Source organism: Girardinichthys multiradiatus, chromosome 15 (genome assembly GCF_021462225.1).
Source record: "Girardinichthys multiradiatus isolate DD_20200921_A chromosome 15, DD_fGirMul_XY1, whole genome shotgun sequence".
Taxonomy (NCBI): domain Eukaryota; kingdom Metazoa; phylum Chordata; class Actinopteri; order Cyprinodontiformes; family Goodeidae; genus Girardinichthys; species Girardinichthys multiradiatus.
The window spans coordinates 33,423,069-33,567,247 of record NC_061808.1 but is presented as its reverse complement, the minus strand read 5'-3'; the positions used below and the strand labels follow the sequence as shown (position 1 = coordinate 33,567,247).

At 40.6% G+C, this 144,179-nt stretch overlaps 2 protein-coding genes across 6 annotated transcripts; one reads left to right on the top strand and one right to left on the bottom strand.

The window, feature by feature from the left end:
• The first annotated feature begins 7,507 nt into the window (after positions 1-7,507).
• Positions 7,508-30,133, top strand: LOC124881850 (protein NLRC3-like). The gene is given in 9 exon segments (XM_047387672.1): positions 7,508-7,596; positions 9,101-9,212; positions 9,368-9,596; positions 10,085-11,879; positions 12,834-13,007; positions 21,306-21,467; positions 22,805-22,807; positions 29,403-29,446; positions 29,594-30,133. Coding segments are annotated over 9 exon segments (3,135 nt in total). The 3' UTR covers positions 30,121-30,133.
• A 30,430-nt stretch (positions 30,134-60,563) lies between these two features.
• On the bottom strand, positions 60,564-141,784 carry opn5 (opsin 5). 5 transcript variants are annotated; one of them, XM_047387346.1, is made up of 8 exons: positions 141,585-141,784; positions 120,705-120,851; positions 92,462-92,581; positions 76,974-77,028; positions 67,115-67,254; positions 64,541-64,875; positions 64,137-64,378; positions 60,564-61,731 (listed from the first exon to the last, which is right to left on the bottom strand). In XM_047387346.1, the coding sequence occupies exons 1-8, from the start codon at positions 141,592-141,594 to the stop codon at positions 61,665-61,667; spliced, it is 1,116 nt and encodes a 371-aa protein (XP_047243302.1). In that variant the 5' UTR covers positions 141,595-141,784; the 3' UTR covers positions 60,564-61,664. The 5 variants fall into 5 exon arrangements, with proteins under 5 accessions (XP_047243302.1, XP_047243303.1, XP_047243304.1 ...); XM_047387347.1 differs by lacking the exon at positions 76,974-77,028 and having other exon boundaries at positions 67,115-67,285; positions 141,585-141,781; XM_047387348.1 differs by lacking the exons at positions 120,705-120,851; positions 141,585-141,784 and adding an exon at positions 99,826-99,974.
• Between the last annotated feature and the right edge of the window lie 2,395 nt (positions 141,785-144,179).

Below are 144,179 nucleotides of genomic sequence, written 5' to 3'. Positions count from 1 at the left end.
ATTACTTCCTCTTAGTGCATTATTGTTGACCGACCTGTTCTGAATCCACATTGGTAATTGCTAATTAGCTCTTTCTGTTCCAGGATATACACCAATCTATTGACTAATATTTTCTCCATCCATTTGCACATGTGAAATGTTAACATTGCCGGTCTGTAATTGTTTGACGTTGATATATCTTTCCCTGACTTACTAAATGGAAGTATTGTTGTCTTTTTCCATCGATTCAGAATTGTACCTGCCCTCCAAATTTTATTAAAAAGTTTTAGTTACTTCAGGAAGCTTCTGGAATATGGCATAGCATAGATTGTCTTCCCCCGGACCTGAATATCCTGTATGTTTTATTACTGTTTTTAGTTCTTTCATATTTATATCCTCATCTATATGGTGCAGTATCAGTGTCAAAATTAAGACTATTGTGCACCCAGCAGTGGCTATATCTATTCCGAAGCCAACTACTGATCTGATTAATAAAACCGGTAACTAAGCGGCCAGAGCTGGCAAATGAGAAGGAAAGTACTCACTAGCTTTTTAGAGGCTGCCGATAATGCTAACGCCAGCCTCTCGAGCTACCGTTCCTACTCTCCTTCTCATTTGCCAGCGCCGGCTTATCATTAATCAGATCAGTAGCTGGCTTCGGAATGGATATAGCCTCCTGCAACAAGGAAGTAGCCACTGCTGTGAGCACAATACTCTTAGTTTTGGCACTGATACCGTGCTATACATGTAGTGTCTCTTCTTTTCTATGTCACTAAATTATTTGAGTTGTTGTTCTTTCTGCTGCAGAACGAATTTTAACTGTCTTGCTTTTCTTGTTCCTACTCATTTTCCTAAACATTGAGCAGACATTATGTAGTTTTATTTCTGATCCTATGGTGGAGCAATAATCTCTCCATGTTTTCTTTCTTGCATCCTTAATAATCTTACAAGCCTCTGTTGTTTTCCTTTTGTTATCTACAGTGTATTCTCCTGTCACATTTTTCTCTAATATTTTAAATGCTTTATTTAGCTCTTTAAAGCACATAGTGGACAGGTCTGGGCCAGATCTGGCATCAAGCCGGCACTGTTGGCTGACTGCTGGTATGGCAACTGGTATTTAAATCAGAAATGGGTTTATGTGGCATGGATGTAAAATGATATAAAATGGCATAAAATGGCATAAAATGGCATAAAATGAGAAAGATTATGAGACTGTCGTACAGCAACAGAGTGCCTTCGGTCGGAGGTTTCTTCAGATGTACTGTAAGACAGACCACTACAGGAGATCTTTCCTGCCTACAGCCATCAGCACCTTTTGAGATTAATAAAGTATTTTTGAATTTAATTGAACTTAATTCTGAAGACTGATGAAGCCTCCCTGACAATCAATAAAACTACATAAAGTAATCAAAAACCAGTCCTTCGCTCTCATTGGCACGTGATTTCTGTACAGATGTACATAGAGCCATTATTAAATTATATTTGTTTTCCAGCTTAGCACACTATGAATTTGCATACTATCAAAAACGGAGCTAGCTAAGTAGCTTCCAACAGCTAACTTCCTATTTGCACTTGCTTCTGGGAGTAGGGGGACAGGCATCGTCTCTCATTAACGTTGTTCACCTTGAAAAACTTAGTATGTACAATAAAATAAAAATAACATTTTTTGAGCCTCGCCAAAAGTTTTTTCTAAATGAACATTGCAAAACACCATACAAATCCCTGGGAAATCCAAGGGGAAACCCTAGGTTGTATTCATCAACATCTTGACTAGAACTGCAGCAAATTTGGACTGAATCAGTTGAAGCATATTTCTTTCACAAAGGTTTTAGTGGGTAATGTGCCAGGCCGAGCTAGGATTCGGTACAATTTAGCCAAATGTGCCAAAACTGTGCTGAATGTGTTTTTCATTTCATAAAAAGAAATCTGGTCAAATAAAAGTCCTGATTTCCATTGTAGAACTCCTGCATATGCCATAGCCTTTGGTCATGACATGACCTGTAGATCATTAAAATGTACAATTGTGCACAGGATAAAACTAATATAATGAAAATAAATCGAAATAAATCGTATCCTTTTATCTCCAACTGGAGGAATTTTATTGAAAAGAGAATTAGCATGGAAAAACTGTTATGATTTAAGGGTTTTGGTTTTGGGTTTTTCCCATTTTTGTTGTCACAGTTGAGTTTTGGAATCTCCTTCTGTTTGTTGTTTTAGAAGTGGTGCTGTTATTTTGGTTTGTTTTCTTGTGGATGTTTTCAGTTCATGGTGCTTTCAGGTTTATGTCCTGTTACAGTTAAGTTTCATAGGATTGATTATGTTCTTGAATTTCTTTTGAATTTTTTTTGGACCAGTCATGTTTTGTTTCCACTCCCTGCCTCTGTCAGCCAATAATCAGCTTCATTCGGTCCACCTGCACCATGCTCCATATATACACTGCTTTTCTGTTCATTGCTCACGGAAACATTACAGTTTCGTGATTCACTCGATGATCGTTCTGTGCCAGTTGGTCCTGCCTCCTCCTCGCTGTAAAATTACAGATAATAAATTATTTAGTACTGTACACAAAAACTAATAAAATAACACACAAAAGCAGTAATACAATCATGTAACAGTAAAGTGGTATTGGTCAGTGATAGAACAGCTATATAACATTCCTTGAACCAGTTCCACAAACAAAAATGTTGTTCTAAAGGGAGGCTAATAAAACCAGTTGAATCAATCACAAATAAAAATACAGACACTCCACACAACAATAAATACAAGCGTAAAAAATGATAAAGCATTATTGAAATAGCTGACAGGTAATGTAAAGTTGCTTCAAATAAAAAGTAACACTATAATACACTAGTGAACCGAGTCCCGAAAAAGAAGTTTCTCATCTTCATCCACTTCAAAATCCATGCTGCTGTCCGGAGAATCTTCTGCTTTGAGGTCACTGCCCTGCAAAATCTTTTACAAGGCTTCCAAATTCTTTGCTTTACTCTTCTGCGACATTATAATATTTGAAATTCAGGGAAAAAACACAAAACAACAAGCAAGCTATGTGCATTGCAATGCGTAAAACAAGCTGTGCATAAAGCAAAAGTTACTATCACTGAATTAACCTCGGTTACGCACGGGAATTACGTGACATCATACGTAGATGTGGGATACGTCCGCGCAAAGGTGGGATTCTCTACTTTCCATTGGTACCAACAAAGACAAGGTGGGGAAAAGGATATGTGTTTCCTGTAGCATTTTACGTGTAGGCTCAGATATGCCTGAATGACCCCAAAGCATCATATTGTGTGTTTAAAGTGTTGAAAAACTGAAAGCATTTGTGAAAAAAAAAATTGACTATTTATTTTATCAACATTAAAGTCTCCTCCTCTGAGGTATTAAGGGAAAAAAATGACTGTGTTTTACCTACTTTTACAGATGACAAAAAATAAGTGTGGCTCTGCTCATACCGGTAACCGGTAAAAGGTTTGCATGCACAAATTTGCATGCAAACTGGGTTGCATGCAAAGCTCATCTACAAACCAGGTGCTTATCGAATTTCGTGTGTAAAACCAGCAGAACAGCGGGCACAAATTGTTTAGTGTTTGCCTTCATGAATATGCAAACATATTGAAATGACCCAAACACACAAATTTATGGGAGGAGGATATGCAAATATAATTTCCACCCACAATGTGATTTATCAAACCTGAAACAGATTGCTGGTGATGTTTAGTACGTTTGAAATGCAGGTGTTAACTGGGACGCAAAAATGTCTGCTGTCACTGAGGCAAGATGGAGGCATAGATACAATGGCAGACGACAGAGAGGAATCTTCTGTTCATGTGTCAACAGATTTGGGTTGTCAAAAATTAAAATAGATGAGAATAGAGGATTATCTAAGGTCTGATTTGGAGGAAATCACCAACAGAAGCAATGACATATATCCTATGATAAAACTTGCAACACTTCTTGCGTTTTTATTTGACTTTTTTATTGTTAATATTGATTGGCCAGTTTGTTGCAAGTTACATCGAGCAACAAAGTTAAACTGTGCGCACTCCTGTGGTGTTTTCAGCCTAGAAAAAACACTGAACAGCTGCCCCGTGTGCGCACCAATGGCTTGATGGCGGAGCACACGGGTTACTTTGGAGATAGGGTGAGGAGCTTGGCCATGCGGGAGAAGCTTGTGTCATATTGGTTCTTACGGATCTGACCCACATGCAGAAAAGCAATTCAGGAGACAAAGTGTTGCGGTAACGTGTTTATTTACAGTGAAGTGACCTGAGCAGTGAAACAGGAACCGGGAAACCAACTGCAAAACAAACAGGATGATGAGCAGGGTAAACTCAGGGTCTTGAACTAATGAATAAAGAGTTAGTCTTACAGGGTTAATGGAAAGATCCGCCAGAGGGTGAGAAGTGGAGAGACCAAGATGTTGTTTATCCGTGAGACTGATGAGGATGGAGTAACTGTGTGCCAGAATGATTAACGGGTCCAGGTCTTCAGAAGTAGGTATGGTGGAAAAGGAGGAGGGTGGACAAGGTTTGTGAATGGTCTGCAAGGAGTGAGGAATTCAGGAGGCTTCCAACCAGCGAGGTCCAAGAGGTTTGGGTCTTTGTTCATGGAGTTTAATGGCTTCCTTCTGGAAGAGGTAAATCCAGGCAGAGTTCCACACAAAAGGCTAGGTCAGGTTCAGGTAATCCTGCAAAGGAGCAAAAATCTAAAAATTACTTGAAGTCAAGGCAAGGAACAAGACAAGGTAATGTGGCTAAAGCTGTACCACTAAGGGACAACACTCTGGCAGTGAGTTGCTGGCAGCCTCCTCCTACTATACTCCTCAGCAGGTAATCAAGGGAATTATGAACACCTGTCACCTCTCCTCCAGGTTCCACGCCATCTAGGGGCTAAGCAAAGTAACAGCACCAAAACAACAGACAAAAACCCAGATCCTGACAGCTTGGAGTAGAGCTGCTACTCCTCCAATTCGAGAGGAGCCAGTGGAGGTGGCTTGGTCATCTATATCGGATGCCTCCTAGACGCCTTCCTCGGGAGGTGTCCCAGGCAGGCCCAGGGGACAGCCCAGGACACGCTGGAGGGACTATGTCTCTCGGGTGGCCTGGGAATGCCTTGGACTCCCCCCGGAGGAGCTGGAGGAGGTGTCTAGGGAGAGGGAAGTCTGGGTGTCTCTACTGAGTCTGCTGCCCCTGCGACCCGGTCCCGGATAAAATGGAAGACGATGACAACGAGGATGTAATCTTTGCCTCACTGGGTCTGTCCAGACCACAAACAAAGCATCTGCCCGCAGAACAACTTCAAACTCAGCCTTCTGCATGTGCAATTACACACTCAGAAGGGACCAGCGCAAATGAACAGATAGGAGAAATAAACCCGTCAGGGCAGAGGCTGCAATGACAAACCTACTGCTGTGAATATCGACAACAAAAGTTACTGTAATAGTCCAGACAAGCAGAAAGAGAAAATCAGCATATGGATTATTTATAATGATGCAGTACAACAAGCCCTGCATGTTTCAAGCAACACAGCAGATGATCTGGTTTGCTTTTCCGCTGGGGCAGTAGCAGCCAGACAGTAGCACACATAATTTCCTCATTTAAATAGGTCGGTTTGCACCTGTTATCATTTGTATCCACAGTCTTTGACGATCGGATGCAACATGCCCATGCATGCGCAATTTTCTTTTGCACAAGCAATTTGGCGCTCCTTATTTGGGATCTTTGAGGATCATGGCATATGTAATACTACATGGGTGTCCAAGTTTATCTTTAGAAACATTTAGAGAAGTTAATGGGGGGGGGTGGTGAGGTGGGAAGATGGTCATTTGGCAAGAGCTAGGGGTACACCCGGGACAGGTCCATACCCCTGGCTGACTGCAGGTGGAATACACCCAAGGACTGAAAGGGAAAAGGATTGGTTACTGAATAGTTTTCAGAAATAAACATATAGATGATATGGGATAAACTGGGGGTTTTGTCTTAGTTATTGTGAGAAGAGTAGAAATAGGTGCCACATATAGGATGGGTACCGAATTTGGTACTTTTATAGGTACCGACCAATTCCGTTGGTACTACTGAGTACCATTTCACGTAAAATGAAACGGTACCATGTTTGGGTACCTAAATGCATCATCGTGACACTGAGGGAGTGGAAGAATGGGCGATTTTCCATGTCAGACATGAACACAGCATTGCACGCTGTGCCATCCCTAAACAAGAGCATAAAGACGTCAGTAGCCAGTGCTACCGTCTACAAAGCATGGCTAAAAGAAAGCGCTCGAAAGTATGTCTCCACTTTTCAAAATGCAATGCAGATTATGCTCGGTGCCATATTTGTGACGCGAAGCGCAAAACCAGCGGCGAGAATACTTCCAATCTGAAGAACCACCTGGTTCAGCACAAGATTTTTCTAAAGGCTGAAGAATGCACGATTTTCGTCAGCCTCAGATATACAGCTACAACTCCTGCACTCGTTACCGTTAGCCTGCCTGCATCCATTAGCAACTTGTCGTCTGCTGCCAGCAACATGGCTAGGCTTTAATTTGTGCATTAATATGAAAAAACACAGCGTAGTCAGTTAAGGGTTTTCATGTTGAAGAAATGTTTGAAACAACTGAGATGTTACAATACAAACAGCTGGATGTTGCTTTGATACATTCATTAAAGTTTATATATTGAGAAATAAATATGTTTAATTGAACATTTTGAGATTTTAATATAATGAAATAACATTTATTACTGCCCTGCGATGGACTGGCGACTTGTCCAGGGTGTACCCTGCCTCTCGCCCATAGACTGCTGGAGATAGGCACCAGCTCCCCCGCGACCCACTATGGAATAAGCGGTAGAAAATGACTGACTGACTGACTGAACATTTATTACTGCATAAACACGCACAAAAGTAGTGAAACCTGATACCGTTGAGTACTAGTATCGATTCTCAGGGTATCGATACCATATCGGCTCAAATGGGAAAGACCCTTCTTTCTCTCAGCCACTCTTTACTGCCACTTCCTGATTACCCTTAAAGCAGAGCAGCTACAGATGCTTAAACCTATTAGCTGCTCCTGCAGCAGAGATGTAGCACAGGACTGCACACACACAGTCTGCACTCATGAAATCCAAATTTTGACATAGGCAGCAACAAGCTGGCCAACAGTCAGCGTTTCAATCCAGACAGCTCTGCGAATTCTGGTGGAGTTTTGGCTGAGCTGGTGGCTTCTCACCAAGATCACCTGGTCAAATGTAAGGGTTGGGTGGATCATCAACAGGTGACACTGTGGGGAAGCCTACAGTCTCTGTTCTGAGCAGCTGGTTGATCAGACGTGGAGCATGAACCTATGGGGAGGTGGGTCTTCTTTGACCTTGACTGACCTTGTCAGATCAGTGGTGTACAGAGTGCAGATGAATTGGAATATTGCAGCTCATTCAGTTTATAAACTGATCTGTCAAACATTTTGCGTTTTCAAATATTACATCTGGTGTGCCTACAGGTGTGTGTCAGTGTGAGCTGATGTGAGCTGAGCAGCATGGATCAGAGTGAGGACAGAGAGGACATAGTCCCTCCCTCTAAAAGCACTCTGTGTGGAGAACATGAGGACCAGAGCAAAGCTCAGAGGTTAGATCACCATTTCTAACTGTCCTGTATCCCTTTCTGTCAGATTACAGCACTCACATCACAAAACCATATTTATTCACAGGAAACTAGAAGAACCAAAAACTGGACCTGGACCTGAACCAGAATCTGAATATGAAGCAGATTCTGATTCCAGTTGTGAGTCATTTTAAAGTCATGATTCAAAGGATGTTATTATTAATTTTAAATCAGGCCAAAGTTCAGCTGCAAACAGGTGAGCTGTTTCTAAATGTTCAAACTAATTTGTTGAAACTAACTTCATTCCAACATATTAATGAGAACACAACTCTTTTTCACACGTCTGTGTTCTCATGTGAAGCAGTGTGTAGTGGATGCTAAATAATGGAAATAATCAGACAGCTGTATTATTGTGATGATGTGAAATGAACTTGTTAGATGCTATTGTAGCTAAAATCAGTTGTTCTTCCATCCAGTTGAATCATTCTGTATCACCTTGTGTCACATTCGTTCATCAGAGTTGGTGCTTCTGCAGAGCTTAAGGTGACTGCACATGTAGGCAAGTCATGATGCTGATTCAAGGATTAAATGTCAACTAAATAATCTTAACTAAATCTGATGTAAATCATGAATTCATCTTTCATTGTTATCTGCAAACATCAGTGAACAACAGCTGCTACAGTACATTTGTGTCCATTCAAAATGATTATCAGTCTTATTATTAGCAAACTGCTCCACAGTCTCCTTCAGCAGCCACTAAAGGTCATAAACAATACAAGAACATCTGTGTTCTGCTATGTGTTTCCCCATCAGCAGTTTTGACTCTGATACAAAGGAAAAACATTTGTAAGGGTAGAAGATACACATTTACATTAAACATATTTTAAGGACAATAGAAAAATCACTGAACGGCTGTTTCTGCTTTTAATGTTGCATTATTGTCTTCTGTTTAAGTTTTATATTTTCAGTTAAACTGTTGCATGCATTGTTAATCCTATTCTATCTATTTGAATTATTATTATAAATAATATTACTTGATATGTTTGTTTAAAACATGTTTCTTGAAAATGAGATGCAGTGTCACAATGAGATTCATCTCTATAAATGAAAGAAGAACAAAAAATATGAATACAAATAAATATTCTAAAACCAAAGGTAAAAAAATTGTTTGGCCAAAGACTTAAATAATTTAAGAAAAACAACAACTGTTCAAATATTCTACATCTGCTAAAATATTTTATAATTAAGCCGATCAAGGACATGTATTGAAATGAAATTCAAATGTCCACAACTGAACCACTGCTTCATGTTCCCTGGATTTTCAGTATAAAGTTCTTGTAATCAGCAAGTGGAACAAATGAGCATTTAGAGCTCCAAGAAATCAGCCATATTTCAACATAGTTACCATGACAACTCTTACTCTGCTCAGGTAGAAACATCCGCTATAGGGACAGCTGTCCCAGAATGGGAAAAGACAGCTTTTGGAGCAGGACACCACATGGACCTTTGTCTGTTTGTTGTTCTACAGAATGTGGGCTAATACTTCCCGGTTCCTCCACAGAGTGGACCAGCAGAACTCAGAGGTTCCCTGTGGTCTGACCGCCCAGCAGCAACAAACACAGTTGGACTCTTTATTTACGGTCTGTGCAACAACTACTTTTCCATCTGTTCTGTTCACAGTCATCTCCATGCTGCATTTTGTAGACCAGAGGACTGTCAGTCTGTCCAACATAAACCGGATGTTTGGCTCCATCCTTTCAGTCTGCTGTGCCCTTCATATGTTGTTTTGTTCTAGTTGCTGGAGGACAACATTGTCACTTTTGTGAAAAATGAGCTGAAGAAGATACAGAAGGTTCTTAGTCCAGATGACCCAGAATGCTTAGAGAGTCAGTTGGGGGATGAGGAGCTGTTGGAAGGTGAGGATGAAGAGCAGAGGAGGAGCAACAGAGAGGCTTTTTTAAAGATTACCATTGACTTCCTGAAGAAGATGAAGCAGGAGGAGCTGGCTGAATGTCTACAGAGCAGTAAGAGGATTTCTCAATAGATTTAACCTGGAGATAAAATTATGCATTTAGTGATATATCATGCATGCAACCAGTGCCAGCTCACCCATTAGGCAATATAGGCAAATGCTAAGGGCGCCGTAGACTCCAGGGGGCACCACAGAAGTAAGACCTTACCTTCAATATAATTGTACTAAAATTAGTCAGTACTGTTAACTCTTAAAATGGAAATGCTAACATAGATTTGAAGGTAAAGTAATTCCCAGATTGTTATTGTATTTATTTGTTACATGTTACACTTGTAAATCTTATAAATTAAAGACAGTGGTAATAACAATGCTATTTGATTTTTTTTGTAAGTGTATGTAAATTACCGATGGAGGGGGACGCCATATAAAATCTTGCCTAGGATGTCGTATTGGGTAGGGCTGGCTCTGGATGCCAAATTATATATTTAATATCCTTTTGAATATTAATTTAAAATATGTTTAACTTCTGTCGCAATACAGAACATGTTGCATCCATTTGTCAACATAAACTTAAATCTCGTCTGAAGAAGAGCTTCCAGTGTGTGTTTGAGGAGAGTGCTAAAGCAGGAACTCCAACCATTCTGAACCAGATCTACACAGAGCTCTACATCACAGAGGGAGGCACTGGAGAGGTCAATGATGAACATGAGGTCAGACAGATTGAAACAGCCTCCAGGAAACCACACAGACCAGAAACAACAATCAGACAAGAAGACATCTTTAAGGTCCCACCTGGAAGAGATCAACCAATCAGAACAGTGATGACAAAGGGAGTGGCTGGCATTGGGAAAACAGTCTTAACCCAGAAGTTCACTCTGGACTGGGCTGAAGACAAAGCCCACCAGAACATCCAGTTCATATTTCCATTCACCTTCAGAGAGCTGAATGTGCTGAAAGAGAAAAAGTTCAGCTTGGTGGACCTTGTTCATCACTTCTTTACTGAAACCAAAGAAATCTGCAGCTTTGAACACTTCCAGGTTCTCTTCATCTTTGATGGTCTGGATGAGAGTCGACTTCTTCTGGACTTCCACAGCAAGGAGATCCTGACTGATGTTACAGAGTCCACCTCAGTGGATGTTCTGCTGACAAACCTCATCAAGGGGAAACTGCTTCCCTCTGCTTACCTTTGGGTAACCACACGGCCTGCAGCAGCCATTCAGATCTCTCCTGGGTGTGTTGGCATGGTGACAGAGGTCAGAGGGTTCACTGACCCACAGAAGGAGCAGTACTTCAGGAAGAGATTCAAAGATAAGAAGCAGGTCAGCAGAATCATGTTGCACACAAAGGAAATACAAAGCCTCCACATCATGTGCCACATCCCAGTCTTTTGCTGGATCACTGCTACAGTTCTGGAGGATGTGTTGGAGACCAGAGTGGGAGGAGAGCTGCCCAGCACCCTGACTGAGATGTACATCCACTTCCTGGTGGTCCAGACCAAAGTGAAGACAGTCAAGTATGACAGACCAGCTGGCATAGATCCACACTGGAGTCCAGAGAGCAGAAAGATGATTGACTCTCTGGGAAAACTGGCTTTTGATCAGCTGCAGAAAGGAAACCTGATCTTCTATGAATCCGACCTGACAGAGTGTGGCATTGATATCAGAGCCGCCTCAGAGTACTCAGGAGTGTTCACGCAGATCTTTAAACAGGAGAGAGGGCTGTACCAGGACAAGGTGTTCTGCTTTGTCCATCTGAGTGTTCAGGAGTTTCTGGCTGCTCTTCATGTCCATCTGACTTTCATTAACTCTGGTGTTAACCTGTTGGAAGACAAAAAAGACATATCTGTTAGGTCTGAATTATTTAACCAACAAAATCTATCAAGTCTAAATCAGAGTGCTGTGGACAAGGCCTTACAGAGTCCAAATGGACACCTGGACTTGTTCCTTCGCTTCCTTCTGGGTCTTTCAGTTGAGACCAATCAGACTCTCCTGCAAGGTCTGCTGACAAAGACAGGAAGTAGCTCACAGACCAGTGAAGGAACTGTTCAGTTCATCAAGGAGATAATCAATGAGAACTGGCCAGCAGAGAAAAGCATCAACCTGTTCCACTGTCTGAATGAACTGAATGATTGTTCTCTGGTCCAGGAGATCCAACAGTCTCTGAGTTCAGGAAGTCTCTCCACACATAAACTGTCACCTGCTCAGTGGTCAGCTCTGGTCTTCATCTTACTGTCATCAGGAGAAGATCTGGATGTGTTTGACCTGACAAAATACTCTGCTTCAGAGGAGGCTCTTCTCAGGCTCCTGCCAGTGGTCAAAGCTTCAAACAAAGTTCTGTAAGTTCTGACAGAATTTGGGTTCTGACACCAGGAGCTAAAACCGGGTGTTTAATGAAAATAAGAACTTGTCAAGTTGTTTTATAAATTATTTAAAATTTTTATTCCACAAGACCAAACTGACACTACTAATCTAGTTCCAAATGGTTCCTCTCATAAAAGTGGAACAAAAATATAAAATATATTTATTTTCTATGACTTCTTATGTCTTTTTCAATGTCTTGTCCTGAGAACATCTGATGAATTACAAAAAGAAAACAAAATATTCAATATCTTCCAATGCTTCATAAAATTAGCCTTAAAACAAAAATAAAACAAAATGGTCCAGTTTCGGCCCAAAAGTCCCTCAAGGGTTAAATAGGCTTACTTTATCATAGGACTGCTGGAGTTAAATGCTACAGCTCAAACTTGCTGCTACAGAGGCAACATGTTTCCTAAAAATAGTTACTAGTTTTTAAAGTAATAGAACATTGCTGCTTGGTGCTGATAATTATTTTTCAGATTTCTGGTTGATGTTCTGTTACCTCAATGTTATTCCCTTTAGTAATAACTTTCCTTTTATTTCTATTATGATTTTTATTTTTCTGCTCATCCTACAGTGTTTGAAGGAGTAAATATGCATCAGAACATGTGGTCCAAACTGTAATAGTGTTATTTAGAACCATAATTTAGTGTTCCACTATGTGCAAATAGCTTCAGAATATTTTCACAAAACCAACAGATCATGTTTGCAGCTCAATCTGTACAAATTAAAACATAATTCAAAGAACATAAAAATTTGTCAAAACCACATTTTGTTCTGTTTTAGGGTTTCAACATGCATTGCATTGCTTTTGAGTTTCTGATTTATTTCATGAAGTAGTTTCATCTGTCTTGTTTATTTCTATCAGATGTTTGTGTTCTGTTTTATCTTAACATAATTGTTCTTATTCATTTTGGTCTCTGTGTCTTCAGATTGATGAACTGTAACCTCTCAGAAAGAAGCTGTGAAGGTCTGGCCTCCGTTCTCAGCTCCCAGTCCTCTAATCTGAGAGAGATGGACCTGAGTAACAATAAGCTGCAGGATTCTGGAGTGGAGCTACTGTCTTCAGGACTGAAGAGTCCACACTGCAAGCTCGAAACTCTCAGGTCAGAACATTCTCAAAGTGATTATGAGCAAATATAACATTGTTTTATCATTGAATACATGCAGAATGTTTATGTGATAAGAGTAGAGTATTTGAAAAAATGATGGATGACAGATCATTGGTATGCCTTAATGATGGTTTCATGCCTTGATCTTACAGTACATTAGTATCTGACTGTTGTAAGTTAATGTGAGGGGAGAGACTACATTAGGGAGTGACCATTTTCCAGTAAGTACAACAATAATGACAATCATTTTAGACCAGGAGAATTCATATTAACAATATGGTGCTTTAATAAAGCTAACTGGCAAAATGTTTAAATATCAGTGAAAACACAAGTCACTTGGTAACATTAAAGGGAAACATAGAAGTATGCAGTAAACAGGTAACAACATCCATTAAATGCTGCTCAGCTTAGTATTCCAACATTAACAACAAAAGGAAAGGAAAAAGTGGTACCTATAGTGGAATGAGGAATGTAGCAGAGCTATAAGAGCACAATAAAGCATTTAAAACATTACAGAAAAACATGACAGGAGGTCCCCTCCTTGAACCGTCACCTTAACGTGGTGGAGGGGTTTGAGTGCTCAAATGATCCTAGAGGCTATGTTGTCTGGGGCCTAAATGCCCCTGGTAGGGTCTCCCATGGCAAACAGGCTCTAGGTGATGGGTCAGACAAAGAATGGTTCAAGAACCCCTCATGAAGAACAAAATATTGAGGCACGTGACGTCGCCCGGTACGGCGGAGCCGGGGTCCCACCCTGGAGCCAGGCCTGGGGTCGGGACTCGTCGGAGAGCGCCTTGTGGCCGGGTTGCACCTCGCGGGACCCGGCCGGGCCAAGCCCGAACGAGAGACGTGAGGCCATCCCCCAGTGGGCCCACCACCTGCAGGGGGAACCGTGAGGGACCGGTGCAAAGAGGATTGGGTGGCGAACGAAGGTGGAGACCTCAGCGGCCCAATCCCCGGATGCTTAGGCTGGCTCTAGGGACGTGGAATGTCACCTCGCTGGGGGGGAAGGAGCCTGAGCTTGTGCGGGAGGTCGAGAGATATCGACTAGAAATAGTCGGGCTCGCCTCCACGCACAGCGTGGGCTCTGGAACCCATCTCCTTGAGAGGGGTTGGACTCTCTTCTACTCTGGAGTGGCCCACGGGGAGAGGCGGCGGGCTGGTGTGGGTTTGCTTGTTGCCCCCCAGCTCAGCCGTCTCGTGGATGAGAGGGTTGTATCCCTGCACCTTCGGGTTGGGGAGAGGTCTCTGACTATCATTTCAGCCTACGGGCCGAGTGGTAGTGCAGAGTACCCTGCCTTCTTGGCGTCCCTGTCGGGGGTGCTGGATAGTGCCCCTCCCGGGGACTCCATTATTCTGCTGGGGGACTTCAACGCCCACGTGGGGAACGACAGTGACACCTGGAGAGGCGTGATCAGGAGGAATGGCCTCCCCGATCTGAATCCGAGTGGTGTTTTGTTATTGGACTTCTGTGCTAGTTATGGATTGTCCATAACGAACACCATGTTCAAACATAAGGGTGTCCATCAGTGCACTTGGCACCAGGACACCCTAGGCAGGAGGTCGATGATCGACTTTGTTGTCGTATCATCAGACCTTCGGCCGCATGTTTTGGACACTCGGGTGAAGAGAGGGGCTGAGCTGTCCACTGATCATCACCTGGTGGTGAGTTGGATCCGCTGGAGGAGGAGAAAGCCAGACAGACTTGGCAGGCCCAAGCGCATAGTGAGGGTCTGCTGGGAACGCCTGGCGGAGCCCTCGGCCAGTGATGTATTCAACTCCCACGTCCGGGAGAGCTTCGACCAGATCCCGGGGGATGTTGGAGACATAGAGTCCGAGTGGACCATGTTCTCTGCATCTATTGTCGATGCTGCTGCCCATAGCTGCGGCCGTAAGGTCTGCGGTGCCTGTTGTGGCGGCAATCCCAGAACCCGGTGGTGGACACCGGCAGTAAGGGATGCTGTTAAGCTGAAGAAGGAGTCCTATCGGCTGTGGTTGGCTTGTGGGACTCCTGAGGCGGCTGACGGGTACCGTGAGGCCAAGCGTGCTGTGGCTCGGGCTGTGGCAGAGGCAAAAACCCGGGCCTGGGAAGAGTTCGGTGAGGCCATGGAGAAGGACTACCGGTTGGCCTCGAAGCGATTCTGGCAAACCGTCCGGCACCTCAGGAGGGGGAAGCAGTGCATTGCCAACACTGTTTATAGTGGGGGCAGGAGACTGCTGACCTCGACTGAGGACATTATCGGGCGGTGGAAGGAGTACTTCGAGGATCTCCTCAATCCTGCCATCACGCATTCCGTGGTGGAAACAGAGGCTGGGGACTCGGGGTTGGACTCTTTCATCACCCAGGCTGAAGTCACCGAGGTGGTTAAAAAGCTCCGCGGTGGCAAGGCTTCGGGTGTGGATGAGATCCGCCCTGAGTACCTCAAGTGTCTGGATGTTGTAGGGCTGTCATGGTTGACACGCCTCTTCAACATTGCGTGGCGGTCGGGGACAGTGCCTCTGGACTGGCAGACTGGGGTGGTGGTCCCCCTATATAAGAAGGGGGACCGGAGGGTGTGTTCCAACTACAGGGGGATCACACTCCTCAGCCTCCCTGGTAAGGCCTACGCCAGGGTATTGGAGAGGAGAGTCCGACCGATAGTCGAACCTCGGCTTCAGGAGGAACAGTGTGGTTTTCGTCCTAGCCGTGGAACACTGGACCAGCTCTATACCCTCTACAGGGTGCTCGAGGGTTCATGGGAGTTTGCCCAACCGGTTCACATGTGTTTTGTGGACCTGGAGAAGGCATTCGACTGTGTCCCTCATGATGCCCTGTGGGGGGGGCTCCAGGAGTATGGAATCAGGGGCCCTTTATTAGGGGCCATCCGGTCCCTGTACGAGCGGAGCAGGAGTTTGGTCCGCATTGCCGCCACTAAGTCGGACCTGTTCCCAGTGCATGTTGGACTCCGGCAGGGCTGCCCTTTGTCGCCGGTCCTGTTCATAACTTTTATGGACAGGATTTCTAGACGCAGCCAAGGGCCGGAGGGGTCTGGTTTGGGGACCAGTGGATTTCGTCTCTTCTTTTTGCGGATGACGTGGTCCTGCTGGCCCCCTCTAGCCAAGACCTACAGCATGCGCTGTGGCGGTTCGCAGCCGAGTGTGAAGCGGCTGGGATGAGGATCAGCTCCTCCAAGTCCGAGGCCATGGTACTCGACCGGAAAAGGGTGGCTTGTCCTCTTCAGGTTGGAGGGGAGTTCCTGCCTCAAGTGGAGGAGTTTAAGTATCTCGGGGTCTTGTTCACGAGTGAGGGAAGAATGGAGCGGGAGATCGACAGACGGATCGGTGCGGCTGCCACAGTAATGGGGGCGCCGTGCCGGTCCATTGTGGTGAAGAGAGAGCTGAGCCGAAAAGCAAAGCTCTCAATTTACTGGTCGGTCTACGTTCCTACCCTCACCTATGGCCATGAACTTTGGGTCATGACCGAAAGAACGAGATCACGGATACAAGCGGCTGAAATGAGCTTCCTCCGTAGGGTGGCCGGGCACTCCCTTAGAGATAGGGTGAGGAGCTCGGCCATCCGGGAGGAGCTCGGAGGAGAGCCGCTGCTCCTCCAGTTGAGGTGGCTCGGGCATCTATACCGGATGCCTCCTGGACGCCTTCCTCCAGAGGTGTTCCTGTCACGACCCACCGGGAGGAGGCCCAGGGGACGGCCCAGGACACGCTGGAGGGACTATGTCTCTCGGCTGGCCTGGGAACGCCTTGGGCTCCCTCTAGAGGAGCTGGAGGAGGTGTCTGGAGAGAGGGACGTCTGGGCGTCTCTGCTGAGTCTGCTGCCCCCGCGACCCGGTCCTGGATAAGCGGAAGACGACGGACGAACGAACGATGACAGGAGGAATCCTTTTAGACTAAAAAAGGACAAGGGGAGAGGCTCATAAAATTATTAAGAATGCAAAAAGAAAATAAGGAGAGATTATTACTCCACCAGAATAAATAAAACTACAAAATGTCTGGTTAATGTTTATAAAAATGAGTGGGAAAACAAATGCAGTTAAAATTCCGCCTGTTAGAGATCAGGAACTAATGGTGTTAAATAAAGATAAGGCTTATGTTCTAGGTGAGGCGTTTGCTACAGTACACAGTGAGGAACATCTCAGAAATGTACACCGGCAGCAGAGAGCAAAAACTCAATGAATTGAGTGATTTAGGAAAGAATTAAATTAAATTAAATTCAGTTTTATTTATATAGCACCAATTCACAACACATGTCGTCTCAAGGCACTTCACAAAGGGTTTGGAATGGTATAGGGTTGTTGGGGAGGTTAGATTAACCTACCGAGAGTTAGAGTTTGGCCATTTTAGAATAGGCTATGTGTAGGGGTACTAAGTAAAATAATAGACTGATAAAGTGTGTCCATGTAGAGCCCACTGAAGGAAAATGTTATACTAAAAACCACAAGGATTGGGGGTACCTCTCTCTGTCAGACTGATCATAACCATTGGAAAAGAGAAGGGGTCGCACAGGTAGCAGAAATGGAGGGTGTGTTTGTGCCTCAACCATACCTGAGCCGGTTTAGGCTAAACCTGACTCCCCCTTACTCCATCCAACAGGGAGGGAGGAAGGCAGAGGTAAAAATAATTGGAGAGTGTTTTTTCTTGTTGCATTGTGTGAAAGGTGGGTAACTTTAAAATGGGCTAAGTCAATTCAATCGAATCATATAGATTTCAAGTCAGGCCCATGCATTCCAATTAATAACTAACCATTGAACAGTACAGTCAGATTCAATTATTTATTCAAATTGGATAAAAAGTTTTTCTATCTAAGGAAACCCAGAAGATTTCATCCAGTCAGTGACTTGTAGCAGTCACTCCTCCTGGATGAGCATGTAGCAACAGTGGACAGTCACTGGCGTTGACTTTGCAGCAATCCCTCATACTGAGCATGTATGTAGCGACAGTGGAGAGGAAAAACTCCCTTTTAACAAGAAGAAACCTCCAGCAGAACCAGGCTCAGTGTGAGCGGCCATCTGCCACAACCTACTGGGGGTTTGAGAGAACAGAGCAGAGAAGGAAAAAGAACACAGAAGCAGAACACAGAAGCACTGGTCCAGGGGTACTTTCTATGGGAAGGAAAAGTAAATGTTAATGGATGTAGCTCCTTTGGTTGTTTCATCTAGGAAGAAAGAACAGATAAACTGAGCCAGTTTTCAAGGTTAGAGTATGAAAGAGAGCACATACAGTTAGTCACAGTAAAAGCTCAGTCAGTAGGAGAGAGACAGGGTTAAACACTGAAAGACAGGGCCAAGTATATCATCTGTAGAAGGTGAGCATTAAGTTGTTGCCAGCAGAAGCTTGGACGATGCCCCCCTCCATGAAGGTGTCACAGGTAGACACAGAGTCAGGCCAGGTGTAGCTTCAAGAAAGAGAAAAGAGAGAGAATATAAAGTCAAAAGCTGAAATAACAGCAAATAATGCAAAATTGGAGAGTAGTATGAGAATGTATGATGAGAGTGAAAGTGGTCATTATGTCCTCCAGAAGCCTAAGCCTATAGCAGCATAACTACAGAGATAGCTCAGTCATCCAAGTTTTTATGTCTTCAAGACATGCTTGTAGTCTATCTAACTGGTTGGGCTCATCATGATTTATGGGTAAGTAAAGCTGAGTATCATCTGTGTAACAGTGAAAATTTATCCTATGCTGCCTGATAATTTTACCTATTGGAAGCATATATACAGTAAAGAGAATTGGCCCTAGTACTGAACCCTGTGGTACTCCACAATTAACCCTGGAGTTTAAAGATGATTTATCATATACATGAACAAACTGGAATCTGTCAAACAAATAAGATTTAAACTAGCCTAGCGCTGTTCCCCTGATCCCTACAGCATATGCCAGCCTTTTTAAGAGAATATTATGATAGACTGTATCAAATGCAGCACTGAGATCTAACAGAACCAGAACAGACACAAGTCCATTATCTGAGGCCATAAGAATATCATTAGTGACTTTCACCAGAGCTGTTTCAGTGCTATGATGAGCTCTGTGTAAATGCTCACACATTTGATTAGCAACTATCTTCTCAAGAATTTTAGATAAGAATGGAAGATTGGATATAGGTCTGTAATTTTTCAAGTCATCTCGATCAAATGAAGGTTTCTTAAGTAAAGGTTTAATTACAACTACCTTAAAAGATTGTGGTACATATCCATTTACTAAGGATAGATTAATCATATCTAAAATGGGGCTGGTAATCAGAGGGAACACTTTCTTAAATAATTTGGTTGGGATTCAGTCTAACATACAAGTTGAAGAAGAAAGAAGCTCCATGTCAACATTAGATGACAGGGTTATTTCTTCACACTTAACACCATATGTTCCGGAGCATGAATTTGGTAGGTCTGCGGCTGTTTTAAGCAAAGCCTATTGAGTCTCAAGATACCAGTAAAAGCTATATTTAGGCTATCATTTTCAGTGTCAACATAAATGTCAATATACCTTACTGTAATGACCTGATCAGTATTTAACACTAAATCAGATAAGTAGTCTGAGAACTCTAAAAACTGAGAACATGGGTCTGGTGGATGATGCAAAGCAACAAACAGAAGTGGTTTTAGTGCTTTGCAATTTGGATGAGGAAAACTAAGGGTTAAATATTTAAAAGAATTGAAGCTATTTATTGGTCTTGGACTGATCAATAAAACTGACTGAAAGATGGCTGCTACTCCTCTTCCTCGCCAAGTTTTTCCAGGAATGTAAAGATTTGAATAATTACTAGTTGACTCATTTACACTAACTCAATCCTCTCAATGCAGCCAGGTTTCTGAGACAAAATAAAATAAATCAATCTGATTATCACAAATCAAATCATTAACTAACAGTCCAGTTATCCAGTCTTGGAAGAAAGACATTCAATAAGCCACATTTAATTGTTTTATTTTTATGTTCAGTCAGTCTGTTTTTTGTTTTTTAATTTTCGTGGTGTGCTCCTTTTAGATTATTTTTTAATCATTCGATTTTGACCAGGTGCAAGACACTGTCTTAAAGAGGTAGCTAATGGGTAGGTAAAAATACACAAGCTCCAGAGAGGTGTGTAAAACTAAGACTCTGATCTGGACCCTGGAATGCCAGTGCTTTGGAGAACTAAAAAATGTGGCCAGATTCCTTTAAAGCATAGCTGTTCCATCCAAAGTGGGATGGATGCTGTCTCCTTGGATAGGACCAGGTTTTTCTCAAAATGTTAGCTATTCATCAATGTAGCCCACATTGTTTTCAGGACACCAACAAGACAGCCAACAGTTAAATGACAGCATGCAGCTAAATATGTCATTACCGGTCCAATCAGGCAAGGGACCAGAAAAAATTACTGAGTCTGACATTGTTTTGGCAAACGTACAAACCAAACATTAATTTTAGTTACCTCTGATTGGTGTAACCGGGTGTCATTACCGTTGTCGTCGTCATTCGTCGTCTTCCGCTTTATCCGGGACCGGGTCGCGGGGACAGCAGACTCAGCAGAGACGCCCAGACGTCCCTCTCCCCAAACACCTCCTCCAGCTCCTCCAGGGGGAGCCCAAGCGTTCCCAGGCCAGCTGAGAGACATAGTCCCTCCAGTGTGTCATGGGCCGTCCCCTGGGCCTCCTCCTGATATAGATGCCCACTCCACCTCAACTGGCTCCTCTCGATGTGGAGGAGCAGCAGCTCTACTCCGAGCCCCTCCCAGATGGCCGAGCTCCTCACCCTATTTCTAAGGGAGTGCCCGGCCACTCTACGGAGGAAGCTCATTTAGACTGCTTGTATCCAAGATCTCGTTCTTTCGGTCATGACCCAAAGTTCATGGCCATAGATTAGGGTAGGAACGTAGACCGTCCGGTAAATTGGTTTGTAGGCATTGTCATTCTAGATGTTGAAGAAAGTAGTAAAACATTAACAGTTTTATTTAACATATATTGTGTTGTTCTGACCCGGCTCATAGGCCCCAACAAAAGGAGAGACCCACCATACAGAAGAGTTCTAAATAGAAATGCATTCAAAACAGACTAATCAAAGTTTCCAATATGAGGTGTCAGTGAAATCCATGTTGTGTGGTGTGCATGAGTGGAGGATATATGTGTCAGAGTTATAAGGTGCAAGGACAATAATCTCCAAAGCAGAAGGCAGCAGCCTTCCTGTGGAGGACGGAGACTAGTTAGTTGGCAGTCAGGGTTTAGATGCTAAGGACCAAACTGTTCATGGATTGAGACAAATGTTTTATGTACAATTTTTATGTACAAATAACATCTGTTTGTCCTTTTGACTTGTTTCACTTTGTCTCTCAGACTTAGATCCTGTAACCTCTCAGAGAGAACTTGTGAAGTTCTGTCATCAGTTCTTAGCTCCCAGTCCTGCTGTCTGAGAGAGGTCGACCTGCAGAACAACAACCTACAAGATTCAGGGGAGAAGTTGCCATCTGGTTCAGACTGTACACTGGAAATATTCAGGTGAAGATTAATCAAATTGTTTCTTCTGGGTTTTAGTGAGGAACAGTATTAAACGAAGGAATGAATGAATCAATCAATCAATCAATCAATCTTTAGTCCAGACACAAGGATGGTCCATAGTAAAGTAAAAAGAAAAAGAGATAAAAGGAAACGCATACAAATAAATAAATAAGATAACAGGTTCTAAAAGCCACAGCACACAACATTGTTCACTGACTCACAAATAAATTATGAAGCCAGTGATTCCACAATCTCGAGCTAAATCTGACTTTACTCAGTGCAAGGTTTATTAAAACTACAATTATGCCATTACATGACATAATTTATACATACACCTGTACATAAGGTTCCTGAGAACAGCAGGACATGTGGGTACACCAACACTTGCAAACAGGTGGCTAGCACTACTCCATCTAAGTAGTTTGAGTAGTAGCCTCATAGCGTCATTGTATGCTACATGAAGTTTCTGCATACTGCCTTTTTTGTATTGTCGCCATAGATGGGCAATGTACATTGGAGTAGAGAAGCCTTTAAAAAGAGCACTTTTTGCAGATGGTGAGCACATATGAAAATTTCTGACCAGCATATTAGCTTGTGCATACATCATACAATACTGCCTGTAAATGTCACAATCATCTGACAGGTCATCACTTATGTAGTGCCCCAAATATTCAACCTCATTACATATGTTGAGAGCAGCACCAGACAAGGAGAAGTCGGGAATTATCAAATTCTTATCTGCCTTGCTTCTAACAATCATAATATTGCTTTTCTTGGCATTATACTTTGTCAAAGTCATAGCCATTTTGAGAGCATACCCTAAATAATTGTTGAAGACCAGCACTGTACGGACATAGAGCCACCAAATCATCCACATACATCAGGCGGTCACCAACTACACAGCCTGTTTTGCAACAATTCAAAAGCTTTGACAGCTCATCCATGTAGATGTTTAAGAAGTAGGGGGACAGTGTACTTCCCTGCCTGACTCCGTTGCCAACATTAATCAGAATCAGAATCAGAAAAGTTTTATTGCCAAGTACGTTTTTGGACATACAAGGAATTTGTTTTGGCGTAGTCGGTGCAATAGAGTACAAATTAAACAGTATAAACAAATCTACAATATAATATAAATATATATGTGCACAGTTTTAAGTGAGTGAGAGTAAATATAGAGCAGTATTGGTTGCGAGAGCAGTACAACAGTGCAGGTGATCAGTGTGCAAGTATGGCAGTGCAAGTAAAGCAGGAGTCCAAGCTGAGCGTTAATGTAACGCATAGAGTTGCAGGTTACAGGTGTCCTGTCAGCAAAAAAGGGGGGTGTGGGGGAAAGGGAGAGTGTCAGTGTGGTTTCCGGGCTTTGTTAACAAGGCTGGTGGCAGATGGGAAAAAACTGTTCTTGTGGCGTGAGGTTTTGGTCCGGATGGACCGCAGCCTCCTGCCAGAGGGGAGAGTTTCAAAGAGTCTGTGACCGGGGTGGGAGGGATCAGCCAGAATCTTCCCTGCCTGCTTCAGGGTAATGGAGGTGTACAGTTCCTGGAGCGACAGTAGACTGCAGTCAATCACCTTCTCAGCAGACTGAATGACACGCTGCAGCCTGCCCTTATCCTTGGCTGTAGCAGCGGCGTACCAGATGGTGATGGAGGAGGTGAGGATGGACTCAATGATGGCTGTGTAGAAGTGCACCATCATAGTCTTTGGCAGGTTGAATTTCTTCAGCTGCCGCAGGAAGAACATCCTCTGCTAGGCTTTCTTGATGAGGGAGCTGATTTTTGGCTCCCATTTGAGATCCTGGGAGATGATGGTTCCCAGGAAGCGGAACGATTCCACAGTGTCAATTGTGGAGTCACAGAGGGTGATGGGGGCAGGTGGGGCTGGGTTCTGCCTGAAGTCCACAACCATCTCCACTGTCTTTACAGCGTTGAGCTCAAGGTTGTTCTGGCTGCGCCAGTCCAACAGATGGTCCGCCTCCCATCTGTACGGGGACTCATCACCATCAGAGATGAGTCTGATCAGGGTGGTGTCGTCCGCAAACTTCAGAAGCTTGACAGACTGGTGACTGGAGGTGCAGCTGTTGTTGTACAGGGAGAAGAGCAGAGGAGAGAGAACACAGCCTTGGGGGGAACCAGTGCTGATGGTCAGGGAGTCAGAGACGTGCTTCCCCAGCCTCCCGCGCTGCTTCCTGTCAGACAGGAAGTCAGTGATCCACCTGCAGGTGGAGTCGGGCACACTCAGCTGGGAGAGCTTCTCCTGGAGCAGAGCTGGGACGATGGTGTTGAAGGCAGAGATGAAATCCACAAACAGGATCCTGGCGTAGGTTCCTGTGGAGTCCAGGTGCCAGAGGATGAAGTGAAGGGCTAGGTTGACTGCATCATCTACAGACCTGTTGGCTCTGTAGGCAAATTGCAGGGGGTCCAGGAGGGGGTCGGTGATGTCTTTTAGGTGTGAGAGCACAAGGCGCTCAAAGGACTTCATCACCACAGAGGTCAGGGCGACGGGTCTGAAGTCATTAAGCCCTGTGGTCCTTGGCCTCTTGGGAGCAGGGATGATGGTGGAGGACTTGAAGCAGGCTGGCACATGACATGTCTCCAGTGAGGTGTTAAAAATGTCTGTGAAGACTGCAGACAGCTGATCAGTGCAGTGCTTCAGGCTGGCTGGTGAGACAGAATCTGGTCCAGCAGCTTTCCGGGGGTTCTGTCTCCTGAAGAGTTTGTTGACGTCCCTCTCCTGGATGGAAAGAGCCGTCCCCGGCATGGGTAGGGGGCTGGTGGAGGGGAACTTCAGGGTGGGGGTTGGAGGTGCCAACCCACCTCTTGAGGTTGGGGAGGTGGATTGTGGCTGCAGGTGTTGGGGGGTGTCGTGGGGGATGGTTGCAGGACTGTCCCTTTGTCTTTCAAAGCGGCAGTAGAACTCGTTCAGGTCGTTGGCGAGGCGTCGGTCGTTGATGGAATGGGGAGCTTTCGGCTTGTTGTTGGTGATTTGCCTGAGCCTTTTCCACACAGATGCAGAGTCGTTGGCTGAGAACTGGTTTTGGAGCTTCTCAGAGTACAGTCGTTTCGCCTCTTTCACTGCCTTGCCAAACTTGTACTTCACCTCTCTGTATATGTCTTTGTCCCCACTCCTGAAGGCCTCTTCCTTATCCAGTCTTAACCTTCTGAGTTTGGCTGTGAACCAGGGTTTGTCGTTGTTGTAACTCACCCTGGTGCATGATGGTACACAGCTGTCCTCACAGAAGCTGATGTAGGAAGTCACAGCCTCTGTGTACTCGTCCAGACTGTTGGTAGTAGTCCTGAACACATCCCAGTCTGTACAGCCGAAACACGCCTGGAGATTCTCCACAGCCTCACTGCTCCACTTCCTTGACATCCTCTCAACAGGTTTGCAAAGCTTTAGTTTCTGCCTGTATGCAGGAATCAGGTGGACCATGATGTGGTCGGATTGGCCCAGCGCAGCACGTGGGACAGCGTGGTAAGCATCTCTGATGGTGGTGTAACAGTGATCCAGAATTTTGTCCTCTCTGGTCGGACATTTTATAAACTGTCTATATTTGGGGAGTTTGTGGGTGAGATTACCTTTGTTAAAGTCGCCAACGACAATAACTAAGGAGTCCGGGTTGGTCCGCTCCACACTCAGTATCTGGTCAGCGAGCATGCGCTGTGCGACCTGCACGTTAGCTTGCGGCGGGATGTAAACACCGACCAGGATGAACGAAGCGAACTCACAGGGGGAATAGAAAGGCTTACAGTTTATGATGAAGGATTCCAAGGCTGGAGAACAGTGCTGCTGAATCACTGTCACGTCGTTGCACCAACCACTGTTGAGGTAGAAGCAGATTCCTCCACTTTTCGCTTTGCCGGAGAGTTCCGTGTCTCTGTCCGCTCTGTAGAGCTGGAAACCTGCCAGCTGCAGCGCAGAGTCTGGTATTAATCCACACAGCCACGTCTCTGTGAAGCACAAAACTGCCGATGAATAAAAGTCCCTGTTTTTCCCCAACAGCAGTTGTAAATACATCAGACACAGTATTACCCCATTTCACATACATTAACTGATGCCCATACCAATAAACAAGGACTCTAATTAGATATTTTGGTACTCCTCTATTATGTAACTTGTGAAACAGCTTTTGATGATTCACAGGGTCAAATGCTTTAAAGGCATCAATGAAACACATAGATTTTGTGGTGTTGTGCCTGTTATACAAGTCTAGGGTCTCCTTAACGCAAGGATGCACATATCCGTGCCGTGTTTAGGTTTAAAACCAAATTGGTTGTCAGAGGGCAGGACAAACTCCTCCAACCTATTTAACTAAATCATTCTTAGGACCTTTGACAGACTATTAGCTAAGGCTATGGGTCGGTAATTCTCCAGAGAGTTAATCATACCAGCTGTATCCTTAAAAATGGGTACTAGTATGATAGATAGTATTGATTTTGGTAACAAGCCATGGACTAAAAGGCCAGTGAAACACATTGAAAGTAATGGATAAAGTTTACATTTTTCTGATGCTCAGTAGAAACGTTATCCATATCACATGCCTTGTTGTCTTTCAATGTCATGATTACATGCATTTCTTGAGGGGAAACAATCACATTCTCAATACTATGTATGTCACCCACTACAAAGGTGTTACTTTTAATACAGTTAAACAGCCCACTGTAATGCTCCTGCCATAACTTAGCAATTTCTTTTACATCACTGACACCATCAATAGTAGTTGGAAGTTGGAAGTGAGGTTTTGCAATTATTTATTTTCTTAATTTCTTTTCAAAAGTCCTTGACATTATTATATTTTTTACTTTCTTGCAAGATTGTCAGACCTCAAAGTGTTAACGTTTCTCTTTATAAATCTTAAAGGATATTTAAAATTTGCATTAGCCTGTTTTTTATACTCAAACAAAGGGTCATGTCTTTGTTTACCCGAAGCAACCCATGCTTTAAGGGCCCTTCTGGCCTCTCCATGAAGTTCTCCTACATAGTCATTCCAGTTTGGCTTGATACTATGTGAGCTGGTTTTACACAGGGTCTAGCTTGAGGTAAGAAGGGACTTCACAACTTTCTCATACAGAGTGCATAACTCGGCTGTATGTTGAGGGTTCTTACAGTTCATATCAGGGCATGAGATGACTTCCTTTGGAATATGTGTATTGCTAAGCATGATGTCTGCGTCTGTATGATCGCAGTAATCTAATAGATCTTTCTCAGACAAGTCATCCCATGCTATTTTTCCCATATTCATATTATAGTCTACAGGCAAATGGGCAGGTATGCAGTTCATGTTTACAGACAAGGAAAGAGGTATATGTTCACTGGTAGCAAATTCATAATTAGCCCTAATGCCCTGTATGGAATCATGAGCATCCGTCGTAAAGATACAATGATCTAACCATGAAGTTGTATGCCATGCATCACTAATAGAGGTGCAACTGCTGTGAGGCAGAAGCATCTTTCTAGAGAAAATTAGGGTATTGTAGCAACAGAATTGCATTAAATGATTGGCAAATACAGAATGATTATCTGATACATCAGCATTTAAATCTCCCACAATAAAAAAGCAGGTAGATGCATCTTGTATAAAAGACACAATAAAAGACAATCTATTAAGAAATTCATCTTCATTTTGAGAGCACTCATAAGGTGTGTATACATTCAGAACAATGAAGTTTTTATCTCCGCAGGTGAACTCAACCCCTATGGCCCAGTCCACATCCAGTCTAATCAGATTAACCAACTGGTCATATTTTTTGTGCCATAATATTGCAACACCACCGGCTATCCTTCCCCGGATTATCCTGGTGTTTAGGTCGGTAGTGGATTCACCAGCACCATAAAAATCTTCAGGTTCTCTAGGTCCTGTTTAGCTAAACAAATGTCTCCTGCACACACAGTACATCATAAGTCTTCAACAATTTGTCCACCACAAAGCGATGCGCTCTGTCTGCTTCACTGTGTCCAACACGCAAGCCTCGCGTTTTTATTTAGGCTGCTTTATTTAGTACTATTGTTTTCAGTGTGCGTGCCTCGAAGTAGCGGCGCGCATACACACCTGCCGGCCAAAGTTTTGTTTTGTACATTTCGGCAACTTCATTGCACTCCGCAGTTATATGAAACGAGCTAAATCTGTTGCACATAGAGTCAATCTTTCTGCACGTCACCGATTGGCCCAGTTTCACAGTCAAATAGCCGCATAGTGTCAGCATCAAGGTCAGGAGAGAATCTTGTAGCAAAGACACTTAGCAGCTTGGTTTTAACCACCTGGATGTTACTCATTGTGCCAGTGCCTATTATTCCCTCTTTGCGCTGCTCCCACTTTGGATGATTTTGTAGACCCACGTCCCCTGCGACACAGCCCCCTTCAAGGGTTTCTGAGGTTTCGGTTTGAGGCCTCTCCTGGTTGTTGTTTCACATTCTTTACATGTAGCCGCTCCAATTGCATTTCCATTTGCTTGGCTCCTTGCTTGGGTTCATTGATCCGACTAGATCCAGGGGGTGTTGCAATTTCCATCAGCCGGCGTTCAACGGTCGCCCATCCAAGATTTTCACTCACAGTAGTGCCTGAGCCTACATTGCTCCTCGCCTACATTGCTCCTCTTAGCATGGAAACTTCCTGGCTCAGGCGCTCCATTCTACAGAGCAAGGCCGAGGCATCCATATTGCCGAAGCCAACAGATGGAAGCTCGTCCAAAAAGTGTGAGACAAATCAGGGAATATTCTCACCATGCTCGTTTAACAGTTTCAAACAGTCCTTGATGTTATTTGTGTCTTTCTGTGTGCCCTTATGTTTGATATTACGCTGCTTTGATGGGCATAGTTCATACAGGAGTCGCTTGGTAGTTTCAGGTACAGGTAGTTTCATAGACTTCAGAGTCAGAGATTCTATTCTCTGCTTCACAAACAAACATGGTTTAAAGGCTAAGTTGATGATTTTCTGCTAAATCCTTCTGAGTTGTTCGTTTCTCAGCTGGAACAGGCAGCAGTTAGGGAGCATCTGTCCATTAGTTTATCTGCTCTGACCATCCTTCTATATCAGAACTTTTCCATCAGTAACTAACACAGCTGTTTATATTCCACCTCAGGCAGATAAAGATCTAGCTTTGACTGCACTACATGATGAGCTCAGTGAATATCAGAACAGGTCACCTGGATGCTGCTACTGTCATTACAGAGAACTTTAATAGTTCAAGTCTCAGACAGGTCAGAACTCTTTGATGAAGATCTTTGAGCAGGAGAAGCTGCTGCAGCTCATCTTCTTCAGGAAGCAGAGCTGACAGACACTGAAAAACCTAGTTGATTGTCTCTCATATCATCAGTCAGCTTCAATCTCAGTGTGGATGTTGGACTAAATTTACCTTGATGATGTGAGTGCTCCTCAAACTGGAGATGAAGAACCAGACTGGATGGTGTCCTCCTCCTGCCTGATTCAAAAAGATGAAGTGAAAAGAATGAGTTCAAACTGGGCTGAAACATGAAAACTACAGGACAGGACTTTAGAGAAGCTGTGTTCAAACAGATGTGTCCAAATGTTGGACAATTGTCTTCTGAGTGAAGTAGAACCGAGCCATGTAATGTTTGTTGTTTCAGAACCTTCAGTAATAAGACAGGAAAAGCCAGCTTAGTTGATTCGTTCTCTTTAATGTAAAAAGTAGGAAATGAAGAGAATTGGGCCCAGAGGCCTGGCTAACCGTAGCTTGACTGATACAGATATGAGCCAAAGTTCCTCAGTCATGAGCTAGCTTTATACAGCATTGTTAGCAACTGACAGACACGACAGGCTGCATTATGTATTGGTTGATACTGATCAGTTTGGTCCACAGAGTCCAAATAAACCAGATCCAGTTTTTCCAGCAGCATGTCAAAGTGGAATCTGATCTAATCTATTACAATGTCCATGTTTGCTGCTGAAAGAGACTGATGGTCTGACCATCCTCCTCCTTTCAGGGAGCCTGCTGGAGTCCGATGGTTGAAACCAGGTCTGAGGAAGTGTAAGTGTGTTTTTCAGTTGATTCATGACAACAAGCAGCTCATATTCAACCATCTTCAAACTGTCCATCACTTATTCAGGAGTCATCATCAAAGTGTCAATAAATGATCAATAAATGCAGCTGGATTGTGTTTGTTCTCTCCATGAGATTCATGTCAGCTCACAATTGACACAAACACAGTGAGCAAATACCTCAAACTGTCTGAAGACAACAGGATGGTGACCTGGGTGAAGGAGCTTCAGGAATATCCTGAACATACAGACAGATTTAATGTTCCCCAGCTGCTGTGTAGTGATGGTCTGGCTGGTCGCTGTTACTGGGAGGTCGAGTGGAGAGGAAAAGTTGATATATCATTGAGTTACAGAGGAATCAAGAGAATAGGAGGCACTAATTAATGTTTGTTTGGTTGGAATGATCAGTGCTGGAGTCTGAACTGCTCTGATGGTGGTTACTCTTTCTGCCACAATAAGAAGAAAACATCCATATCTTCCTCCTCCTCCTCCTCTGTCCCTAACAGAGTAGCAGTGTATGTGGACTGTCCGGCTGGCATTTTGTCCTTCTACAGAGTGTCCTCTGACTCACTGATCCACCTCCACACCTTCATCACCACATTCTCTGAATCTCTTTATCCTGGATTCTGCATCTGGCCTGGTTCCTTGGTGTTTCTATGTTGAGTCTAAAGCGTCTCCTCCTGTCAGAGAACCACTCTCGCTGTTGAACAGATAGTTCAGTCTCTACATGTATGTCTCTTTCACCCAGAAACATTTTCACATTCTGTCAGTTTCTTTCTAAAACTCTTGGAAAAGATTCCTTGCAAACTTTGTCCTCTTCCAGTCCGTTAAAGATGGAAGCTGGGATTATTCCAGGATGCAAAGGATTTGTTTTGTTTCCAGTCAAATTTATTTAAGGGGTTGTCTACCAGTGTGTTTCCAGTGCTTTACCAAGGCTGCTGCTGGAGTTGGTTCTGTACTGGTGGTTTATTTTTTACATCTCTTCCAGTAAATGTTTGGTCCTGGCTCTTAATATCACCATCAAACGAAGTTTTAACACTTCTATATACTCTTTTCTGTCATGTTTCTGGTTTGTGTCACTAATGTAGTTTTTGTTCATTTGATCTGAACACTTTTGTACTTTAGTGCCAGATAAATGGGCTGTCTCCTCAGGATCTGTGGGCTGTGAAGCTCGGTTTCTGGAACTGATTTGTGATGAAAAATGATGATGTGGGTGGAGCTGCCCAGGTGGCTGTTCAGTTCCTCACTGTTAGTATCTGCTATGTTTTAATGAGCCAGATCAGTTCACAATATGACTTCTGATGAGACTGTTCCTAAAAGCAGTGGCTGAACTGCAGATGATGGTAATGTAAATATTGCAGAATAAAACAGTATTTGCTACCAGTTTTCCGAGTGTTATTTTACTGAACATCAAATATGTCTAAAAGGTTAAAAACAGTGATGGACTCAGCCAGTCTCAGTCTCCTTCAAATACTCATTTGGCCTTTAGTCCCAAGAGAGGAGGAGGGGGTGTCTGTCCCAGCAGTCATTAATGGACTACAGGCTGAGGACACACTGGACAGGTCACCAGTCCATCACAGAGTCAGGGTTGGATTTACCTCACCAAAGTCTAGGTTCTGATTGGGTCAACTAAACCAACTTTCACAAACTTTATAAAATGATGTCAAGTTTGTGGTTCAGGTTCTATTAATTTAAGTACTGTCTCCATCAGAATCTGGAACAGCAGAAACCAGTCCCACTGAAGTGGGTGGCGGAGGCTGTCTTCCAGCAGGAATTGAAATGAATAAATGGAAGAAAAGCACAAAACATGAATATTACATTGTTCCTACATATTCATCTGTCTGCAACCGAGGAACCATTTTCTGTGACTCTTTTCGTCTGTGTTCTGATTTATTTTTGAGACACACACTTTCAGTCCAGATCTATCTCCAACTGATGCTTGGACCATCCTGAAGAAAACAGAATGCCATTCCAAAAGTGGATCACAAGATAGATGGTGATTGGTAACTTGAGTTATTTCAAAGTACATCACTCCACCCTGTTAGTGGAGTCTGCGTGACCCCTTCCTGTTTGACAGCCTGATCCTTCACCTGAGCTGATTTGGATGGAGGAAGCACATGGAGCCATCATTTTGGTAACTACACTTTGATATCAATTGATGACTATAAATCTGTAACTGTATTAAAGTGCTTGTGACATGCTTTTCTAACAAATGCAGAAGTTGAAAAAAGATATATTAATATTGAAGAAATTGGGCAGTAAATGACATATTAGCGTTAAAGATGTGATAAAAGACAATCGTGACACAAAATAGGCAAGTCCAAAGTCACCCGAAAATGACGTCTAAGGGGAAGTCTCTGGTCATTCATTATTTGAGTCTCAGTGAGAGGTAGAAGCTAAGTTGCGTTAAAAACAACGTTAATATGGTAAACGGGCATTATTGGTGGTTGCAGCAGTACTGCAACAGCCACTATTAGTCTGCACTACATTCCTGAATTGAAGAGGATCAAAGCTGCCTGGATCAGAGCTGGAAAACTGACGAGGGACAGATGGGCCGGTCCCACCAAGCACAGCCAGTTGTGAGGACTTTTCGGCAAACTGCTTTGAACAAGAAACCTCTGAATTATCATAAACTATGTCAGAGGTCGGGATATCTTCCAGACAAAGGAGAATATTGAAAGCAGAGTCTATAGCCACGCTTTTCAGAGCATCTGGTGTGAAAAGATCGCCAAAGAAAAGGTTGTTGCTGCTGCTGCTAAACAGATCAAGGCTCAGCAGGTAAGAATACTACCTGTTGCAAAAGTACATTTAGATATTGGCAGTTACTGATAATTAAAAATCTGAAATTATTATTTTATTATTAATAATAATAATAATCTGAAATTATAATTATTCAAATAAAATAAATAACACCTGCATACAATATATTTAAATAATCATTTCTAGTATAAAGTTTAAAAAAAAAAAATGACACACCAGATAGTGTCTTCAAGTCTTGAATCATCCCTTGAGTCTGCTGCTGCTGCACCATACTGCTCACTTTGCCTCTGGTTGTTTCACTCAGTGCCATACTTACTGTAACCCTGGACTGACACTGTATCTGCTCCAGTCCGGTCCACTGCAAAGCCCGGAGGAGCTCCAAGAACCATATGCAGATCGCACAATAAAAGTCAGTGATAAATGCGGTAGCAAGTCCAAAACAACTTATTCTGTGGAACTGCTTCTTTCTTTTTTTATGCCTCCATATATTTTTTATGTGTTTTGTTCTACAATGAATGAGTAAACTGAGTGCAGCAAAGCTGTTTTTGTTGCTTAGTTTGTTGCATTTAATGTTTAATTGTTCAGTTTAGAATTCCTGATTTATTATATATAGACCAGTAACTGAACTAACCGATCTAACGTAAACAACTGCTAATATATACATGTGTATTTATTAATATAGCAAGATATAGTCTGTCTGTAGAGAATTATTTTTGAAAATCCGGATGTTGTGCTCGTTCTGTTTCCTGGTGATGCGGTATGATTCATACATAATTGACTCCAGCTGTGCTCCGACATCCAGCTAAAATAGAGTCTAGCCGAATTGGATGGTTGTCCATCTGCATGCAGCAGCATATGTGCTCTGCCATCTAATGAAAGATGACTTTTTTCTCCTGACTCTGCTGCTTCTCTCTCTGATAGTGACTGAAATATATCTAATGAAATATCAGACATGTGCTAAATGTGCCATTATAGCAGCAGTCCGTTTCCTTGCCAGGGTTACCCTTTTACGTCATGAAAGAGCACAAAGGAGTAGTGTGGAAGTGCCTTTTTAGTGAAATCTATGACCATATATCTCATTAATGTTTCCTTTCCATAAATGTGATTAGATTTATGATAAAAATTTGAGGTCACAGACACTTCTTTTTGCCACACTAGAGCCCTTTATTTTTTTATTTTTCCGATAGTAGATAAACAGGAAAGAGGGGGGGGGATATTCGGCAAAGGTTGCCGGGTCCAGGACTCGAACCCGGGGCAGCCGCATCGAGGACTATAGCCCCTGCACATGGTTGCACACTTAACCCCTATCACCACCAGACAGAAACGTTAATGTGATTTAAGTAGATTAAGTACTGCACCACGGCATGTTTAAAGGGGACATATGCATTTTTTGGCTTTCTGGATGTCACAGTTTAGACCTTCCAGTAATTCATAAGAAATCTTATCTCTTCTGACCATATGTCATAATTTAACAATAAGTGGACAAAAGCTATGAAAAGGAACAACTCTGGATGGTTTGCGACTAAAGGATGTTTTTTTTGGTGGCAGTCTGCTCATGAAATAAATAACATGAATGAAAACACTGTCCAGTTCAACATTGTGGCTTAAACAATATTGTAAGACATAAAATGTGAAAAAACCATAGTGTGAAAATGCTCAGCTGCTCTAGTTTGTGGAAATGGTTATCAGGGAGGGAGCCTTCTTCCATGTTTGTTTGAATGCGAATGCTTGTGACGTTTTATGTTGCATAGACATTTGGGAACTGACTATTTGTGACGTATCATGTTTAAGATGTTAATTTTGCTTCAAGAATATTGATCCTGGTGGCATCAAATATTCAATTCAATTCAGTTTTATTTGTATAGCGCCAATTCACAACACATGTTGTCTCAAGGCACTTCACAAGTCAGGTACATACATTCCAATTAATCCTAACAATTGAACACTGCAGTCAGAGTTAGTTATTTATTCAAATTGGATAAAACGTTTTTCTGTCAAAGGAAACCCAGCAGATTGCATCCAGTCAGTGACTTGCAGCATTCACTCCTCCTGGATGAGCATGTAGAGACAGTGGACAGTCACTGGCGTTGACTTTGCAGCAATCCCTCATACTGAGCATGCATGTAGCGACAGTGGAGAGGAAAAACTCCCTTTTAACAGGAAGAAACCTCCAGCAGGACCAAGCTCAGTGTGAGCGGCCATCTGCCACGACCGACTCGGGGTTAGAGAGAACAGAGCAGAGACACAAAGTGTGGCGTAGGTTATCAGGGAGGGAGCCTTTCTCCCTCCCTGTTGGATGGAGTAAGGGGGAGTCAGGTTTAGCCTAAACCGGCTCAGTTATGGTTGAGGTGCAAACACACCCTCCATTTCTGCTACCTGTATGACCCCTTCTCTTTTCCAATGGTTATAATCAGTCTGACAGAGGGATGTATAACAATGACCATCAGTGGGACCCTTTGTGAGGTGCCTTGAGATGACATTGTTGTAAATAAGCGCCTTTTTAAATAAATAATCTGAACTGAAACTATCTGCGTAGTTATGCTGCTATAGGCTTAGGCTGCTGGAGGACATAGTGACCACTTTCACCCTCTTCGCTACATTCTCACACTACTCTCCAATTTTGCATTATTTGCTGTTATTTCAGCTTTTAACTTTGTTCTCTCTTTTCTCTTCCTAGAAGCTACACCTGGCCTGACTCTGTGTCTACCTGTGACACCTTTCTGGAGAGGGGAATCGTCTGAGCTTCTGCTGGCAACACCTTAATGCTCACCCTCTACCGATGATCCACATGACCCTGTCTTTTAGTGTTTAACCCTTTCTCTCTCCTAGACATGGCGATTAACTGAGCTTAACTGTAACAAACCCTATGTACTCTCTTTCAGACCCTAACCTTGAAAACTGACTCAGAGTTTATTTGTTCTTTCTTTCTAGGTGAAACGACTAAAGGAGCTACATCCATTAACATTTACTTTTCCTTCCCATAGAAAGTACTCCTGGATCAGTTCTTCTTTGTTCTCTTTGTGTCTCTGCTCTGTTCTCTCAAACCCCCAGTCGGTCGTGGCAGATGGCCGCTCACACTGAGCCTGGTTCTGCTGGAGGTTTCTTCCAGTTAAATGGGAGTTTTTCCTCTCCACTGTCGCTACATGCATGCTCAGTATGAGGGATTGCTGCAAAGTGAACACCAGTGACTGTCCACTGTCTCTACATGCTCATCCAGGAGGAGTGAATGCTGCAAGTCACTGACTGGATGCAATCTGCTGGGTTTCCTTTGACAGAAAAACTTTTTTATTCAATTTGAATAAATAACTGAATCTGACTGCACTGTTCAATGATTAGGATTAATTGGAATGTATGTACCTGACTTTGTGAAGTGCCTTGAAACAACATGTGTTGTGAATTGGCGCTATATAAATCAAACTGAATTGAAATGAATTAAATGTTTATGGTCTAAGTAAAAATTTTAAGCAAACACCTTTAAAGCTATTGCCAAATAATTAAAAAGTATTTTGAATCCTAAATGTCTGGCCTGTTACTGTACAAAACCAGCAGGCATATGGACAGACCAAATGTCAAAATGCCCCAATGTTTCAGTTGTTGTATGACACATTTCCTTTAGGATGAGTGATCAATTATGGTAATTCTGGAATGCTGACAAAACAAAAAATAGGGATAGCGATCAAAAATGTGATCCTGAAACCGTAATTTGAACTGAATTTAGTAAAGCATTCCACCTCTAATGGAGCTTTTCTCCAACTTTAACATTTTCAGCAGATTTAAGAAAGCTCACAGTATATAAGTTCTTCCTGGAGCATCAGTAATTAAAAAGGTTTAAAAACTGATTAAGGGAAGATTTTAATATGGATATCTCTGTACATAAAACTGAATTTAAGACGTTATTGAAAAGAGTGAAGTAGTTTTCCTTGGAAGACATTGTGATATTTTTATTTTTTTATATTTTTTAGTTTGTATCAATAAAAACAGAGAGACGTGTGTTTGTTGTTTAGTTTTTTTGTTTTTTTTTTGTATCTGTGGTATCCATGAGGCTGTGTTCAGTTGGTGTGGTTGTACTCACCCTTTCATCCACAGGGTGGCACAGGTGAACCACATCAAGTCATCAGGAGAAGCTTAATTTTCTCACTCTCAGTGTGGTAATCAGACCTCCTTCTGCTACCTATTCTATGTTCCTGTGCTATTAGCTCACTTCTCGTGTTTCTCCTCCCATGGAGATGTCCAGCATCCACTCAAGTCTGTTCCCTGGACCCCAGCTGGTTGGCACATCTCTCTGTGTCGGTCTACGGAACAACTTACCTTTGGTCTCCCTTCGAAGATCCTCTTTGCTGTTCCTCCTCTCTCTCAATCCTAGAAGTTCCTCTCAGACTCGCCTTCAAGCTCCCTTTGACTCCCGCCTCCATTTTCACCCTCCAACGCTCGCCATCACCTCTCTGTCATCTAAAAACAAGAAAGACATCAGACGTCATCCATTATCTGCTTTGCACATACCTCTGCCTGCCAGTCACAGCCTTCACAAAAACACTTGCCTTCCACTCAGACATCCCCCGCCACAGACTACAGTAAACATTTTATCTTCAATTCCACCCAAGTATCTATGGTCGCACTCTCTGATTTATCTTTCATCCTTAGAAACCCTTTGGATCACCTTGCTTTTGAAGAGATGTGACTACAGTCATTATTATTTCAGTAAATCATTTAAACCCTTTTCTTTGTGTCCATAGTTGTTGCTCCAGGGTCCAACTTTAACATCAGCATGACGGCATCCTTTTTTTCCATTTTGTTTAAACTGATTTTCCAGCTGAGTTTCACAAGCAGCACAAGGTCAAATTCGCTGATTTCAGATCTGATATCAGAAAACCAACAAGGAAAATAGTTGACCTTCTCCCAAGGTGAATCATATTAATTCCTGTCACTACCAGAGAAACCTGTGGGAGCAGCACCTCCAAAAACTCCTTCAGCATTTATTTCTGAGGGTGCTGTGCTTTAGCCTCTCTTTTCCTGCTACAAGTGAATGTTGTCATTAGACATTCAGTTTTAGACATCAGTTTTAGACATCAATTGACTCTGCAAACTGTCAGCCTTTTTGCTCTAATGAGAAAATAAATAAATCATTGTCTTTTCTAAACTCTTGTGACCTTCATGTTCACTGGAAAAGGAAACAAAAAGGGACTTTGTCGACAGAATTCCTGGAAGTATTTTTCTGCATGGTTCATCAGAATTAGACACTAGCAGATAACTTCCCTGGTGTTATTGATAAACAAAGTTCATTCTCACAAAAGACACTTCCTACTGAAGAGGCGTATTTCAAATGTCTGGCAGGATAGATGTACATTTTCACTCCAAGCTTTCATATTGCGTCTGGCATTACGACCCTTGCTGAGAAAATATTCAGGAAAGGTTGAAAATATCTAGCTGCACAGCACAAGGGTATTTAGAACTTTAAACGGAGAATATGTGATAAGCCAATGAATGGCATTAAATTGAACGAAAACACAAATGTAGAGATGATACTTCATTAGTGTTAATGTATTATGGATTTGCCTGTAAATGCAGTAAAATATCACAATATGAAAATATTTTTGATTCTATTTGATGAAATGTGTTACTGTATCAGAAAGTTTCTTTTTTTCAATTAGGCTACAGTGTAGGAGGAACAGGGGAACTCCCTACAGCTGCCATTATGTTAGTATTGGATACAGTTATCCAGGACTTGCGACAATACTAGCATTTAATCACCACTTGTTGACTCCTTTTCCTCAAAAAATACCAACCCAGAACTTTACTCAAACCTTCACCAGAACATCCTTCAAAACTTCCAAGTCACTTACTGATTCAGACAATGACTGCAATTCTCAACCAGGAAACTCACATCAACCTGTGGGAGCCCTCTGTTGGTCCTACACATCCACCCAGCCAGCCATAACTAACACTACCCAGTGCCAGTAAAACGTTTACAAGTTTCACAAGATTAATTCAAAACTGAAGTACATTTTGTACTATCCTATCTCAGCTTCTCTACTTCAGTTCTTTTCTCCAATATATCAAAACAATCTTTCCAAAAAAAGTTACTCTTACCTGCCTGCTGAGAGTATGTTCACTCAGATATTCAGTCACTGTCAACTTTTTCAGCTTTAGGTTTTTATGTAACAAATATTTAAAACGTTAACTTGGCTCATAATCAACCTGTAGAGGGAGCATATTGCCAAATACAGAAGCAGGGAGTGAACAACAAAGTCTGCCGCACAGTCCAAGCATTTCAGTCAGGTTGAGGTCTAAACCTTGACTACACCATGTCAATACGTTTTATTCTTTTCCTTTTTTTAGCCACTCTGTTGCAGATTTGCTGCTGTGTTTGGGATCATTGTCCAGTTCAGGACCCAGTTTAGCCAAGCTTCAACTTTAGGACCATCCACTTCACGTTTGACTCTAGAATACTTTGGCAGTCATTGAGTTGACCCTGAGCTCCTCTGTAAACCAAAGTTCTGTATGTGCTAAACAAGACATAAAATGTAGCATTCCATATATTCAATAGTTTGGATACGATGTTTGTCAAATGTGTTTGTGAAAATGCTTGATTCCCAAGAATCTCCGCCTTAGTTATTTGTGCCTTATGCACATAGTTCTAGGAATCATCCTGGTTGGTTGGATGGATGTGGAGCCTCTTTTAGTGGTCAATAGACAAGAGTTAATCCATTAATCTAAATGTCTGTGTTTATTTCCAACCATGTGAGCATAGCCATTCATGTATACCTATTTATTCCTGGTCAGGATCATGAGGGTAGCTGGTGCCTATCTCTACCAATCAATGGGGGAGAGGGAGGGTATACCCTTGAAAATTCTTAATTCAAGCACAGGGCCAGAATAGTACAAAAAATTTACTGGATTTTATAAGGAAAATAAAACAGTCTGAATCCGGATAATTACTTGTCACTGTTGTGGATTTTTGTCACATCGCTTTAAAAAGAGTTGAAATGAGAGACGTCGATAGCTTTATGTAACAACTGCAACAATTGTAACAACTTTGTGTAGAGAGAAGAAAACAGACAAATACAGACATTTGAAAGGAAAAGATCAACAAGATGAGTTAGAAAATCACATGCGACTCACATGGGACAATAAATCAAGACAATATGTGCAGATATAACTGTTTGTTATTATTTGTTTTCTTTTGATAACTACCTTCCCATTTATTCTCTCTAAGCTTTTTAAGCTGTGAAGATTATTCTTTTTGAAATTACATACTTTATAAAAACTGGACAAGATACAATGGAAGTAGTTTCATAAGATTGATCAAAAAGCTAGTTTTGCAATTGTTCCATCCATGTACAATAGACTTAAGAGGAAGTAGTGTATCCTTTTCTGTCTATCAGCACTTCAGCTGTCCATACATTGAGTCCTTTCTGGATGATACAGATTGGAGTAAAATTATATATCTAAAAATGGTTCATAAGTACAGAGTAGCATGCTACAGTAACTAAATGTATTATAGTGATACTGTCAATCTTTGATGTGTCTGCATTGGCCAAAGGTTTTTGAATATGCATGTCAGTGACCTATATCTATGCAAGGTCACAGCTCCTCTGTTTTAAATTGACATTTTTCTGATACAGATGGTACCTCTTTCCTACACAGTGAAGCCAGAGAGCTTGTTTCATTAGTTACTGATCAGCTGGTGACAAAAACAACAAAAAAACATCTTGACTTAGGTTCATCATTGTTATTTGATGTTGGCTGAATCATCTGCTCTATGACATAACATAACTAATTTCATGTCTTAGCTAGTTCTTTTCCCCGGTAATCAAGGTTTTTTTTTTTTTTAAACCGGTACTTTATTTTTCATTAAGACATTTTACATTATGCAAATAAAAGAATGAGTAAAACATAACAGTTTGGGGGGGGTATACAAAAAATATTACAAACAGGAAACAATACAGATGCTAAGAGTCACTAATGATACTGTATAAGGTTGTTATGATGGTAAGTTGTTGTCATCGTTTTTGACCCACATGCAGAAAGATACTTAGGAGGCAGGGGAAAAGTTTAACAAGTTTATTTTTACAGGAGTATGGAACTGGAAACCGGGACTGGAGGCACCAAACTTTAGAAGGAGATCAGGTAAGTTACTCTGAAGTTGGACGGGTAATTACTGGAAACAGAAATTGAGTCATTGCACAGTTGGCGGAGAAGTGGTAGAATGATGTGTAGCCTGGGAGGACGGACTATATGCTGCTGCAGAATCTGGGAGTTAGTCCAAGGAAACGAACACTCTGAAGAAGGTTCAGGTGAGTACTTGACAGTCGAATTATCCAGAATATATTTGTTTATAGGAGCAGAGTTAACCTGGTGAGGTTTCTTTGGAGTTAATTGATGGAGTGTGAGCAGGGTTCGCTTGCCTGAGGACAATGGATTGAGCTGTCAACTGGATCTTTGCTATGAATCAGAAAAAGGCAGACCCAAGATTCAGCCAGACACAGTACTGAAAGTTTAAAAAGGTTTATTCGGCCACAGGAAAACGTCACACAGGTAACACTCCTCACAGCTTCCAGGAATCACTGAGGCAGAAAGAGGGATTAGTGACTTGTAGTCTCTCCAGATTTTGCAGGGATCAGAAAATTCACTAACCTGCTTTTGTCTTGAGTGGAACTTGAAACCCAGAGGGGAAACCTCGGTGGGCGGCAGGCGGTGATCTCCACAGCACAGGTAAGAAGTGAATCCAGGCTGAATAATCCGAGGGCTAGGCTGGCTCAATAATCCGAGGACAGAAACAGGGTCAACGATCGGAACAAGAGGCGTCAGGCAAGGGGCAGGCAGAGGCATAAACCAGATGCAGGAAACAAGGTCGACAACCAAAATCCAAATAGTCCAACAGGGAGCAGGCAGAGGCATAAATCCAAAAGGCAAGGCAAGGTCAAGAACAATGATCAGACAGGAAGGAACGCTGGATATCTACTCACAAGATGACTTTCAAAAATCTGGGACCGTCTGCTTGTCAGAGTCAGTATAAATCAGGGAAGACACGGGTGTATCGCATGCCACCAATTGTACTGCACTGCAGCAGCCACCAGGTGCATCTAATCTGCTGATTGCAGCCAGGGAGACAGGGTAGAGCAGACGTGCCAGAATCAACAATCTCGAACCAAACAGGTTTCTTTGGAAGCTTGAGTTCTTTGACTGAGGCAGGATCCAAACTGAGGACTTGGAGCCAGGACTGAAAGTTGCAGGAGCTTGAGGCTAGGACTGTAGGGTTCCTTGGAAGGAGCACACGAACAGGTAAGTAAACTGTGAGCTTTAGCTTGGACATAAACAATAGAGCTTGGCCAGGAGAAGTTACCACTAAGGCAAACACTCAGGCTCTGAGTGCTGACAGCTCCAACTTCTTATACACCTCCAGGTTGATGGCAATAGGAAACACCTGCTACCCTCGGCAACAGAGGATCTTGGCGGCATCTAGTGGTGAGTACGTGTTAACAACAGGCAAAAACAATACATGAAACTCCCAGACTCCGACAGTTGTCACCTCTTTTCATAAGATATGTGTCCTATTTTTTTTCCAGAATTCCCTTTTCCTTTCTCTTTTTCTAGTCTCAGGTTAAAGGTCAGATGCTCCATGTTCTGAAAATTAGTAACAATGGCCATCCACTGACTAATGGTGGGAGGATTCCTGCTAAGCCATCACTTAGTTATGGCCTTTTTACTTGCTGTTATCATTATTTTTATGATGATATTTGGCTCCATATTCCCTAAATAGAAAATAAATAGGTAAATTCAATATCATAGCCTAAGATATCCCGTACTCGTACTCGTCGTGTTCCACTTATCCGGGTCGCGAGGGCAGCAGACTCAGCAGAGACACCCAGACGTCCCTCTCCCCAGACACCTCCTCCAGCTCCTCCAGGCCAGCCTAGAGAGACATAGTCCCTCACCCTATCTCTAAGGGAGTGCCCGGCCACCCTACGGAGGAAGCTCATTTCAGCCGCTTGTATCCGGGATCTCATTCTTTCGGTCATGACCCAAAGTTCATGGCCATAGGTGAGGGTAGGAACGTAGACCGACCAGTAAATCGGGAGCTTCGCTTTTCGGCTCAGCTCTCTCTTCACCACAACGAACCGGCACAGTGCCCCCATTACTGCGGCAGCCGCACCGATCTCTCGCTCCATTCTTCCCTCACTCGTGAACAAAACTGTTGGAATAATTGAATATAGATTTATCTTATATATTTCTCCTATTCTTTAACTTGACTATTTGATTTTATAACCTTTCACGATGTTTGTGTGAGTAAAGGATGTGATGAGTTTGTCTGCAGGCAAAGATCAGAGGTGGAGCTGAGGAGGAAGCAGTCCGCAGTTGAGGAGGTCATAAAAGATGAAGGCTGATTGTGCTGAAAGGACAACACACTGATCTTAGGATTGGAGGAGACTGTGGAAGTGTGTTGTTAAAAGATAATGGTGTTTATGACCTGTTTACGATGCAGCTGTTTTTCCCATCCTTAGAGAGTAACGTTCTTTGTAATTAAGACCCCCGAAAGATAATAAAAAGAGAGGGTCGGACAGATGGTTTTCAGAGCGGTAGGAGATTTGTAACTGAAAACACATCTCTGTCCGTTATCCTCGCGGCGAGTGAAATAACTAATTCTTTGTCTTTCTCTTCTTTTTGTGATGTTATAAGTATTTTAGGTTGTTTAAACCTGACATTAATTTGGTCCTTCGGAGCCGGATTCCAAATACGCCTGATGATTCCAGCGGGTTGGTAGATACCAGTAAAGACCGTGCGCACGGCAGTCTTTATCAGACTTACAGACCCTTTCCGGGACTGGATCTCGGCCCGCCCGCTGGGGTCTGACGGCTGACGGAACTCTGAGAGAGAGGGAAAGACAAAGTGGTGAGTTGAATTTGGATTAAAAAAGTGTGACAAATGACTGGGGATCATTGCGTGAAATAAAACCCTGTGTATCCTAGGCCCTAACAGGTAAAAGTAGGACAACGGAGTCCTGGAAAAGTATTAAGAAGTAAATACTAAAAATTCCGTGTTTCAAGGACGGCAGAGTCCTGTTTAAGTATTTAAACAAAAATACTAAGAAAATTCCACGTTTAAAATGTGTGCATGTGAGAAATAAATGGAGGATTTAAACCACTAGGTTTTGCCTCATACCAAAGCAGTGGGATTGTAAGTGACTAACTTTTGTGGAAGCAAAGGCAAGAATTCTCCACTCGAAAGAGTTGAAGTGAGAATTACCACAAAAGGAGATTTTTCTGTCACCCTACTGAGCAGAATAATCCAGTATTTAGAATACCCTAAGTATTGATATACTGGATCAAATAAAAAATAAAAAAAATGGGAAAAGGGGCAAGTAAAATTAAACTAAAAATGAATTACAATGCAAAGATTGGAAATTTATAGAAGCACAAGATCTGAATAAATTAAAAATATTTATATTAATGGATAACCACATATCATTATGATGGTCGTTTAAACTCTAAAAAATGTGTTAATCTATAGGATGCAATAATTAAAAGTACATTAAAAGTACACGTGATTTAAGAAAAATGGACAAAGAAGGTTATGAGGATGTAGATTATTGGTTAAAAGTAACTAAAAAGAGAGAGATGTGATGCAGGAGATAAGAATGGATGTTTTTGTGGAAAGCAGAAAAGGTCAGAGGACTAAGAAGTAATTTTTGATGGATTTGCAAAGTAGAACAGCAGGACAAAAGAAAGCGAATAAAAAGAGTAGGTGGAAAGTTTTTGTTTTGTACCAAAGATCTGATGAGGTTTGACAGGATTGAATGGGCTAAAATGAGTCCCTTTGGTGAATAAATCCATCCCATGGCTGTACCTCATGTATGTTTTATTTGTGTTTATTTATTTTTTATTATTATTGTTTTGAGACGCTGAAGGCTGTTGATACAGCGTGTCACGGAGGTTCATGGCATGACACGGTTTTTCTCTGTGTAACCTTAGAAAATATTTTATACTCTTTTTAACAGCAGAACAAACAGAGTGAAGGGATCAATCAATAGGCTTACAGTTAGATACAGACGCAGAGCTGAATACGCAGAAATAGCCAGAGTGAAACAAAAGAGGAAGAACCTTTTGAAGAATATAGGATTAGACTGACAAAAGTGTTTAAAATACATAGTGGTCTACAAGAAGATGAAGACGAGCAAGGAGTTTATCGACAGCAGTAAAAAAAATGCTCTACATGCTGGTTCCAGGGATGCAATTAATACCTGGGTAAGGAGACATTTTATAGGGTTCCCCACAGCAACTCTAGAAGTCTATGTTAATCATGCCCTCCATGCAGAAAAAGTAATGAAGGATAAAAAACAAAAACAAAAATAGTCAACACCTTTTTTCAGCAAGAAGAAGGAGAAGAACAGATTTATTATCAGAACAACAGAGGAAGAGGAAGATTTACAGGCAGAGGAAAAAACCGCAGGTGTCAGAGAGGAGGAGTGAGCAGAGGAAACTACAGACAATACAGGTCCTTCTCAAAATATTAGCATATTGTGATAAAGTTCATTATTTTCCATAATGTAATGATGAAAATTTAACATTCATATATTCTAGATTCATTGCACACTAACTGAAATATTTCAGGTCTTTTATTGTCTTAATACGGATGATTTTGGCATACAGCTCATGAAAACCCAAAATTTCTACCTCACAAAATTAGCATATTTCATCCGACCAATAAAAGAAAAGTGTTTTTAATACAAAAAACGTCAACCTTCAAATAATCATGTACAGTTATGCACTCAATACTTGGTCGGGAATCCTTTGGCAGAAATTACTGCTTCAATGCGGCGTGGCATGGAGGCAATCAGCCTGTGGCACTGCTGAGGTCTTATGGAGGCCCAGGATGCTTCGATAGCGGCCTTTAGCTCATCCAGAGTGTTGGGTCTTGAGTCTCTCAACGTTCTCTTCACAATATCCCACAGATTCTCTATGGGGTTCAGGTCAGGAGAGTTGGCAGGCCAATTGAGCACAGTGATACCATGGTCAGTAAACCATTTACCAGTGGTTTTGGCACTGTGAGCAGGTGCCAGGTCGTGCTGAAAAATGAAATCTTCATCTCCATAAAGCTTTTCAGCAGATGGAAGCATGAAGTGCTCCAAAATCTCCTGATAGCTAGCTGCATTGACGCTGCCCTTGATAAAACACAGTGGACCAACACCAGCAGCTGACACGGCACCCCAGACCATCACTGACTGTGGGTACTTGACACTGGACTTCTGGCATTTTGGCATTTCCTTCTCCCCAGTCTTCCTCCAGACTCTGGCACCTTGATTTCCGAATGACATGCAGAATTTGCTTTCATCCGAAAAAAGTACTTTGGACCACTGAGCAACAGTCCAGTGCTGCTTCTCTGTAGCCCAGGTCAGGCGCTTCTGCCGCTGTTTCTGGGAACAGCACTCTGGGAACAGCCTATTCGTTCAGAAATGTCTTTCTGTGTCTTACCCTCTTGCTTGAGGGTGTCAATAGTGGCCTTCTGGACAGCAGTCTGGTCGGCAGTCTTACCCATGATTGGGGTTTTGAGTGATGAACCAGGCTGGGAGTTTTAAAGGCCCCAGGAATCTTTTGCAGGTGTTTAGAGTTAACTCGTTGATTCAGATGATTAGGTTCATAGCTCGTTTAGAGACCCTTTTAATGATATGCTAATTATGTGAGATAGGAATTTTGGGTTTTCATGAGCTGTATGCCAAAATCATCCGTATTAAGACAATAAAAGACCTGAAATATTTCAGTTAGTGTGCAATGAATCTAAAATATATGAATGTTAAATTTTCATCATTACATTATGGAAAATAATGAACTTTATCACAATATGCTAATATTTTGAGAAGGACCTGTACACCTCAGGGTGTTGGTGTTGTGGGACAGAAGGACATCTGGCCAGAGACTGTCCTGAAAGGAGAAATAATAATTCAGCATGACTAGGACAGAAAACAAGAGAAATTGTTCCTAGTACCTCAGACACTGATGAAAACAAAACACCAAAAACACAGGGGCAGGATGTCCTCCTAAATTTCCAGGACCTTCTCTCCCTACATAGCATAAAACCTGAAGTTACCTTACTGTTGAATGGAAAATCAATTACTTTTTTTTGTGATACCAGAGCATGCAGGACCACCTGTAGAGAAACAATCCCAAATTCCAGACTTAGTGATCAGCAAGTAACAGTGAGGTCAGCTAATGGGAAATTGACACAAGTCTGTGAGTCTGAAACAGTTTGGATAAGAGATCCCAATAGACAGTCATGTCAGCTATCTATTCTAATGTTCCCTGAGTGTCCGGTGAATCTATTGGGACGAGATGGATAACTACATCTGGGGTTAGCATTAATTCCGACCTCAGAAGGACATATTGTAGTAAAGAGAAAAGCAGAACTCAGCCAAGGAGATTATTTTGTGTTGAAAGGAGTAGGAGCTCCTTATTACTATTACTCACAGGATGTTCCGAACAAACAATACCCTTTGAAACATGATGCACGTGAAGGAATAAAACCTGTAATAAAGGATTTAATAACTGCAGGGGTGATAATAAAATGCAAGGACTCGCCATGTAACACCCCCATTTTTCCAGTTAAAAAACAAGCACCATCAACAGGATGGCGCATGGTACAAACCTACAGGCAGTTAATAATGCAGTTGTTCAGAGAGCACCGTGTGTTCCTGATCCTTATACATTATTAAATTCCCTAAGGCCAGATTCTAGAAAATTTACTGTAGTTGATATAATTATTAAAACATTTAGCAGAAGAGCGACACAACGTCAATAACAAGAAACTACAGTTGCGCAAAAATGAGGTTAAATATCTAGGTCATAATCTTAGCGCAAGGGGACGCACAATTGTAGAAGAAAGAAAGACTGCAATATTACAAGTTCCAAAACCAGTAATAAAAAAGCAAATAATGTCCTTCCTCGGACTAACTAATTATTGTAGAAACTAGGTGCCAAATTATGCAGAAATAGTAGCTCCATTAAACAAACTAATGTATGAGGAAGAGCTGAAAATGACGTCTGAACTAAAATGAAGTGTAGAAGCTGAAGAAGCATTTACCAACATAAAACAAGTTCTAGTCTCCAGTACTGCTTTAACATTACCAGATTATAGTAAACTCTTTGTTCAGATGGTAGATTGCAAGGGACATTTTATGACTTCAGTTCTGGTTCAACAACATGGAGATAAATTGAAACCAATAGCCTATTTCTCTTCAAAACTAGACAGTGTTGCATGTGTGTAACTATATTATGTGAGAGCTGTAATTGCTGCCTAAAATGACAGTTGCAGTGCTGCAATAGTGTTGTTTCACCTTTTTAACCTTAAGAGTTTCCCATGCAGTTTCAGCATTATTACTGCAAATAAATATGACCTTTCTATCACCTGCCAGACATTTGTCCTGCATGTCAACCTTACTGTGACAACCACACTTAACTATAGAAAGGTGCACCACTTTAAACTCAGCAACATTGTTACCCACACCTGAAGATGGAATTCAACATGAATGTCAAGAATTAGCAGAAAAAGAAGCAAAAACTAGAAGTGATTTGCAGGATCACGAAATAGTATGTGAATGATTTCTCCCAAAAAAGATGAGAGAGGGAAGATACAAACAGGATATGCATTGGTGACAAAAGATACAGTGTTAAAAGAAATACAACAACAAAGCCCACCACAGGAGATAGAAATGTGGAAAAAACATGGAGCTGCATTAAAAGATGAAAACTATATTTGACCAGATAATAAATCTGTCCTACCAAAGAACCTGTATAAATGGGCGGCAATATTGAGCCATCGTGTTTCATAATGTCTCAACAGGGGGGAAGAGTAGGACAGATATATTAATATTATATAACATATGGATTTAATTCTTGATTCTTATTAAAAAAATAATTTTTGTAAAACATGTTTAACATGTGCAAAACATAATCCACAAGGGAATTTAAGACCACGAAGGGAACAATTTTCAAAACCAAAATACCCTTTTCAAACAATTCATATGGATTTTATTGAGTTAAATCACACTGAAGGGAAAAAAGTTCTGTTTAGTCATTATAGATGCATTTTCTAAACGGATAGAACTATTTCCAACTAAACATTACAAGCACCTCAGGGCTAACACCCTATGAAACGTTATTTAGAACACCATACAGATTACCACAGTTCAAAAATCAGTGGGAGTTAGATGAAGAAGCTAACCTAGTTGATTATATGAGGAGTATGTTAGAAAAACAACAGAAATAAAATCAAACTAATGAGGAATGTTTTATTTCCCAGCAGGAAAACCAACTAGTGGAACCAGGGGACTGGGTGTTAATAAGGAGTGTAAAGAAGAAGCATTGGTATTTCACCTAAGTGAGAGGACCCATATTAGGTATTATTAACCACTCCTACAGCAGAAAAAAATAGCTGAGAGGTAAACTTGAATTCACCTTACACATTGTAAAAAGGTCATTTCGGTTGAAAGCTCCATCAGGGGAAGTGATTTATAGACTGATAATAGAGGCTGGAGAGACCCGAAAGTCAGTGAAGAAAATTACGACACTGGAACCACTTAGAGGAGTCAAAATTTCAGCCAAAATGACTCTTAGATGGATGAACAATGCTCTTCGTTGCTGGGTATTTATATATTTTTTTCTCATATTGATTTTTTATTTTTCTGGTACTTCTGGGAACCAGTCAAGATAAAAAAAAGAATGTAACAACATCTGTTATGAGTTATATGAAACAAGTAGCGCTAAATCAAGGAAGGCAAGATAACCTAACTATGTGTACTAAACAAACTTCTTATTCTTATGGCATTGAAGTGTGCGTGAAATCTAAAACCATAGCTGTGGTGCTGATCCCACTCATTAGCTTGACCAAACGAGGAAGGAAAGGGCAGGATTATAGAAGTTATAAATGGTACTTAACTAATGATAGAAGAGACACCTCATGGTCCATGATGGCATCAGATGAAGGAAACAATTGGACACCAGAGTGGTGCACCACTGCTTATGCTAGTCATCAAAAGAAGTTGTTTAAGCTCCATAAAGCTGATAATGTAATCCAGGTAACAATTAACCTCACGCATAACTCTCTATTTCCTCCCGAATACGTTACATCAGGAGGAAAATGTTTGGGATTTCTCCTGTGGGTTTGGGTTTCAGGATCAGACCCAAATTTTGACCTTTTTGTTTGTGAAATAAAAATTGAATTGACTCTCTCCCCTAAGTCTACAGTGAAGAGAGTAAAAATTATGTTAGGAAACTTAACTACAGATGACTGGTTCCAGGTTATTACTGGAGTATCAGGAACAAATAATAACAAGCAACAAGCGGCTAACATGACTAATAGAGATTGTGTTGTGTGTATGGGTCTCAGGCCTTTGTTACAAATAATTCCAGCTGTGGTACCACAACCCTGTGTGATGGAAGTAATGAATCAAACTAATCCTAATGAAATGTGTTAGCACTGGGATTCTGTTTTTCTTGTAACTACAGCAGGTAAGGATAAACCAGTATTCCATAAACGGGTCACCACTGGAAATTACACATTACACAATATGACAGAAAGAGGCAATAAATTGAGGAATCTCACTGCAGTATGGTGTACTGCAGTTGTAAAAGTAAATAAGTATTTTAAACCAGTCTCTAGAGGAGACATTTGGTGGTGGTGTGATGACGACAGGTTGTTTGATCAATTACCTTCAAAAAGTAACGGGACTCTGTGCTCTAGTTACTTTATTGTTACCAGTTTCAGTATATCCTATGTCAGTAGATGAAGTAACAGATGGACTATCTAGTGTTAAATCCACATGACTGGCGTAATAGAAAACGCAGAGTTGCAGCTTGGCAGACTGAGGGAGACTCTACGTACATAGATGCTATAGATGAAGATAAATTAACTGATCAAGTAGCTGCAAGATTTGAATCAAGTATCTGTTGGTGGTGTACGTTGAACAGAAACGTAGACAGGGTCAATTATATCCATTACAATGTACAAAAACTAGGAAATTGGACAAAGCGGGTTTGAACTGTCCATGACTAATTGGCTTCAACTTCCCTGATGGCATTCCAGAATAGAATTGCTTTGGACATGTTGTTAGCTGAAAAAGGAGGAGTTTGTGCCATTTTTGGAGAACAATGTTGCACATTTATATCTAACAACACTGCTGCTGGCTGATGGCAGCCTAACTAAAGCCATATGTAACGGGTATAAGAAATACTTAAATTATTGTAGTGAAATTCCTGCTAAAATAGGTGTTATGGTTGTCCTGTGATGGGTGGTTTTTAGCACCCCCTACTGGTAGGCTATAAATGTGACAGGAAACCAGAAATTTCCCCACAGTCTGTTTAACTTCCTACTGTGGTAAGTAGTGCAGTCCGGTTTTCTTCAAGAAAAGTACTATAAAGTATACTAAAAAGTTAACTCAAGATTTATTGTAATATGCACAGTCGTGCAGCAACATTGGACAAGTTTCACCATAGTATTTTTGTTATGTATGTGTTGCTCAGGGTAAACTAAATTCAGTGTTGTTTTTACATAGATGTCCATGCCAGTAGAGGAGCTAACCACATCATGTTTGTGCTCTGAACCACTCATTTGCAGTAAACTAAAACCTCATCATCCAACCTATTGGTCTTTGAGAGTGTTTATGACGGGACGGGTACACAACTGTTACACATAGAAGGTTTGAGATCTCTAAATGGCAAAATGAAAGAGCATTCTGGAGTAGACGCCTCGATGTGGGACTCCTGGCTGGATGTGTTTGGGAAGTATAAAGTTTTAGTATCATCAGTAATAATTTCCTTTGCAGTGTTTGCTGCAATTTTGACATTGTGTGGATGTTGTTGTATTCCCTGTCTTCGTTCTCTTCTTAACCGTCTCATCACCACAGCTATTTCTCCTATGGAAGACAGTTACCCAACTCTATCCGCTATTTAAGCATCAGGATGATGATGATCCGACTGACCACTTTTCTGACCTATACCCAGATCCATCTCTATATGAATCTGTGATTTGAATGTCAGTAAGTGCCTCTGAGTGTAATTATATTTGTGCTCATGAAAAATGATCTTACAGTTAAAAATCTAAAAGAAGTGGCTGTTTAAGTGATATGAGAATATGAGCAAATATAAGATAAACAGGGAGGAAATGTTGGAATAATTGTATATAGATTTATCTTATATTTCTCCTATTCTTTAACTTGACTATTTGATTTTATAACCTTTCATGATGTTTGTGTGAGTAAAGGATGTGATGAGTTTGTCTGCAGGCAAACATCAGAGGTGGAGCTGCGGAGGAAGCAGGTCATAAAAGATGAAGGCTGATTGTGCTGAAAGGACAACACACTGATCTTAGGATTGGAGGAGACTGTGGAAGTGTGTTGTTAAAAGATAATGGTGTTTATGACCTGTTTACGATGCAGCTGTTTTTCCCATCCTTAGAGAGTAACTAAGACCCCTGAAAGATAATAAAAAGAGAGGGTCGGACAGATGGTTTTCAGAGTGGTAGGAGATTTGTAACTGAAGCACATCTCTGTCCGTTATCCTCGCAGTGCGTGAAATAACTAATTCTTGACTTTCTGTTCTTTTTGTGATGTTATAAGTATTTTAGGTTGTTTGAACCAGACAAAAACCCTGAGATACTTGAACTCCTCCACTTGAGGCAGGAACTCCCCTCCAACCTGAAGAGGACAACCCACCCTTTTCCTGTCGAGTACCATGGCCTCGGACTTGGAGGAGCTGATCCTCATCCCAGCTGCTTCACACTCGGCTGCGAACCGCCCCAGCGCATGCTGTAGGTCTTGGCTAGAGGGGGCCAGCAGGACCACGTCATCCGCAAAAAGAAGAGACGAAATCCACTGGTCCCCAAACCAGACCCCCTCCGGCCCTTGGCTGCGTCTAGAAATCCTGTCCATAAAACTTATGAACAGGACCGGTGACAAAGAGCAGCCTAAGATATCCCGCCCCAAAAAAAGACCTAAGAACAGAGCATCCCCAAAGAATGTGTGAGTGGTCAGCAGGGAAGTGATCACATTCCTGCCAGCACTCAGGTGGACGTCCAGTCTCTTTTAGAAGTCTGCTTTGGGGTTATAAAGTACCTATGACTGTTTTTCGGAGAGAAGTCTCTCCACGTTTGTGAGTTTGTAGTGGTAATTAGTGTTTCAATGAAAGTGTCCCACTGCTCAGGTGTAATAATAATTTCAAGCCTTTTCTTCCATTTCACCTTAATATAAAGTGTAGAATTCCCTTTTAATTTAACTAGATTCCAGTGTCCGAGCTACCCTCCGGCACTTTCTCTTAAAATAATAACTCTCAAACCGCACAAAACGTTTAACACTTATAACCAGAATAAGAGGAATGGTTACAGAGATCAGCGCTGAGGCTCCTGTCCTGGATCGTCATGGAGATCAAAGTGACGAAGCAGCCCCGAAAGAACGTCACATGTAATTTTATATCTGGTACTCCCTTGCAAGGGATGTACACTCCCTCAGTGTTCATCAGTAGACTATGTGTCATAATTTTGGTGTCTATTTAATAGGGTGTATTAGTAGCAGGTGTCCAATCATTAATCTAAGTGTTGCTGCAGCATTCTTATCAACCCAGTTACAAACTGTTCCACTATCAAACCCAATTTACTAAACTTTATGTCACTTATGTCACACCGTAGGTCATTTATCCTTGTAATGTACAAGTGTAACTTGTTTGGAAGGATTGCTGTTAAGAAGCCTCTTATCTCTAAAAGGAATATGGTTGTCTGACTTCCTGTGCCCGAGTTCTCAGAAGGGTTTGAGGACAATCTGCTCCCTGTTCCAGGTCACGAATTCTCCAGCAAGGGTGTCCAGATGGACACTTTAGTCTGTCATTGATCGTTCTTTTGGACAGAGATTGCTTCTTTGCATCCATTTTTGTTACACATTTTTATCCATAAGTCTTCACCTTGCCATATAAAGTGACTGAGTTTACACTTTTCTAGCCTAACAAACCAGTCAAAGACCTAATGAGTCACCCAGCATCGCTCACACGCCAGTCGGTAGCAAACTGCCTTGCTCCAAAAGATATCAAAGTGTTATTGGGTAAGTCAGAATCAAACTCTCAAGCTACCAACTGCCAGAAAGTACTCTTAGCACTGTGCCTGTCTCTGCACTAAGTATACAGAGGCACTCACACCTAACTGCTGCTAAGTTCTGCACTGGTGGCAACATCCTTCTTTAATGCACTCCTGGTGATAAGGTGATCCTGGCACTTTGCTCAACACTCCTGGACATTCTGAAGTCTTCTTCACTGTAAATGAATGTAGCAGTTGATATATGTTGCATTAATTATATGCATGTACTAATTTGATTTTTTTTACACTCAGTAAAAACTGACCAGTGATATTTGATTGATAAAACTCAGAGGGGTTAATTATTTTGTTTGTACAATTTAATGATAGAGTGTGTTGAGGAAAAATAATTCTATCACTGATATCCTTGCGGCCTCAACCTCTCCCAGTCCGGATGTCGTGAGAAAGAACAGATGAAGAGCAGGAAATTAAGATTAACACGTTTCAGTTGGAAGATAATAAATCCAATGATTTATAATGCAAAATGAATACATACAGAATAACACAAAGGAAGAATATTACATAAGGGCCCTTACGGAGAGATCGCAGGTTTTCAGAAAAGCATGGCTGTCTTTACCCAGATGTCTCATCATAGCTGCAAGAACATTTTTATACCATCTAGTTCAAAACTTAGACTGTGCCTTCCCCTTTTGCCGTCTGGTGTTGTAAATCAGCCAAGCTCCTTTGTGGTATCTAAGTTGACCTTTATTGCTTTATTGTCCCTACAGCCAGCTTTTACTGCTTGCAGCTGTTGAGAACTCTCTAACCTCTGTTTCACCCTTGTGCCATCCTGACCTCTGCTGTGATCTCTCCTCAAGGGTCACTCATGTTAAATCTCAGTTTAATGTTCTCACATGCAAACTAAACTAATAGCATGAAATTACATGATTTTAATTCTCAACAATTGACATGTGTCTATCAGAACATTTAATGAAATCCAATGCTTGTCGAAGTTTAAATTAAATATTAACCTTCTAGTAATCACACTAATATATTCTTATAATCAATGAAGTTACAAAAAAACCCTAAAAAAACAAAAACAATTGAAAAACCAGACAGAAATGTCTCAGAGAAATGAACATTCAAAGAAACATTTAAGTTAATGAATGAACAGTCTCTCTAAAACCTAAGTCTAAAAAAAAGGTTTCATGCATTATTTGGTGGTTTTCTTTTATGTAACTTAACAATTCATTAATTAAAAGGATGACGATTATGGAGTTTATGCAGATTCCGACACCAGGAGCAGCCTTCAATTAACAAAGAGATGGCCTACTTGGGTCAGATGCTGCTCATTTTCTTGGAAACAGCTTGGGTCTCTGCTTCAGTTTCTTTCAGCTTCACTCTGTCTGTGTCTGAAGGGACAGGCAGCATTTTTCAACAATGGGTATTTTCCTGTGGACACGGCATCTTTGGCAAATTACAAAAAGACAACTGTCAACACTTGAGGTAAGATTTCACTAAGAAGAAAAGCTATATTATTTAGCTCCTACATCAGTTTGGGCATATTGCACATGTTTGGACTGTTTGTTATGACTTGGAGATCAATGTAATAAAAGCTCTAATAATTAAGAGCAATGTTTAAGAAGTGTTTATGTAGAAACTACAGTACAAAGTAGCTCTGTAACAGTTTCCGTTTGTAATTCTAATTAACTAGAATGTCAGACTTCCCCTCCATATGCAGATAAGAAAATAACTATTACTATTTAACTTGTTTGGTCATTTACATTTGAAAAGACTCTTCATAGTTTAGTTTTGTAGACTTATAGTCAGATTGCATTTTTCCATTTATTAGTCAGCCTCAAAGTGGTGCAGTAAGACAAAAATAAGAAACTTCAGACTACATCCAGCCTAAAGGTCAGCTAATTTTAGCTTGAGGAAACTCCAAGGCTGATGGCCCCATGTGGTCCAAACTGCTTTGTGCGGCTGTGTTCTTTTAGTTTTATCAGATGCCTTTATGATGTCTTTATCGTCAGGGCTAAAGCAGGGTGCTATAAAACTAGATCCAATTATTTTACTTATATTTTAATTATCTAAATGGTAAACTTCGACTGGTGCTACTGTGACAGAAAGACTTGCATTTTGTTGATTAGTCAAAACTTAGTGGCTGATATTGTTAATTAAATATAGCTGATCAATTATTCCCTCAGTGGGCCTGGATTTTTGCATATTTACCAACTGAGAGGTTTAACATTATTTACAGAAAGCACTTCCTTCTGAGAACTCAGGAGGATTAGAATTTGGCAGGATTTCTGCCACAAGTCATGGTGCTCACTGTAAGACTGTGATAATGATTTTTCCATGAGTTAGGCAACATTTCAGGATTTCCAGCTGCACATATGGACACACTGGTGTCTCCCATGATTGGAAGACATTACACAATAATCTGCAGTAATCATTGTGACGATGCTTTATCAGGGGACAATGTTGGACTGACTTTTCCAGTTCAATCCATGAGGAGCAGATATGGTCCATGTCAAAGAAGTTTGTTTTTACAGTAAATGAAAACAGTTTTGTCTTTGCAATGAAAAAAAAATGGTCATTCTACTAAAATGTGGAATCCATTGTCCCTTTCTTTTATAGAGTGTCAATACTGACACTTTTGATAAAGTTGTTGCAAGTCTCAGCATCTTTATTTTCCAATACATTAGACCATTTTTTGGTTCAACTTCAGTCTTCAGATGCTCTTGCAAGGATGAAATGGTAAGATCTAGCTTTCCAAATTCTAGCTGGATGCCGCCTATTAATCTTTCTTGAACAAAAAATTTAATTATGGTCAGAAAAGCCCGATAGTTAGGGATGGGTACCTGGGAATCGATACCGGTACTCAACGGTACCAGTTTTCGGAACTTTATGTGGTAATAAATGTTAATTTGTTTAATAAAAAAATCTCAAAACTTTTCAGTTATTTCTCAAAATGTTCGCTCTACTTGACTTGTTGACTGGTTTGCCTCAAAATGCATCCACAAGTGTGCCCCTGTTTAACTCAGACGTAAATTAGCCAGTAGATTGTAAAGCTACAACATCATCATAATTTTGTTTTTTTCTTTAAACAGCATATCATTCTTACTGTATGTAAACTTCTCAAATTAAAGAAAGTTATTCAAAATTATTGCAAAAGATTCTCTCTTATCTTTGTGGAATTTAGCAAATAGAATGTCATAATCTGCCTGTGTTAGGTGTTTGTTTAATTTCTTGTTTTTTTCATTGTATGTCCCTGTTTAGTTGAAGTTCATCCATGTTGTTTAGAGTTAGTATTCATTCTAGTGTTTTGATTACCATCTTGGTTTCCTGTATTAGGTGTTTTAGTTTGGATTTCCTTGTAGATCTGGTCCTCCCTGTTTGTGTTTTTTAATTAGTCTCATTTTTAACTTATTTATGTTCACTTAGATGTTCTGTTATTTCTCTGGACTCCCTGCTCATTTGTGTCAGTTAGCCTCCCTCCTTCAGTTGTCTTGCATTATCTCTATCACCAGCTGCTCCAGATTTCTCCTAATTAGCTCTCATTGTTCATTGGTCCACTTTCCTCTCTCAGCTTTAACCCAGCTCATCAAGAGCAAAGGGAAATCAGTTTAATCCTTCTTGTAGGATTTTATGGCAGTTGGCAAATAACTGTAGCATTCTACCTCCACCTGTGTTTTAACCTCCGGAGTGTGGACTCGAACAACGAACATTAAAAAAATGGAAAACTCATCCCTTCAAATAAACGAGTCATTTTAAGATAATTTATAAAAGCTTGAGAACTATCAGATATTCAGTTTCTCTGTAATAATTCAAAGGTATTCAATCTGATTTTGAATAGATTGTTAATCATTTGAACTCTTTCAGTGTATATTTCTGACAATATAACAAAATGTTTAACCTCTTCTGCAATAATCACATTTACTTCTATTATGTTTCCTATTATAAAGTACTATTTTGTCCTGTGTGCCCAAATTTGAGTCATGTTATAACAATTTTTTCCCTCCTGTTCCTTCCAGCACTCCTCATTCCTTTCGTTGTTTTTTTTCATTAAAGAAAATAACAAAGGACTCACTATGCTCCCTTGTGGCATCCCACTTTCTATGAAATAGTTATTGGAATAATTTTAATAATACTCCCCCTAGTATTTTGTTAGTGTGCTCCCATGTTACATCCTTTATCCCAAAAAACCTCTGTGCTCCTTTCACTACTATCTTATTTTTTTCTGTTTTGTGATTTACTTGGTCTTTACAGTTGATCACATATGGTATGAACTTGATAATTTCTACTGTTATTTCTGTATTAGATTGATTTGCCTTTGGTTTGGAGTTAATTCTTGTTGAACTGTTTCTACTGCTACTCTCTGTCCCTGCACTTTTTTAAAGCTTCTCCATAACTGACTGTTGTGATTATGAATATCTTATTTAATATCAATACTTTAATATTTTATTAAATAATATTTCAGTGTGTAAAGGGTTGCCCTGTGAATACCAGCCCAATAAGGCGGTGGTATTAGGACAAAATTGAAAGGGATGAGCCAAGCTCTGGCATTATTGAACAGCAAAACTCTGCACACACACAGAATGAATTCACACAATTTCTTAAAATACAAGAATTTATTAACAAAAATAAATAAAATAATCATATTTCAATCAACAAACTTTTTGCTATGCTAAAACAACTACCAAGCAGAATGAAAGAATAAGGAAAACTAATGGGCTATGTACAATATAAACAAGTGAATCAAAGATGGTTGAAAACCAAGACCGAAAGAGTGATGCAACATTACCACACAATGTTATTTATGTTTGAGAAGCAAGGATCATCTTGAAGAATCTGGAAATTAAGTTAAGTTAGTTTTGGAAATAATTTAGGCAATAATTGGTATACCTTCAAACCATTCACAATGCAAGATCAGATTAAACATTTTAATTAAACAATTTAAAGAATGATTTTCTGAATAAAACTAGCCTTCTGGATGACTAATTCTCAACGGTGTTTAATCAGCTGCCTTTATTTTCTTTCTGGATCTTCAGCTGATTCATAAAGTGGGAGAGCACGTGTAGCCGTTAGCGGTTGGAGCTAACAAAAGAAGGTTATAACTGGTTACCAGAATCAAACACATACATAAAATACCACTAATAAAAGGGTTGATATGCATAAGCGTGGAGGGTGCGTTATGGCCGTACGACAAAGGCATGTTTGGCTCCTTGAGTGGACGCGATGCGGCGGGGTAACTCTCGCAACCTGGACGTGCATGCAGGAAGGCGTGCGATGACCCATCCTTCTTTTCCAAGCCGTGGGGAAATCCGCTTCAATTAGGGCTGGTTTTGGAGGCCCCAGAAGAAAAGCCAAGCTTGTCTCATTATACCTTTTATATGAATGAATGCTCGAACAGCAAATCATTATTTAACTTTTTTGTGTGTGATCGTAGCCACTCTGGGTCCAAGTTGAAGAGTTATGTCTGCTTGCCAGCTAGTAGACACTAGCCATCTATCATTCCAGCTCCGCTGGGGACCTGTATGGAAGGGGTCAGTTTGCTGGAACGCTGGGTTTTTATTCAAACAATGATGTTACGGGAAGCCACAGTCCTTCTGTTCCTGGGCTGAGTTAGGAGTCTGTTACTGTGATTTATTTTGAAAATTCCAGAAAAGATCAAACTGGCCTTTAAATGTTGTAACCCATGGCTGGAAGCAACACTGACATTGTTGACCACTTTTACTTGTTGGATTTCTGCCGCCTTATTTCTTACTTCACACCCCCCATATGTCACCCTATGTTGTCCTCCATAGTTACAGCATTTTCTTGTGCAGTTTCTGTACATTCTTTGTACCTGTGATTCCCCCATATCTAGGACACCTTTGCTGTCCTCTACTAACTATAGCTATGTGACCATATCTCTGACATTTGAAACATCAAAGTGGAGGAGGAACATAGGGCCTAACCGAAAAACTCAATACATTACCCTTTCAATGCATTTGACACTGAGGCATCCAGGCTGGAGAGGAGGTTTTGGACAAGATGGAACTGCCTTTACTATAAACACAGCAGCTATGGATGAGGCTCTGACCAAGATCTGTCATGCAAAACTATTCACACCCCCTTTTACATTCAGTCACATCACAGCTACAAGCTTTATTGCACGATTTGATGTTTATGTAATAAACCAACACAAGTGACACATAATTGTGAAGTGTACAGAAGATGATACTCACCTAAATAGTGAAGGATCCACATGTGAACAATTTAGATTCAGTAGAAATGTACAGTAGCTATTCTGTGAAGATCACAGAGGTTTGTTAGAGACTATTAGTGGACATGTTTAGGGGTAGTGAATACTTTCGCGACTGACTGTTTGTGATAGACATTAACAAAACGAAGCCAAAAACAGTATGACATTGTAGCGCTGACCTGCTAATTGTGATATTTTTTATTTTATTTTCACCATTCACTTCTTGCCACTAAAATCTACGATCTGAACAGTCAAATTTAAGACTGACCAATTTAGGATCACAACTTAAGCTATTTTAATGGTGGCTAATTCAGTCTTATGCATGACATCTACAGGAATGACTAAACATAGCATGTTCTATGTTATGGAATTATCAAAATAACTATATAATTTAACTTTAGACACAAAATGTTGGCTTTTTGCCAATCTGCCTTTGAAGGAGGTCATGGTTTTGGGTTTGTATCTCACTCACTTCAACAACAAGGCTTGTGATCATTGCAGACATTCCATATACAAACATATAGACATGGGAACATATAGCCATTGCCAGTACAATATTTCCACTCTAATGAATCAGAGTCCACCCTCCATGATGTCAGTGCTCATCCTCTTAGAGTGGGGTTCATCAAAGACCTGCATGCAGTCCTCACCTCAACCCCATTAAATATTTCTGGAATCAGTTTGTGCTGTTCATGCAAGATGAGCCAATAAAAACTGAATGAGGAAAGAAATGCCATCCCACATCAGTGTGTGATCAAACTGGTGACCACCAAGGTGGTTCCAGACTGTGGTGGTTGTGTACGGTTCTCCCTTACATGGCTCAGGCCCATTGTTTGCTAAATGAATAAGCTGTTAATGAAATGTCTGTTGCCATATGTCCTATGTCTTCAACCTTCAGTCATCCAGTCCAATAAAAACACAAAACAAGTCCTTAGAAGCATAAATATCTTAGAGAGGTTTTCATGGGTGCAACCCACATACTCAACTTTGCTGCTCAACACACAAATGCATCTTACAAATCTGGCACTATTTAAGGTGAAATAAATAGGCTTTCCAAAGGCATCGGATTTATTACCAAGTAGCAACGTTACAGCAAAGAAATACCTAAAAACCAAAATCCTCACTTTTCGTGCTCAGTTTATATGGCAGTAAAACTCCTGGTGAGACAGAAAGGGACACATTGTTAATGAGCAAAGGAAAGACAAATGCTTTTATTTTTTGTTGTAAAAATAGAAAAAGAAAATATAGCAAAAATAAATATATTTTGGTAGTCCCTGAATTAACTAGAATAATATTTCTAGAAATGTAGGTAGTATTTTCGTATTTAATAATTACAACCCATTTTTGCAACAATTGACCAGATATAAAATTATGGCAAGAATTAGTAATTAGTGCATTGTGAATATTTTGGAAACTAAAGTGCACTCATTCTGTGTGTGTGTTTCCGTGCTATACCTTGAACTAATGACCTCATATGTTTTCTGATCTGTTAAATGCGGATTGCTCTACTTTTCCTATTTTGAATTTGAACTAACCAAAGAGCTGAAATAACACTCTTACTGCCATTAACCAGGTTAGATAATGTGATCCAGTGCTTTATCTAGATACTAATAGATTTATCATGTACAACACACAAGTCTAAATGTACAAACACCAACAGCCTATACTAACAGCAAAAAAGATAAACATATTTGTATTTGTTCTATGAAATTGTAATTTCCTGTTCAGCTAAAACTGTCGAACATACCAAATTATGGAACAGGAACCATATTTTACACAAAGACATTAAGACGTGACTTGACTTGGAAACCTCTCCAGTTCCGAAACCTGAGTCAAGCATTTTATTGAGAACTCTCTAATACTGGAGAAAGACAATCAAAAATTCACACAACATGTGATCTGTAAGTTAAAACCAGTGTACACCATAGATAAAGGGAAGCCTTGTGGGGATAATGTGTTATAATCTTGACGCAGTAGTAAGCTTTCACAAAGATGGGTGTCCAGTGTAGGAAGGAAGGTGCAACAAACAGGAACCAGCAGCAAAGGTGAGCAGATGATGTCCTCACAGCAGGCAGCATATGGTTGATTATGTGCGAAGAAGGGAAGAAGGCAGGAGGTCCATGGTACAAGAGCTAGAGATCACGCAGTCCCAAGTTTACATTTCGATGTGAGATTCTTTGGCTTGTGTTGTGTTCTTTAATGAGCCTGAGATTGTGTAGAACCTGCAAGAACATGAACGTTGAGAAACACCTTAAACAATTGTGATTGGCATTGTGATTAACTTCTTGATCTGATTTGTTTTCTTGTTGCAACTTCATGGTTGCTTCCTCCTCAAATCACCATTGGTAAGTGGGGAAATTCCACAAACCAGGATACAAAAAGTATCCCAGTCTTTAAATCACACATTTCTTTCAAAGAAGTCTTTCATTGTGTCAGTCCTACCACAAAAGAGCCAAACAAAAAAGGTTAAATGCTTGCTAAATCTCCAACGTTTCATCACATCAATATTCCTTATTTTTTAGAATATTCATGAATTTATTTGGTTGTGGTCAACCACTGCTCAGGATCTCGCCAGCCTGCAAAAACAGCCTATTGACTCTCACCACTCTTTTCTGTCTGAAACATAAAAAAACGAAAAGGAAAAGCATGAGCCGGCTGGCACATAGTGATAGGTCTGCACTCTTCCCCACTAAGGATGGCACCTATAGTTGGAGGAGCGCCCTCACCTCAAAGTTGTGCATAAAGACAACTTGAAGACCCACGAAAGTTGTGCGCTCCTCTGTTGCAGCTCATATTCAAAATGTAACTGTCACAGTGTGCATGAGAATCTCTGGCATTGTATTTTGTAATGTGGAGGGATAATATAAGTACTTCACAGCCATAGGGCAATAAATAAAAAAAACTGATTAAATAAAAAAAAAGGTATCAGCCTTTGTGTGGTTAACTCAGAATCATGAGTAAAAAAAAACAGATTTTGGACTTTGTATGTATAATTCTTTCTGAAAGCACTTGCTGACAAACAGTACACACAGTTGTATTTCTGGGTACAATTTTGCACAGGACGTTACACATGGCAGTGTGCAGTACTCCTCCAGACATGCATCCTATCACACCACTAACAAAAACATGAATATATTGATGGTGTTTTCTTCTCTGCTGAACGGCTGAAACTGATGGCGGAGGTGTAAAAACCTCCCATGACGATAGGATAGTTTCAGTAAAAAAAAAAAAACATCTTCCAGCAGTGTAGGAGTGATCACCTACCTACCTAACCCTACCCTACCTACCCTACCCACCCACCTACCTACCCTACCCTACCTGCCTGCCTGCCTACCTACCCTACCTACCTACCTACCCTACCTGCCTGCCTGCCTGCCTACCTACCCTACCTACCTACCTACCCTACCTGCCTACCTACCTACCTACGTGTGGAGTTCGGTCACACGCCAAGCACAACAGACCACACACAAACAGATTTCTATCACATACGTTCAGATCTCAGACGGGAAATCTCACAAACTTCCCAAGATCAAACATGAGTTCTGAGTAATTCCCTTCAGTGTTTCTGTCACGTCGATTTCTGATTGGCTACACGTCACTTTCAACAGCTGCTTATTTGTCCTCTGGGAACACCCCACATGGTAGGATATCGAGGCAAGACAATCCAACATGTTGAATATCCCCAATTTGAGGTCGGAGTGATCCCGATGTCCTTCTGAGCAGACTTGATCACTTTACATTTAGTTGACTAAGAATGACCAAGAATGACTACAGGTCACTAAAATGTGACTAAAAAGAAATTACATTTTACAAAACTAAATTCAAATCTGCTGTCAAAACGAACACTGGAATGAATGTAAAGAGCATGTGAGCACAGGGAACAGCAGAACAAATTTAAAAGGGTTTTGTGCATTTTTCAGGTTCCAGGAAAGGATTATTTTATAAAGGATTCAACAACAAAAACTATTTTTATCAAGACAGAAATGGGATTTGGCAGTGATATTTATTTACCATATGCTGGGGTCTCCAACAACAGCAACATAGTCAGTTTGTATTACCCCCGGAGGAAGGACAATTTGAAACAGTGTTGCTATATTTGTGTATGCAGAATGTACAATCTACATTATTTTAGGGGTAATGTTACACACAGCTGCTCTACCATGTTGTTGAACCTACTTTATCATTACATTATCAAGATGTGAATATTTTCACCATCATCCTGTTGATTTTTTTAAGCTAAAGAATTTAAAAGATTCTTTAATGATGGAGCTCTTGGAGGTTTTATGAGCCTCTTACAATGTGTCAAATTGTGAAGGGAGCACTGAAAGAATACCTGAAAAACTATACTACACTATGAAAATAAGCAGCAGAGGCAGAGCTGACTGTTTAATGTAGGAGGCCTTTGTTTCATTATGACAATGGGAATATAACACCTCTTATCCAACAGGAGCTGGGTTTCACTATAAGCAAGAAAATATATTATAACCCATTAAAAAGCTCTATAATACACAACTAGGACAAACTCATAAGTAAAATTTGAGTAAGGCTTAAAGTAATGAATTCCAACGAACCCAAGTCAAGACTATACACCCTAATAAATACAACTGGATGGAGGCACCTGTCTTACCTTGACTTCTTAAAATGCTTCTTTTCCGTCATGACCTTGACACAGCAGGATGAGCAAGAGTTTTTCAGATCCACAAGTTGGTAGATGATGGGATTGTACATTGCTGAGGACTTGGCTAGCAATGTGGGAATGACAGACACAGGGATGGGCACAGAGTCTGGGTTGCCGAACGCCGCCACCACTGAAACCACGGCATAAGGAATCCAGGCGATCAAAAATCCAGCACAGATCAGCATTGCCACCTGGGAGATAAAACAAACAAAAATTTAGACTGAATTTCTTTACTGTTATTTAATCAAGTGCAGTGAGGAAGTTCTTTTTTTCTTGCTTTGTTCTTGTAATTCCATTTTCCCTGTTGTGTTCACTGATGTGTTCCCTTTGTTGATAACATACAAGTGACTCACCTTTGTGAGTTTTATCTCCAGGCTGTGGCTGTTTCTGATGCGGGCATCGTAGTGTGAAATTTCCTTTGAAGACGACTTCACTTTAAAAATGATCATAACATAGGAGAAGACGATGATGCCAGCAGGGAGGATGAGACAAAAGAAAAGAATAGACATCACAAAGCTTTGGCCTGACACAGAGGCCTGAGCGAGCCACCAGTCCAGGGTGCATGAGGTCCCAAAGGGCTCCGGAGCATAGTTGCCCCAGCCAACCAGCGGCATGGTGGCCCAGAAGGCAGCATACACCCATACAAAGGCCAAACACAGGAAGGTGTGGTGACGTTTTAACCATGTGCCTGAAAAAAGAACATTTTATCATCAATAATTTGTAAAAAAAAAAAAAAACATACACATCTTATTTAACCCCTATAATTATCCCAGTATAAATCCCAGAAAAATCACAAAACTGAGTCATTTTTATTTCTACACAAAAACACGACCTTTGACATCATCGTAGTGATCAGCGGTATGTAACGTATTTTATGCCAGTCATCACATATACAGATCTGCTGATTGTCCTGCAGGTTTTGGAGATTTCCCTCCTTTAAACACACCTGATTCAGATCATTGCCATTCTGCAAATGCCTGGTAATCAGCCATCAACTGAAATCAGGTGTGCTGAAGCAGGGAAACATCTAAACATCTGTTTCTGTTGCTATATCTGCAACACAGTTGCAGCTTTTCTGTAGAAGGGGTGAACATGTGCAGTACACTTGGTGTATGAGAGCTGTGGTGTACATGCGGATGAATTTTTGGGGCATGGCCAAAAAATCTGTCGCATCCTGGCTTGCATGGAGATTAAACTGTGTATGCTGCAGAGTTAAATTAAGAGAAAGGGGATCCTGAAATGTTATTGTCTTATGGTATCTTGTCTTCCTGCGCCACTGAAACTAAAATCAGATACACATGACTAATGTGTCATAAAATGTGATGTAGATAAGAATCTTTGGCATTCATTGAGTTTTCATTGTATGTATGGTAAATTAAAAACACTACCTTTCCTCGAAACAACCTGATATTTAGTTATTCTAAAGATGACAAGTTCTGGAGTTCAAGGCCATTATTCACAGCCTGAATGTATTTTTTATATTAAAAGTTATTTATTTATGTATATATTTTGCAGTAGATAGAAATGTAGATATGATGCAAACTAGCAACATTAAGCATAATAGGTCATATTACTGACTAAACACATTTTCAAGTATCATGTAAGTAGATTATGTTGCAACAGATGCTGCAAAATCACAACTGGAGCTAGTTCACCCTCCAACTGCTAGATGGCAGCAAAGTGTTTCCAATATGATCTTTGGTATGTGCGATATACACATTAGCAGGCTCCTGGGCTGCTTTAAGGCAAGAAACACAACAGCTGCCTAAAAGAGATTAGGGTCAAACAAAGTTTAGCAAATTATTAGGAAACTATATTAACTATTTGTTTGGATGACATTAAAACTTCACGTTCTAGTGCAGAAATGTCCAACTTCAGTCTCAAGGGTTGATGTTCTGCATGCTTTAGATGCATTCCTGGTGCAACAATTCTGGCTCAAAGTGCCGAATTTCCTTTTCAGCATGTTACAAAGTTCTGCAGAGGCGTCATTTGATTTGATTTAAAGTGTGTTGAACCAGCAAGACATTCAAAACATGCAAGACACTGAGGACTGACATTAGATACCACTGGTCAAGTGGATATACCATGAGTGAGAAACATCATTACTTTGTCATCTGCTGCGAAGCAGAATGCCAGAAAGATTACTACTCCTATGGCTTTATATTGTTTAACCATGTTTTACCACGAACATGCTTATTAGCTGTACTGTCATACAGTGCTAGTTATATCCCAACCCAGAGGTGTATAGTAACTAAGTACATTTACTTTGTCATAGTACTCAAGTAATTTTTTTGAGGATCTGTACTTTGCTGAGTATTTTTTTAAATCGAGGCTTTTACTTTTATTTCATTACAGTAGAAACATAAACATTGTACTTTTACATCTTTACTTAAGAGTATGATACATTGTTACTTGCTACAAATTAAAATATGACTGGAATATATCATGAAAGGTTTTTGTTTACGTGCAATTGACATCTGAATAAGAGAAGAAGAACTGCGCTCTCGTGATGATTACAGGTGGATTGGCGGTTATGTTACAACAATGGCTAGCGGTGCTGTTTGAGGTGATGAGAATGAAATGGAAGACGTTTGCCAACCGACGAGCACATCTGTTTCAGCTGTGGATCATGGAGACGATCACCCATGGCCCTGCCTCACAACAATGCTTGGCTGATAAACCCAAAAAACAGCTAAACCATTCTGCATTATTGGTGCCGAAGGGTAGTAAAATTGTAAGTTATTTTTACACAATGCAGTTTAGTTTTTTTTCTCTAAGACAGAGTGGAGACATTTCATTGTAGTTTTCTTATCAGTGATTTTCACTTTTACCAAAGTAATTATAAGTTCTTTTTTGGGTTATGTACAGTCCCCACCACCTGAGACTGTACACAACATTCAGATGTTAATGGAAATTATTGGACGTACCATATCGGAGATGGCAGATCTTCAGGTATCGGTCCAGGCTCACTATTGTCATGGTGATGAGGCTCCCACAGCCAAAGAAGAAGCCAGCCCAACCGTAGTATTGACAGCCCCTCCAACCGAACAACCAGCGGTGGGCGAAACTGGAGACAACAAAGAAGGGTTTTCCCGTCACTGTTAGGATAGAGAAGAAAAAAGAAGAGAGAAAAACAACAGTTTAAAATGAAAATGAAAGAACAAAGAAATAATAGGAAGTGACATTCTTTCTGCATTTCACAAAATCATAATCTATGATTTTTATCATTTTTTTTAATAATCAAATATTACCATGTCCAAACAAGACTTAAAATTCTAGACATCTTAACTATACAGTAAAAAATGAAATACTTATAGCAGAATTTTCCCAGATCTCTGGATTCATAACAAAACAGGTGCTGTCCAAACAAAACTGTCCAGACTTCAGCTGTTTTTTAGAAAAATTACACATAGTTGGATGCTCCTCTTACACAGAACGTGCATCTGTAACAAAACTATAAAACTTCTTTTTTAGCAAACCGAGCTGAGAGCTGCTTGCTTTGTGCATTTAAAAATGTATCAACCTGGGAATACAATATGGATGAATATAGATGAATGACATTTATTGATCATATTAAAGAGTATTCTTATATGGTGTGACAAGGGAGAGCACATTTGATCCTTCACTTAAAGCCTTGACCAAACTGCTATGAATATTTGTTTGGTTAATTTTTCAACCAGTTTTTTAAACATCTCACCATACAGAAGAGTGAGCACATGACATACATTAGGCCAGCAAGATCTTTTTTATCATGCTGTGTCAAATGTCCTTTAATTAATAACAGTTGGAATGTGTATCTTAATTTTAATGGTTTTACCAAAAATGTTATTCACTTATGGTTGATGCAACACAGCTAAAAATATTATTTTGGCAAATTATCTTACAAAGGACATGGGGCCTTTGCACGTGCTTCCTATGCATGTGTGGGATTTTTTTCTGATACTCTAGTTTCCACCCACTGCCCAAAAACATGAACAATAGGTTAACTGACCACTTTAAATTACCTATAGGTGTTAGTGGGTGAGGCTGCACAGTGGCACTGTTGCCTTGCAGCAAGAAGGTCCAAGGTCCAACTCCCGGCCGGGGTCTTTCTGCATGGAGTTTGCATGTTCTCCCCGTGCATGCGTGGGTTCTCACCAGGTACTCCGGCTTCCTCCCACACTCCAAAAAAATGACTGTTTGGTAAATTGGTCTCTCTAAATTGCCCTTAGGTGTGAATAAGTGTGTGCATTGTTGTTTGTCCTGTATGTCTCTGTGTTGCCCTGCGATGGATTGATGACCTGCCCCCCCGTGACCCACTATGGAATAAGTGTTATAGCAGATGAATGAATAAATATTAGTGGGTGTTTGGTCAACTGTCCTGCTTTGGCCCTGTGATGGTGTGGTGCCCTGTCCAGGATGACTCCTGGAGATAAACTCTGAGGGTGGGTGGATGGAGTGCAGTTTGCTATGGTAAACTTGTATGTTATAGCATGGTGTCAGATTAAATGGCTTATGTACATTACTTTACAAAATTCAAAGTACTAATTACTGTATTTAAGATATCAAACAGGCAAAAGGTTTATAATATATATCTTAAATTATCCATAACTAATTTTAAACATTAAAGACCAACAGCTGAACTGTTTTTTATGCCAAGTGTAAGTTTGTAAGTTGATCTTTTTCACGAATATGCAGTGTGGTTAAAAAAAAAAAAAAAAAAAAAAAAAACTTTCCCTCTGAAAAATAAAGTGTAGTTTAACTTTAAATTTGGAAATTTTTCAGAGCTTACAAAGTTGTGTTCTTGTAGCTGGATTCACACGCCTGATTGTATAATTCCAGCCCCTTTGATATTTTCAAGCTTTCTTTATAGATCAAATGCTATTATTACCTTTTTCTGTCAGCCCAGACTTTCCTTTATATGCTCACTACCAATTCTATACCATCTGTTCACTCCACTCAAAAAGAACAGGATGTTAATAGAGATACCTACATGGAATATAACATGTTTTGTAGTTAATTTTGTAAATATTCAGTGATATAATACTCCTCTTAGTATACACCTATAGACAGCCCCTGGATGTAATATACCTGCATTATGTTATTTCATGGCACGACAAATCTAGGACTCAACCGATTTGCACACATGTCTCGTTCTATCAGCTGGGAATAGTTATCATGCAGAGAATTTCATCAGGAAACGAATCAGGGAAGACATGAAGTGCTGATCAGCCATTTTCAATCAGAAATTCTTTGGGAGCCTGTTACATGTGCAGCATAGGATACAATTATGATAAAGGCAGAAGCACAGACAAGTGAATATCAAAAGATCAGACGTATACCAGGGAAAACAGGTACTGAACATAGGATGTTTTTTCTCTAAATACATTTCTCATGAGGCTCCTGAAATGAAATTCTCACCAGATATCTAACAATCCAAGCAATACAAATGTTACAAAGCAATCAAAACAAAAAAGTCCATAAATCATGAATAACAAGGTACAATGGAACAGGGAATAGGTAATAGAAAGGCTTGCTGAAATTTCTACAATACTTACAAGAAGGTCTTTTTTGGTAATGACAACTTGAAGATATCTCATGCATTAAGAAAAGAATCCTATGCATTGGTCAGGTGTTATTTTGTCGCATCCTTACACATAAACTGTCTTCAAATCTTGGAGGTTCTCTGAGCCTCTCCTTTGCACTATAATTTTAAGTTATTTTAAGGGTTTTTGTGATTCACTGTGATTGACTGAGCCTTACTACTAGCTTTATTTTTAGTTTCCCTCTCAGATTCCTGGCATCATTGTCTTGCGAAAAAGAAAAACATAAACCGTATTTCATAATCAGATTCTTACCAGAAATCTTTCAATAATTATGACAGAACTATGACATGGTTATTTGCAATGAAAAAAGGTCACGACTAAATCAAAAGCAATAGGTACAAACTTCCCTCTCCGTGCCTTTCAGGACACAGAAAGAAAGCCCTTTTCTTGTTTCCCAGAATTTAGATTCACAAAACTGAAAAGTGGTAATCCATGTGACAACTCTTGTGGCAACTAATGTGGGAGTTCTTCTAAGAAGCCGCCAGAAGCCTAGCACAAAAGGTATGTAGTAAGAAAGAAAGAAAGACACAACAACAGCTGGCCCCAAGGAAGAACTGTGTGAAAATAGATGATGGGAAAACCAGGCGACTAATGTGACTTGGCAATCTACAGTAGCATTGCTCGGACAATTAGTTGCACATGACCAGAAGTTCATGCTGCAAGCAAGAAAGCTAAAACTGTAAAATTGGCATGTTAATCTTTATCTATGACATTCTGTTAATCTGTATCTATGGCATTATTGAGTCCTAGAGAGCACAAAAGAAAATGACAGCAGGGAAGACTTTACTGAGGGAACGTTATGGTACTACTAGTGTTTGCATGTCAGTCTAATCATTTACAATGGGAATGCCATTTTAAATATACTATGGTTATTAAACCTAGCACAAAAGACCAGTTCTTCCCTACCTTTAAGTTCCTAGAGAGTCTGACTGCACAAGAGCCATGTGGTGTGCCAAACCTCAAGCAAAATAAAGAGCATAAAGATCCAATTGTCTCCAGGGCAAGACTGCAGACATAATAAGCTAAATGTTTTCTTAGAATTACTGAAAATGGAGGAAGCTAGTATTCAGACATACAAATAGAAGAGTCCCTTTTAAAGACATTGTTGGTATTGTGTACCCCCCTCACTCATAAACACAGACTCTTAGCCTAACCTCCGTTATCACGTTAACTTGGCCCCTTTAAAAGAACTATGGAAACGATGTAGTGCTCTGGTCCCCATTAGGCTAATAGAGCAAACACTGTCATTAATTATACTGGAAAAGATTCTCTTTTGGTAACAAGAACACACACACATGCACATGATTGGTCACATGTTCAGGTGCTTTACAGTACTTGCTGTGAAAAACAGCAAAATCTCTGGCTCTACAAATCGGGAAAGGATTGGTTTACTCTCTGGCTTTTGGAGCCTGTTGTCATTGCTTCGTTTCATTTTTTGTGTCAATCTTTAGAAAGGTTATGAGCAGTTAATAATTTACCAATAGCAGGTGATTTAGCAAGGGTCTTCGCTTTGTAGAAATACACATAGGCTTGTAATGTTTTGCAGAAGCTAAGCACATTTCTGATTAGGGCGAAAACTGAATAACATTTCAGCTATCTTGGAATAAATTGGGTCTTAATAATGTCAAAAGAGTTTGTGCGAATGCTACTGTGCACCTTTACTTTGACATGAGTGTAGTAGCTTGCGAATTTTACTCGGTTACAGTTTAAATCTCTTACAGAGTAAAAAACTAGCTTCAGAAAGGAGTACGTATAGTACTGTTGGAGAATTTCATTATAGGAAAAGGTGGAGGTGAAAAGGATGATGTGGCCTCTCCAGATAACAATTGTCAGGATCTGCCATTTTGTTCTTTGTTTTTGTTTCCTTTGCCGTTAAAAGGTTTTCCCTGTTCCTTTGATTAGTAGTTTACTTTTGTTTAGTTTATAATTGCTTAGAGTCCTGTGCTTGTTTACATGTCCTTAGATTTAGTTCTTTCTTGAGTTACTATTTCTGACGCGCCACGGGAAAACCAGGAACAAGTCGGCAGAGCACAAACGGAGAAAATGAGGAAAAACCGTCAATTTCTGAGAAAATACTGATTTTCTTTTTATTGCAAAATGTGCAAGTTGAAATTATGAAGTATCCACTCAGTTCTTTAAATGACAATTTCGGAGGTTTTAAAATGGTAAATGTTATGTTTAAACTCGGCTTGTTTTCAGCCTAAAACTCAGCCAGCTCGTATTTACATTTGTGGAGGGGAAAAGCCTCGGCTCATTTCTGTAGCGGCTTTGTTTGGGTCCGCGCTGGCTTTTGTTCTGCTTGTCGACCAATAACCAGCGTGCTTCAAGAAATCTCGTGGCTACTTAACAGCTCCTATGAAAAATAATGTGTTCCTTCATGATGGACCAAGCTCAACGTGTTGCAAATGAACTGAATCGCGGCTGTTACATCGCTTCGCTGTGGGAGTATATGTTCAGCAGTACCGCCGCCGCCGGACTCCCTTCAGATTCTGAATCAGGAGATCAGAATTTGTAAAGCCATGTTGACTGACATCAGACACTTTGATGAGAACGGTGCAAGAACCCGCTTGAGGAAAAAAAGCCAGCGGCCACAGGATCCCCATTTTATCAGCAGTGAGCAACTCCAGAGTTTCGGAGTTCATAAAGAACTACGCAGAGGATCACGCCATCATGCTGCCTGGTTGACATCCTGGCCACAGGGATTGACATGTGAAGCTACTGCCCACACATGTATCAAAGGGCTCAGTGTGGCGTCTCTATATGAAGTCTGCTAAGGAGCTTGGTATGTATAAAAATATATTTTTATAGAACAGTGAAATTCTTCTAATGACCAGTGATGTAAAACTTCATCAAAAATTAATAACCATGTGATATTTTTCTTTCAGGTGAGCGTGCAGTTTGCAAATCAAGCTTCAAGGCGCTTTGGACCCAGCTACTCCCACACATAAGAAGCTGTAGGCCCCACACTGACCTCTGCTGGCAGTGCTAACAGAATAATGACCAGCTTATAAGAAGTGAAAACCTTCCAGAGGAGAGGAAGACTGCAGCAATCAAGAAGCAACAAGATCATCTTCAGCTTCTTCAAAAAGAGAGGGCTGTCTACAACGAGATGACTGCTGTCTGCAAAAAAACCTGCAACGACTATCAGTTGTCCATCGGCCCCTCCCCACCTTCAAGTAAGAAGATCAGGATGCACTACAGCTTTGACTTTGCACAGCAGGTATTTGTTCCACATTGTACTTTTTTTTCTTATAAAATATAAACATAAGACTGCTTTAACAATACACAGCTTTTCTTTAATCTAATCCTTGTTTTTTTTGTCCTCTGTCTTCATCAGATGCACTTCCCTTCGAACAACAGAATAGCACAAAGAAGAGGATGACGGTGTGACAATGTGACATTGGCGTGTTGACAATTTGTAATGTGTATAGAGTTGTAAATAAAAATCACATTTGGGACAAGATCAAAGTCAAGTTATTGCCCATTTCTCTTCCTGGGTGCAAGAGGTTTGCAGACATAAAATTTGATGGGTACAGATTAAGTAGCTGTAGCACCAGCCACTTCTAGATTAACACGTATTCAAAAGGTGTAAGCTATTACCCATAGCTCTATTCATACCTGCACACATAAAATGAAGACTGATATACAATATTTCTGCATGCTACAAAAATCTTTGGACATTTCATATTACATATTAAGAAGAACACATTCATATTACCCTGATATTTAGCTAATTACTGTCAGATAGGATTTCAAACTCTGCCTGAGGCAGAACATTTAAGTGAGACTTATCTAAAAACAAGAGGAAACCAAACCAATCACCAGGATGCAGACATTAGGTTGCAGTCATGATGCAATTTGCAGACATAAATAATATAAATAATATATTGTAATGCAGTGCTGTAAATTCTTTACATAGAAAAATACTACTATGAGTTCAGTGACAGAAGTCTTTTGCAGTCAGTTGGAGCTTCTGTTGACAATTATTATTATTATTATTCAAATTAGCAGCTTTTGTCACCGCCCTGCTTTCAGGGAGAGAAATCAAGGAATCAGGGCTGATTTCTCAGAAAAGTAGTCTGGCAAGTGCAGACATTCAGATGGTCATATCTTCTCCAATTCTTTTTCGATTTCCACAAGTTTGACATCATTGAAAAGCTTAGACTCCACTCTTTCAGGATCTGTAAATAACTCAAAACGACCCAGGGTAGACTTGTTCCTGGTTTTGCCACATCCAGTCACATTTATGTAAGGTTTCTTTCACGGTTCCTCCCAGTTAGTTTAGTTTCTCCTCCTGTCTACGCATTCTCTAGCTCCCGTTTCCATAGTAACATATTCCCTCAGGTTCCTGCAGCCTGGTCCACACCTATTTCATGTTTCCTCTGATTACCTGCCACCCTGTCTCATTGGTCCATACTCCACTTCCCTCAGTTTATAAGCTCTTTAGTTTTCATTGTTCCCCGCTGGTTCCTCATGTCAACTACCCTTGTTGTCTTCCCGAGTTGCTCCTCGTGGTTTGTTTTCTGTTTGCCTCCTGAACTTACGTTCCTCGTCGTACTCGTCGTCTTCCGCTTATCCGGGACCGGGTCGCGGGGGCAGCACACTCAGCAGAGACGCCCAGATGTCCCTCTCCCCAGACACCTCCTCCAGCTCCTCCGGGTGGAGCCCAAGGCATTCCCAGGCCAGCCGAGAGACATAATCCCTCCAGCGTGTCCTGGGCCGTCCCCTGGGCCTCCTCCTGGTGGGACGTGCCTGGAACACCTCCCAAGGAAGGCGTCCAGGAGGCATCCGGTATAGATGCCCGAGCCACCTCAACTGGCTCCTCTCAATGTGGAGGAGCAGCAGCTCTACTCCAAGCCCCTCACGGATGGCCGAGCTCCTCACCCTATCTCTAATGGAGTGCCTGGCCACCCTACGGAGGAAGCTCATTTTAGCCGCTTGTATCCGGGATCTCGTTCTTTCGGTCATGACCCAAAGTTCATGGCCATAGGTGAGGGTAGGAACGTAGACCGACCGGTAAATTGAGAGTTTTGCTTTTCGGCTCAGCTCTCTCTTCTCCACAACGGACCGGCACAGTGCCCCCATTACTGTGGCAGCCGCACCGATTTGTCTGTCGATTTCCCGCTCCATTTTTCCCCCACTCGTGAACAAGACCCCGAGATACTTAAACTCCTCCACTTGAGGCAGGAACTCCCCTCCAACCTGAAGAGGACAGGCAACCCTTTTCCGGTCGAGTACCATGGCCTCGGACTTGGAGGAGCTGATCTTCATCCCAGCCGCTTCACACTCGGCTACGAATTGCCACAGCGCATGCTGTAGGTCTTGGCTAGAGGGGGCCAGCAGGACCACGTCATCTGCAAAAAGAAGAGATGAAATCCACTGGTCCCCAAACCAGACCACCTCTGGCCCTTGGCTGCGTCTAGAAATCCTGTTCATAACTTTTATGGACAGGTGACAAAGGGCAGCCCTGCCAGAGTCCAACATGCACCGGAAACAGGTCCGACTTAGTGCCGGCAATGCGGACCAAACTCCTGCTCCGCTCGTACAGGGACCGGATGGCCCCTAATAAAGGGCCCCCGATTCCATACTCCTGGAGCACCCCCCACAGGGCATCACGAGGGACACAGTCGAATGCCTTCTCCAGGTCCACAAAACACATGTGAACCGGTTGGGCAAACTCCCATGAACCCTCGAGCACCCTGTAGAGGGTATAGAGCTCGTCCAGTGTTCCACAGCCGGGATGAAAACCACACTGCTCCTCCTGAAGCCGAGGTTCGACTATCGTCTGGACTCTCCTCTCCAATACCCTGGCGTAGGCCTTACCAGGGAGGCTGAGGAGTGTGATCCCCCTGTAGTTGGAACACACCCTCCGGTCACCCTTCTTATGAAGGGAGACCACCATCCCAGTCTGCCAGTCCAGAGGCACTGTCCCCGACCGCCACGCAATGTTGAAGAAGTGTGTCAACCATGACAGCCCAACAACAGACTTGAGGTACTCAGGGCGGATCTCATCCACCCCCGAAGCCTTGCCACCGTGGAGCTTTTTAACCACCTCGGTGACTTCAGCCTGGGTGATGAAAGGGTCCAAACCCAAGTCCCCAGCCTGTTTCCACCACGGAATGCGTGATGGCAGGATTGAGGAGATCCTCGAAGTACTCCTTCCACCGCCTGATAATGTCCTCAGTCGAGGTCAGCAGCCTCCCATCCCCACTATAAACAGTGTTGGCGAAGCACTGCTTCCCCCTCCTGAGGCACCGGATGGTTTGCCAGAATCGCTTCGTGGCCAACCGGTAGTCCTTCTCCATGGCCTCACCGAACTCCTCCCATGCCCAAGTTTTTGCCTCTGCCACAGCCCAGGCCGCAGCATGCTTGGCCTCATGGTACCTGTCAGCTGCCTCAGGAGTCCCACAAGACAACCGCAGCCGATAGGACTCCTTCAGCTTGACAGCATCCCTTACTGCCGGTGTCCACCACCGGGTTCTGGGATTGCCGCCGAGACAGGCACCGCAGACCTTACGGCCGCAGCTACGCGCAGCAGCATCGACAATAGATGCGGAGAACATGGTCCACTCGGACTCTATGTCTCCAACATCCCCCGGGATCTGGTCAAAGCTCTCCCGGAGGTGGGAGTTGAATACATCCCTGGCCGAGGGCTCCGCCAGGCGTTCCCAGCAGACCCTCACTATGCGCTTGGGCCTGCCAAGTCTGTCCGGCTTTCTCCTCCTCCAGCGGATCCAACTCACCACCAGGTGGTGATCAGTGGACAGCTCAGCCCTTCTCTTCACCCGAGTGTCCACAACATGCGGCCGAAGGTCTGATGATACGACAACAAAGCCAATCATCGACCTCCTGCCTAGGGTGTCCTGGTGCCAAGTGCACTGATGTGAGTGAGTTTTTGTTTTTTTTGTCATTAAATCCTTTTTCACTTACCATCATGCTGCCTGCTCGTCTGCATTCTGGGGTCCCGTTGCTCAAAGCCTTAACAGAATCATGGAGTTTAGTTTTTTTCCCTGTTGGGTTGTTTTGTGATTTTGGACTCTTGCTCTCCTTCCGAGGCCCCCTCTGCCTGCCCTGGTTGGGTTGTTTTGTGTTGTTGGACGTTCCTCCTGAACTTGCGTTTTGGACGTCCTGCATGATCTCTGTACACTGCCTACCTGCCTGTAAGTCAGTGTTCCATCATATTAAAACTTTATCTACTCACCATACGTTCTCCTCGCCTTGTTCTGCATCCCGGTCCTGCTTCCAAACCCGCAAGCCTGACAACAATGTTTAAAAAGACATTAAACTTTCAATTTTAAGAAAATTGCTAAACCTCTAGATCAAAAATGATTACCTCGTCATACTCTTGTGACCATAAGGCCATTAGGATTTATAAAAAGAACTATTTCCTATTTTCTTTCCTACTACAGCTAAACATTCAACATGATACAGGAATCTAAAGGGCAAAGCTTCATTCCAATAATGGATGGTATTCATAATAATAATGAATTGGATCAGCCTGCATGTCATCAGGTTAATCCTGTACATTTATAGACAACATAAGCCTACATTGACTACAAAATGTGAATATGTGGCAAGGATTTTTTTATATTTTCTCTAAGCAGTGTTTTATTTTAAAATGACATGCATTAAACTAAACAATTTTAAATGCATGTGTAGTTTATGCATTCTGCAGACCTGTGCATCTTCAGAAAGCTTCTAAATTATTGAGAGAAAGGGTCAACTGAGAAGGATTTATGAGGATTATGTAAGGTATGAAATAAAGAAATAATGTGTACTTTTCATTTAAATTATTGCAGTTACATAATTGTAATTAAGCAACATTGGTTATTTTCTAAATTAAATATTCATCGTTTTCCCTGCATAGCTTTAAGGTTTTTGGCAAGTATTGTTTAAAATGTAAGAATAACAGGAATTGAAATCCAATGTGCATTAACTGTACAATTTTAAGACTGTCCAAAAACTATTGTATTTTCCCCATACTCATAATACAAACTAAGGGAGAATTATAAAATATATTTCCTTTGATTATTACATTTATTTTGAGGTTTGATAATTCTTTATTTACACTTTTGTTTTTAGATCATCTGCAAGGTACCACTAATGCCTCTGCTACCATTATGTTACATTAAGGGTTCACAATACAATTAGTCTTCTATCAGAATTTTAGTTCAATTGTTCAAGATGAAAACAACCTGATGAATTGGCCACTAATTTTAGTTCACCCCAAAAAGTCCGGTGTTTAAATTCCCAACATTTCTGTGCCGGATTTCCATTTTCTGTACTTGGCTTCTACCTGTGGCTTTTAAACGGGTACTTGGAGCAGTCCTCTAGAACATCCAGTTTACCCAACATGTTTTTGGACTGTGCCAATGTGCCCTTAAATGTTGGTGTGTATGTGCATGATTGTGCATCTCTGTGTTAACCCTGTGAAGGTTGCACACATCCTACACACACACCGATTATTTCTAATGTGTTGGAAATCTGTATATATCTTTATGATTAGTGTGTCAGAATACCAAGTGCAAATTAAAAAGGAAGTCATAATTTGAACATGGCAGGAAAAGGACAGAATCTCAAGGTGTAGTCATGACAACAAAGGGGTCTGGTTTGACAACCTCAGGTTATTATCTTTGTTTTTTGCAGGGGATTTGTTCTGGTGGCCTCTCCAGGCCATGGTCTTCAGTATGCACAGGGACAGAAGTATGAATGCATGAGTATGAAGCAGTCGAATGAGGTTATCCTCTAAGTGCGAGGCCATTGTTTTCAACAGGAAAAGGATTAGTACTCCCTCTGGGCTGGAGATCATTCTCTGTTTCAACCGGTGGAAGTCAAGTATCTTTGTGTCTGATCCATGAATTATAGAAGAATGGATTGGGATATGGACAGACAGAAACATCTGCAGCAATGCGGGTGATTCTTTGGTATTTCATGTAAAGAAAAAAACAGAGGCACAAAGCAAAGCTCTTGATTTGTTGGTCTATTGAAATATATACCTGCAACTATGGTCATGAGATGTGTGTCAAGTACAAGATCCCGGATACAAGGCGCTAAAATGAGCTTCCTCTGTAAAGTGGAACCTTAAAGATAAGGAGAGGAGTTCCATAATCCCCCCAGCCCCGACTGTACTTCCTGAGGCACCTCAAAAAGAACAGCTTTCCACAGGAGCTGCTGTTCATCTTCTACACTGCCCTAATTCAGTCTGTTCTGTCTCCATCTCAGTGTGGGTTGGTCTAGGGTCAGGAAAAGGGCAGCTTTATTAACTTATATTTTTTATAGTTTATAGAACTCCACTTTGTTAAAAATAAAAAAGGCCAAAAGAGCTACAAAACCATCATACTAATTTTTGAATGTATATAGTATCTTTCCAATGATTTTGGCCTCCATACACTAGAGTTGCCCAGTCACACTCATGAACACAGATCAGTAGGCAAGTTTGGGTTAAATCCCTTACCTAGAAACACATCGGGGTTTGACAGGAGGAGGCTGGAATCGAACCTACAGCTGTTGGACTGCCAGACAACTACTCTCCCCACTTAGCCACAGTTGCCCACCAATTCTGCTCAAACAGCTAAGGTTTAAAGCTGTTTTTTATACCTAACTCTTATTGATGATGTATATTTGTAGATAGATCAACCAAACAAGCAAAGATGACTAAAGCGTCTTAAAGCATAGTTTTAGGATGCAAAGTCGACTTTTTAATATATAAAACGTCATCCCTCCGTAATGTATTCCCTTTGACATTTGTGTGTAATTCTGTCATTTCAGAAATCTAAAGAAATATTTCTGGGGCAAAAATGACAGTAAGTTCCTCAAGCTGAACTGATATATTGTTTTCCTGAAACTTGGATGAAAAAGAACAAACCAAAACACATTCTGCTTCTGGTGACTGGTGTCAATGGCTGAGATGCATAGTAAAATAAATCTATTTCCCTGCTACAAACATCTTGGGTGAAGTAATTTAACAAATCCTGTTTGGATTCGAGTTTCTTTCTGTTCCAGGCTCTATTCAAATGTCTTTGTCTCTCATACAAAGAACAGCAGATTAGACAAACTTTTCTCACTCATTACATTCAGAGTCCGCTGCTGCATAGGTTCGCCTCAGGGGATGAATTAAATTCTCATAGTTTCATTCATGGGCACAAACATAAATTATTAAGAGCAAGCAATCCAATTTGAGATAAATTCTAGTTGATGCAACCATAACATTGATAATGTAGCAAACTGGCGTTCTTAGCTCATATTTAAAGGGAAACACTAATACACGTGTATAGTCAAATTCTTGTTGAGGGAATCTAGTAGGACTGCAGACATTGTTAGGTTTAGCAGGCCAACATGGTCCTTACTTTCTTAATCATCCAGGATCCCTTGAATTCTTTTTTGTGTATATATATATATATATATATATATATATATATATATATATATATATATATATATATATATATATATATATATGTACTAGGAACAATTTCTCTTGTTTTCTGTCCTAGTCATGCTGAATTATTATTTCTCCTTTCAGGACAGTCTCTGGCCAGATGTCCTTCTGTCCCACAACACCAACACCCTGAGGTGTACAGGTCCTTCTCAAAATATTAGCATATTGTGATAAAGTTCATTATTTTCCATAATGTAATGATGAAAATTTAACATTTATATATTTTAGATTCATTGCACACTAACTGAAATATTTCAGGTCTTTTATTGTCTTAATACGGATGATTTTGGCATACAGCTCATGAAAACCCAAAAATCCTATCTCACAAAATTAGCATATCATTAAAAGGGTCTCTAAACGAGCTATGAACCTAATCATCTGAATCAACGAGTTAACTCTAAACACCTGCAAAAGATTCCTGAGGCCTTTAAAACTCCCAGCCTGGTTCATCACTCAAAACCCCAATCATGGGTAAGACTGCCGACCTGACTGCTGTCCAGAAGGCCACTATTGACACCCTCAAGCAAGAGGGTAAGACACAGAAAGAAATTTCTGAACGAATAGGCTGTTCCCAGAGTGCTGTATCAAGGCACCTCAGTGGGAAGTCTGTGGGAAGGAAAAAGTGTGGCAGAAAACGCTGCACAACGAGAAGAGGTGACCGGACCCTGAGGAAGATTGTGGAGAAGGGCCGATTCCAGACCTTGGGGGACCTGCGGAAGCAGTGGACTGAGTCTGGAGTAGAAACATCCAGAGCCACCGTGCACAGGCGTGTGCAGGAAATGAAATGGGCTACAGGTGCCGCATTCCCCAGGTCAAGCCACGTTTGAACCAGAAACAGCAGCAGAAGTGCCTGACCTGGGCTACAGAGAAACAGCACTGGACTGTTGCTCAGTGGTCCAAAGTACTTTTTTCGGATGAAAGCAAATTCTGCATGTCATTCGGAAATCAAGGTGCCAGAATCTGGAGGAAGACTGGGGAGAAGGAAATGCCAAAATGCCAGAAGTCCAGTGTCAAGTACCCACAGTCAGTGATGGTCTGGGGTGCCGTGTCAGCTGCTGGTGTTGGTCCACTGTGTTTTATCAAGGGCAGGGTCAATGCAGCTAGCTATCAGGAGATTTTGGAGCACTTCATGCTTCCATCTGCTGAAAAGCTTTATGGAGATGAAGATTTCATTTTTCAGTACGACCTGGCACCTGCTCACAGTGCCAAAACCACTGGTAAATGGTTTACTGACCATGGTATCACTGTGCTCAATTGGCCTGCCAACTCTCCTGACCTGAACCCCATAGAGAATCTGTGGGATATTGTGAAGAGAACGTTGAGAGACTCAAGACCCAACACTCTGGATGAGCTAAAGGCCACTATCGAAGCAACCTGGGCCTCCATAAGACCTCAGCAGTGCCACAGGCTGATTGCCTCCATGCCGCGCCACATTGAAGCAGTCATTTCTGCAAAAGGATTCCCGACCAAGTATTGAGTGCATAACTGTACATGATTATTTGAAGGTTGACGTTTTTTGTATTAAAAACACTTTTCTTTTATTGGTCGGATGAAATATGCTAGTTTTGTGAGATAGGAATTTTGGGTTTTCATGAGCTGTATGCCACAATCATCCGTATTAAGACAATAAAAGACCTGAAATATTTCAGTTAGTGTGTAATGAATCTAAAATATATGAATGTTAAATTTTCATCATGACATTATGGAAAATAATGAACTTTATCACAATATGCTAATATTTTGAGAAGGACCTGTATATGAAGCCAGGCTATTGACAAGAAGCCTCTGAAATGTCCCTTTGTTGAAAATCACTTCAATTCATAACAGTACAGAGCAGCCCCTTTCACAAAACATTTCTGAGCTCCATCTGTCAAAAATCACAACTGGATAGTGCAATATCTCACATAGCTGTGAGTTTTTAGAAACATAGCCAGCTCTCACCTTCTTAATCTGCTTGTTAGAAAACACTTGTGTTTTGTGTATGCTTGTAAACCCTGCTACTGGCTGGTCGCACAAACCATATGCCATCACTTCCTTGACCCATGAAGCCAGTTCCCCCCTAAAAAAGGCAGCCAGTGTGGGCTTGTGGCTAGGTCATCTGACTTCCGCCCCTCTCATTGCATCAGTCCTTTTAAAACATATTGTTGGCTAAAAAAGCAGGAATGTTCTTAATGGGTTTAGGGGCCACAAACAGTTTTTCTCATAAACCCCAAACACCGAATTCAAGCCACAGTACACTGGTGTTGGGACCACAGCCATGGTTACAACGTAAAAGGCCAGTACAGACTTTCCTGGAACTTTCAAAATAAACTGCATTTAACCTACTTCTGGCACAGCCAAGCAAACTGTAATAGCGGATTTCCCATGATGCCACTGCCCATATAAAACCCCCACCTTTCCAATGGTCCGATCTCTTCCACTGCTCCTCTGCGGAACCAGGATAGGGGAGGCAGTGTGCTAATGTCTCTTTGCTGGCAAAAAGACATAAACTCTTCAAACTGGATCCAAGGGTGTCGTAAGATCACGCGATCATATGCACTAAGTTAAGTACTGATGAATTACTGTTGAAACAATCCGGTATTCATTCATAAAAAGGGGAAATTAAGGTATAAGCATTGCTTTACTTTCTCTCTGAGGCCTGCAGAAGCAAACTGTGTTACAGAGAATTCCCTGCAGAGACGCTGTCTCTACAAGCTGAGTCTGAAGGAAGGACAATGGCCCCGCATCACCGTGGTTGCGGTAATGTGCAGTTGGTTGGCGGACAGAACGAGCCGCCTTTCATCCACGGAGGTTAGCTGGAAGCTAATCCTTTGTTCACAGAGCTTTCTTCAAACTTCGTTGTCGCCCGGACAACTCCTCAGCATGGTTCATACGAGGTTAGGTTTGGGCAGAGTAATAGAGAAAGATTTATGATCTGAACGTTTTTCATTTTATGAAGTTTGGCTTTGTTTGTGTGAAACTCAGCTATCTTGGTGCTAGCAGGCTATCTGCAGCACACGTGCTCAGCTTTTGGTGTTCTGTGTTTGTGTGTTTTTAAAGTTAAGACAAACTTTATTTAAAAGGGGTGATTTTAAACACAGAAGATCGGCTATAACGCGCCATCCGCTATGCTATGGTGTTGAGCCTCTTTATAGATACATTAGAATACTTAAAGAGGACCTGTTTATGCTAAAGAGGAAGGTGTTTCAACAAGACAACGACCTCAACCATGACCAAATTAAGTGCGACCAACAAGATTAAAGTTATGGAGTGACCTTATACCTGGACCTTAATCCAAAAGAAGCTCCAACTGTAAGTTCTACTTTGTATTTATTCATGAAATAAATCCCAATAAATACACTAACATACCTTTCAATTACAGCCTTATATGCTGCCTCCATGAGAGTGCAGCACCAACTCATTTTGTTCTCTTACTTTTCAAAGGTTTTAGTTAAGTCTCTTGTTTTAAGCAAATTAATTACAGCTTGTCATCTGTTGGAAACATTTGTGGAAAAAACACAAAATGTGCAATCAAAGTTGAAGAGCCCAGCTAACCCAATGCACTGTAGTCTTCACTCACAAAACTTCAGTGGAGGATGGGTCAGAATTTCCTTCAGATTCAGAGCCTTCTAGCGGGGCTTGCGACAGGAAATGAAACCATACATAATGATGTCCTGAACTTCACAGAGCAGCCCGAGCAAGGTAAGTGCTCTCAACATTCCCTGACTTAGGAGGACATCAACAGTATCAAGTCAGCAGGGTTTTGTAAAATTACATGGCTTAATACCTTTGAACTAACAACATATAAATACTTAATTTGAAGTGTAAAAACCTAGTAACACCCCATTCAACATGTAGTTCTTTCAAAAGAAAAGATCTCATAGTGATGTCCCATATTTGTTTATATATCTCTGAAAAGAAAATCATTTACCTACAGGTAAAGATGAAATATTAGAATAATTTTACTCATTTAAGAAAACATAAAAAATGTGTGTTCCAGCCAAGTTAGGACACCCTAAGCTCTGATAGCAGTTATCACCTCTGGCTAAAATTTCAGCTGCTTCTTGTAGCCATCTACCAGTCACTGACAACAATCAAAGGAATGTTTGCCCCACTCCTTACTTTCAGCTTTGAGATGTTTTAGGGGCTTTTAATATATACAGCATGTACACCTCACAGCATCTCAGTGAGATCAAGATCTGAACATTCCATTTCTTAATTCTCAACCTGTTCTTGTGAATTTGCTAGTATGTTTTGATCCAATTCTGCTTCAGCTTAATTTTTGTTACAGATCGTCTCCCATTTTCCCTAAGCTCCCTTTGGTGTACAGTAGAATCCATTGTGGAATCTATGATGCTGCTACTGCAGCAAAGCATCCCCAGACCATGACAGTTGGAATGAGGGTTCCCAGAATGTTATATTTGGCTTATTCAAATCAATTCAATTCAAAAACACTTTATCAAGGAAGGATCTCCTGTAGTGTTTCTTTCTTGTAGCAGATCTGAAGAAGCCTCTGACTGAAGACACTCTGTTGCTTTATGACAGTCTCATGAAGAGGCTGTGCAGGGTTCTCCATAATGTTCTTCATTTTATGAAAAATCCTTCTTTGTGCAATGATCTCCAGAGGTTCCAGAGGAGTCCCAGAACAGAGACAGTCTTCTTTTTTAGCTTGTTGGGGCTCTGATGCCACTACCCCAGCAGATGATGGCAGAAGAGATCACACTCTCCACAACAGACCTATAGAAGATATGCAGCATCCTGCAAAACAGGACCTAAGCTTCCTCAAGTACAATCTGTTCTGTCCCTTCTTCACAGTTGCATCTCAACTCAAGTCTGTTAACACAGAGGCATTTATACTGTTCCACTTCTCCTATGACCTTTCATCCCATGACTGATGTGGGATGTCAGGGCAACAGGGGTATAGTCATTGAGGACAAATAAGTGAGTTTTCTTTTGTACTGGAACAAGACAGGAGGTCTTCCACAACACTAGAACTTTATCCTGGGTCAGGCTAAGGTTGAAGAAGTGTTGTAGAATTTCAAAGAGATTGGCTGAAGACAAACATGTAGAAGCCGAAGGGTCCATGGCTGAGGTGGAAGATAAAACATTTGAGGTATGACAGGAACGCTGTAGGTCAAAAGAGGGTGGGGTGTCTGTTTGGCTGTGAGCAGGAGAGACAGATGATGAGCTTGTTTCTGAACTGAACCTATTGAAGAATGTGTTTAGTTCATTGGCTCTGTCCAGACATCCATCAGTCCGATCTTCTTTCTGCTTGAAGCCTGTGATCTTCTTCATCCCTGACCACACATCTCGGATCTTGTTTTGCTAGAGATGCTCTCCAGCTTCTTCATGGACATCTCCTTGCTGCCTCTTATGTTGACTAAGTTGCATCTGTACACTTCTCAACAATTCTCTGTCTCCCTCTCTGAAGGCTCTTTTTTCTTGTTAAGCAGGTCCTTCAGGTCACTGGTGATCCAGGGTTTGTTATTGGGGAAGCATCTCACCGTTCTGGTGGGGATGATGTTATCCATGCACAAGTTCCCATAGTCGGTTACACATTCAGTCATGGCATCGATGTCCTCTATATGTGGCTGGCACAGTTGATCAGAGTCTATAGCTTCAAAGCAACATCGCAGAGCTTCTTCAGCTTCCTGTGACTATTTTCTCACAGTCCTCTTTATTACAGGTTGTCTCTGAACACAGGGCTTATATTTCCTGCAGAGAATAACAAGATTGTGATCTGATTTGCCTAGAGGAGGTCTTGCTTTGGAGATGTATGAGTCCTTGATATTTGCATAAAACAAATCCCACGTTTTGTTTTCTCTGGTAGAGCAGCTGACAAACTGCTGAAATGTTGGAAGTTTAGCAGAGAGTGAAGCAACGTTAAAATCACCAGAAATTGTCACAAACGCATCGGGGTGTTGTGTCTGTAGCTCAACAACTGAGCTGATGACATCACATGCAGTGTCAGCAACAGCTGATGGTGGAACGTAAGCCGTTACCAAACTAACACTGGTGAACTCTCTGGGTAAATAATATGAAGAAAAACTAACTGCTAACAGCTTAATATCTGGCCTGCAGAGACAACACTTCACAGTAGCATGTCCTGGATTACACCATCTGTTTTTCACAATCTGTTTTCTGTTTTCCAGATAGATAAGGTAAGGTAAGTTTATTTAAATAGCACTTTTCAGCAACGAGAAACTCAAAGCACTGTACATACAATTACAATACAGTCACAAAGCAAATAAACACAGATAAAGACACAGAAAAACACATCAAATGATAAAATCAAACAGAGGTAATTTAAAAAAGTAAAATAAAATAAAGAGAATACAATGATGGACAAGAAAATTAAAGGAAAATTGGACTGAAAACGCAACAACTCTTGCCTAGATGGCACAGTCAAAGGCCACTCTAAACAAATAAGTTTTTAATCTTGATATAAAGCAACTTAGGGTTTCGGCGCTTTTACAGTTTTCTGGCAGTTTATTCCAGATTAGTGGATCATAAGAACTAAAAGCTGCTTCTCCATGTTTGGTTCTGGTTTTGGGTACGCACAGTAGATTTGAGCGAGATGACCTGAGAGGTCTGGCTGGTTGATACACTGACAACAAGTCTGTGATGTATTTTGGTGCTAAGCCATTCAGTGATTTATAGACTAACAGAAGTTTTAAACTCTATTCTCTGAGCTACAGGGAGCCAGTGTAAGGACTTTAGAACTGGGGTGATGTGCTCCACTTTCTTAGTTCTAGCGAGGACACGGGCAGCAGCATTCTGGATCAACTGCAGCTGTCTGATCGACTTTTTAGGCAGGCGTGCGAAGACACCGTTGCAGTAATCAATTCTACTAAAGATGAACGCATGAATTAGTTTTTCAAGGTCCTGCTGAGACATTAGTCCTTTAATCCTGGAGATGTTCTTTAGGTGATAGAAGGCCGACCTAGTTACTACCTTTATGTGCCTCTGTCTTCAGTTCTGAGTCCATCACTACACCCAGGTTTCGAGCCTGACTGGTGGTTTCTAGCTGTATTAACTGAAGCTGTGTGCTAACTTTTAAACGCTCTTCCTTTGGTCCAAAGATTATTACTTCAGTTTTGTTTTGATTCAGCTGAAGAACATTTAGGCCCATCCATGCATTTATTTCTTCTAAGCATTTACCCAGAGCTTGAATGGGTTCATGGTCACTTGGTGACATTGTAACGTATAGCTGTGTGTCGTCTGCATAGTTATGATAACTGACATTGTTGTTTATTAAAATCTGAGTTAGGGGGAGCATGTAGATATTGAATAGGAGGGGCCCTAAGATGGACCCTTGGGGAACGCCACATGTGATTTTTGTGGTCTCTGATGTAAAGTTACCTACTGACACAAAAAAGTCCCTGTCCTTCAAGTAGGATTTAAACCAGTTGAGTGCTGTACCAGAAAGGCCTACCCAAAATTGAGTGATCAACGGTGTCGAATGCTGCACTAAGGTCCAATAATACCAGCACTGTGGTTTTTCCACAGTCTGCATTTACACGGATGTCATTGAACACCTTGACAAGAGCAGTCTCTGTACTGTGGTGAGCATGGAAGCCTGACTGGAAGACATCGAAGCGGTTGGTCGTTGTTAGGAAGTTGTTTAACTGCTGAAACACAGCTTTTTCAATTAGCTTACTGATGAAGGGGAGGTTTGATATAGGCCTGTAGTTCTGTAGTAGCAGCTTGTCCAAGTTGCTCTTTTTCAATATAGGTTTGATAATTGCTGTTTTTAGGGCCTGGGGGAAAACACCTGACAAAAGGGAAGTGTTTATTATTTGTGTTAAATCAGATGTTACTACAGGCAAAGCTTTCTTGAGGAAAGCTGTGGGTAAAAGATCGAGACAGCAGGAAGAAGAGCTTAGTTGCTGTATGATTTCTTCTAAGATTTTGCAGTTTATTTGGTAAAATTGGGAAATTTTGTTCAGTTCTAGTTGTAGACATCATTGGTACTGGAGTTGATGTGGATGCTCCGACTGCCCCTCTGATCTTTTGGGTTTTTTCAGTAAAGAATTTAGCAAATTCATTGCAGGCCCTGGTAGAGTGGAGTTCAGATGCTACAGTTACAGGAGGGTTTGTTAACCTGTCGATCGTGGCAAATAATGCACAAGCATTGTTAATGTTTTTGCTGATGATCTCAGAAAAGAAAGATTCCCTTGCATTTTTCAGTTGTAGGTTATATCTGTATAGTCTCTCTTTATAGATAATATAGTGAACCTGGAGTCCAGTCTTTCGCCACCTGCGTTCAGCTTTTCAACACTCCTTTTTTTCACTTCTGACTGGTGGAACACTTCTCCATGGAGACATTTTCTTCCCAGAAACGACTTTCACTTTAATTGGAGCAATTGAATCAATGATGTCCGAGATTTTAGAATGAACGTTTTTTACCAGCTTATTTACAGTGTTACAGGGCAAAGTGGAGGTAGAAGAGTAAATCTGGTTAAAGGTTTCAGCAGCACCGTCCTTAAAGATGCGTTTTTTTATCATGTCTCCTTGGCAAACTGAGTCATTGCAGATGATGCTTTCAAAAATAACAGAAGAGTGGTCAGATAGGGCAACATCAGTTACAGACACCTTGGAAATGTTTAGACCCTTAGTGATGATCAAGTCCAAAATATGTCCATGTTTGTGCGTTTGCTGTTTAACATGTTGAGTCAAACCAACATTTCTAAGAGTGTCACATAGATCTATTGAACTTCGGTCTTCAGGATTGTCCATGTGAATGTTGAAGTCTCCCACAATAATTAAACAGTCATAGTCAACACATATCACAGATAAAAGCTCATTAAAACCACTGATAAAGTTTGTTTTGGACTTAGGAGGCCTGTAAATATTCAAGAACATTGTTCGGACCGGGCTCTTTACCTGGAGAGCCAAATATTCAAAAGAGTCAAATTTTCCCAGAAATACTTTTTCACACTCTAATAAGTCTTTAAACAAAGTGGCCACCACTCCACCTTTTCTTTGCTGTCTGCTCTCACAAAGAAAATTGTAGTTCGGATGCGTCGCCTCTATCAGAATGGGAGCTTCATTAAATTCATGTAACCATGTTTCTGTTAAAAACATAACGTCAAGATTGTGGTCAGTAATGAAGTCATTGATTAAAAATTATTTTCCTGACAGAGATTTAATGTTCAGTAAAGCCAGTTTATATGACTTAGTTGTTGATATTAACCGTGTGTGGTTGTACCTGACAGTTTATGGCTTTCGTTGATTGTTTATTACTGTCTCTTGTCCTTTTGGCTTTGTTCTGTCACGTATAAGCACAAAGATTTTACAACTATCTCCTATTAGGAGCCCAAGTTTTTTCTGGACATGCTCATTTTGGATAGAGTTACCACTGGGGCCCAGACTGTATCACAGAGAAGTGATTTGAAGGTCCTGATTAGGAGGAGATAGATTAGGAGGTGGTGGAGGTCTGCGGCATTTGGAAGATGTTGGTTTAGTAGCAGGGCCTCGGCCACGGGGGGTGTTGAAGGGAGAAGATGTCAGAGCCATTTGGGTCCCGATTTTAAGAGCTCCTTTCATGTTATCAGAATCCAGTAAAGCAAAAAGCGGGCTCAGTGGGGAGATGGGAGAGTTCTGTGCGGGCTGGGTCGGGGTCTAGGGTGAGGGGGGTTTACCGGGGGTGTCGGTCTGGGTTTGGGGGGATGGGGGTATAATGGGGGGGTCCACTTCTCCTGTGGATTTCGACGAGGGAGATATGTTAATGTTACACTCATTTGACCAAAGAACATAATTCCAGGAGTCCTTGTCTGTCTATGTTATTAAACTTTAGTCTGGCCTTCATATTTCTCTTAGAAATGAGCACCTTGGCAGGTGTTTAAACTGTCCTATATTTGTAGACTGTTTTCCACACGATGGAATGGCTGATTTAAAATTATTTTGATACCTCTTAATATCCCTTACAAGACCCATGAGTTGTTACAATCTACTTTTTGAAGGCTTCAGACAGCTCTCTTGATCTCATCATGGTGTTTACTCTATCTTCAACAGCCAGAGGCACAGCTTGAATATTTCAGTTTTTCTAAAATTGATTTTAAATGCAGTGGCTTTTGTTGTGTGTACAAACTGACTTTTGTTCTGTTCCTGTGATTGAGTATTTCATCTTCCCAGAGCTCCTATTGCCCCACTCTGTTTCATATGTGCAGTAAATTATTGTGCATAGCTGTCTCCACTTAGCTCATCAGTAGCATAGGATGAAAGCTGGAAGATGCAAGATACTGTCACTGAGTACTTTGTATGTTGGTTCTTCCCCAGGGTATGCTTTCTGGCATTGTGAAAAATTGTTTGCCCCCTTACAGATTTCTTCTTTTCTGATATGTTTCACACTGAAATGTTTTAGAAGTGTTTAGATCAAACAAAGACATTCTAGGTGAATACAATAAGCTATCCGAACCAACCTATTTTAAAAAGTTATCACCCCCTAAAGCTAATAACTGGTTCTGCTAAACTTGGCAGCAATGACAACCATCAATTTTTTGTGTTGACCGAGTCTTTTACATTGCTGTTCGCAAATTGTGGCCTATTCTTCCTTCCAGTAAAATGGGCCAACGTTGAAGGTGTGAGAGCATGAACAGGCCTTTAAAAAAGGTCATACCAAAACATCTGAATCAAATATTAATCAAGGTTCTGTTTAAGCCAGTCCAACACCTTAATTTAATTTCTTTTTTCAGGATTTTTTGGCACCATGAGTGACTCCCATCCACAGCAATCAGGTATTAAAACAGAATACAGAGAATCAAAGGACAACATGCAGGAAAGGACCCAGGATCCAGACATCTGCATCAATGACCAACAGCCTCTGAACATCAGCTTCCTGCTCTACCATCCACCAACACAGGGTTAAATTGGGGATGGCCATTCAGAGGTGGGCTTGCTGAAGTTAGGTTGTTCCGTTTCCAAAATGCTGTGTTATTTTTACAGCAGATCTTATGGGACACACATTCAAAAAGTTCCACTTTTGTCTTGTCAGTCCACTGAATGTTTTCCCAAAAGTCTTATAGAGCATTTACATTTTTGTTTTAGCATATGTGAGAAGTGCCTTTGTGTTCTATTTGGTTAGTAGTGGTTTTCACTTTGGAATGCTCCCATATATGCCATTTTTGCCCTTCCTGCCTGATGGAGGCTATTATGTATTGGAGGCCAGTAAAGCTTTAGATGTTGTGACCTCCTGGATTAGTCGTCAGTGCACTCCAGGAGTTATCGTGGTCTGTTGACTACTGGAAAGGTTCACCACTATTCAAATTTTTCTCCATTTGTGGATAATGGCTCTCACTGTGGGTGACTGACTTTGTCATTTGTTGCGGAGTTTTCTGATGTGTTGTATGATGTATTGCTTGAGATCTTTCATCCTACGTCCGATGGTGAATTTGTGATGCTTTAGAACTTGATGCTTGAATAACTGATCTCATGAATGTGATTAGTTACAGTTCATCCATGGTCTGTATTTACCATAATAAAATCATAATTTGATGTATGATTTTTGTATTTACCCAGGTCATATTTGTCTGACAGTAAACTTGTTTGATCAAAAAGTGCCCCAAAAACTCTTAAGTAATCTGTAAAGAGCAAAACATTGCAATAAAGTTTGAAGTGTGTTTTTAAGATTTTAGTATAAAAAGTTGTTAATTAAACTATTGGACCATTCCTTAAATATCAGTGAGGAACAGAGTTCCTGTAAATGGTACTTTGAAGTGACATCCTTTATTGTTGGTTAAAGTTAAATACAAAAAAACCTACAATAACATAGGAAAAGTCTAAAGTTGGGGGAAGTGAAGTATTTGTTTTGCAGTTACAGTACAATCATAGAACTGACCTAAAGTACATTTTAGTCAGGTGTGAAAAACTGCTATAAACAAAGAACGCTGACAGAAATATAAATGATGATTGCCAAAGTCATTTAGAACTATCTTCAGTAAAATAGAAGAAGACTTACTGGAAGTGATGGTATGGCCCCCACAGAGCCCTGATCTCAACATCATCGAGTGTGAGACAGAAGGATGTGAGATAGCCTACATCCACAGAAGATCTGTGGTTAGTTTTCCAGGCAAGTTCCTTCAAAAACTGTGTGCAAGTGTACCTAAAAGAGTTGTGCTCTTTTGAAGGCAAAGGGTGGTCACACCAAATATTGACTGGATTTAGATTTCTCTTTTGTTCATTCACTGCATTTTGTTGATTGATGAAAAAAAAAGATTTACTGTAAAATAAATGTTAAAAACATCCATGTATCAGCCCACATGTCACTTTACCTGATATGCCAAAATCAAAAATGGCCAAGTTAACAGTCATGAGCTCAGGAGGCTTCAGCTTGGTCTTGCGTTTGATGGTCATATAAATGACATAGCCATTCCCAGTTGCAGAAAGGATTCCTGTTAAAAACAAAGAAAAATCTTTACTGTAAGACATTTTTTCTGGCTTAAATAAAGAGGAACACAATTTCATAAAGTGCAAATTGAAGTGAAATATTGAGAAAGACAAAACTACATCCAATATATAAAAGATGTTACCAAGCCAACAACAATGTGGGCTACTTATACATATCATTGTGAGCCACCTGACACATTTTGCTCCTTGGAGGTAGAAAACAGTTCCCCAGCTGGTTGCCATAGATTGGACATTCATGTACAGCTGAAATCAAACAGCTGGAACCAAATTACCATAGTCTGCAGGAACATGAGCAGCAACTGCTGTGCATTAGCTCAGACTAACCGTGTTTGTCACAGTGAAGCATAAACTGACATGGGCCTGACTATACTGACAACTCCCAAAACAACTTATGCAAACAGGTACTGCGTTGGTTTGTAAACAATCAGTGGATAAAATGGGTTAAATATAAAAACGTTTTTATTAGACTATGCATTTACACCTAACCAAACCTAATGACAAAAAAAAAATAACCTAAAATTATGCACATACAAAACAGTGTGGCAAGCAAAACACTAAGATCCATAGGTCATGACATCACGATGTAATGACATCTTTCTACTGCAGATGTTGGAACTATAATAGCTATTATACCAACTTTGTACATCCTTTCAAAAATTCCAAACTAACCGTTTAGGCTGCAGTACAGAGCTCTGAGAAAACCTGGACTTGGCCTGAAAATTTGAACAAGCACACCTTACAGGTCCCTCCCCCTTGCTCTCTGCTGTGCTACAGCCCTCCCTCCACAGCTCCTGCCCCACAGTGGAGCCTGCCATGAATGCGCAGCTTGCTTTTCGTCATCCATCTGTTTATGTGTCTTTGCTTTCTAAGCAGGTGCCATTCCAGAAATTGGCATTTTTTTTGTAGCGTTGGGTTGTTTCTCCACTAGTAGCACAGCTGCACCACACCGGCAATCTTTAGCTTGAATGACAGTATGCAGTATGCAGTGGAGGGCTGTGAGCAGGGCGTACATGATCGTGATTGACACTGGTAAGACATTCCTCCTGGCTCTGCTTGATTGTTTTTGATCGGGAGCAGTGTATTTCTGCAAATGGCAGTAGGATCGCTGGGAGGAGCCAGAGGAGCTTAATTTTTTTCACAGATTATCTGTCTCATATTCTACTGTCAACACACACAGTTTTAACAAATATGTAAAAAATATGGTTTTACAAAGGTCCTGCAGCTTTAAACAAGCTACACAAGAGTTTTAATGTGTCTTATTCATAGAGTTATTTTTTTTTTAAATATCCCACAAAACTGTCTAAGCTTTGATCGATTAGATGAACCAATCCAGCTTGGTCTAAATGGGAAGATGAAATATCTACACCTAAATTAAGTCAAATCTAAACGTAATACTGACTCACGTCTAAATGAGGTCAACATATAGCCTGAACATTGAAATAAGGTATACTGCTTAATGGGGGAGATCTATTTTCTTCTTTCTTTTTAAACAGAAAATATTGCATTTATATCCGCAAGACAGCAATCATATCAAAATGACCAAACTATAAGTCAAGCACAGAACAAAATTTGACCCTGTTATGAACATTGTCTGTAAACTATTCCCACTCATTTATTTGAACTGATTAAATAAAAAGCAATATAATACTTAAAATTAAAATAGCTTCACAGCCATACAACTGGACAGCCATAAAACCAATTGAAGAAGCTACACTGAGCTGATATCTGGGGGCAAGCTGGCTTCAACCTGATGTTGTTATGCAAAGCAATTTATTTTTTTGTACACCTTTACACAGAAACTAAAGATTATTCAGAATAAATGTTGCGGACATTGTTTAACACTACCAGACAGATAATACTGACACTCAGGCTTGGATAATAGTACATTTGTCACCTGGACTCACACAGCGGTCCAGCTGATCTCAACAGTGGGTTTTGTGCATAGTTGTTTTAAGACTACAAGACTGCAAAATATGTTTTTATTTTCTATTTTAACTGTTGGATGCACCAAGTGTTTAGTATAGCTATAATGAAGTTTTGATCATACAACAAATGTTAATGTCTCCAGATGAAGTCCAGATTAAATTAATGTAAATATGTGGACACATCCATGCTTAGTTCCTGTAGACCTGCTGTTGTTTGAGTAGGAAAAGTAAAAGCTTTGGAGAATAATCATCTAATACTAGCAGGTTTTTTATGACATCTAGTTGTCACTTATGCCTACATCGAAAGCCTGACACTTAGATATTGTTTTAAAGCACACTGTAAAGCATGAACACCCATTTACTGATTATTGTAGCAGTAATGTTCGTTTGCTCTTACCCATGACTGGACTTCAATGGACAGGGTGACTGTAAAGTAAAAAAACTAAAGCATTACAAGGTTTAACCTAAGCTTGATCAGATAAGCGCAACAATGTTTCTTTTTTTTTTTTTTTATACACTGATCTGTTAGTCTGCATAAAAGTAAAAGTATAACTTTTAAGCCAGTGTTTGGTAGGTTTACTGGAATGTTTTTGCTCATTCTGATGTTGCAGGGACCAGTTCTGCTTCAGCTTTAAATTCTTTTGCAACTCACGTTTCCTCAAGCACCAGTAGAAATCACAATGGATTTAATGATGGTGAGGTGGACAGGTCCTGCTGCAGAACAGCATCCTAAAACAACTACGTCCGTCTACATTCTCCCGAGTCCCCTGACGTTTTTAGAGAGAAAAATACCTATCTATACCAATCTGTATAATATAGTATTACCTCCCCTTGTTAAGTCATTAGCTATCGCTGACTAACATTACGGATTTAGTTTCATGAGTCACACCCAGGTTTACTTAGTGCCAGACCTGTAGATTTAAGAAATCATTTCAACAGAATCTGTGAAACCACATGAAGTAGATCTCAAAAAGCAAAACATGATGCCACAATATAAAGAAACTTAACAGATGGAAAACAAAGTCTTTGGCACCTATCAGTTTGGAAAAGAGTAGAAAGCCTTTTCTAAAGCTTTGAGACTCCAGTAAACCACTGTAAGAATCATTATCCACAAATGGAGATATTATGGAGCCCTTCCAGCCTTCCAAAATTGCTCCAAGAGCAGATCTATGACTCATGGAGATCACAGAAGAACCTAGAACAACTTCTACCACGGCAGACCTCACTTAAACATCACAGTCAAACATAGTGGCGGTATTGCAAATATCTGGAGCTGCTTTACCTCTTCAAGACTGGGATGTCTTGCTATAACCTATGGAACCATGAACTCTGCTTTCTACCAGAATATCCTCAAGCAGAATGGCTGGTTATCAGTTGATGATCTTAAGCCCAAACACACATAAGTACACCTATGAATATTAATGTCTGGACCTAAATCTAATTGAGATGCTGTGACATAACCTTAGACAAGATATTAATACTTAGACCTCCAATGTCACTGAATTAAACAGTTCTGCATAGAAGAGTGGGACAAAATTCTCCACAGTCATGTCGAAGACTCCTTGCCAGTTACCACAAACACTTGATAGTTGTTGCTGCTAAGGGTGGTACAACCAGTTAGTAGGTTTAGGGGACAATTCATTTCTCACATACCCCAGGTTGGTTTGGAGAGATTTATTCCCCCCAGCATAATGCAATTAAAAAAAGAAATCAGTAGAAAAATAACATCTTAACCACAGGTTAACAGCAATTTAGCCTCCAACTCTTATCTGTTTCTCATCAAATGCTTCCCAGTCAGCCAGTTTCATCCCCATGGACATTCCTTTATCTGAATAAACCAGATTCTTCTGTGCGGCTATATAGAGGAGCTCACAGCGAAATTAATTTAATAACTACTACAATGAGCAGACTGTGCATCTCCCCATTTCCATGTACTCATATCATACACAGCACCAGGAAGAAACATAATAGCAAATGGAGGCTCTCTGCCAACTCTGGGCTATTGGAGAATTCCCACTTGTAGTGGGTTGATGTGAAAGCTGTTCATAAAAATGGATAAACACTCCACAGATAGCTGGACAATAAGCAAGACATGAAGTACATTTTGTTTATCCTTATCAGTGTGCCAGTTATTTATAGAGTTGTCAAACGCATCTCCAAATATGTCAACTTACTTAAGAGAGCTTTTGGGGTTAGAGAGGTTATTCTGAGTTCATGCTGCTTTAATAAATAATTTCTGGTTTGGAAGGAGGAGATGGGTTAAAATGTCACAAAGCACTTAGTAAAATGACAAAATGTAAAAAGGTTTAAGGGATATGAATGCACGAATACAAGGCCCTGTTAAAGGCCATGATGCATACACACATACTGGTCCTTCTCAAAATATTAGCATATTGTGATAAAGTTCATTATTTTCCATAATGTCATGATGGAAATTTAACATTCATATATGTTAGATTCATTGCACACTAACTGAAATATTTCAGGTCTTTTATTGTCTTAATACGGATGATTTTGGCATACAGCTCATGAAAACCCAAAATTCCTATCTCACAAAATTAGCATATCATTAAAAGGGTCTCTAAACAAGCTATGAACCTAATCATCTGAATCAACGAGTTAACTCTAAACACCTGCAAAAGATTCCGGAGGCCTTTAAAACTCCCAGCCTGGTTCATCACTCAAAACCCCAATCATGGGTAAGACTGCCAACCTGACTGCTGTCCAGAAGGCCACTATTGACACCCTCAAGCAAGAGGGTAAGACACAGAAAGAAATTTCTGAACGAATAGGCTGTTCCCAGAGTGCTGTATCAAGGCACCTTAGTGGGAAGTCTGTGGGAAGGAAAAAGTGTGGCAGAAAATGCTGCACAACGAGAAGAGGTGACCGGACCCTGAGGAAGATTGTGGAGAAGGGCCGATTCCAGACCTTGGGGGACCTGCGGAAGCAGTGGACTGAGTCTGAAATAGAAACATCCAGAGCCACCATGCACAGGCATGTGCAGGAAATGGGCTACAGGTGCCGCATTCCCCAGGTCAAGCCACTTTTGAACCAGAAACAGCGGCAGAAGCGCCTGACCTGGGCTACAGAGAAGCAGCACTGGACTGTTGCTCAGTGGTCCAAAGTACTTTTTTTGGATGAAAGCAAGTTCTGCATGTCATTCGGAAATCAAGGAGCCAGAGTCTGGAGGAAGACTGGGGAGAAGGAAATGCCAAAATGCCAGACGTCCAGTGTCAAATACCCACAGTCAGTGATGGTCTGGGGTGCTGTGTCAGCTGCTGGTGTTGGTCCACTGTGTTTTATCAAGGGCAGGGTCAATGCAGCTAGTTATCAGGAGATTTTGGAGCACTTCATGCTTCCATCTGCTGAAAAGCTTTATGGAGATGAAGATTTCATTTTTCAGCATGACCTGGCACCTGCTCACAGTGCCAAAACCACTGGTAAATGGTTTACTGACCATGGTATCACTGTGCTCAATTGGCCTGCCAACTCTCCTGACCTGAACCCCATAGAGAATCTGTGGGATATTGTGAAGAGAACGTTGAGAGACTCAAGACCCAACACTCTGGATGAGCTAAAGGCCGCTATCGAAGCATCCTGGGCCTCCATAAGACCTCAGCAGTGCCACAGGCTGATTGCCTCCATGCCACGCCGCATTGAAGCAGTCATTTCTGCAAAAGGATTCCCGACCAAGTATTGAGTGCATAACTGTACATGATTATTTGAAGGTTGACGTTTTTTGTATTAAAAACACTTTTCTTTTATTGGTCGGATGAAATATGCTAATTTTGTGAGATAGGAATTTTGGGTTTTCATGAGCTGTATGCCAAAATCATCCGTATTAAGACAATAAAAGACCTGAAATATTTCAGTTAGTGTGCAATGAATCTAAAATATATGAATGTTAAATTTTCATCATGACATTATGGAAAATAATGAACTTTATCACAATATGCTAATATTTTGAGAAGGACCTGTAGAATACTTGCATCAGCTGTCATCTTTCAACTTTATATTCCAGTGAGAAAAGCTGTAATCCATTTATTTTTATATTACAGCACTTTTTTCTTTTTTTTTTTACCATGTCCTGTTCGGCAGAGTAGCGCTCAGGATTGTTGTCTGAGGGCCAAGAAAAAGCCTAACAGATTTACTTTCACAAGTGGAGCATTACAGCTAACGCTTTAAAGCTCTACATGATACTTATAAAACGAAACTTTATTAGAAACTGCTTTCGAATTATTATTATTTTTATGGACATGGAGACAGAAATGAAAAGGAAAATAAAAGAAGCACAAAAGAGAGAAAGGTGGGACAAAAAGAAAAGGTGAAAAGGATAAAAGAATGGAGGAAAGAAAGAAGGATGAAGAGAATACAAGACAACACCCTGCTTGCTTCTACACCTGCAGAAACGTTCATATTAACAGCTTTTTTACCAAAAGAGAAGAGCAGGGGAGAGTCCCAGGGAACCATCCAGCAGCCACAGCGCAAAAGCCCCAGGGAGCTGCAGCGACGAGCCACAGGCCCTGCAGCAGCCGTTTATGCACGAGCTGATCTAGCCATGGACCCAGAGACCCGAGACCCCGGGACATATCACTCCACAAGAAGGCCCCACAGGGGTCCAGGCCCCGGCAAGCAGCCACCAGGAGTGAGCCAGCACACACCAAAGCACCCTGCCCACAAATACCAAGAACCACAAGTACACAGGCGGGCAGAGACACCAACCACTGGCAAGGTAGTGTAGCGGGGAGGAAATAGGCCCCACATTTGATAGGGGGCCTAAACTGATCCAGGAGAGGGAGCAGCACAAGACCCAACCTGACACAAAAAACAGGCACACCCAATCACAATCACACATCCCCACCCTCATGCATACACATAAAAACACTCGCACCCATGCACCCAACGTAAAGACAAACAACAATGGATGTTGTACACTCACTCACACTCCCCATACATACTCTACACTCCCAAGTCCAGGTGCCGATACCCCATAGGGACAACCAGCCCCCAGACCCAGGAGGTGGTCCCCTTCCCTTCGGGGGTGGAGACAGGCAGATCGCCCCAGTACCTGAACCGGGCTCGTGCCTGAACCTGAGCGACCCCGGCCCGGACCCTGCCCCCCGCCCTGCCCCCAGTCCCAAACGACACCCATCCTCATCCGGAGAGGGGACCATGTACAAAAGAGCACAGCATAGTTTTGTTATAATGTGTTGAGGAACGGAACCGGAATGCAGAAAAACACTTGACTGCAGCATAGTGGATATGAGGTTCTTGAGGCTTTAATAACAAAAAGATAAACTTACAGGAGTTTCCAAAATGACAAGGAACAGGAACCAGCATGGGATTAACAGGAGGACCGAGCAAGGAACAATAAAAATAACCAAACATGTATACTGAGGGAGAGAGGAGTGAGAACCAATGAAAGTAGGTGACAGGTAATCAAAGGAACTAAGAACAGGTGAGACAAGGAGGCAGAAGGAGCAGGTGAACCTAATAAAACTAAAGCATGAGGAAAGGGGCTAATTAACACGACAGTGAGCAGACCTAAACAAAACTATAGACCAAGATAAATAAAACATAAAAATCAAGAATAAACATGAACTAAAGCAAACTGAGAAAACGGAGGGAACAAAACAACCTGAGAACTAGCAAAACATAAAGAAACCCTGACAAAAGTAAAAAGTAAACAAACCTAAACCACACCGACTGAATAGACTGGAAGGGAAGCAGAGAACTATATTAATAATCATAATAAGGAAATCATTCTAAGAACATAAACAGGAAAGCAATGCCAAGGGAACTAGGAGTGAGGAGAGCACACTGGGGGGCAGAAGATAACCAAAACAGAAAACCACAACTAACATGAATACAAAACACAAATAAGAAACATCTAAAAAGGTAAACAAAAAAACACAAAACCAAAAACAAAGTCCAAAACGTCCAAACCCTGACAGGTTTTTTTGTCTACCTTAGCCCAGTTTAATATAATTATTTTTTTTATTTTAAAGAAGTTAATCAATAGTTGCATGCATTATTGATAGAGCTTCTAAATTCTATTTAGTGACAACCATATGTATGGCAACGTAAGTTGCCAAAAAATTAAAATGCAATACAGTGTTCATTAGTATTAGTCACCTGTGATGCAGTCTCAAATTTTCCTTGATGAGTTTGTCGTACATGCCCAACAGTGCTCCAGTTCCGGCCTTCTTCTTTGGAGGACGTTCTCTCTTACTGGCCTCTCTGTGCTGACCATCATCTTTGACTCTGGAAGTCATGTCATTAATAGTGTTTAGCAGCAGGTTGCTCCCTCCCTCCTTCATTTTTCTATCAGAATAATGGTCTTTGAATCGTGGATCCAGGATGGTTGCAGTAGCATAATGAGCTTGCTCATCATCAAAGAGAGTGCGAACGGTTTCCGGTAGAGTACTTTTGGCTGTTAGCACACAACTATCTGACTGACATCTCCTGCTAGGCAGCCGAAGCAGTGCCACCATTGCTGGGATGACCTCTGAAACAGACACTTGTGCAGAACCAATCTCATGCACAAAGCCCTCTTCTGCTCCACCAGGCTCTGTATCACATAAATAGCGGAGTTCCACCTGATGGACATGTCTTATTGTAGTCTTTAAATGGGCATCCGACATTGAGTTTTATTTCTCTCCTGTAACAGATTTATGCGTTAGATAGGCGCACATGACGCCACCGTACAGTATATGTATATATATACACTAATGCCTGTACCGTACATTGTTTCATTGGTTTGTCAAGGCTGTCTGTTATAGTTATATAGTAATATAGGTAGAACGGCTGGTGTCCGATATTTAATTCTTCAGTTTATATTCGGTAAAAATCACGATCCTTTGATGCTTTGTGTGTGCCAGGACTTTAGCTGAAATAATTTCTTTATCCCTATTTATTGAAAAATCAAAGCACCTGAAAAACGATTTACTTTGCCAACTTTCAAACTGAAGACAGCTGACAAAAAGCCATTTAAAACATTGCTGTAAGAATGTTCTCAAAGAAAGGTTTTTTTTTTTTATCAGTTTAGCCTTTTTTATTGTTTTTGTTGGGTGCCTTTGTACAGCAGCTGAACCTTTTACTTCATTTAGCAAAACTGAAGGGACCCAACATGACCTCTGTTGTGGCTTACAAATATTCATAACTTAGAAAAATTGTTTCCTGAAGTCCTGGTGTTTGTCCTTTATGTTTTTCTATGGTATACACACCGAGCATTATGGCGAACGCTATGATGCTCTGCTTGAAAATGTATAAAAAAAATTGAATTTGCTTTGGGAATATTTCAATTGTAATGGATATGGAGACAGAAACGAAAAGGGAAAAAAATGAAGCAGGAGAGAGAGGTTGGGCAAAAATGAAAAAGGGAGAAAAGGAGAAAAGAATAGAGAGAAAGAAGGAGAGAAGATAATACAATACCCTAGAAGATCGATTCTACACCTGCAGAAACACATCAGCATGACAGCAATGTTACTGAAAAGTGCTTGGTACTTATGAACGCAAGTACAGGTCCTTCTCAAAAAATTAGCATATTGTGATAAAGTTCATTATTTTCCATAATGTCATGATGAAAATTTAACATTCATATATTTTAGATTCATTGCACACTAACTGAAATATTTCCGGTCTTTTATTGTCTTAATACGGATGATTTTGGCATACAGCTCATGAAAACCCAAAATTCCTATCTCACAAAATTAGCATATTTCATCCGACCAATAAAAGAAAAGTGTTTTTAATACAAAAAACGTCAACCTTCAAATAATCATGTACAGTTATGCACTCAATACTTGGTCGGGAATCCTTTTGCAGAAATGACTGCTTCAATGCGGCGTGGCATGGAGGCAATCAGCCTGTGGCACTGCTGAGGTCTTATGGAGGCCCAGGATGCTTCGATAGCGGCCTTTAGCTCATCCAGAGTGTTGGGTCTTGAGTCTCTCAACATTCTCTTCACAATATCCTACAGATTCTCTATGGGGTTCAAGTCAGGAGAGTTGGCAGGCCAATTGAGCACAGTGATACCATTGTCAGTAAACCATTTACCAGTGGTTTTGGCACTGTGAGCAGGTGCCAGGTCGTGCTGAAAAATGAAATCTTCATCTCCATAAAGCTTTTCAGCAGATGGAAGCATGAAGTGCTCCAAAATCTCCTGATAGCTAGCTGCATTGACCCTGCCCTTGATAAAACACAGTGGACCAACACCAGCAGCTGACACGGCACCCCAGACCATCACTGACTGTGGGTACTTGACACTGGACTTCTGGCATTTTGGCATTTCCTTCTTCCCAGTCTTCCTCCAGACTCTGGCACCTTGATTTCCGAATGACATGCAGAATTTGCTTTCATCCGAAAAAAGTACTTTGGACCACTGAGCAAGTCCAGTGCTGCTTCTCTGTAGCCCAGGTCTGGGGAATGCGGCACCTGTAGCCCATTTTCTGCACACGCCTGTGTACGGTGGCTCTGGATGTTTCTACTCCAGACTCAGTCCACTGCTTCCGCAGGTCCCCCAAGGTCTGGAATCGGCCCTTCTCCACAATCTTCCTCAGGGTCCGGTCACCTCTTCTCGTTGTGCAGCATTTTCTGCCACACTTTTTCCTTCCCACAGACTTCCCACTAGGGTGCCTTGATACAGCACTCCGGGAACAGCCTATTTGTTCAGAAATTTATTTCTGTGTCTTACCCTCTTGCTTGAGGGTGTCAATAGTGGCCTTCTGGACAGCAGTCAGGTTGGCAGTCTTACCCATGATTGGGGTTTTGAGTGATGAACCAGGCTGGGAGTTTTAAAGGCCTCAAGAATCTTTTGCAGGTGTTTAGAGTTAACTCGTTGATTCAGATGATTCGGTTCATAGCTCGTTTAGAGACCCTTTTAATGATATGCTAATTTTGTGAGATAGGAATTTTGGGTTTTCATGAGCTGTATGCCAAAATCATCCGTATTAAGACACTTCATGCTTCCATCTGCTGAAAAGCTTTATGGAGATGAAGATTTCATTTTTCAGCACGACCTGGCACCTGCTCACAGTGCCAAAACCACTGGTAAATGGTTTACTGACAATGGTATCACTGTGCTCAATTGGCCTGCCAACTCTCCTGACCTGAACCCCATCGAGAATCTGTGGGATATTGTGAAGAGAACGTTGAGAGACTCAAGACCCAACACTCTGGATGAGCTAAAGGCCGCTATCGAAGCATCCTGGGCCTCCATAAGACCTCAGCAGTGCCACAGGCTGATTGCCTCCATGCCACGCCGCATTGAAGCAGTCATTTCTGCAAAAGGATTCCCGACCAAGTATTGAGTGCATAACTGTACATGATTATTTGAAGGTTGACGTTTTTTGTATTAAAAACACTTTTCTTTTATTGGTCGGATGAAATATGCTAATTTTGTGAGATAGGAATTTTGGGTTTTCATGAGCTGTATGCCAAAATCATCCGTATTAAGACAATAAAAGACCTGAAATATTTCAGTTAGTGTGCAATGAATCTAAAATATATGAATGTTAAATTTTCAACAAGACATTATGGAAAACAATGAACTTTATCACAATATGCAAATTTTTTGAGAAGGACCTGTATTTAGTGGTAACTGCAGCTCAATTTAGAACATCTGTGTTTCATTTAAAACCTGAATCCAAGCAGCTGTGGGTGTAAGTGTGAGCACGCATGTGTATATAAAGTTTCTTCTTAAAAATATGCAGTGTGAGGATCCACAGGTCTGCCCCCCTGGACCCGAAACAGACATGGAGGAGATCTGAGCCACAGACATCTATAGGCCCCCCGGAGCACGGAAACCCCAGGAGACCCTGGGACCACCGCAACCACTTCACTGGCATCCTGTCTCTTCCCGGATCATCCACAAAATCTTTCTGCTTACCTTCTAGTGCTTGCATAGTAATGCTCCATCTTATTTAAAAGACCTTTTCACTCTTCACTATCACTCACGCGCACTCTTCTTCCAACACTGACCTGCACATTCCCAGGACTCGATCCCTCACCATGGGAGATCAGGCCTTTTCCTGCACTGCCCCCCGGTTGAGGAACACTTTGCATCTGAGGGCTCCAAAGACCCTGACATATTTTAAAACAGGCCTCAAAACCTTCTTTTGTACCCAATGTTTTCAATGGCCTCCTTTAAATGCTATGTCCTCATTTTATAAAAAAATTTCTTTTGTACTTAATGGCCTCAAGACTTTTACTTGTGTATTTTATCTATATTTTAATGTCCTTGTTTTTATTATTTGTTTTTCTCCTTTTATCGACTGTAGCACTTGTAATGCACTGTAAAGTACATTACAAATAAACTGAACAATAAACAAATCTATGATTATTATTATGATTAACAATGGGCGTAGTACAGTCACTCACACTCCCCATACATACGTTATACTCCAAAGTCCAGGTACCGATACCCCAGAGGGGCAACCAGCCCCCAGATCCAGGAGGTGGTCGCAGCACCCACACACGATGGCCAGAGCCGCACCACACAGGACCACCAATCCACTTCCACAGCACACCATACAGCAGAGGACAGAACGCAGTAAAGAGCACCCAAAACAAAAGTTGTGCATGAAGCCCACACTGCGCAAATGTTCCCCCACCAGCCTCCTAAAAATAAAGCCCCCCCGCAAAAGTGCAACCCCGCAAAAAGAAGACCCACAGCATCCTAACCCAAGAACATATGCCCAACACCCATATGCCAGCCAGCAGCAGCCCGCAAGAAAACCCACATCGAAGCCCACAAAAGGCAAACAGCCCACAAAGCCAAAAACAAAACCCGCCGAGAAGCCGAGGCCACTCAACCCGAGAACAACTACGGCCAGCCCGACTACCTGAACCATGCAGACCCCTCCGACGCCTCCTCCAGACAGAATTGGAACCGAGAACCGTCAGGAACCTGAACCAGAATCCGAACTAGGACCACCCAGACCCAAATGATGCCTATCCTCACCCAAGGCCAACCACCCACCCGATGACAACATTTCAAGGTTTTTGGAGACTTCTTTTAGCATCTTGCGGCCATCTGTTGGGGTCAGCTTATCTGGGTTAGGCAGACCTGGGCATAATGGCAGTCAGAAGCACAGAGAACCAAATGTTTAATGCCCTGATTAACCAAGGTTTAAACAGGGCAAACCTCCTTCAAAATGCTACATAATAATGTTTTTATTTTAATTCTAATGTGATGTGAGCCATTTTAGGCTGGAATAAACATAGAAGTTCCTACTATATTTTTCAACAAAAATAGTGTTAATTTACTGGAATTACTTGAGGTTTTCTGTATGTTAAAATAATATTCAATATTCATAAAAATATCCACGTCACAAAAACATAATGTCTTTTATAGTGTTCTAATTTTTCCACATGCTAAATGACTAAATGCCATCATTAAAAATCATAATAAAAACATATAAAATAGTGTTTGACTTGATCTTCATTACCATAACAAGACAATATCCAATATATATCGTCCAATATGTCAAATATATTCTCTCTAAAACAGAAACAATTTTGTTTTTCACAATTATGGAGCCACGTAGAAGCTACGTTTTTACGTTTCATTTCTGCTGAAGGAGAGCAGGAGCATTTTTTTATGTATCCCTTCACAGACCTCCTAATATTCATTCATGTTAGATTTCTGTTTAGATGTTTTCTTGTATTTCTGTTTCTGCTCTGGTTAATTAGTCTTTCTTCCTTCAGTTGCTCTACCGTCTCTCTGCCTCAGCTGCTCCTAATTCCACCTGATTAGCTCTACTTGTTTGCTTGCCATTTTTCCTGCCCTGCCTCAGTGTATAGACACCTGTTCTCTCATTACTCCCTGCTGGACTCTTCTGTTGCCTCTGTTCTCTGCCCAGTCCCTCGCCACTGCCTTTCCATTCCCGGTCCAATTCCTGAGCTTAATGTCTGTCATCCACATGCAAGACCCCATTTTTTTTTTTTTTTACGCTTTCTTCGATTTTATTAAGGCATTCTGCTTCATTTGATCAGAGTTTATGGAAGCTGTGGCAGAAACACTCTAAGATGGAAAAGGACAACAACTTAAGGAAAAGGTTAAGCAAATTTCCCTGCCTTCCACAAGCACAAGGAGAGCTTGACTGTGCCATTCAGTGTCTTTAATATTAGTACTTGAATTGGATTGCTCTTTTCTGTTCAGCATATGATTTCATAAGAAATGAATAATTAATCAGTAGTTTAAAAAAAACTAGTGTTAATTAAAGATAAAAGCAAATATTTTTGTCTCTTGATTTAAAATGTTCGGACCCCAAAGTGTTTGGATGAGGGAGGGAGTGGACCTACTGCTATTTTAATTGGGGATCCCTGGTCTAAAAGTTCTGGGTTTTTTTTGGGCTTTAAGAATAATGGTTTTATGTGAGGAAATCATAACAAAATTGAGGTGGTAATGTAAACATTGTCATATGATATTTGTGTCATATCCCCCAATCCTAAATTCGGATACAAAAGGCAGTTGGTAAAGAGTTATTTTTTTCTGAAGTGAGGTTCTGTGGAGTTTGTATTAGTAATGGTTTGCTTACCTCTAATAATAGAAAGATGTTAGGTGCTAGTAAGTTTGAGGAAAAGTAAATAAATCCTCAGGGTGTTGGAAGGCTAAATCCTAGACAGGTTTTAGCTCAATTTAGCAATTTTAAACTCAAACTGAAAGTATTCATACCCATGAGAATCCATATTAATGGATGTTAATCATCTAAATTTAGACTGTTACATTTGTCATTCTCCCAACCAAAAGAGCTCTGTGTTCATAAACAAAGTAACAATGGTTGAGGTGGCCGTCTGTATCAATCCACCAAACATCTACAAGACCCAAAGAAGCGCAAGAGTGTGCGATCTTTGGTGCTGTTACACATATGACGGTCCAACATACAACCCAAATGTTTACTCTGCTCCTGGTGGACATAAAGCAGACTGAGTTGAAACCAATCAGGACGCATAAAATAACTGGCAAATTCAACCAGTGTAACTTCACACAATAACACCGCATTGTTCAGCTGAGAAAACAGTAACAACCTTATGGTCTCTTGTGAAAGTATAGACATATTATATCTGTCTACACAATGGCATTGTCTCTAAGAGGTATAAACACTTTCAGCTTGGATTTTTTTTCGTTGTACGAAACGTACAACGAAAAAAAATCCATGATGATGCTCATCATTTTAACTGTTATTTTTTTTCCTCTAGGTTTGGCAAACAATTGGTCAGACGGTTCTTGAAAGCCAAAGTTGGTGCCTCAGAAGCGAAAAGTGGTTCAAGAAATGGAATCAGTTTGGCTAACCACACCTCCAGCACTCCACCCCTCCCCCATGTCAAATGTCTCCCACAACCCCAATTCCAGGAAATTACAAGACCAAAAACTTTAAAACGTTTCGTCTTTTACTTTTTTTTAAAAACATAAACATAGAAAGTTTTTCCACCCGAGTTTGAAGCTCACTGCTGTGGGGTAATTATCATGTGATCTTCCTGATTGCCTTCAAGCACAAGTGTTACACTCTTCTAATTCTGGGACTGTCTAACCAGCAAGAGATTCGAATGCCTTTTTTGTGATCTGAACCTGATGAATACACTTTTAACATTACAGTATTAATCCTTTGGGGTTCTGTGGCCCCGCCTGTGGTTATGGGATACATAAAAATGCTTTTTATAATGTCTGCCATGAATATATTATCAACAATCAATTAATGAAACAAACCTTAGAGAGCACTTTTGGATCAACTGATTTTTTGTTTTAATTAATAGCATTTTTAACTCCTGAAATACTATTTTAATTTCAGGAACCAGCAAAAATATTTGATTTCATCAAATATACACAAATTACATTTTTTCATAGCCAGTATCTGAGCATAAAACTGCTCTGTAAAGTTATTTGTAATTTTTTTATTTTGTTTTTTATAAATTTATTAAGATTAAATTCTTTCATTTTGTACCACTATATTTTTTTCCAAATTTCCTTTTCAGAATAAATAACTTCAGCCCTCACCATACATGAACATTATTCACACATTACAAGATATTTAACCCATTAAATACCAGTTTTACTAATTAAAGATTGAATGTAAAACTTTGCATCCTATACATAGAAACTGGCATATTTACAGTCCATGAAAAATATTCTCACCAAGTATAAAACAATAAAACCTAAAATTCTGAGAAGATTTCAACACAAGGAATGCAAATGTGATTATAGCGTATACAAAAAACTTTCTTGAGTGGGACACAATATGCTTTATTTAATTTAAAATGCATAAGATTTAAAAAAGGTTAAAAATGAAAATGTCCCTCAAAATACACCACTCGTACAAACAAAGCAAAGGTTAAGCGAAAACACAAAAATCCAGTAGATCCAGGATAACATGTTGAGTGCAATAGCACAATATTGATCAATATAATAAATATCCTGTTTTCTCTTAATAATTAGTTTTAAACAATGCCAGCCACATCTACCACCTAATGTTTGTATACTGATGTCAAATAACTTCTTTAGCTGCTTGACATGATAACATCACAAATTATTTTTTATTATCAGCTAATAGAGCTGCCAGCCAGACTCTAATAATAAGCCACACAAACAAGTTAGCAATCAATTCAGAACCACCGTGCACATAAGAAAGGAACATATCAACTGATGGAAACCAGCAAAGCATGTCAGACAACTGAGGAGCCAACAGTGTACCAGAGCAGACTAAATCTGAACTAAATCTGTTGTCTGCCTTAGGGGGAATATAATAAAAAAGTATTTTTCTTCTGTTTAGTAGATATTTGTTGGTTTTACATGCAGAGATGACAAAGTTCAAAAGAACTTGGGCTTTCAATTCGGAAAATGTCAATAACGATGATAAAGGTAGGCTTTAAAATTCAGTAAGACAGAAAATCCTAACAGGCAGTATGTGGGACCACCAATATTTAAGTATTTTTACAGGATGGAGAAGAGATTGAAAACAGAGTGAACTTGATTTGCCTCTGCTATATTCAAACGTGTGCATTTTTAATCAATGCTTCAAATGGGATTTGTACATCAATAAACTGCTAATTGAGCAAGATTAATTATTAGTGCATTAGGTCCTGCAAACTTTAAGGGAATTCAATGTTTAACTTATGGCAGTTTAAGAAACAAAATCTAATTGGTGGTTATTAATATTTTATACTTCTACGCTACATTGTTTTCAAAGTTTGTATTGAAACCGATGCTATCTAAGAAAATACACTTTTAATGTGAAACCATATCACTATGATTATCAAAAGCATTCAATAATGAAAAAATATTGTGATAATTTTTTTTGGGTTGTTCTTATAGCCGAGCTCTAATTAAATACGGAACCTGCAAAACCCACAGATTGTAAGTGCCAATGAACCCAGTAGGTGTGTTTCCTGTAAGTGCACAGCTTCTTAACACTTCTCGTGTTTGATGTACATGTTTCTATTTGACAGCATAGCATATTCATAGCAGGTTTTTCTCTGACTCTGAGCATGTGCTGTGATACTGTTAACAGCCTCTGGGTCCCCTGAGACATCTAGCAGATGTTATCAAACCACATTTTATTTCTCCTATTTTTCTCATTTCACAAACACTTGGTTGTGAAAGTGGAAAAGCCTGGTAGTTTATTTAGTGTAGTTATTTGCACAGCTGATGCCTTCATCACACTGAAACACCATATAAATTTATTTTCCTTACAGTCTGTCCCCTTAACCACTACCTAATTAAGATTTAGTAATGTGCTTTTGTGGTGCCACAAGCTCAAAGCTCCAAACTAAATTTCTACTCTATCAACAACCCAGCAGTCTTCACTACTAACCACACAGAATGTGATAATAGACAGTGGAACGCTGACAAGATATAAAGAGAGAGAAATTGTCAAACCTTTAGATCTTCAAAGTGAGATTTTTGAAGATTCATGTTGTTGTAAATTTGGACGGTGTCTTGCAAAAATACCCTTTGAATGTTTTCACTTTGTTTTTCATTTTGCACCACAAACTACAGTGCATTTTATTGGGACTTTATGAGATGGATCAACACAAAATGGATCATGATTGTGAAGTCAAAGTCATTCAAAATGTGCATGATACTGTAACCATTAGCAAGCTGCACCTTGAAAAGTGAAAATCCATAAAAATGTGACTTTCTTTGGGTTTTTTCTAAGTTCGCTTAAGCACCCATTTATGAAGAGAGAAAATAATTGTTCTTGAGCAGATTTTTCCACCTGAGCTCGTAGATCTTAGGAGCTCCTCCAGAGTTACCATGGACCTCTATGCTGCTTATTTGTTGCAAGTGTTTCATATACTGTATTACTTTCAGTTGGTTGGCAGTGCACTGCGGGTTATCTCCTCTCATGTGACTCTAATAAGGCCCCACAAGTATGTGTTGCACGTATAATCTGAGCATACAGTTCATCTGCTTGTTCCTCTGATTTTTGATTTTTTTTACACTGACCTGCGCAATGATAAGGGGTAAAAAGTCAGGTAAAACATGGTTGATTTAAACAAGTGGAAATGAAAATACATCTGATAAATCAAAGTCAGCCCATTCACATTCCAGGGCTGATGAAAACATAGCAGACTGTCTTTCACTCTACTAATAGATAAAATAATTCAGTTGATCTGGTGTGTGAAAGGCACAGAGTTAACAGACCAGTACACTGATTGAAATATTTGTTATTCCACTGATTCAAAGAGAACTATTCGGGATAATTCAGCACCTTGATGTGAGCTCTTCCTGTGTAGCTGATGGTTGGACAGAAGAAAACCAGACTTCTATAAAAAACCTCTAACACATAAGCATTAATAGTCAACTCACTACAGGTCCTTCTCACAAAATTAGCATATTGTGATAAAGTTAATTATTTTCTATAATGTAATGATGAAAATTTAACATTCATATATTTTAGATTCATTGCACACTAACTGAAATATTTCAGGTCTTTTATTGTCTTAATACGGATGATTTTGGCATACAGCTCATGAAAACCCAAAATTCCTATCTCACAAAATTAGCATATTTCATCCGACCAATAAAAGAAAAGTGTTTTTAATACAAACAACGTCAACCTTCAAATAATCATGTACAGTTATGCACTCAATACTTGGTCGGGAATCCTTTGGCAGAAATGACTGCTTCAATGCGGCGTGGCATGGAGGCAATCAGCCTGTGGCACTGCTGAGGTCTTATGGAGGCCCAGGATGCTTCGATAGCGGCCTTTAGCTCATCCAGAGTGTTGGGTCTTGAGTTTCTCAACGTTCTCTTCACAATATCCCACAGAATCTCTATGGGGATCAGGTCAGGAGAGTTGGCAGGCCAATTGAGCACAGTGATACCATGGTCAGTAAACCATTTACCAGTGGTTTTGGCACTGTGAGCAGGTGCCAGGTCGTGCTGAAAAACGAAATCTTCATCTCCATAAAGCTTTTCAGCAGATGGAAGCATGAAGTGCTCCAAAATCTCCTGATAGCTAGCTGCATTGACCCTGCCCTTGATAAAACACAGTGGACCAACACCAGCAGCTGACACGGCACCCCAGACCATCACTGACTGTGGGTACTTGACACTGGACTTCTGGCATTTTGGCATTTCCTTCTCCCCAGTCTTCCTCCAGACTCTGGCACATTGATTTCCGAATGACATGCAGAATTTGCTTTCATCCGAAAAAAGTACTTTGGACCACTGAGCAACAGTCCAGTGCTGCTTCTCTGTAGCCCAGGTCTGGGGAATGCGGCACCTGTAGCCCATTTTCTGCACACGCCTGTGTACGGTGGCTCTGGATGTTTCTACTCCAGACTCAGTCCACTGCTTCCGCAGGTCCCCCAAGGTCTGGAATCGGCCCTTCTCCACAATCTTCCTTAGGGTCCGGTCACCTCTTCTCGTTGTGCAGCGTTTTCTGCCACACTTTTTCCTTCCCACAGACTTCCCACTGAGGTGCCTTGATACAGCACTCTGGGAACAGCCTATTCGTTCAGAAATTTCTTTCTGTGTCTTACCCTCTTGCTTGAGGGTGTCAATAGTGGCCTTCTGGACAGCAGTCAGGTCGGCAGTCTTACCCATGATTTGGGTTTTGAGTAATGAACCAGGCTGGGAGTTTTAAAGGCCTCAGGAATCTTTTGCAGGTGTTTAGAGTTAACTCGTTGATTCAGATGATTAGGTTCATAGCTCGTTTAGAAACCCTTTTAATGATATGCTAATTTTGTGAGATAGGAATTTTGGGTTTTCATGAGCTGTATGCCAAAATCATCCGTATTAAGACAATAAAAGACCTGAAATATTTCAGTTAGTGTGCAATGAATCTAAAATATATGAATGTTAGATTTTCATCATGACATTATGGAAAATAATGAACTTTATCACAATATGCTAATGTTTTGAGAAGGACCTGTATGTGCTCTCTTTCAGACTCTAACCTTGAAAACTGACTCAGAGTTTATTTGTTCTTTCTTTCTAGGTGAAATGACTAAAGGAGCTACATCCATTAACATTTACTTTTCCTTCCCATAGAAAGGACTCCTTGATCAGTGCTTCTTTGTTCTCTTTGTGTCTCTGCTCTGTTCTCTCAAACCCCCAGTCGGTCGTGGCAGATGGCCGCTCACACTGAGCCTGGTTCTGCTGGAGGTTTCTTCCTGTTAAAAGGGAGTTTTTCCTCTCCACTGTCGCTACATGCATGCTCAGTATGAGGGATTGCTGCTAAGTCAACACCAGTGACTGTCCACTGTCTCTACATGCTCATCCAGGAGGAGTGAATGCTGCAAGTCACTGACTGGATGCAATCTGCTGGGTTTCCTTAGACAGAAAAACCTTTTATCCAATTTGAATAAATAACTGAATCTGCCTGTTCAATGATTAGGATTAATTGGAATGTATGTACCTGACTTTTGTGAAGTGCCTTGAGATGACGTGTTGTGAATTGGCGCTATATAAATAAACTGAATTTAATTTAATTTAATTTAATTGGTTACGGAGGCTGCTATTTCAGGGTGGCACTATAGATATGTAGTGGAGATGTGATGGAGATCTACTTATCTTTAGATGAAAGTTGTAAAGTTGTAAAATAATATCAATGTAAATGTCAAAATAAAGTTCTTTTCACCATAATTTAGTGCTGTCACGAAAACGGTTTTACTAACTTTACCCAACATATAGGGGTTGGACAATGAAACTGAAACACCTGGTTTTAGACCACAATAATTTATTAGTATGGTGTAGGGCCTCCTTTTGTGGCCAATACAGCGTCAATTCGTCTTGGGAATGACATATACAAGTCCTGCACAGTGGTCAGAGGGATTTTAAGCCTTTCTTCTTGCAGGATAGTGGCCAGGTCACTATGTGATACTGGTGGAGAAAAACGTTTCCTGACTCGCTCCTCCAAAACACCCCAAAGTGGCTCAATAATATTTAGATCTGGTGACTGTGCAGGCCATGGGAGATGTTCAACTTCACTTTCATGTTCATCAAACCAATCTTTCACCAGTCTTGCTGTGTGTATTGGTGCATTGTCTTCCTGATACACAGCACTGCCTTCAGGATACAATGTTTGAACCATTGAATGCACATGGCCCTCAAGAATGGTTTGGTAGTCCTTGGCAGTGACGCGCCCATCTAGCACAAGTATTGGGCCAAGGGAATGCCATAATATGGCAGCCCAAACCATCAATGATCCACCCCCATGCTTTATTCTGGGCATGCAACAGTCTGGGTGGTACGCTTCTTTGGGGCTTCTCCACACCGTAACTCTCCCGGATGTGGGGAAAGCAGTAAAGGTGGACTCATCAGACAACAATACATGTTTCACATTGTCCACAGCCCAAGATTTGCGCTCCTTGCACCATTGAAACCAACGTTTGGCATTGGTATAGGTGACCAAAGGTTTGGCTATAGCAGCCCGGCCGTGTATATTGACTCTGTGGAGCTCCCGACCGACAGTTCTGGTGGAAACAGGAGAGTTGAAGTGCACATTTAATTTTGCCGTGATTTGGGCAGCCGTAGTTTTATGTTTTTTGGATACAATCTGGGTTAGCACCTGAACATCCCTTTCAGACAGCTTCCTCTTGCGTCCACACTTAATCCTGTTGGATGTGGTTCGTCCTTCTTGGTGGTATGCTGACATTACCCTGGATACTGTGGCTCTTGATACATCACAGAGACTTGCTGTCTTGGTCACAGATGCGCCAGCAAGACATGCACCAACAATTTGTCCTCTTTTGAACTCTGGTATGTCACCCATAATGTTGTGTGCATTTCAATATTTTCAGCAAAACTGTGCTCTTACCCTGCTAATTGAACCTTCACACTCTACTCTTACTGGTGCAATGTGCAATCAATGACGACTGGCTACCAGGCTGGTCCAATTTAGCCATGAAACCTCCCACACTAAAATGACAGGTGTTTCAGTTTCATTGTCCAACCCCTGTATGTTATATTGTCTCAATTGAGTGGTGTTGTTTCTGCCTTAAATAAGTCATTATAGAAACTTTAACATTAACTGTTATAATCTTTTTTAGACTTTGGTTTAGTGAGTTGCTTTATATTGGCATTTGTCACTCTTTGCCTTCTATATTCAGTCCAGTCCTTTGTTTTAATAAGATTCATTGTTTTTGTTCTCTTCTTTAGTATTTAATATGTATGTATTTATTTTCTTCTCTGAGGTGCAGTCTTTAGGCAAGGTTATTTACTGTTTATCTTAGTTATCTATCTTATTTTGAAGTTATATTTACTTCATGGTTTCCTGTTGCTCCTGTTTCTGTTTGTTTGTCATTTTATGGTTTGAGTCTTGATTAATTCATGTGTTTGGTTGTGTTCTGTTTCTGGTTTATTTACTTTGGGTTTCTGTTGGTTTGCTTCCCTTTTTATCAGTGTATTTTGTGTGTCAGATATTTTTCCCCATTTTCGGAGTTTAGCTATTTGACTTCCCTTACAGCTGCACCCTGTTGCCACCCAACCACCTGCTCTTTGTTCAGTAATTGCCGCTTCAGCTTAAATGTCACTCACTTGGTCAGAACCTCCTGTTGTTGCCATCAACCTGTTTCCTTCCTCCTGTGAATTATTTTTCCCTGGAGTCGAGTTTTTTGTGGGGTTTTGAAAAAACTGCTTTTCATCTGCCTGCCTCCTGTTTACTCTCTGAATCCTCGACTTCCCTAGTCAAGTCAAGTCAAGTGAAGTCAAGTTTATTTATATAACGCTTTTCAGCAACAAGGCACTCAAAGCGCTGTACATGAGGAAAAACATTACAATGATACAGAAAATCAAACACAGAAAAACAAATCAAATGACACCAATAACCCTTGGGAGTAATAATAATTAATAATCCTTCCGGGTTTACTGGTAGAAATTGGTTCCAAGCCACACTTAATAATAAAGCATCTTATGCTAAAAGAAGAAGATAATATTGATAGTCTCATCATTCCACTGAATTCTAACTAGGGAAGCCGAGTCACTGGTACAAAACAGCTTTAATCCATATTTTCAGGTGCTAATAATATATTGCCTTTACTGGTACTGAAGTTGAACTAAGTAATAACAGTCCATTGTAGTCTGACTAAGAAATTTGGGTCATTGGTGTAATATAGTCTAAATTTTCTATTACTAATAATGTTTGGTTTTCACTGGTAATCCTTCTGATAAAACAAAAAATGTATGAAAAAGTAATGAAATCACGCAAGGACAGTCATGACACTAACAGATTAATGTATTTTTTGATACAAAGTTGCATACACCTCCATTGAATATTTTAATTAACTACATACACTATATTGCCAAACGTATTTCTGTCTACTGTTACATGTACATAAACTTTGATGACATCCCATTCTTAATCTATAAAGTCCAATTTATTGATGGACCCACCATTCCCAGCAATAGCAACTTTAACTATTCTGTAAACATCTTCCACAAGGTGTGCGTTTATAGATGAGCAAACCAGAACTGCAGCCTCTTCTCTAAATCATCCCAAATTTATTAAAGAAGGTTGAGGTCAGGACTCTGTGCAGGCTAGTCAAGTTTCTCCACACCAAACTTTATACAGCTGCAGTCATGAAAGTGACTGACACATCAGAATTAATTGATTTGGTGGCATGACCCAATACTTTTGGCAATATAGTGTACTTTGGGTCAGTTCTAAGCTGATATTGTAACTGAAAATGATCAGAACTAATACTTTACTCTCTACCCCTGTCAGCCTAAAACATTTCCAGACAACTATCAGTCTAATTATACAGGTCCTTCTCAAAATATTAGCATATTGTGATAAAGTTCATTATTTTCCATAATGTCATGATTAAAATTTAACATTCATATATTTTAGATACATTGCACACTAACTGAAATATTTCAGGTCTTTTATTGTCTTAATACGGATGATTTTGGCATACAGCTCATGAAAACCCAAAATTCCTATCTCACAAAATTAGCATATTTCATCTGACCAATAAAAGAAAAGTGTTTTTAATACAAAAAACGTCAACCTTCAAATAATCATGTACAGTTATGCACTCAATACTTGGTCGGGAATCCTTTTGCAGAAATGACTGCTTCCATGCGGCGTGGCATGGAGGCAATCAGCCTGTGGCACTGCTGAGCTCTTATGGAGGCCCAGGATGCGTCGATAGCTGCCTTTAGCTCATCCAGAGTGTTGGTTCTTGAGTCTCTCAACGTTCTCTTCACAATATCCCACAGATTCTCTATGGGGTTCAGGTCAGGAGAGTTGGCAGGCCAATTGAGCACAGTGATACCATGGTCAGTAAACCATTTACCAGTGGTTTTGGCACCGTGAGCAGGTGCCAGGTCGTGCTGAAAAATGAAATCTTCATCTCCATAAAGCTTTTCAGCAGATGGAAGCATGAAGTGCTCCAAAACCTCCTGATAGCTAGCTGCATTGACCATGTCCTTGATAAAACACAGTGGACCAACACCAGCAGCTGACACGGCACCCCGGACCATCACTGACTGTGGGTACTTGACACTGGACTTCTGGCATTTCCTTCTCCCCAGTCTTCCTCCAGACTCTGGCACCTTGATTTCCGAATGACATGCAGAATTTGCTTTCATCCGAAAAAAGTACTTTGGACCACTGAGCAACAGTCCAGTGCTGCTTCTCTGTAGCCCAGGTCTGGGGAATGCGGCACCTGTAGCCCATTTCCTGCACACGCCTGTGCACGGTGGCTCTGGATGTTTCTACTCCAGACTCAGTCCACTGCTTCTGCAGGTCCCCCAAGGTCTGGAATCGGCCCTTCTCCGCAATCTTCCTCAGGGTCCGGTCACCTCTTCTCGTTGTGCAGCGTTTTCTGCCACACTTTTTCCTTCCCACAGACTTCCCACTGAGGTGCCTTGATACAGCACTCTGGGAACAGCCTATTCGTTCAGAAATGTCTTTCTGTGTCTTACCCTCTTGCTTGAGGGTGTCAATAGTGGCCTTCTGGACAGCAGTCAGGTCGGCAGTCTTACCCATGATTGGGGTTTTGAGTGATGAACCAGGCTGGGAGTTTTAAAGGCCTCAGGAATCTTTTGCAGGTGTTTAGAGTTAACTCGTTGATTCAGATGATTAGGTTCATAGCTCGTTTAGAGACCCTGTTAATGATATGCTAATTTTGTGAGATAGGAATTTTGGGTTTTCATGAGCTGTATGCCAAAATCATCCGTATTAAGACAATAAAAGACCTGAAATATTTCAGTTAGTGTGCAATGAATCTAAAATATATGAATGTTAAATTTTCATTATGACATTATGCAAAATAATGAACTTTATCACAATATGCTAATTTTTTTAGAAGGACCTGTATAGGCATGCACGTTTATACAGGTTTGAATCTATATGGATGCCTAGCTTTTTGACTTGATCAGAATGATGCATTGCAAGCCATCAAATTTGTGTTTCTCTTTCTAAATGTCTTTGTCCAGTAACTAAACCTTTAGTTTTGTTCTAATTGAGCTGAAGGATATTATTCTCTATTCTATTAGTGTGAAATGAATCTAAAATATATGAATGTTAAATTTTCATTATGACATTATGCAAAATAATGAACTTTATCACAATATGCTAATATTTTGAGAAGGACCTGTATTTACACCTCCTGCCACTGCATAACATTGGTTTGGTTAATAATAGAGAAGGAAAGTGGCTGACCGCACTAATAAGAACACAACACTGTATCATACCCTGCCCCGCACCCCCAAATAATATCACAGTGGAAGAAACAAACTTTTCATTTGAACATTTGTATTTATTGGGGGGGGGGGGGGGGGGTCACATGTTAAGAAATAACTGCTTGTACAAAATCAGTAATGGGCTACTTATTAGTTCTTCTGTTGTCAATTATGTGAACACCACCTCTCCTTCAATAGCACAGTACTTTGTCTTTTCTAATTCTTCACAGGGCTGAAGCATACAGAGAGAGGAATGTTTGACCGTTCCTCTTTGCATAATATGTCTAGGCGGGGGGAGTCCAAAGTGTGACCCCGGGGCCATTTGTTGTTCCCTACCACATATATATTTGGCCCATCAGCACAGGCAGTTGATGCAGATGGTTACTTTTTTAATTAGGGAGAACTTTTTACTGAAAAATTAAAATCGTCATGAAATGGAATATCCTGGGTACAACACAAAGTCTTCATCATTTAATAATCATACTTTTTTCTTTCTTTATATATCTAGCACCTTTTACGCAAAAGCAGACCTTAATTGATTTATTAAAACTGCTTAAATATAGGTTTCTATATAAAGATTTTCAAAGAAAGAGCAAACCAAATCCTGTTCTTTTTGCTGAGAAAAGACTAAACTAAGGCTAAAGAAAACTTTTTTTATGTTTTCAATCTACAATAACATACAGATTCCTTTCCCTCAAGATAAACTACTTCAGTTGTTTCACTTAAATTCACTAAAAACATACAAATTTTATGATTTTGGCCCATATGGCATAAAGTTCAAACAACATTGGCTTAGACCATCCAGAGCCCTGGGTTTTCTTCTCCTCAGCTCAGCCCAAAGGGTTTCGATAGCAGGTTTTTTTTTATTCTGGTCCTCAGGACCCAATGTCCTGCGTGTTCCAGGTGTCTCCTTTGCATTTTTGTTTACCGGTAGAGTCGATCAGATTTTTGTTGAAAATCACCTGGTATTATACGCAGGCCTGCAGCATTAGAGAACTTAATCAGATCAGATTTCATCCTTTGTTTTTTGCCACACCCACCTGGAGTGTCCATTGCTGTAAGGTCAATCTTAGTCTTATCTGACCAGAGAGCACATTTCCAGTTTCTGTTCTAGTACTGTTTAGCAAAATCCACAATCTTTATGTTTGTGATGGTAGGCACAAACATAAACATATGACATAATTTCCATTTAATGGCTGCTATGGAGACCCTGTGACCCCAAGATGCCACTCTTTGCTGCAGTTCTCCAGAAATGAGCTTTGGAGATTTTTGTTACCTCCCTTTATCAACCTGCTGACTGCCTGGTGGCGAGATAAATTTAGTTATTCATCTGGCCATGTTACTAGTAGCAAAGAAATGGGCCTCTATGATACGTCCTATTTATCGACCATTGAAACAAAATCATGGGTTACATTTCCTAAAACAAAAAGTCTGATCAAATAAAAAATACTTCATTTTATTTTAATTTATTTTAAATGCAATGTCAGGAGCACCAATATTTTTACCATGTGTGATCTTGTTTGCAAAATAATTATTTTTTTAACAAAAGATTTTTTGTTTACACACAGTACAAATTCACTGAAATTAAGGGTATAGATTTTCAGTGTGATTGTATGCTGTTCCAACCCAGATGATTTTATCTGAAAGCTTTTTATATATCTCTACCAGGAGTGTTAACAACTGTGTTTATGTCAGCATTTACTGTATTTCTTTAAAGTTCTTAAAATTAATTTAGAACTTGTAAAAGTGCTGTCCTCCAAAAGCTGATATGAAACTTTAAGCAGTTATGCCCATATTGGTGCAATAATTGTAATATTTTATCTTGCATCTTTATTTGTTTCAGCACATACTTAAGAGGGGCAGAAGAGTGCCAAAGTGTTCCAAGAACTAGAGAACTCGCAGTGCCCCAAAATAAACCCAAGCTTGAAGACCTTTTCCCCTGTTCTGCACACTATGTCTGATACAAAAAGAAATGTGGAAGCAGCCCTGAGGTGAACAGTGAGTTTTACATGACGGATATGGATTCCTTGCAGGTATGAAACTGACCTATAATACAGATGTAAAAGCCTGCAATAATGTCCGCCTCTCTGGAGAGTCTCGAAGCAAAAGGGTCACCACGCAGGAGATAGTGGGGCACGAATGACTGGTATGGCCAAGTTGTGTTCTCCATCACTGTCATCAGTGGGGAATATCCTGTGAAGTGAAAGGAAAAATGCTGAAACAATGGACCAGCTTCGTTAAAATGAAAACGGCTCACAAACACACAAAGCATCAGGTAAGCATGGCAGAAAAGCAAACATTTCCTATTCTGACTGTGCTACATATAATGATTCATGAGTCTCTCTCACAGACCTCCATGGTCTACATAATCTAGAGTTACCACTAGAAAAACAGATGTCACACGTGTCAGTAGGTAGCAGACTGAGGAGGCTGACATTTTGCAGCTTAAAATGTTACATCCCATAAATATTACAGAAAGTGAAATTACAGTTTTTATTGTCTAAGACAGCATGGAATTATTTAGACATCTCATGGGATATTAACAGAAACTACAATGAATGTAATTCCACATGATTAGTATTTGTCAGCTCTATCCACATGGTGGCTCTTTATAGTCGAACATTTAGTTGAACAAAGACAAGGTAAACATGATATAAGGCTGTTAGTGGTTACGATTTATTGAGGTCTGATAGAGATGATCTTGGAAAGAGTGACTCTTCAAGCAATAAAAATGTTCTGAAAGCCTTTCATTACATAAAAGGAGCATGTTCTAACACTGCCTTGTTACAAGAGATGAATGAACCAGATGCAGAGGATAATTCTGTATAACAAAGTTTGATTCAGTGGGGAACAAAATACATTAGCTGCTGATTTCCACTATGCCTAAGGCAAAGTTGCAATGGCCCAGTATGTGGGGTGTACGTAAGTTCCAGTTCCTGACACAAGTGTTAACCCAAAATACTGGCACATTTCCCCTAGCTCGGTGTGTAAGTTCCTAAGCAGTCTTTAATATGGCTTTAAATGTGTTTGATTTTCCAAACATCCAGTATGTGAAATCCGAGGATGCATGTGCAATAAGTCCTTCCTTCATAGTAAAAACATGGGCTTAGAGGAGATCACTTTGTGTGAGAAAGATTTGCATCATTCTATCCATTGATCTTTACCAGTCTAAGATAGCTATAGCTGCTGCTTGAAAAAAACATGAAAATGGGGCTGGAAAGAGAGAGGTGCCTACAGAAAAAAAATCCCTTAAAAGGGTTTGTCTAGGCTTTGGATAGGAAATATAGTTAAATTCCAATCTGGGTGTGTTTACTGGGGCTAATAAAAACAAGAACTGGCCAGCCCATGGAGGAGGTAGGGTGAAATAGAAGTCTTGGAAGGAATACTTTACATCTTTTTTTTGTAATGTAACAAAAAAAGATAACTGTCCAAGTTTTAGACAAGATCCTTAAGTTTGTATCTTTATCCAATGTATTTATCACACTTACCATCACTCAATCAATAAATAAATCTCTATTTCTAAAGCAGCTTTCATACAAAAGTCAGACTAAGTGCTTTACAGAAGTTATGGAAAAAAAAAAGTCTACAAAATCACTCACATGAATAGATATGTTCGCTGACTTACACAAACACACACTCACAGACGTAACACAACCACCCACCCCCCAACCCCACCCCTTTCCACTTCCACACACAATGATCTCACATGATCACCCGTGGACTAGTAAATAGCTATGGCCACAAATGAAGACACCATCTTCAATACATCCAAAACCACAGACAGGATTCAAACACATTTCCCACATTAAACTTCAAGCACTTTTCAAGCATTTTCAAGGTAAATTTTCATACTTTTCCGGCACCAAACTTAGGAGCAGTCTATATCTCTGTGCACCTTCTTTTCATTGAGCTTTATAGCCACAGCACACACAGCGTCCCCTATACGAAGGGAGACTAACAACAATCTAAAATACAGTGAAACTGAATGGATTTTGGCAAGTTATAGTATTAATATGAAATGCAGATATAGGCAGGGGCCCAGAAGACATCAGAGGAACAGCACACATGACAGAACATTGCCTAGCCACAGCAACTGTTTGTGTAATAAAACCATTAGCTAACCACCTTTACTAGCTATTTAAATGTTTTGTTGTTGCACATTTTAAAGTACTGTAGATGACATAAAACCCTAGCTTAACCCACCCTTTAAACAATGAGTTTGCATTTACCTACAAAGTTGTAAACTAGCTTAAATTTAAGATCCCTCCCACTACTGTGGCTTATGGTTTGAGAGCCCCAACTCTCCCATCGCTAAAAGCTGCAGGTCCTTCATGCATATGTTGCAGAAAACTAGTTAAGGATTTGGTCCTCATTTCAACCATGTTTTGTATCTAATGTTTCCGAGCCAGCGGCCATTAAAAATGGCAACCACCAGGCATGCTGTTTTCTCCCGCTCACCAAGACAAGTCCAACTTGCAAGACACGGTTATGCACAGGTCTGCTTCACAGTTATGCCAGAGGACACCGCCAGTCCAGCAGATGGTCTTTTCATCGGGTCTACTGTCTACTGCACACACACCCGTATTAAGAAAAGGAGCAAACCCACGCTGAGTGGCAGCGAGGCTTTCTGAGATTTTAAAAAAGGCAAAATGATCGCTCTCTATTTTGTGCCTTTAACACAAAAATGTCAAATTGAGTTTTTTTAATTTAACTGCAACAGTGCACTTTATTACAAAAATTTGCAGTTGGGATATCAAGCACTTTCAAAGACTTTATACAAAATCCAAGCACATTCCCAACCTTGAAAGAACCTTGTTAAAATTCAAGCATTTTCAATGATTTTAAGCACCAGTACGAACCTTGCACAGAATTAAAGTTAACTACAAAAGGCAAAACAATAACTGTAATACAATGCAAAAATGAACAGCAGAAGAGATCAAAGCAAATATAATTTAAAATCTTTAAGAATAAAGAATAAAATCAAAATAGACCCAAAATATGGCTAAATAAAAGTAACTGAATTAAAAGATTTGCTAAACAAATATGTTTCAAGTTTGCTTTTAAACCTGGGAAAACTCTCTGCTGCTCTCAGATCAACAGAGAGGCCGTCACACAGTCGTGGACCCTAATTACTAAAAAATGCTTTCCCAACAGTTTTTGGAGATCAAACGAAGACCAAAATCTGCCGACCTTAGGGGTCTGGAAGGCACAATGGGGAAAAACAAGTCAGAAAAATACTTTGGACTAAGACAATAGGATAATCTTAAATTTTATCCTGAAAGCAACAGGAAGCCAATACACTGACCTTAAGATTGGAGTAATGTGAGCTCTCCACCTGGTCCTCATCAGAAGACATGCAGCTTAGTTTTGTATTAATTGCCGTAATGTAAGATGCTTTTTTGGTAGACCAAAGAGAAGAGGATTACAATAGTCAATTCTAAGCATGGATCACGGTCTCTGCATTTGCTCGGGAGAGACATAGTTATGCTCTGGCTATGGTCTTGTTATTATGTTATGGAAAGGTCAGGTTTGACTCACAAATAACACCAAGATTCTTCACAACACTCAATAGGTGTAAAGCCAAATTTTCTAACTTTGTCTTTTAGAACTAATGACTAATACCTTTTTTGCTCAGGTTGAACTGTAGAAAACTTTCTACAGTCCATGTATTGATGGGTAAAATACAATTAAAAAGGGCATCTTGTGTCACCAGGTGACACAGCAATACAAAGCTGTTCATCCTCCACATAATTATGGACGTTTATGCCAGGATGGCCTATACAGATTTAAAAGTGATGGGGCTAAATTTGAATCTTGGGGAACACAAAATTTAGAATTTTCACTGTTTATGAAAACGTCTTTATGAGTAAGATAAGAGGCAAACCAATTTAAAACAATACCTGAGAACATAGGGTGTGAAGTGTACCTAGTATTATAATATGATCAACAGCATCAAATGTAGCACATAGATCAAGCAGGATGAGGATGTTTTTCTTATCGAGGCTGCATCATAGATCATTTACAACTTAAATCAGTACTTTTTCTGTGCTGTGGTTAGCCCGGACCCCAGACTGCTACTCCTCAAAGGTATTGCTATCCTTCATGAAGGTATTTAGTTGATTAAAACAAGCTTGTTCAAAATCTTGTGTAAGAATGGAAGGCTGGATACTGGTCTATAACTGTTTGGATCTGTGGGATCCAAGTTACTATTTTCAGAGTGTCTCTAACCAGAGCAGATATACGTTTAGCTGGAAACGCAGCAATCTAAAGAGACTAATTCAGTAAATACAGGATTTATTGTTTTAATAAAGGGTAACCCTGTACCACCTGAGCATCAACCTGGGCAAAATTATCTAGAGGGTTGTCATGTTACCAAAGTTTCATTTGATACAAATAGGCAGAAAAAACCCACTATTCAATGCTATATTTTGAAAGTGCAGACAGTGCAACACAAATATAAACAACCATGTACACATACACTCATACCTAAGGGTACTTGGTACATACTACAGGAACCAGTTTTCCTAACAGCGATGTTTTTGGACTGTGGGAGGAAGCCAGAGTACCCAGAGAGAACATGCATGCACAAGGAGGATATGCACCAACTTCATGCAGAAGGAGTTTACTCCTGGACTCAAACCCAAGACCTTGTTGCTGCAAGGCAACACGGCTAACCACTTCCCCACTGAGTAGCCCCAAATAAAGATTTCTCCATGGCAAATCAAAAGCAACCAGCAACGCAATCACTATAAATATATGAATTAAGAAATTTAAATTTGTTTGTTTTTAAACTAATTTGTACACAACCAGATTGATTATTTGCAATGCACATCACACAGCAAAAACTACACATTTATGTAAAGTACTGATCAGCCCACAGGGCAGAATTAAGATCTGATCTATAAAACTGTGCAAAACTAAACTGAGAGATCACAAGATGAATCAACATTCTTCTTTTAGGTCATTTATTTCCACGTGTCTAATGTGATCACAGTATTACTGCTCATCATAATCATTTTGAACAAATTCCTTTAGCCTGCTGACTTCTTTCATTAGATCAGTCAGTGCTGTCAAATCTGTCCACATTTAATGTTTGCAAAAAAGGTTATTTACATCTATGTGAATAAAAATTGCACCTCATCTGTAATTTGGGGGTTTTAAACATATAAATGATCAGCTTTTCTCTATCCTTTAAAACTATTTCAAACTAGCATCAAAAGTGCAAAAGGTCAAAATTGAAAAAAAGTGAAAAATTAGCTACTGCCAAAAATCTTACATATATGTTACTGTACATCTGAATTTATTTAAATAACTGACTACTACTTCAGTGCCATTAAAAAGTATTTTCCGTTTCAATTTTTCTCACTCTTGAATGTTTTAGAACAGTAAAAACTACAAAAAGTTGATTTCATTTATTAAGCTAAAAAAGCTATTCAAACCAACATATATGAAAATATAATTTAATTCTCTTGTTAAATCATGAATTAACACTGATTAGGTTTCACAGGCCACACCTAAGCAGGGTTACTGCTTGAGCTGTCGATTCAAGTATTAATTTAAGCAAAACCTGTCTGGGAACATGAAGTAGGCTAATAGATCTCAAAAAGCAACACATCATTACTCAACCGTAAGAAATGTAATAATATATGAGATACATTGTATATAACCATTACCCACAGATTGAAAAAATATGGAACACTGATAAACCTTCCCAGGAGTGGGTAGCCTACCACAATTACTCCGTAGTTGCCTAAATGACTCATGCAGGAGTTCACAAAAGAATCCAGAACAACATGTAAAGCACCACAAGACTCACTGGCCTCAGTTAAGATCAGAGTTGATAATTCAACAATAAGAAAGAGAGACTGGGCAAAAAGGCTTCAAAGACCAAAATCACTACTGACCAAAAAGAACACAAAGGCCCATTGGATATTTTGCTGTCATTGGGATAATCCCAAATAGGTTTGGGAAGATATTCTGTGAAATGACAAAACAAAGGCAAAACGTTATGAAAGGTGTGTGTCCTGTTATATCAGACATAAACATAATACAAAATGTCTTAACAAGAACCTCATATCTACAGTCAAACATAGGGGTGGTAGTGTAATGCAAATACTTTTTTATACAGGGCCAGGGTTGTTTAGATAGCTTTTTTCCTTAATTAATCAAATAATAGGCACTCTCTGATTTTAAAAACCGTTTGATGATATGAAACATTTAAACAACATTTAATTTTCCTTTGGGATTAATAAAGTATTTTTGAATTGAATTGAAATGAGGCAAAAATGCAGAAACAAAGGAAATACATTTTCATTTCTCTATATGAGTATCTGTGTATGCAAATCCCACAGAAACAGAGTCACAAAATGCTGTATAGTACACTTGTAATAAAATTGCAAATTGTATAAAACCGAATAAAAGTACTTGCAAAGAAACATTGATTTTTTTTTCAAAGTGTCCACAAAATCAGCAAAACAAAGTTCTAGAAATAGACTATTCTACAGGACTGATTGAAAGGCCCTTATATCAATGAACAACCAACAAATTAATCCTTTGATTGTAGGCTATGAGTACAAGTGTGATTGGTTTAAAACTGACAGATAATCAGAATCCTGGTCATTTAGAACCCAAGTACCCGTAAGCACAAAGACCGTATTTTAAAATCTACTGGGAGCGAGCAAATCGGTCTAACTTTAGCTTGTTTCTTATATTTGGTCAGGAGTCTGGCTCCTGCATTCCAAATGGTTTAAAGGCAAGAAACTGATGATTTGTCCAGACTAGTAAACAGGTCCTTGCAGTAATTTAAGTGTGGCAGTACAAATTCATGAATAATTATCTCTAAATCAGCAGGCAAAATAAATCTGTGGTAGTTCTAAAATCTGTAAGAATAAGCAGAAATGAGAAATGGATTTAGAAAGAGCTGTGATCATGGTTATGTGATCTTGGTATTTATAACTAGAATATAGCTGACGAGCCAGTGCCTAATCTAGGGATTATATTAAACTAGGTTTGACAGGCTATCTAGCTGGTGAGGCATAAGACGTGTATTATTGAATATCATCAATGTTTATATGGTAGGAGATATCAAAAAAAGACTAAATAATGCGAGTAAATGAAAGGATTTAAAAAGAAAATACCTGATCCTTGTAGAACTCCACATGGTATAAATGTAGAGTCAGAGAAAAACTGTTCTGTTTGTGTCTTAAACTATCTTAACTACTTGTTAAGATGTTACGTCCTTTGTACGAATTTCTAGTGTTGCTCACTAGAAATCTGTTCATACTATGAACTTTGAAACCCTTTTATCTGATGCTTCTCTGCTAAATGATGTGGGATAGCATAATTATCTATTTCCTCTTTAAACATTTCTACCTACAATTGTCCATGCTTGTCCATGAATCTCAATGAACAGTTTCTGCACATGTAATCATCTAAATCTTTTAATAAGTGTCACTGATTTATTTGTTCATTAGCACTCACCAAAATTGGCACTAAGAATACTTTGACAGGGAGAACAACTCAGTTATGCCCCTTCTTAAGATCTAAGAAACATTGTAGATTTACACAACTTGAAAAATGTGGTGTAGAAATGTGTTTACACATTTATATTGTCTGGGCAAAGACCCATACTGTCACCTTAAGATAAATGGAAATTGTTTAAGTTGTTATGGAAAACCACCAGGGCTCAAACCTGCCTTTAACTGGAACCTGCTGGAACACGAGTGTCCCCTGTGTCCCGTGTACTGCCATGGACTGAGAGGGGGCCAATCAAGAAAAAAAGCCCCTGTTTCAAAACTAACACCTTCACTATAACAACAGAGGGAAACACTGCATGTTAAACAAGACCCAAGTGCAGCTTTTGTTACAGTTGACAACACCATCCTACTTGACAGGCTCAGACATGTTGGAATTTCTTAAATTATCATCAAGTGGTTCAACTCAATCTAGTGATATAAAATTCTTAGTAACTTTACGTAGCTGCTCATCACGATGTTATTATCGTTGGTGTTCCCCAAGGCTCAGTTGTAGGGCCCATGCTTCTTAATCATGTTATGCTTCCACTGGGTGGTGTCTTTAGGAGACATGCCATTATTTTTCTTAGCTATGCTGATGACTAATAGCTGTACAATGCCTTGTCTCTTGATGTCCATAAGCCATTGATGGACTTTATAACTAAGTTTTAGATACAGAGACATGAATAGAGAATAATATCCTTCAGCTCAATTAGAACAAAACTAAAGGTTTAGTTACTGGACAAAGACATTTAGAAAGAGAAACACAAATTTGATGGCTTGCAATGCATCATTCTGATCAAGTCAAAAAGCTAGGCATCCATATAGATTCAAACCTGTATAAACGTGCATGCCTATACAGGTCCTTCTAAAAAAATTAGCATATTGTGATAAAGTTCATTATTTTGCATAATGTCATAATGAAAATTTAACATTCATATATTTTAGATTCATTGCACACTAACTGAAATATTTCAGGTCTTTTATTGTCTTAATACGGATGATTTTGGTCACAAAATTAGCATATTTCATCCGACCAATAAAAGAAAAGTGTTTCTAATACAAAAACCGTCAACCTTCAAATAATCATGTACAGTTATGCACTCAATACTTGGTCGGAAATCCTTTTGCAGAAATGACTGCTTCAATGTGGCGTGGCATGGAGGCAATCAGCCTGTGGCACTGCTGAGGTCTTATGGAGGCCCAGGATGCTTCGATAGCGGCCTTTAGCTCATCCAGAGTGTTGGGTCTCGAGTCTCTCAACGCCCAGGTCAGGCGCTTCTGCTGCTGTTTCTGGTTCAAAAGTGGCTTGACCTGGGGAATGCGGCACCTGTAGCCCATTTCCTGCACACGCCTGTGCACGGTGGCTCTGGATGTTTCTACTCCAGACTCAGTCCACTGTTTCCGCAGGTCCCCCAAGGTCTGGAATCGGCCCTTCTCCACAATCTTCCTTAGGGTCCGGTCACCTCTTCTCGTTGTGCAGCGTTTTCTGCCACACTTTTTCCTTCCCACAGACTTCCCACTGAGGTGCCTTGATACAGCACTCTGGGAACAGCCTATTCGTTCAGAAATTTCTTTCTGTGTCTTACCCTCTTGCTTGAGGGTGTCAATAGTGGCCTTCTGGACAGCAGTCAGGTCGGCAGTCTTACCCATGATTGGGGTTTTGAGTAATGAACCAGGCTGGGAGTTTTAAAGGCCTCAGGAATCTTTTGCAGGTGTTTAGAGTTAACTCGTTGATTCAGATGATTAGGTTCATAGCTCATTTAGAGACCCTTTTAATGATATGCTAATTTTGTGAGATAGGAATTTGGGGTTTTCATGAGCTGTATGCCAAAATCATCCGTATTAAGACAATAAAAGACCTGAAATATTTCAGTTGGTATGCAATGAATCTAAAATATATGAATGTTAAATTTTCATCATGACATTATGGAAAATAATGAACTTTATCACAATATGCTAATATTTTGAGAAGGACCTGTACAATAAGACATGGACAGTAAATGTTTGTCTTTATGGAAAGTGTGAAAGGAGGAAAGCCGTAAACATGAAGGCAAGAATAAGGATTGTCAGAGACCAGAAAAATGTGGGTCCACCTATAAAAAGAATTAAAGCTGAAACAGAACTGGACCATGGACCATCACAATGACAAAATGTCAAACTATATCAGTAAATCCACCAAAGATTGGTTAAAAGGTTCTGGGTTGAGTCAAAGCCCAGATCTTTGTTAAACCTTTTCCTTTGAGATATATACAAATAGGACTACACATCTATATGTAAACATTTCATAATTAGGAACTGAATATTTAACAGGATGTCCTTTTTTCCATATGACTGTATATTTCTAACGTCATCAGTTCTTGCTGTTTAGTGTTTATTGCCAATTAAGTAGTGCAACAAAGTACATATATTTGTTTATGCAATTAACTTAAGAAATTATCTGAATTCGGAAGTTGACATTTGTGCAATTGATAAAAAATAATTATCCAATGCCATAGTTTCCTACACTACTGTAAACAAAAGGCAACATTAATTACTTATCTCTGCCCTTCTAATTATTAAATCTGTTTGTAATATAAAATTGCCTCTAAAACAACAACAGTTGTCGACACAGCATCTTTCCTCAGTGGAATCAATTAGTCTGTCCTGGAGGAGATGTCTCTGTCAGTATGATTTAATGCCAGGCGACACACGTGGGCTTTAAACGAGGGCTCGATCTCGAATCAGAAGGGATGTTTAACAGCTTGGTGCAGAAATGGCACTGTTTGCAGCCAAACAGAAACAAATATTAATTAACAACATCACAAAAATGCAAAGATGAGGAGCATTGAAAACCAAACAGGCAATGTCAGATTCCTTCTTTATTGGGTTGATGATTGAGAGTTAAAGAGGGAGAGACATAGTAGTCAGAACACCACAGCTTGAAGCCCTTACACAACTCAAGGAGCTGAGATAACAGGTCTGAAAACAGAGGAGGAGCTCCTGACCAGCTGAGATGAGTTATCAAATAAACTATTATGAGCTGCCAGTTTCTATCATAAATCTCACTCTGTTTCACCATTATATGCCAGCCTTAATAAATCTTAAATTAAAGCAGAATTATTTTTAGGAGATAATTTTATTTATTTCTAAATGGGACTCCCATATACCAATAAATAACAAATCCTGCTAATAAATACCACATATTCAATAAATTGTCCCTTGCTCAGTTAACCAAAAACATTTACATTTTAAACAATGTAAAATTATTTGACAGTTTAAACTGACATAACTACTGCACAGCTTGATATAAGACTATTTGTATGTCTGTTTAACATTATTACATGAGCAAAGACTTGAAACATATACTGATGTGATCAGTCTCAATTTTTTTCTAATTACTGATCGGATTACCACATAAAACGCCAATAAAGAATTTTTTGCACAAAAAAGTCCACTTACAGATCAGATTATATTGAATCAAAGAAGGAAAAAAAAACTCTTTAAAATTTGGATAAACCATAGCTTACTTTATCCCATACACTGCTTATGTTATCATAATATAGAAACAGCATCGATTTTTCCAACACATGTTGGTTCATTTAGAAATGACAACCATTTTCAACCTGATCCAAGCCCTAAGAACATCTCTAAATAATGTTTCATTCTGTGTGAATGACTGTTTTAAAATGCAAACATCATTAATCCTTGCATTGTCTTCCATTATAGGATTGTTCCTCCTATATCCATCCCAAGTTGTGGTTAAATACCTTATTGAGAGGCTGCTCAATAAGGTATTTAGCCCCTAGTATACATAGGGGCTAAATACCTTATTGACAATTGACCTTTATGAAATCACTGCAGTACTTTTCCATTGGGAGGCTATTAGCTAACTACTTTCCTAACTCCCATCGATGATTATTTTGACCAGGCAGTCTTTTACCCAATTTCAAAATGCACATGCTGCACTAAACATCTGATCTGCATATCCAGTCAAATGTATTGTTCAGTGCTTAAATAGACTTTTAAAGCATAAAATCAAAGAAAGTGTTTTTGGTAAAAGAAAAAAAAAACAAATCCCTTGCTTCAAGTGTTTTTCGTCGATTCTGGCAGAAGAACTAATTCAGTCTTAATTACACAGATACCTATGAGGGCAGACTAATGAAACACAGCTCTAACAGATCACTTTATCTTGGGAGGTTCGCTTTGTTCTCTACTACCTGCACACCTCTGAATGGAGGACCTTAACTTAAAATTTGCATTTTAATACCTTCAAAATGTGGTGTTTTAACTGAAAGTTATCATGCTAGAAGAAACTCATAGTAGCCTTTCCCCATATCCACCATCGATATAGCTCAAACACAATGTGATCAGTACAATCTAAAAGTCTTAAAGGGTCATTTTGTCAAATGGATCTCATGTGAAAGGTTTAAACAAAATACTCAGTTCTTCCAAACATGCTTTTTGAAAAGAGCCTTTGTTTGCCATAAGAGAGCTTATTTACAGTGCAAATAATGCATGTTTTGTTGTGCAAGAGTTGAACGCCACCTCTTCCAAGTTTCTAATAGGAACCTTTGTGGAGTGGTGTAATGCAACTGTTTATACGAACGGCTAACACGTACTGTACAGGCTAACCCTCAACACGGGTTTTCAACTACCAGCACTTAATGCTGTTAACATAAGCTGACATTGGCTGTTTAATTAGTCTTTCTGCTCACGTAACTAGCCTAAGTTTGGCTGCTTTACAGGCTAGCCACTTGTAAGTTGTCGATTTTAACTTTATAACAACTGTACCACAACCTTCTACTACACTTTAAAATGAGAATTTGGGCTGTAGTTCATGTTTGTGACTTATTTACATTAATCTCACTTAATTCTGTTGGTTTAGTGATGACAACTTACTTTTATGTGCACAATTAACTTAATCAGTCACACGTTTTTTATCTGAAAGTAACTTTTTACTTTCAGTCCAAGTAAACCAGTTATGTTTAAGGCAGCTTCTATCCTAACGGAAGAGTGAGCCACCTCTCAGGTGCTGCTTATAGATCATATGACATAAAACAAATGCGTAATATCCTGACAGTTATCACTACCTGGCATTTTTCCTAAAAACTTCCAACTACTTGGGAGTATTCAAAATCTGATGTTCATTGGCTGCGGTACTGATGGTGCAGGGGGTTAAGCATGTGACCCATGTACGGAGGTATTAGTCCAAGACAAATGCTGTTACAGGATTGAATCCTAGTCTGTTGATGTTTGCTGCATTCCATTCCCAGCTCTCTCGCCCCTATTTCCTGTCAACCTACTTTAAAAAGAAAATGAAAATAAATGCCACTAGTGCCTAATAAAATACCTTTTAAAAGTCTGACCCTCATCAAAACTGAATTTCTGAGAAGCACCGACGCTAATCTATTAGCTACTTAGAAGGCAGCCATGACAAAAGGCAATTTTTTATAATGTAAACCAAGTTGGACTCCACTTATTATAAATGTATAATTTATAGTTGAAAAACATCACTGGTAACAACCAGTCTGCAAATAAAACCTGGGCTTCAACAAGGTTTTGCATTGTTTGTGATTTTGAAAATGTCACATGTCATTTAAACATCCACGTCAAGTTTCATTATGAGGTTTGAGCTGTTTGATGTGATGACAGAAGCATAAAAAACTCTTATATAATCTAGAATGATGTTGACAAAAACAATAGGTATTCATAAATACTCACAGCTCCACTTAAAAGAAAATTGTCAGGATCAGGAGTCATCTGCTGCCTGCTACTAACACTATTCCAACACTAGGTGCCGCCAGCAGGAGAGTGCCTGAGGCGACAGATGTTGCGCATCGATTCATCAGCTGGGAGGCATAAAGAGTATGGATTGCCAACACTTCGTCGCCTGAGTGTTTTGCGTGGTAATCTTCTGGCCAGCTCTGAAAACCTTGCAATTTGCTGTGAGAGATTTTTTGAAGTATTTTCTGAAAGAACTCTGACTTCCTCCTGTTACCTGTTCCAGGTGCGATCTCTGGCTGACCTGTTCCAGTCCTCTGTTTGTGGTGCTGACTCCTTACTGGATTTGAACTGAACCTGGCAGACGGTGCTCCTCTCCTGACACGATTCCTCTCCTTGGCGGGTTCCACAATTTCTCCAGTAAGATAACGTTACTGTCAGGCCACATTTTGAGGTTCAGTCTCTAATCTTTACCTATTGTGTTTTTCAGTGACGGAGATTAGGCTCGCCATTTCTGTTGGTTCCTGACCGAGTTTCCAATAAAACTTCTTTAACTGATCTTGTTCTCTGAGTGTCTCTGCATGTGGGTTAAGTCAGCTGTTAAAATCATGACAGAACACTCAGGCCAGCCTAACCCAGCGGAGACCCTTCAGAGAACCTTAGCTGAACATAGTCAGCAGATCCATGCGCACGGTTCCACCTTCCAAACCCTCCTAGATCGGCAGCGGCAGACTAACCAGCAGCTAGAGCCCTTGGCATCTCTGTTCCAAGGTGCCTGTAGTCCCGAGTCCGCCGCATCCATTGGGGGCGCAGCTGAGCCCCTGGCACTCCAACAGCAGCCACATTCTCGTGACGTTACCTCCCCTCATCCCGAGAAGTTCTCCGGAGAAGTGGGTGGTTGTCGTGGGTTTCTACTCCAGTGCAAACTGGTATTCAACCGGTCACCCCGAGCTTTTTCTCATGATGAGGGTAAGATCTCCTATATCTTGGGTTTGTTAACTGGGAGGGCACTCTGGTGGGCGGAGGCACGGTTCTCCGACTGCAGTAATTTTGGCATATCTTATGAAGATTTCATTATTGAATTCAAACAAACTTTTGATGTAGCCTCTGATCAGTCCTGTACTGCCCGCAGACTGTGGGCGCTAAAACAACGGAATTGCCCACTAGCCGATTTTTCTATTGACTTTCCTACGTTGCCTGTGTCCTCAGGCTGGAACACAAGCGCGTTAAAGATGGCGTTTTTCCAGTCTCTGGACGAGGCCGTTGAGAACAAGTTAGTTCTGGTAGATGAGCCTGATGGGTTAGATAAGTACATTGATTTGGCTGTCCGCATTGATTCTCGACTACAGAAGAGGAAGAGGCCACTTTTCCCGTTCCCATTGCCAGTTCCACAAGATCCTCTGATCAGCCACCCCGAGACCGAGCCCATGCAGGTAGGGAGAGCCAGTCTCTCGCCTGGAGAGCAACGGCGACGCCAGGAGGCTAACCAGTGTTTTTATTGTGGTGCCTCCGGCCATTTTATTTCCGCCTGCCCTGTCCGGCCAAAAGGGCGGGTCCGCCGGCTGTGAAGGGGCAACCGACGGACCAACCCTCCAGTTATAAGACCCCTCGATTCACATTACCAGCCACTTTGTTTTTGAACGCTGAGTCCGCCCTAGTAGATTCTGAGTGTGATTTGAATTTGATTGACCATGATCTTGTTTCTAAGAAACAAATAGCCACAGAAATGTTGGCCCAGCCCCGCCGGGTTTTAGCTTTGGATGGGTTATCTTTACATGAGATCACCGCGGCCGCTAGAACTTATTTTGTCTGGTAATGACCGAGAACAGGTGTCTTTTTATGTTTTTCCCATTGCTCAGAGTGCGTTAGTACTCGGTTTCCCCTGGCTTCAGCGTCATAATCCCCATATTAATTGGGTGGATTTACATATAGAGGCTTGGTCTGAGGGATGTCTCAGCTCTTGTTTACAGTCTGCCATCTGCCCTAGTACTCCTGTGGAGGAGGATAAGGAGGAGGAGCTCCCAGATTTAACCAGGGTTCCCTCCGAGTACCACGACCTCAAACAGGTATTTAGTAAGTCTCGGGCTCTGTCTCTGCCGCCTCATTGACCTTACGACTGCGCCATTAACCTCCTCCCAGGTGCTCCGTTGCCCTCCAGCCGGCTCTATAGCATCTCTGGACCGGAAAGACAGGTAATGGAGAGGTACATTGCTGAGTCTTTAGCTGCTGGGATTATCCGCCCTTCCTCATCTCCGTTAGGAGCAGGCTTCTTTTTTGTGGGCAAGAAGGATGGTATTTTACATCCTTGCATAGATTACACAGGCTTGAACGCTATTACTGTAAAGAATAAATACCCCCTTCCGTTGTTAGCTTCTGCGTTTGAACCCATACACGGCGCCATAGTTTTCTCAAAACTGGACCTCAGAAATGCCTACCACTTAGTCCGAATCCGCCAGGGAGACGAGTGGAAGACGGCATTCAAAACTCCCCTGGGACATTTTGAATATTTAGTCATGCCTTTCGGCTTAAGCAATGCCCCAGCAGTGTTCCAGGCACTTGTCAACAACGTGTTGAGAGATTTTTTGAAAATGTTTGTGTTTGTATACCTGGACGACATTTTGATTTTTTCTAGAAGCCTCGAGGAACAACGCCGCCACGTTAGGCTGGTCTTACAGCGCCTTTTCGAGAACAGACTGTTCGTTAAAGTAGAGAAGTGCGACTTTCATCAGTCGACCGTCAGTTTCCTGGGATTCGTGTTGGAGGAGGGACAGGTTCAAGCTGACCCAGGGAAGGTTCGAGCAGTGGTGGACTGGCCAGTACCTGACTCCCGGAGGAAGTTGCAGCAGTTCCTGGGGTTCGCCAACTTCTACCGAAGGTTCATTAGGAATTACAGCCAAGTGGCAGCCCCCTTGACTACACTGACTTCCACCAAGACCACCTTCAGCTGGGGGTCGGAGGCCGAGACCGCCTTCACCCGGTTAAAGAGGCTGTTCTCCCGAGCGCCTGTCCTGATCCATCCTGACTCAACTAAGCAGTTCACACTGGAGGTTGATGCCTCGGACACCGGGGTGGGAGCGGTCCTCTCTCAGCTTTCGGACCAGGATGGGAGGCTTCACCCCTGCGCCTTTTTCTCTCGTCGGCTGACCCCTGCCGAACAGAACTACCAGGTTGGAGACAGGGAGCTGCTGGCCATCAAACTGGCCCTAGAGGAGTGGAGGCATTGATTGGAGGGCGCCGAACACCCCTTGCTGGACAGACCATAAGAACTTGTCTTACATCCAGTCAGCTAAGCGTCTTAATGGCGCTGACATCAGGTAATCACGCGCTGTCTTATGGCCAGGTGGAGCGTCTTAACCAGGAGCTGGAGGCGGCCCTGCGGTGCGTAACGTCCACCTGTCCCACAGAATGGAGTGACCACTTGGGGTGGATCGAATACGCCCACAACTCCCACGTCTCCTCAGCCACAGGCTACACTCCTTTTGAGGCCTCCTTGGGATACCGGCCCCCATTGTTTCCGTCGGAGGAAAAAGACATCGCTGTTCCTACAGTACAACACCACATCCGGAGATGTAAGCGGGTGTGGGACGCCGCCATCCGGGCGCTTCACTGGACAGCAGCCCAAAACAAGCGCTACGCAGACCGTCGACATCTGCCCACTCCCAGTTACCACCCTGTTCAGAAGGTTTGGCTCGCTGCACGGGACATCCCACTTAAGTCCCTGTCCAGAAAGCTCTCTCCCAAGTTCATGGGACCATACGTGATTGACTCACTTGTTGGTCCTGCCTCTGTTCGCCTTCGTCTGCCTCCCAATCTCTGCGTACATCCTGTCTTTCACGTTTCTCAGTTAAAGCCTGTCCAGACCAGCACGCTCTGCCCTCCGGCCTTGCCCCCTCCGCCCGCCCGGGACTTTCAGGGCCACCCTGTCTACTCTGTTCGCCGCATTGTGGCCTCTCGACGGCAGGGACGTGGATGTCAGTACCTCGTCGATTGGGAGGGTACGGTCCAGAGGACCGCTCCTGGGTTCCTGGGTCCTTCATTGTCGATCCCTCCCTAGTCCGGGATTTCCGGGCTTCCCAGACTGCTTCTTCTGGGCCGCCAGGTGGCGGCCGTTGAGGGGGAGGTGGTGTCAGGATCTGGAGTCATCTGCTGCCTGCTACTAACACTATTCCAACACTAGGTGCCGCCAGCAGGAGAGTGCCTGAGGCGACAGGTGTTGTGCATCGATTCATCAGCTGGGAGGCATAAAGAGTATGGATTGCCAACACTTCTGAGTGTTTTGACCTCCGTGGTAATCTTCTGGCCAGCTCTGAAAACCTTGCAATTTGCTGTGAGAGGTTTTTTGAAGTATTTTCTGAAAGAACTCTGACTTCCTCCTGTTACCTGTTCCGGGTGCGATCTCTGGCTGACCTGTTCCAATCCTCCGTTTGTGGTGCTGACTCCCTCTTGGATTTGAACTGAACCTGGCAGACTGTGCTCCTCTCCTGACACGATTCCTCTCCCTGGCGGGTTCCACGATTTCTCCAGTAAGATAACGTTACTGTCAGGCCACATTCTGAGGTTCAGTCTCTAATCTTTACCTATTGTGTTTTTCAGTGACGGAGATTAGGCTCGCCATTTCTGTTGGTTCCTGACCGAGTTTCCAATAAAACTTCTTTAACTGATCTTGTTCTCTGAGTGTCTCTGCATGTGGGTTAAGTCAGCTGTTAAAATGGTGGTGCAGTTGGTAGCACTGTTGCCTTGCAGCAAGAAGATCCCAGGTTCAACTCTTGGCTGGGGGTTCCTGTATGAAGATAGTATGGAGTTTGCATGTACTCCCTGTGCATGTGTGGCTTCTCTTCAAGTGCTCCGGCTTCCTCCCACAGTCCAAAAACATGACTGTTAGGTTAATTGGTCTCTCTAAATTGCTCTTAGGTGGGAGTGGTTCTTTATCCTGTGTGTTTTTGGACAAACTACCAGGACAAGACAAACACCCTGGACAGGTCAACCAGCCCTGCTATAGACTGGCGACCTGCCAGGGGTTTACCCTGCCTCTCGCCTGGAGATAGGCACCAGCTCACCTGTGACCCTGTACAGAAGAAGCTGGTATAGAAAATGGATGGGAGTTTCAAAAGAGATGTCTAGTATGCTTTAACCATTTGTGCAAAACTGTTCATGAATTTGTGATGTTTTCACGATAAAATTTCAAATGTTTCTTTTATGCAATGGAGATTTATTTTTATAGCCAACTTGAATTTCTGATTACCAAGAAAGTATTTTATGCCTAGTAAAAAATCTAAAATAACATGCCAAAACACACATTTAAGATGATTTACATTCAAGCTGTATAGAGCGTAAGTGCTAATATACTTTTGGATATTTTTTTTTTTATTATTTTGGAACAACTTAATATTTTGTGTTGTCATTTTAATCAATTATATTATAGTCATCAGTTTTTGTACCTTTATATATTGTTAATGGCATTTCTTTCAATGATGTCTTAAACTGTATGATAGTTTGACATGTCCTTATTTACACATTAAGACTATTATTTTTACCCCACAACCTGAAACACAAAAACTTATCTGGAGGTTCTGAACTTACAACTTTTGAATTCTCTCTGATTTCTGAATTCAATAGATTCATCCCACCTCCTAAACAAGCGTTTAATCTTTTCTAGTTTTCTATGTTTAGCTTTGCGGTTTAATAATGTCAGCAAGTATTTTTATTGAATAATGTGGTGGTGTTTTCTATATAACCAGCTTTATTAATTACTCTTATTGCTCTTTTTTGCAGTAAAGATAATGACTGTAGTGTGGTTTTGTAAGTGTTGCCCCTAATTTCGACGCAGTACCTCAAGTAGGATAAAACTATGGAACAGTACAAAATGTGGAGTACTTTGCGATCCAAAACCAGTTTGGCTTTGTTCAATACAGAGAATGTTTTGACACTGTATTGTTTACATATCTGATATGAGGTTTCCAGCTGAGCTTGTCATCAATAATAACACCCAGAAATGTATAGTTAGGCACTCTTTCTATTTTCACTTCATTCAGTTGTATAACAAGTTCCATGTTAGACCTACAGTTCCCAAAAACATTATTTGAGTTTTTGTTATCAAGTATTTGTTATCAAACCACAATTTTAGCTTCAACATTTCTTCATTTACATTCTTTATCAGTTGATAGACATTATCTCTGGCATAAAAATATAGTGAAATTGTTTCAAAAATCTTGCATATGTCGTCAATATAATTAGGAATAATCAAGGGCCCAACACTGACCTCTGGGGTACCCCACGAGAAATGTTCATGTAATTTATTTCTTATTAATAACAGTTGCTATTTCTTTCTATTACTTCTAGGACAGCTAATGTTGTTGATTGCTTTAAACAGAAACCATACTGACTTTCAATTTAACCATGCTGACTTTCAGATAAAACATGCTGACTTTCAATTTATGTTTTTCAATGAATATATCCAGTCTTTTTTCATTCAAATATTTTAGAACATTTTGGCAGCAGAGATTGACACAACAGGTAGGTAATAAAATAATGTTTATCCCCATTTCAAAAATGGGGATAAACATTATTTGGCTATTTTCATTTTATCTGGGAACGAACGAGTTTCAAAGGACAAGACTGATGTATTTTAATGGTTTTGAAATTCCTTTAATTACTTACTTAACTAGATGCAAATCAATGCCAAGTAAGTCTGTGGACCTTTTATTCTTACATTAATTTACAACATTGTACATTTCTTTTTTTCTGTGACAACACTGTGGGAACATTGAGTTGATATTGCTTTCTTTGTATTGTGTCAAAATGTATTGCAGTTGGTGGTTCAGGGATTTCTTTTGGACAGGTCTGGTCCAAGATTTACAAAAAAGCTATTGAATTTGGTTACTTTTTTCTCAGAATTGTACATTTTACTTTCATTGATAAAATACGGTATTCTGCCTTACTTTTCTTATTTTTTATAATGTGATTTAGGATATTCCAAAGTTCTTTTGTACTGTGTTTATTTTTATCTAAAGGTTTCTTAATATATTATTTTTCATAAAACCTTAAGATATTTATTAACTTATTTATATATATAATTTTTTTACATTTAGTTTTAGCTTATTTGGTTCCATGTCTTATCAAATTTTTCTATAGAGCATGTCTCTTTTTGCAGGCATTTTGCAGTCAGATGGGGACAGATGGCATAAAGCCAACATCACAGCATGTACAGTAATTCATAGCAACAGCTGATACCTGTACTAACACTGTGGTTGATTATATACGAACATTTTCAACTTAAAGGCTAACAGTTTTTCTCATAAGCCTTCTCTTTAAAACAAGGTCAATGTATAGTTTTATAACCCTTAGTTTTTTTTTTTTTGTTTGTTTGTTTTTTTTTCCTTCAACAGTAGCCAGAACATTTCTGTATTTTCCAAAATGGCTTTCCTAAATAAAAAAATCTGCTTCTAGTACATTTACACTTAACCTTTGTTATCCGAATAGAGTTTCTGCTTCTGACTGTATTACGAAAGGAAAGTACTTCTGGCAGAAACATCACCATTGCTTCCATAATGTGATCAGATTTTCCTGTTTTGTACTATAACAAATTACTAGGCTAAACAAACACACCGAATTCATTTTTTCTGAATTCATAAATATAGAATAAACAGAGAAATCAAGATGTAATGTACGGAGTAAAACTGTCCTGAAGTGAAGGTTTGGCTTTATAACTCACCCCTGTTCATCGCTCAGCTGTCATTTCGCGGTAAGTTTAATGTCCACCCGTCAGCTGCCTGTTTTCTATGTTTAAAAGAGTTTGAAACAGCGTGAATGACGCGATAAGATCTCCCCGGAGCGGGAACTCCTTTAAGCCGCGGACACGCTCTGACTCTGACGGCTCGCCGATGGGCAGCAGCGGCAGCGAACCTAGTCAATGAGCCTCCAGGGAAGACGTCACTTTCAGCGTTTTACAATCAGAGCCCAGCTGGCTTCCGGTCTTACCTTTCCAAATAAAGGCCACGCATTTATTTATTATTTTTTTATACATTCTCTGAAACCCAACTCACTCCCTATGCAAGAACTGATTGCTATTTTTTTTCTTATAATATTTGGGAACGAGCTAAATCTTAAAACGTGGGCTTAAGCAAGTTGTTTGCAAATAAAACTTTCCTCTCTGTTCAAGGTATAGAAAAGGAATGGACATCGCATTTTTTCCTTGTGAATAAAACATACTCATCTATTAAATTGTATTTGTGTGAAGGTAAGGCAAGTTTATAAATACTGACTTTTATTCATAAGGCAGTTTATTTATATAAAGGTTGCAGTATATTAATAGATAATAAATTACTTTTAACAACTATAGAACAATTAGGCATATCTATACTGTTTCCCATAATGTAATAATTGTTTTGACTTTTTGATGTGGTTTAATTTTGACTGTGGGAGATTTGGAAAAGCCAACATTATGGGGCAGTTTCCTTGCAGTGAGAAGGTCTTGCAGAAAGAAGGTTTGAGTTTGAACGTTTTCCTTGTGCATGTGTGAATTCTTTCTGGCAACCTTCCATAGCATGGACGGTTTATTGTTTGGTCTAAATTGACCTCAGGAGTGAATGTGTTCGTACTGTGGGTCTCTACGTTCCAGGGTGTACCCAGCTTCTTGGCCATTGACTGAAAGAAATCGGTATCCTACACCCACGGACCCTGCATAGAAAACCAGATATAGACAATGGATGGATGTTTGAAAGAGATTCATGTTAAAGCTACATTAATTTCACAGATTTTAAAGAGCGAGCAGGTTCTCAGTAAAGAGGTCTCAGATGACTTGAGGGGTCCACATGGTTCAAAGCTGACAAGCAACTCTGAGATATACAGTATTTTGTCCCAGCACCTTAATCAAACCCAAGATTTTAAAATTGAACTTTTTGTGTGATTCCTTTTTCAGGTTTGGTCAGAAATCTGACTGCAGTATTTAGGATGACCTCCAGCTGCCCTTTTTAGGGTTGATAAAGAGACCATTCAAGCAACCATTTAACCATGCATGTGTTTTTTTTTTTTGTATTATTGTTAACAGGAAATCTTTTTAACCAACTAATTTAGTATAAGAGACCTTGTAAGTGTTAAATATGTATGCCAGGGTTCCAACAGTGTGTCTTGCAGAGGACAAATTTTATTCATATTTTGAAGACCAAAACCAGTGACTTCTGCCTTTTACACAGTAAGCTGACCCTTCCAAGCAAAGATGTTGTAGAAAAAAAAAGGTACAAAAGTAAATAAGTTTATTGGTGTTCATAAATGTGCACATCAATCCACATGTATTCCTTGCCACTTTATCAAGTGCACCTTTTCAATGTCATAGTGGCAAACCAAGTGACTCTAGTGCGAGCAACAATTACCGTGACAGAGTTCAAGTTAAACTGGTTTATTGATAAATGGAAAAATGTAACAAGGTTGTAAGGGAATCCGGGTCCTGCTGGTCGGTGCACTGAAATAGAGAAGTAAGTGAGTACAGGCGGCTGGAGGTGCAAGGACAAGTCTTACTGTTGGGAAGAATTGGAGTTTCCAGGGGAAGGTGAGTAACACCTTGGAGACTGAGTTTGACAGGTGAGGTGGTGATTCTTCCTTTGGGTTTTCTTACAGGTGGTGTACGTGAAGTTGGAGGGTGGACAGGGTGACGTCTTGCAGGCAGGTGATCCAGAGGAAATGTTAGTGCCTTCTTTGGGTCCGCAGGTCCCAGGAAGCTGAAGGGGACTCTTGGTTGGGAAAACACAGTGAAGTGCCTTCAGTCAAATGCGAACATGGGCTCGGAACATGGACGGAGAGAAACCAGATCTGGGTCTTCAGAGTCCCTTTCCACTCTACAGAGGGGAGGGCAAACATGAGTAAGAAACAAGGTCACAGAGAATGAGACAGAGCTAGTCTCACCACTCAGGTGAGATAACATTCTGACGTCTCCTTCAGTTCCTGCTGCTTAAGAAGCTCCTCTTGATTAGCCCTGATGATCTTCAGCGGTGTGGCTGGACCAGGCCCAGCTTTAGGGGAACAAACAAGAGGGGGCATGTCACACACAGTGGGGAGGCAAGTCCATTACTCTACTAAAATAAAAAAGAAACAGTAAGAAAGAACCTATGTCGCACATTGATTAGAATTTATTTTCCAGAAACAATACTAAATGTCAAAGACATATCATTACACACTATTGCAGAGCATAGGCATATTCTGAGCTTGTGTTTACATGACGCACAATCTCAAAACATTAAATTCACATGTTTGCAACAACCTGGCAGATCCAACTTTAAGCGGTTAGGTGACATCAAACCTGGTAGATGGCCTG

Excerpts from the sequence above, each read along its gene's own strand:
- opn5 (XM_047387346.1), bottom strand. Across the intron at positions 92,582-120,704 it reads CTTTTACATCTGTATTATAG|GAATCCTTTCTGCAACTGGG; the intron begins GTCAGTTTCATA and ends TGTTTTTAACAG. Across the intron at positions 64,876-67,114 it reads GATCTGCCATCTCCGATATG|GCACATGGTTAAAACGTCAC; the intron begins GTACGTCCAATA and ends TTCTTTTTTCAG.